The following is a 144,179-nucleotide window of genomic DNA, read 5'->3' as shown; positions in this document are numbered from 1 at the left end:
TCTTTAAGTGTAAAGAGAGCTGGTGTATTCTGGATTTTTCAGTTTTTTTTGAGAGAGGCTTGGATGGCTATGTATTTTCCCCATAGGACCATCTTTGCTGTATCCCATAGGTTTTGGACTAATGTGTCTTCATTCTCTTTGGTTTCCATGGATTGTGTTCTTCTTTGATATCCTGGTTGATCCAAACATTCTTGACAGGGTGGTCTTTAGCTTCCAAGTGTTCTAATTCCTTCCAAATGTTTTCCTGTGGTTGAGTTCCAATTTCAAAGCATTGTGGTCTGAGAATATGCAGTGAATAACCTCAATTCACATCAGCATATTGGTTGAGCCCTGATTTGTGACCCAGTATGTGGTCTATTCTGGAGAACATTCCTTGTGTGCTCGATAAGAGTGGGTATTTTGTTATTTTAGGGTGGAATGTTTTGTATATATCTATGAGGTCCATCTGGTCCAAAGTGTCATTCATTTCTCTTATTTCTTTATTGATTTTCTGCTTGGATGATTTGTCTATTACTGAGAGTGGCCTGTTAAGGTCCCTTAGTATTAATTTATTCATATCAATATGACTTTTTATCTTGATTAACAGTTGTCATATGTAGTTGGTTCCTCTCATATTGGGAGCATATTTACAATTCTTAGTTCTTCATGGTGAATAGGCCCTTTAAGAATGACGTACTGTCCTATCTCTGTCTATAGTTTTTAGTTTAAAATCTAATTTATCTGCTATGAAAATAACTACCCCAGCTTTCTTTTGAGGCCTATTTTCATGAAAGATACTTCTCCATCCCTTCACTCTCAGTCTGGATGTATCCTTAAGTTCAGAATGGGTCTCTTTTAGACAGTTTATAGACAGGTCCTGTCATTTTATCCAATCTACAACTGTGTGCCATTTTATGGGAACATTTAGGCCATTCACATTGAGAATGATTATTGAAAGATACATTTTATTGACATCATGTTGCCTGTGAGGTTTTAGTTTCTATAGACAGTCTCTGTACATTTCTGTTCTATGACACTCGGGTTTTTTCTACTTTTGTAGAACCCTCCTTAATATTTCTTGTAGTGCCGGCTTGGTGGTCCCATACTCTTTTAAACCTTGCCTGTCTTGGAAACTCTTTATCTCTCCACCCATTCTGAATGTCCGCCTTGCTGGGTAAAGTACTCTTGGATGCATGTTCTTCTCATTCAGTGCCCTGAATATGTCTTGCCAGCCCTTCTGGCTTGCCAGGTTTCTGTGAACAGTTCTGATGTTATTCTGATGGACCTTCCTCTGTACTTAAGGAATGTCTTCCCCCACCTGTTCTCAGGAGCTCCTATCTAAAATTATAATTCATTAGTTTCACTATCAGGTGCCTCTAAGTCTTTCTAGATTCTATCATCTTGGGGGTTGATCTTTCTGCCTCTAGGACATGAATACTGGTTCCTTTCCCCAGATTGGGAACATTTTCATGGAGAATTTATTCAGCTATATCTTCTAGTATTCTTTCTTTCTCCTCTCCCTCAGGGATTCCAATAATTCTGAAGTTGGAACATTTCATGGCATCATTTATTTCCCTGATTCTGTTTTGATGGCTTTTAAGGTGTTCCAGGCTTCCTCCTGATCATTTATGTCTATCAGTTTGTCCTCTAGATCACTAATTCTACCCTCTGCCTCATTTACCCTAGCTGCTAGAGAATTTAGATTAGATTAGATCTCATTGATGACATTTTTGAATTCTTACAGGACAGATTTCACTTCTGCCCTAATAGATTACATGTTGTCATTATTGGTTTTCTTCAACCTAGCCATTGCCTGGATAATTGTTACCCTGAATTCCATTTCTGACGTACTGTTTATGCCCACATCAAATAGTTCTGATGGAGAGGGCACAGTCTCTGAATTTTCCCTCTGTTTTTGTTCCTCTTCCTAGTAATTTTGGTGAGAGCAGGGTCCTGGGATCGAGTCCCGCATCGGGCTCTCTGCTCAGCAGGGAGCCTGCTTCCTTCTCTCTCTCTCTCTGCCTGCCTCTCTGCCTACTTGTGATCTCTCTCTGTCAAATAAATAAATAAAATCTTTAAAAAGGATAAAAAAACCATGACCCAAGTATACATTGTCTATAAGAAACCAATTTTTAAATTTACTTTATAAATGGATGATATGTATGTGTGTGTGTATATATATATGTATATATATATATATATGTATGTATATATATATATTTCCTAACATTAATCAAAAGAATAGAGGAATAAATATATTAATTTCAGGCAAAGGGAATTCAAAGTAAGGAATTTCAAATAAGGAAAGTTGTCAAGAAAAAAAGATGGAATATAATGACACAAGGATTAATTCTCCAATAAGAAAAGACAATTCTCAATGTGGATGTGTATAACAGGGAAAAAAAAAAAGAACTACAGGCAGCAAAAACTGATAGAATTACAAGGAGATACAGGTGATTTCACACTCAGAATTCAGTAGATGTCTCTTAGAAATGGAGAGAGACAGCAAGCAGAAAATCAGTAAGGACATAGTTTAACACAGCATTGTAATCATGTGAATATAATGAGTATGTATAGACTACATTATCCATATAGAACATTTACCAGAATAGAAATAATTCTAGGTCATACACACCTTAAGAAATTTAAAAGGATAGAAGTAATACAATATCTATTCTCAGACAACCATAGGATTAAATCAGAAAGCAATAATGCAAAGATAACTGGAAAATCCTAAAATTGATGGAGGTTAAGTTACATATTTTTAAATAACACAAGGGTCAAAGTAGTCTCCAATTGAAAATATATGAAGTGGAAACCTGGTGGCTCAGTTGTTAAGTGTCAGCCTTCTGCTCGGGTCGTGATCCCGGGGTTCTGGGATCGATTCCTGCTTCTCCCTCTCCCACTCCCCCTGCTTGTGTTCCCTCTCTGGCTGTCTCTCTCTGTCAAACAAATAAATAAAATTTAAATAAATAAATAAATGAACTAAAAAGAAGATGAATGTGCCATTTGTCAAAATTTGTAGAATTCTCCAAACTAATACTTAACAGGGAAATTTGTATCATTGAATGCATAGATAAAAAAATACATATATAAAATCAATAATCTAACTTCTATCTTAGAGCTATAAAAATAAAAACAAATTAAATTCAGAGTAAGCATTATAAAATAAATAATAAAAATCAAAGCAGAAATCAATTTGAAAAGGAAATCAATAGAGAATGTCTGTGACTCAAATGCTGGCTTTTAAATATCAATAAAATGAAAGACGTTATAGAAAGACTAAAAAATGAAAAAAAAAGGGAAAGAGAAAGAGGATACAAATTATTAATATCAAACACTAAAAATGGGACATGAGTACAGGTCCTGTGGAACATAAAAGGATAATAAAAGAATACTATGAATAACTCTATGCCAATAAAATTAATAACATAGATGAAATGGACCAATTTCTTGAAAGATACATCTGCCAAAATTCTCAGAAAAAATAGGCAATCTCAATAGGAATATTTCTATTAAAGTAATTTAGTTGAAATTAATAGCTTCCCCAAACAGAAAACACCAAGACTTGTTATACACAAGACCGAATGGGTCACTGATGAGTTCCACCCAACATTTTTTAAAGGATTTATTTATTTATTTTAGAGAGAGAGAGAGAATGACATAAGCAGGGGAGGGAGGAAGGTTTTGGGGGGAGGGAGAGAATCTCAAGCAGACTCCCTGCTGAGCATGGAGCCTGATATGGGGCTTGATCTCAGACCCTGAGATTATCACCTGAGGCAAAACCAAGAGTCAGATGCTTAGCCACCTGAGCCACCCAGGCACCCTGCATCCAACATTTAAGGAAGAAATTATGCCAGTCCTCCACAATTTCAATGAGGTCAATATTATCCTGACACAAAACAAACAAACAAAACACAGATAAAGATTTACAAAAACATTGCAGATCATTATCTCTCATGAACACAGATGCAAAAGTCCTTAACAAACTATTAGCAAGTTGAATTTAAAAAAGGCAAAATGAATTATACACCACAATCAAGTGAGATTTATCCCAGGTATGCAAGGCTGGTTCAGCCTTCAAAAATCAATTAATATAATCCATCACACCAGAAAAGAATAATCACATGATCAAATCAAGAGAGAAAAAAAAATAAAAAACAAAATTCCAAGATACTCATAGTAAAAACTTTCAGTAAAATTTTTCAGAATACAGTGGAACATTCATAACTTCATAATGAGTAGCCTCACAAATCCTATAGCTAACATTATACTTAATGGTGAGAAACTCAAAGCTTTTCCATTTAGATCAGTTACAAGACAAAAATCTTCTCATCACTCCTTCAACATCACACTTTAAGTCCTTGATAATACAATAAGGCCAGAAAAGGGGGACAATGTCTATAGATTGTCAAGGAATATGTAAAATGGTCTTTGTTTGGAGGTGACATGATTGTCTATGCAGCAAACATGAAAGAATCAACAAAGAAAATCCTGGAATTAATAAACAATTATAACAAAGTTGTAATGTAAAAGACTAATACACAAGTGTCAGTGTTTTCCTAAATACCAAGTAGTATTTGAAATTAAAAACAATTATTTTTGGGTGCCTGGATGACTCAGTGGGTTAAGCCTCTGCCTTCTGCTCAGGTCATGATCTTGGGGTCCTGGGATCGAAGTCTGCATCAGGCTCTCTGCTCAACAGGGAGCTTGCTTCATCTAATCTCCCTCTGCCTGCCTCCCTGCTTACTTGTGATCTCTCTCTGTCAAATAAATAAATAAATCTTAAAAAAAATATTTTAATATTAGCATCCCCAAAATGTAATATTTGGGTATAAAACTGATAAAATGTGTACAAGTTCTAGATGATGAAAACTACATGAGGATAAATGAAATCAGAGAATAAACCAACATTCCATATTTATAAATAGTAATATGCAATATTGTCAAGACCAGTTCTTTCACAATCGTTGTATAGATTTTTCCAAACTTGATTAAAATCACCAGAAGTTATTTTATGCATATCAACAAAACACTCTAAAGTTTATATGGAGAGGCAAAGACCCAGAATAGCTAAGAGAGTTTTGAAGAAATAGAAAAAGATTGGAGGACTGACATTACTGAACATCAAAACTTATGAAAAGGTTTGTCTCCCTCCCAATCCCATCTTGTTTCATTGATTCTTCTCCTACCCACTTAAGCCCCCATGTTGCATCCATAAGTGACTCTTAATCTCACAAAACAAACTGAGGGTTGCTGGGGGGAGGGGGCTTGGAAGAAGGGGGGTGGGATTATGGACATTGGGGAGGGTATGTGCTTTGGTGAGTGCTGTGAAGTGTGTAAATCTGGTGATTCACAGACCTGTACCCCTGGGGATAAAAATATATGTTTATAAAAAATTTAAAAAAATTATTAAAAAAAAAAAAAAAAAACTTATGAAAAGGTTAAGGGTTCCTGGGTGGATCAGTCACTTAAGCATCTGACTCGATCTCAACAGAGGTCTTGAGCTCAGTATCCTGAATTCAAGCCCCACATTGTGTTCCATGTTCAGCATGGAGCCTACTTAAGGGAAAAAAAAAGAAAGAAAGAAAGAAAAAGGAAAAAACAAGAAGAGAAAGCTAATCAAGACAGTGTGGCATTGGTAAAGAAATAGATAAATAGGCCAATATATAGAATAAATGGTCCAGAAATTGACCCACATAAATTTAGACAAATGATCTTTGGTAAATGAGCAAAGACAACATGTCAGGAAAAATAGCTTCTTTACAAGGTGAAATAGCTGAATATCCACATTAAAAAACAAAACAAACAAACAAAAAATACCCAACCTAAAAAAAAAAAATCAATCTAGACACTGAACTACACCAAAAAAGCAAAGCAAACCAAAACAAAACAAAACTCAAAATGGATCATAAACAAATGTAAAACTATAAAACTCCTTGATGTTAGCCCAGAAAACAAGATAATTTTGAGTGTAATGATGCCTTTTTAGATACAACAAGACATGCATGATCCATGGAAGAAATAGTAAGTTGGACTTCATCATAATTAAAAGTTTCACTATAATTCAAAAAATGAGAAGACAAGACACAGACTAGGAGAGAACACTTAAAAAGGACACATATGATAAAGGACTGTTACCCAAAATATAGAAAGAACTCCTAAAATTCAACAACAAGAAAGTGAAGTACCCAGTTAACTGAAGAACCTAGACTCTTAACAGACATCCACCAAGGATGTGTAGATGGTGGGGGCTGGGGGATGATGTTTCACATATGACATTTGGAAATGCAAATTAAAATAATAATGAAATACCATTTCATACATATTAGAATGGCCAGAATCTGACAACACCAAAGACTTAAGAGAATGTGAAGTAACAGGAAATCTCATTCATTGATGGTAGGAATGCAAAATAGTACAACCACTTGGAAGACAGTTTGACAGTATCTTAAAAAACATGACATCGCTGTATAATATGGACAGTAGTCCTCCTGGGTATTTGCCCAAAAGATGTGAAAACTTACATCCATGCAAAAACCTACAAAGAATGTTTATGATCAACCTTTTTTTTCATGATTGTCAAAATTGTAAAGCAACCAAGATATACTTCTGTAGGTGTATGAATAAACAAACATCTGGTACATTTAGACAATGAATTTTTATTCAGCACTAAAAAATAAAGAGCTATTGAGCCATGAAAAGAAATGTAAGAAAATTAAATTCATATTAACAGAGGAGAGAAACCAATATGAAAAGTCTACCTATTATATGATTCTAACTATATGACATTCTGAAAAAGGTAAAACTACAGAGACAATTTAAAAAAAACAATGGTTGTCAGGGGAAGAAGGGAGAAAAATGAATTGGCAGAGAGGATTTTAGGTCAGTGAAAATACTCTATATAATGTTTTAATGATTAACATATATTATTACACTTTTGTCCAAACCCACTGAATGTACAACAGAAGTGAACCCTTAGATAAATCATGGAATTTAGGTGATTATTATTTATCAATCTAGGTTTATCCTTGGTAAAAAAAGTGCCATTATGATGAGTTATTTGGTAATAGGGTTATACAAATGTAGGGAAAGACAGTATATGGAAAATCTATCTACATTCCTCTCATTTTATTATAACCCTCAAACTGCTCTATAAATTAAGTAAAAATGAAAAGCTAGGGATTACATAGGTTAGTCTTCAACTATGGCTTTGGGGAGAGCATAAATAATTCATTTTGTATCTCACAGATAACTGCATCTCACAAACTTAATATTGAGTGAAAGAAGCTGAATGGGGTGCCTGGGTGGCTCAGTTGTTCAGTATTCTACCTTCATCTGAGGACATGATCCCATGACCATGATCCCAGGCTCTTTGGATTGAGTCTAAAATTGGTATCCCTGCTCAGCAGAGAAGGAAGGAGAGGAAGAAGCTTCTTCTTCTTGTGCTCTCTCTCTGTCAAATAAGTAAATACAATATTTTTTTAAAGAAGCCAAATTAAAAAAAAATACAAGAAGCCAAATAGGAGATTATTCATTGCACACCAATTCTGCTAAGTACTATAAAAAGATGGCAATAGAAATATATGCTGTTAGAAGTGAAGATATCTCTTGAGGAAGTTGCTGGTACTGTCTGAAAGGGAGCTATGTTTTTGCAGCTGGTAATATCTGTTATCTTAATCTGGGTACCAGTTGTGTAAATGTGTTTGGTCAGTAAGTGTTCTTCAAGGTTACAGTTATGATATGCACATTTTTCTGTATGTATTTACTTCAGTAAAATATTTACAAGCTGCATTTCAGCTCTTTGGTGGCATTAGTATCATACACTTTAACCCATTTTATTTTTAAACCAGGTACACAAAAGACTGTTCTTCAATAAACACAACAGTTTAAAAATTGTAAAATGTAAAAATTAAGAATAGATGAAACACATGGATAAATACAAAAATAAGGGTAATATAGCAATTTTAATATCAGACAAAATAAAATATTTAAGTAATAAATAACTATAAAGATAATAAAAGATTAATAAAGCAAAATGTACAACAAAATAGCCCTTTCATGTTGTCAGTGAGAATGCCTTCCAATATAAAAATCAAGTGTCAAAATTACTAAGACAGACAAACAAATTCATAGTTATAATAGAAATGCTAACATGGCTATATTAGAACATGAGACATTCTATAGATTAAAAGAAGGAAAAGGGATGCCAATATATTAGAAATTTGAATAAGAAAATTAATTTTTTTCAATAAAAGTACTATTAGAATTCTGCCACCAAGAAAGAGGACATATTTTTTCAAATTAAAGACTACTTACAATATTTTTCACCTACCAGTTTGCAAATAAAGCTAGAAATGTAAAGCAAAGTATCATATGGACTGTATTCTGTGAAAGACAGCAAAAGGGAAATGATAGTTTAAAAACCAAAAGAAGTTATGGAAAGGAAAGCAAATTAAAGTATAGAGAAAAAGGATAATTCTGTGAAAAGGGGCTAATGAATAACATGCTGTGTTTTAAAATAATTGTTACAATAGAGATGATCAACAGACAAATGAAAAGATGCTCAAAATCACTGATCAGGGAAGTACAAATCAAATCTATGAAGAGATACCTCACACCTGTCAGAATGGCTAAAATCAACAACACAAGAAACAACAGGTGCTGGTGAGGATGTGAACAGGGGAACACTCTTGCACTATGGGTGGGAATGCAAAGGTGCAGTCACTGTGGAAAACAGTATGGAGTTTCCTCAAGAAGTTAAAAATAGAACTATCCTACAATCCAGCAACTTTACTACTAAGTATTTACTTAAAGAATAAAAACAAACAGGGACGTCTGGGTAGCTCAGTTGGTTAAGCAGCTACCTTCGGCTCAGGTCATGATCCCAGCGTCCTGGGATCGAGTCCCACATCGGGCTCCTTGCTTGACAGGGAGCCTGCTTCTCCCTCTCCCTCTGCCTCTGCCTGCCACTCTGTCTGCCTGTGCTTGCTCTCGCTTCTCTCTCTATGACAAATAAATAAAATAAAATAAAATAAAAAAGAATAAAACAAACAAGCAAGCAACAACAACAGCAGCAACAACAAAAACACACTAGTTCAAAGATACATTTAGTCCGATGTTTACAGCAGTATTATCTACACTAGCCAAATTGGGGAAACAACCCAAGTGTCCATAAACTGATAAATGGATAAATATGTGGTTTGGGGGCACCTGGATGGTTGATCATCTGACTCAAGGTCAGCTCAGGTCATGATCTCCGTGCTGTTAGATTGAGCCACATTTTAAGCTTAATGCTCAGTGGAGAGTCTGCTTGAGAGTCTCTCCATCTCCTTCTGCCCCTCCCCATGCTCATGCACACTCTCTCTCAAATAATAATAAAACTTTTTTAAAAAATGTGGTTTGTGTATATAATATAAAGGAATATTTATTGTTCAGCCATGAAAATGGTAAAGTCTTGCCAATTGCAAAAACATAGATGGATGTAGAGAGTACCATGCAAAGAGAAATAAGTAAGTTAGAGAAAGAAAAATAGCATAAGAATTCATGTTATATGTAGGATTTAAGAATAAAACAAATTCCTCAAAGAGGAATAAAAAAGAGCAAGAGAGACAAGCCAACACACAGACTCTTAACTCTAGAAAACAAACTGATGGTTATCAGAGGGAATGTGGGGAGGTATAGTTGAAATGAGTGATGAGTGTTAAGGAGTGTACTTTTTTATTGAGATATACAAATAAGCTTGTGTATTTTTCTAATAATAAAATAATAATTTTAAAAATCAGAAAAGGCACAAAGGGAAAAATCAGGAACAATTTTATTAACATCATCACAAAGAAGTAACTAATTACATTGCTCTATGTGTTTATGAAAACATGTTCAAAGTTATACAGGAAATAAATTATTGTTGATAAAATTAAAATTAAAAAATAAATTGTTAGTGTATGTGTAATTCTTTAAAATGTCTTTTCTAGTCTAATCACAGAACTGAATGGGAATAAAGTGTTTAGTTTTTGTTTTTGTTTTCAAGATTTTATTTATTTATTTGACAGAGAAGGAGAGATCACAAATAGGCAGAGAGGCAGGCAGAGAGAGAGGGGGAAGCAGGCTCCCTGCTGAGCAGAGAACCAGATGCAGGGCTTGATCCCAAGACCCTGAGATCATGACCTGAGCCAAAGTCAGAAGCTTAACCCACTGAGCCCCCCAGGTGTGCCTGGAATTAAGTTCTGACATTTACACTTACTGTGCAAATTTTGCTTGCTTTGGAGAAGATTAAGTATATGGGGCAAGGACATTAAAAAAAAAAAAAAACAGTTTGAAAATCTTTTTAGAATACACAGAGTCCATAGTATGCGCCCTGTTTATCCAAATTGTGACTCTTTGATCAAATAAAAATGATATTTAACAGGGTATTCAAGTTATATATAGGAATAAAATATTATCTCCAAATAATATTAATACTAAATATACCTAAAAATATTTTGCTGCATGACATAAGAATTATATTCATTACTGCTTATTTTAAAACTGTTACTGACATAGTTAATCAATATTCTCAAAAATGAACAAAATTTTACCCAAATATTTAAATCAAAATCATGGTTAGCACAAAAGAAGTAAGATTTCTACTACAACACAGTGGCTACTAACCAACCAAATTTCTATAGATAAGATATTACTTAATTAATTACACTCACTTATTAAAAAGTATATTAAATTTTGTAATTATAGGTTCAAGTGAATTTTCCATTAATCCAAATAAACACGTGAAAGTCTGCAGCCTGTATTATATTCTTAATCAAGTGGTGCCTGGGTTAATCAGTCAGTTAAGCATCCACCTTCAGCTCAGGTCATGACCTCAGGGTCCTGGTATCTAGACCCATGTTGGGCTCCCTGCTCAATGAGGAACCCACTTCTCCTATTCCCTCTCCCTCTGCTCTTCCCCCTGGCTCCTGCTCTCTCTCTAATAAATAAATAAAACCTTTTTAAAAATGTCTAATCAAAATTCAATCAAAGCTAAATCATTTTAGATGTCAAATGTAAAACTTCAAAGAACAGAAAAATGTATTCTACAGTGTGACATTTTGCATTCTCTACAATCTCACAGAAGTGTAGAGTATACTTCATTCATTCCTCAGGTTACTATCTTCCCAACTTCATTGTTAGGCAGCTTTGGGTTCTGGCTATCTTTGTCCTGAGAGTCTGTTAATCACCACTCCTTCTCTAAAGTAAAATGTTTATGGGACTCCTGGCTGGCTCGGTTGGTTAAGATCGGCCTTCAGCTCAGGTCATGATCCCAGGGTCTTCAGATGGAGTCCTGCATTAGGCTCCTTGCTCAGCAGGGAGCCTGCTTCTCCTTCTTCATCCTGCTCCTCCTGCTTGTGTGCTCTCTCTCTCTCCAACAAAAGAATAAATAAAATCTTTATTTTTTAAAAATAAAATAAATACTTATTTGTTTCCTTCCTATCAGAGGATATACTAGGCATAAAACGTTCATTATGCTATCCACAACTTCTTTGTAAAATGTTACCTTGGGTACAATAATGACATCTCTAATAGATAACAGAACAACTAAAATCCTTTACTTTACTTCTGTAATGATTGAACAGCTAGGGAGAACAATTAATTTTCAAAATCTCACTAGAGAAATAACAATATTGTTTTAACAAAACACCCAAACCCACTCTAGGTAAACAAGAACATAACCAAGTTATTTGACTTAATTTTAAATCACATTTATACCTATAATTCTTGGCTCATTGGAAACTGAAAAACAATTGCATGGGTATCTTTTCTTTTCTTTTTTAAGATTTTATTATTTATTTGACAGGCAGAGATCACAAGTAGGCAGAGAGGCAGGCAGAGAGAGAGGAGAAAGCAGGCTCCCCACTGAGCAGAGAGCCTGATGCGGGGCTCAATCCCAGGACCTTGGGATCATGACCTGAGCCCAAGGCAGAGGCTTTAACCCATTGAGCCACCCAGGCACCCCATGAGTAACTTTTCTAACACTGTTGGTAAGTTGATGCTTGCATTAAATACTAAATGTTGACTTTATGTTGCAGAGGCCTAGTAATGAAAAAATCATGTCAAATACATTTTTAGAAATGATGAAAAATACGTTCAATAAGAAACAGGGGAAGATAGATATGAAAAAAATGTCCTTGAAAAAATTCTAAAAGAAGAAATGCTGAAAAGAGCTTATTATGAGAGACTAAGGCCAGATAATTGTCTTGAGAAGGAGATAAATACTTCAAATAGATTACTAAAATTAATTTTTTCGTTTTTAAGAGAAAGAAATTTTATTTTTATTATTTTAAAACAACCCAAAATATGTTTCAAATGATTACATAGGTCACAAAAATAACAAATGTAAAACAAATAGCATTTAAAGTTTTGCTATTTGATGGAAAAGATTAATCAATAAATATGTATTATCCTTTATTTACTAAATCAAAAATATATAAATTTTATATTTGTGCTGATTGGTTAAAGATGAATATTTGAAATTATTGCTCTAATATGAGTTTAGAAAGCTAGATAATATACAATGATATTCTATCTGACAAATGAAATGTACTATGCATCTAAATACCTTACTTACATGTAAGTAAGTAATTATATGTATAATATATACATATAAGTAATTATACTCACATACATAATTTTCCCAAATGATATTTAAAATTCTTTAAAATTCACATTTATGTTTCAGTTTGAGTTTAGCATTCCTGTGTTTACCAAATACACACACATACATGCATGCACACACACACATACACACAAACGCACTCCTTTATGAGTATCAAGTAGTATATTACTTAGCTGTGCCTATTAGTTTCATTCATGAGTATTTTAACAGGACAGCAGTCATGTGAACCTACATTGAGATTTTGTTTGAAGGGTCTCAGGACTAAGGTTTTACTAGATAATAGCAAATGACCCTTCAAGGTCCTGAAAACTTTGCTTTGAAATTCCCTTTAAAAAACGTGCTATATATTTATTTATTTATTTCAGAGAGTGAGAGAGAGTCCAAGGGAAGGAAGAGAGTGGGAGGAAAAGGATGAAGGAGAAGTAAATAGAGAGAAGAGAGAATATTGAGTAGATGCCCTGCTCAGTGCAGAGCCTCAAACAGGGCTCATTCTTTTTTTTCTTCTAAGTTAAATAATTCTCTAAAAAAATTAATTCTAGTTAGCTAACATGGAATGTAGTATCACTTTCATGTGTACAAAATAGTGATTCTACATTTCCATACAACACCTGTTGCTCATCACAGCAAATGCACTCATTAATTCCCATTACCCGTTTAACCCATCCCCCAGCCCACCTCCCCTCTGGTAACCATCAGTTCGTTCTAAGTTAAGAGTCTGTGTCTTGGTTTGCCTATCTCTCTTTTATTATCCCCTTTGCTCATTTGTTTCTTATATTCCACATATGGTATTTGTCCTGTGCTGACTTATTTTGCTTAGTATAATCCTCTCCAGGTCTGTCCATGTCATTGCAATGGCAATATTTCAATCTTTTTTATGTTTGAATAATTATCCATTGTACACATACACATCTTCTTTACACATTCATCAGCTGATGGACACTTGGGCTATTTCTGTAATTTAGCTACAATAGATAATGTGTAAACATCAGACTGCACTTATCCCTCTAAAATAGTATTTAGTGTTTTGGGTGTAATTCCATAATTGGGTAATTGCTGGATCATATGGTAATTTTTAACTTTCTGAGGAAACACGACATAGTTTTCCACAGTGACTGCACCAATTTGGTTTTCCACCAGTAGTGTAAGATGGTTATCCTTTCTCCACATCCTCACCAGCACCTGTTGTTTCATGTATCATTGATTTGAGCCATTCAGACAGGTGTGAGGTGATATCTCCTTGGAGTTTGATTTGTGTTTCCCTGATAATTAGTGATGTTGAGTATCTTTGCATGTTTCTGTTGTCCATCTGGATATCTTCTTTGGAAAAATGTCTATTCATGTCTTTTGCCTATTATCTAACTGGATTACTTATATTGGGGATGTTTTTGTAAGTTCTTTATAGATTTTGGGTACTAATCCTTTATTAGACATGTCATTTGAAAATACATTTTCCCTTTCCATAGATTGTTTTTGAGTTTTGTTGATGATTTCCTTTGCTGTGCAGAAACTTTTTATTTTCATGGAATCCCGATAGTTTATTTTTGATTTTGTTTTCCTTGCTTCAGAAGAGTATCTAGAAAGATGTTGCTACAATAATATCACAGAAGGTACTCCTGTTTTCTTCTTGGATTTCTGTTTTCGAGGCTCACATTTAGGTTTCTAATCCATTTTGAATTTAGCATGTGCGTGCGCGCGCGTGTGTGTGTGTGTGTGTGTGTGATGTAAGGAAGTGGTCTTTTCATTTTTCCACATGTAGCTGTCCAGTTTTCCCAACACCATTTGTTGAAGAGATTATCTTTTTTCCTTTGGATGTTCTTTCCTGCTTTCTCAAAGATGAATTGGCCATAGGCTGGTGGTTCATATCTGGGTTTTCTATTCTGTTCAATTGATCTATGTGTCTGTGTTTCCGTCACCACCATATTATCCTGATTACTAAAGCTTTGAAATATAACTTGAAGTCCACAAGTGTGATGCCTCCAGCTTTGCTTTGCTATTACAGATTGCTTTGCATGTTTGGGGTCTTTTGTGGTTCTTTTTTTTTTTTTAAGATTTTTATTTATTTATTGAGAGAGAGGTAGTGAGAGAGAGCATGAGCAAGGAGAAATCAGAGGGAGAAGCAGACTCCCCATGGAGCTGGGAGCCCGATGTGGGACTCGATCCCAGGACTCTGGGATCATGACCTGAGCCGAAGGCAGTCGTCCAACCAACTGAGCCACCCAGGCGTCCCGTCTTTTGTGGTTCTAAACACATTTTAGGATCATTTGTTCTAACTGTGTGAAAAATCCTATTGGTATTTTGATAAGGATTGTATTAAGTGTGTAGATTGATTTGGTAGTGTAGATATTTTAACAATATTTGTTCTGCCAGCCATGAGTAAGAAATAGTTTTCCATGTGTGTGTACGAGTGTGTGTGTGTGTGTGTGTGTGTGTGTGATCTTCAACTTCTTTCATCAGTGTTTTATAGTTTGAAGAATACAGATCTTTTATCCCTAGGTATCTTATGGTTTTTGGTGCAATTGTAAATGAGATGATTCCTTGATTTATCTTTCTGCTGCTTCATTAATGGTGTATAGAAATGTAACAGGGGTGGCTGGGTAGCTCAGTGGGTTAAATCCTCTGCCTTCCACTCAGGTCATGATCCCAGGGTCCTGGGATAGAGCCCCGCATCGGGCTCTCTGCTTAGCAGGGAGCCTGCTTCCCTCTCTCTCTGTCTCTGCCTGCCTCTCTGCCTACTTGAGACCTCTGTCTTTCAAATAAATAAATAAATAAATCTTAAAAAAAAAAAAAAGAAATGTAACAGATTTCTTTTCCTAAAAGATTTTATTAATTTGTTTGAGAAAGAGACAGAGATAGTGAGTGAGAACATGAGTAGGGAGAAGAGGAAGAAAGAGGCTCCCTGCAGAGTAGAACAGCTGACACATTGCTGGATCCCAGGACACTGTAATCATGACCTGACCCAAACAGAGAAGCTTAAAGGACCAAACCACGCTGGTGGTTCTTTACGTTAATTTTGTATCCTGTGACTTTACTGGATTCATATTAGTTCTAACAATTTTTTGGTGGAGTCTTTTGGGCTTTCTACATAAATTATCATGCCATCTGCAAATAGTGAAAGTTTGAATTCTTCCTTGCTGATTTGAATTCATTTTTTTTTAATTTTTTATTTTTTTATAAACATATATTTTTATCCCCAGGGGTACAGGTCTGTGAATCACCAGGTTTACACACTTCACAGCACTCACCAAAGCACATACCCTCCCCAATGTCCATAATCCCACCCCCAACAGACACATGATTTGAATTCATTTTATTTCTTTTTGTTTTCTGATTGCTGTGGCTAGGTATTCCAGTACTATGCTAAATAGCTAATGAGGACACTTGGGTAACTCATTCAGTTAAGCATATGCCTTAGGCTGAGGTCATGATCCCAGTGTCCTGGGATCAAATCCTTCAGAGGGGAGTCTGGTTCTCCCCCTGTGACTCCTCCTGCTTGTGCTGTCTCTCTTTCTCTCTCTCTCTCCAACAAATAAACAAAACTTTTAAAATAAAAAAAAAAACATAAACAAACAAACAGTGGTGAGAAGGGGCATCCCTGTCTTGTTCCTAACCATAGAAGAAGAGCTCTCAGTTTTTCTCTATTGAGAATGATATTAGCTCTGGGATTTTCATATATGGCCTTTATTTTGTTGAGGTATGTTCCCTCTATCCTTACTCTGTTGAATGTTTTTATCATGTGCTCATGTTGTACTTTGCCAAATGCTTTTTTTTTTTTTAAAGATTTTATTTATTTAGTTAGAGAGTGAGAGAACACAAGCAGGGGGAGCAGTAGATGGAGAGGGTCAAATTCTTTTTCTGCATCTATTGCGAGGGTTATATGCTTCCTATCCTTTCTCTTATTAATGCAGTATATCACGTTGATCAATATGTGGAAATTGAACCACTGTTGCAGTCCAGGAATAAATCCCACTTGATTGTAGGAAATGATTCTTCTAATGTACTGTCATATTTGATTTTCAAGTATTTTATGGAGAAATTTTGCATCCATGTTCATCAGAGATCTTGGCTTGTAATTGTTTTTTGTTTGTTTGTTTTTGTTTGTTTATTTTGTTTTTTATTGTTTGTTTATTTTTAGCAAAGTCTTTGTCTGGCTTTGGTAGCAGGGTAACTCTTGCCTCAAAGAATGAATTTGGAAGTTTTCTTTCCATTTCTACCTTTGGAATAATTTGAAAATAAGAGGTATTAGCTCTTCTTTAAATGTTTGGTAGAGTTTACCTGTGAAGCCATCTGGCCTGGACTTTGGTTTGTTGGGAGATTTTTGATAGCTGATTCAATCTCTCTTCTGGTTATTGGTCTGTTCAAGTTTTCTATTTCTTCCTCTTTTGTTTTTGGTAGGTTATATACTTTTAGGAATTTATCCATTTCTTCCAGATGGTCCAATTTGTTGGCATATAGTTTTTTATAATCTTAAAATTGTATTTTTGTGGTGTTGGTTGTTATTTCTCCTCTCACATTTGTGATTTTATTTATTTTGGGTCCTTTCTTTTTTCTTTTTGATAAGTCTGGTTGGGGGTTATCAATTTTATTGATTTTTTGAAAGAACTAGCTCCTGCTTTCATTGTTCTATTCTAATATGTAATTTTTAAGTTTCTATATCATTCATTTCTGTTCTAATCTTACATCTCTGCTCCCGCTGGTTTTAGGCTTTGTTTGTTAGTTTTCTAACTCTTTAAGTATAAGGTTCTGTTTTTTTATTTGAGAGTTTTCTTATTTCTTGAGGTAGGACAATATTGCTATATATTTCCTTCTTAGGACCAATTTGTTTCATTCCAAAGGTTTTGGACTGTCCTGTTTTCATTTCCATTTCCTTCCTTTTTTTTTTTTTTTTTTTAATTTCTTCTTTCACTTCCTGGCTGCATCATTAATTATTTACTAGTGTATTGTTTAATCTTAATGTATTAGTGGTCTTTTCAAATTTTTTTCTGTCGTTGAATTCTAGTTTCAGAGTATTATAATCAGAAAAGTTGCATGGTATGATTTCAGTCTTTTGTGACCTAATATGTGATCAATTCTGGAAAATGTCTCATGTGCACTTGAAAAGAATGTGTATCTGCTGTTTTTGCATGGAATGTTCTAATTTTGTCTGGTAAGTCCATCTGATCCATTGTTTCCTTGATGATTTCCTGTTTAGATGATCTTTCCATTAATGAATGTATGTAGGGTGTTCATATCAATGAGTTCCTTTATGTTTGTTATTATTTTACATATTTAGGTGTCCCCACCTAAATGTAGGGGACATAAACATTTGCAATTCTTACATCTTCTTTTTGAATTGTCCCCTTTATGGTTATATAATGCCCTCGTTTGTCTTTATAGTCTTTTTATTTCTTTAAAAAATTTTATTTTAGAGAGGGAGCATGAGCAGGCAGTGAAGAGGGAGAGGGAGGGAGTGGGTGAGAAAGAGTAAAGTGGACTCCCACTGAGGGTGAAGCACAACGTGGGGCTTAGTCTCATGACCATGAAATCATGACCTGAGCCAAAACCAAGAGTTGGACATTTAACTAAATAAGACACCCAGGCACCTCGTTTTACAGTCTTTGTTTTAAAGTCTGGTTTGAACGAAAAAAAAATATTGCTACTCCAGCTTTCTTTTGACATCATTTACAAGCCAAATGTTTCTCCACCATCTCGTTTTCAGTCTGCAAGTGTCTCAAATGAGTCTCTTTTGGACAGGATATAGGTGAAAACGTCCTATGTCTTAATTGGAACATTTAGGTCATTTACATTCAAAGTAATTATTGATAGACATGTACTTAGTACCATTCTTGTTTTGTTGTTATTTCTTGACTTTTTCTCTGATCCTTTCTTTTCTTTGTCCCCTTTGGTCTTTCCTTTGCACTCAAAGTAACTCCTTTAATATTTCTTGCAAGGCTGGCTTAATGGTCATGAATTCCTTTAGTTTTTGTTTATTTGGGGGGGGGGGAGTTTTTATCTCTCCTTTGATTCCGAATGGCAGCCGTGTTGGATAGAGTATTCTTGGCTTCAGATTTTTCCATTCAGAACTTTGAATATATCATGCCTCTTTCTTCTGGGTTACCAGATTTCTGTTGAAGAAACTTCAGCTTGCCTTATGGGATTTCCCTTGTAAGTTTAGGACTTCTTTTGTCTTGCTGCTTTTTAAGATTGTTTTTTTCTTTATCAGTATACTTTGGAAATTTAGCTATAATACAAGTATTGGCCTGCTTTTGTTGATTTTAGTGGGAGTTCTCTGTATCTCTGACTGGGATGTCTGTTTCCTTCTCCAAATTAGGGATGTTTTCAGCTAGTATTTCCTTATATAAATTTGTTACTCCTTCTTTCTCTTCTTCTTCTAGGACTGTAATACAAATGTTAATATATTTAATGGACTTACTGAGTTACTATGTCTATCCTCATGTTACATATTTTTTCTCTCCTTTTTTTCAACTTCATTATTTTCCATTATTTTGTCTACTAGTTCACTATTTCTTTCCTCTGCTTCTTTCAGCCTACTGTTCATTGCATCAAGTCTGTTTCCAATCTCATTTATTGCATTCTTCATTCATGATTCCTTTTATCTTTGTTGTAAGGGTCTCCCTATGTCTTCTATTTTTTTCAAGCCCAGTGAGTATTCTTATGATTTTTGCTTTAAATTTTCCATCAGCCATGTTACTTATATCTATTTTGCCTAGATCTCTGGATGTGACCTCATCTTTTTCTTTCTTTTGGGATAAATTCCTCTTTCATGGCATATTATCTAAGTCTCTATATGATTCTCTGTTAGAAAGGGCAGTTATGTCTCCTGACCCAGAAAGTAGTGGCCTTATGATGTAACGGCCTTATGATGTAGTCATGTAGTGCCCTGAGCCTCGTGTTTCAGGCAGTGTCTCCAGTGTGTGCAACATTTGTTATGCTATTGTGCTGTGGCTGACCTATTCTTCAAGCCGGTTATCCACAGAGGTTATCCTTGTCTTCTGTGTGCAGTGGAGGTTCCTAATCTGAATGCGGTGTGTTTTAACTAGGTTTCCTTTGTTCTGCTTGTGAAATGAGACTGAAAACCAACTCTAACTGAACTTTGGCCTTGCAGAACTCTCTGTTTGGAAGACGTGGTGTGTGTAGGGATTTGTGCTGGTATTCTATATTTATTTAGATTATAATCAATAGAGTATTATTTGAAAGTTTCCCCTTCCTATGAGATGTCTAGCATTTGTTACAGGTTAACACTAAGAAAGCAAAGACTTCAAGATTTTAAAAAATTGCAGTTTCCTTATTGAGGATTATAGAATTGAATAAGTTCAATCATTTTTTTTCAGTTACTTAAAAGCATTAGTTGAGCTTTTATCATTTAACAAAACTTCAAATCATTTTTTTATTTAAAGGCACAATATTAGAAAAAAATAAAAACAAACACAAAACAAAACAAAACCTCATATTTAACTCTATTTCAGTGATTTAATCTTTGTGCATGTAATATTGTCTATGCATTTTCTCTCTTTTGTGTGAATATTTCTGAATAGCATTTTAAGCAATTTCAAACAAAACTCAAAGTTGCCAGTATTGTCAGTCTCCATGAAAAATAAGCTCACCAAATTAGGAGAGGGGAGAAAACATAGGAATAGTTATATAACACTTTTGGTGTGACACCTGTTCTTGTTTCATTAAATTAATAATAATAGATGTCGTAGATTCATTTCCTGCTTCTTTTTCTCACTTTTCTTCTTTCTTGTAACATAAAAACCTCAAAAACACTTGGGTAATCAAAAGACCATGTGTGGACTATTTTTTGAATTTCCTCATCTCAAGCTATTTTCGGTTGATGAAATGTATTGTGTTTTTTTTTTAATTTAAATTTCAAATATAAAGAAATGTGTCAATAACAATTTTCATGTTATTTGACACACATCATGAATATTTGGAATAAGAAAGTAGTTTATACATGGTACTGTATGTGTGATTTTATGGGACTGTAAGGTGATTTTAGTTATAAAAGTATCTCTGTAGCTTGAATTGTGCTCTTTAAGAAAATTTGAACTGTGACAAACAAACAAAAAAAATCACTCAAGAAATATAAAAGAATCCTAGGACACTTGGGCAGCTCAGTGGGGTAAGCCTCTGCCTTCAGCTCAGGTCAAGATCTCAGGGTCCTGGGATGGAGCCCAGCATCTGGGTCCCACCCTCCTGCCAGCATCTCCCACCCTCCTGCCTGCCTCTCTGCCTACTTGTGATCTTTGTCTGTAAAATAAATAAATAAAATATTTAAGAAAAGAAAATATAAAAGAATCCAAAATATTTGGAGATAGCTCTTAAGACTTATTTGACATTTTCTAAATGCATCCCACTTGAGGCAATCAGAAAAAAGTGGAGACATAGTTTGTGTTAAGACAAATGCTGCTGTTAGACAGGTGTATAATTAAATTTCAAGTAGAAATATGAAGAGACTTGTGAGAACTGAGGGGGGAAAGTTGAATGTAAATAAGTGCAATATTTAATTACATTTTAAAATTATTTATGTCATAAATAATAGCAACTTTGCTTTGAAAAACAAACATGAACTACAGTAGCATAAACTCAATATTCTATTTAGATATAAACCAATTTTAACTAACTGTCATGAACATACATATAAATATTTTCTTATAAAAGCAAATTTGATGTATTATGAAATTAATACAATCTTCCAAGTAGAAATATCAGGTGTTCTGAAAAGCCACCATTGATCCCTCAAAAGTTTTGCTAATGAAGCACTATAATCCAAACAAATAATGATCAATTCTATTACTCTATATAAAAATGTATGCTTCTATGAAAGACATACTACTAAAATTCAGTTAAATGAGGCAGGTTAAGTCTTTTAGTTTGCCTGAATCCTCATCATAAATTTTGCCTTTGAATTGTCAGGAGCTCTTAGAAAAATAGATCAAATTTATCACCTGTGCCTGTGGAATGTTATGAATATGGACAAAAGAAGATTGTGTCTATACCAAGAAGAGATCAGAAATTGCATTTTAGTGAAAGAGGTTATAAAGTTTTTCTGGATCCTTCTTTGAAACAATTTAATAAAAGGTGATCATATTTTATTAAAGATTACACACCAATTAATCAGGTTATACACTTTCTCCTTTGGGGAAGATGAGTTAACAAGATTCAGTCTTAATAGAAATATCTTCTCTTAATGTGTAAAGGTAGAAGATAGAGAGAAATCATCAATAGTCCTTCCAATCCTGAACATGCTTTTCTACTATTTATGTTAAAATACAAGTTGGCTTTAGAAGAGCAAGGCATGTATTAAAATTTCTATCTTGGGGCACCTGGGTGGCTCAGTCAGTTAAGTGTTCAACAATTGGTTTCAGCTCTGGTCATGATCTCAAGGTCATGGGATTCAGCCTTATGCTGGGCTCCATGTTGAGCATGAAGTCTGCTTTGGATTTTCTCCCTCTCTTTCTCCCTCTGTCCCTCACTCAATCATGCCTATCTAAAATAAATAAGTCTTATTTTTTCTTTTTTTTTAATATTTTATTTGTCAGAGAGAAAGAGTACAAGCAGGGGAAGCAGCAGGTGGAGAGAGAAACAGGCTCCACACAGAGCAAGGAGTTTGATGCAGGACTTGATCACAGTATCCTGAGATCATGACCCAAGCCGAAGGCAGATGCTTAACCAACTGAGTCACCCAGGTTTTCCTTAAAAAATTTTTTCTATCTCAATGGTACAAATCTTTGCTGCTACTTAAACAATCTCCATTGGACTTTATGAATATCAATTAATTTTAATGGGTGAGAAACTTAGGTTTCCAAAGGCTTTTCACTTTTTAAGATTTTGTCAATGTTTACATCTGTACCAGATTTGCATGTTCTTGTGTGTGTGCATGCATGTGTGAGATTATTATCTTAATGTATGAACATTTCCCAAATTCCAGTTTGGGAAATGGAAGAGTAATAGAATATAATAAATATATAGCACATTTTTATATTAATGTGTCATATCTGAAACATGAAAGAAAATAAAATGTTATGATGATGACACTCTGTTACTGTCAAATCCTTTTCCACATTTCAAATTATATGCAACTCTCAAATATATTCAAAGTATTAAATGAGGATAAAATGAGAGTTCTGAGTTTTTGTCCTCTCTGGCCCTCATTGTTATTTTATACTTATTTTAATAAAATTTATCAATTTAAAAAGATTATAATCCAGGCCCATAAAAAGCTTAGAAGTTGCCAAGCTGTTTTAACAATAAATAAGAAGATAAACAAATTGAAAATCAATAACTCTCCTTAGTTCTTTAAGAAGGGAGGTTACAAAACAAACCACTGCCTATATAATTGGAGAGACACATAATCTCTTATCACAGCTTACCAAAAAGGAACTTCCCATAAACAGGGCTAGGAAGAGAAATCAGACTATAACTGACAAATAGCTAGAGAATTAGAGTAGATTAATCTAAGTATTTAAAAAAATCCAGAGAGACCCAGTCATTGGAGACCCTCCACACTTTGTTGAATTTTACCTCATGGAACTCTAACCAGTTATCATAGTCAAAATATAAGAAAAAATCCCCTCCAGATTCTTCCAACATATGGAAGGGAAAATGGACCATTTTGAATATTCAATTATTCTGTTCTCCTCAATAAGAAACCTTCAGAAGAGATTAATTAACCTGTGCTTACTGTGTTAGTAACAGAGCATAACTAGTCAAGGGGAGGGGAATTATGCAACTATAAATGGATATCCTTCTACTTAGAGAAATGGAAGTGCCTAACTTCAGCTCCCTTTCTAGCCTTCTAGCCTATATGAGGGAAGGAAAATAACCAACTCCAGGCTGTTCTAGCCATCCTGTCCCACTGGAAAGAAGGAAGGGGCGGGGAACCTCATAAGGGTATAAGATACTTATAGTCCAGATCACTTAAAGGCTAAGACTTAGCCATAAGAATACAAAACATTTCCAACTCTTACATATTTTCTCCACATTACAAAGGCTGTTTACAGTAGTTCCCTTTATCCAATATATCATGTCTGGCTACTTCATATTGGAGTTGGACAAAATTGTAAACATATATTGAATTTTTTTAAAGCAGCATACATGCTATGAAAGGAGAAGAAATGGAATCATATTAAATGTTCAGTTATAGCCACAAAAGACTAAAAGAAGAAAAAAAATGAAGGTAATTATAAGAACAAAGAGTAAAGGCAACAAAAAGAAAAAATCCTGTTACAGATGCTGCAGTTATTGATCCAACTGTATCAATAATTCCTTTGAACTTCAATGATCTAAGTGAACAATTAAAAGACAGAGATGGTTAGAATGGATCTAAAATCAAGACCCAAATATATATTGTTCACAAAAAAGAAAAAAACAAAACTGTCAAGTAATATAAGATAAAAGTAAGTGGAAGGAGAAAAATTTACCATTCTAACACTAACCAAAAGGAAATGGGAGTAGCTCTATTAATTTCAGATACATCAACTTCAAAGAAAGAAAACTTATCAGGAAAAAAGAGGAGCATCACATAAAGGTAAAGGCATCAAATCTCCAAAAAGACATTGAAGTATATGCACCTAATGCACTTGAAATATATCCACCTAACAAGAGTGTCAAAGTATATGAGGGGAAAACTGTGTGCATAGAACTTTGAGAAGAAATAGATGAATCTACTATTAGACAGAAACTTAATACCAGTCTATCGGAAATGAACTTGTACAACAAGCAGAGTATCAGTAAAGAAATAAACTCAATAATAGCATCAGCCAAATAATGAACATCTGTAGACTATTCTGTCCAACAACAATAGATAGATTATTCTTCTCAGGTTCTTATGGAACATTCACTAAGAACACATTTTGAGCATTTTGAGTCATAAAACACATTTCAAATTTTTTAAAAGATTTTATTTATTTATTTGACAGACAGAGATCACAAGTAAGCAGAGAGGCAGGCAGAGAGAGGAGGAAGCAGGCTCCCTGATGAGCAGAGAGCCCGATGTGGGGCTCAATCCCAGGACCCTGAGATCATGACCTCCGAAGGCAGAGGTTTTAATCCACTGAGCCACCCAGGCACCCCCACATTTCAAATTTAAAAAAAGATAAATTGTACAAAGTCTGCTCTTAGATAACCATGGAATCAAAGTGTACAACTTTGATAAGAGATTTTGATAATGCATAACCTTGCATGTGTGGGAGCAGAGGATATGTGGGAAATCTTTATCTTCCACTCATTTTTGCTGTGAACTTAAAAAAAGCTCTATAAAATAAAGTCAATTTTTGAAAATATATAGTGATTATTTGTATTATGAATGGACAATTTTGTGCAGTTGAAGGTACTAGCATAGCAAAAACACATAGAATTCTGCCTCAAGAATTATAATAATAATAAAAAAGTAACCATTTTTTTTTTTGCCTTTGTCTCACCTCTTGTGATGATCAGTCTATAGAGAACATAAACCAGAATTTATTGGCCACCTATTGCATTTGGAATTTACCAACATTTGTAAATGTTTTATTTTTCTCATAATGGCTTGCAGAACAGAAATTATTTTATCAACTATCAACTAGTTGCAACATGATTGTGATAAATTATGAAAATGACTTACCATTATTCCTGATATTCAAACTATCATTATTATTTTAACTATCTTTTTTCTTTCCTGGATCTGTTCTCTGAATTGCCCTTCTTAACCCCTACCCTCAAAAATGGGATATGTCTATGGATAAGAAAGACTAATTCATATATGCCATGAAGCAAGGACTATTATAGGGATCACTTAACTCATTTTTTATTTAGTGTGTAGGTGTTAGTTGAATGCTGTAAGACTTACCAATAAGAAGGCAATACAATAGTGAGAAACTATAATTGAGAGGGGAAAAATAAGAGACTCAACTGGGTCTTACATTCAAAGGATATAGGCAAGGGTAATAATAAAATTTCCCATGCTTAGAGCAGTATAACACTCTAAGGTAATATTGTCACATGGTTTTCCTTTCATGCCCTTTTAACAAAAAATGAACAAATAAAAAAGGAGAGAAATTATAAAAGATTATGAGACTATGACAAAAAGTAAGAACTAGAATTTTTCTGAAACTCTGAACTCTAAAATTTTGTGTATGTTTTATTATTTGCATAGAAACAGGCATTTTAAAAAGCTATTTTGTCTTGTTAAAAGGTATGTAGTCTTTGATAAGAACTCTAATGATTTAGAACTGAGAAAAAACTAACCCCAATTTTACACTTAAACCTCCAATATCTCCAACTTTTTTCTTTTTAAATATTTTATTTATTTATTTGACACACAGAGAGAGAAAGAGATCACAAGTAAGCAGAGAGGCAGGCAGAGTGAAAGGGAGAAGCAGGCTCCCTGCTGAGCAGAGAGCCCAATGCGGGGCTCAATCCCAGGACCCTAAGACCATGACCTGAGCCGAAGGCAGAGGCTTAACCCACTGAGCCACCCAGGTACCCCTATCTCCAGCCTTTTATATGTCAATCACTAGGTTGCAATTTTCATTACTTTTAATATTAAAATATAACCTCATTTACCTCCAAGAGTTGCTGAATAGATCAGATGAGATGATTATGAAATCATGTGTTAAATAACATATGTAGATGCATGGTCCCATGTATATTGTTATTTTTACAGTAGTTTCAAATCTGTAACTTGGTCTTGTTTAAGTTCACAGTGTTGATGAGGTACCAAGAAATAGCCTCAAAATACTTGCAAAACCTATCTTATGCTCTAATGAGTGTTAACCTTGCTCCAGTTAATTTCTAATTGATCTCTCTATTAAGGAAAAATCCCTATCTTAGTGATCCTTTCAAGCATCTTATAAAATATGAGAGAAACTCACCTCACGTAGACTTTTCAAGTGTGAGCATTATATAATCGTAATGAGCAACTTTCTTCTATGTTTTCCTTTTGATTTTACCAGAGACTTAATATTCCTCTAAGTTAACAAGATGTCTGACAATGTGTAACCTGATGCTTTGTTTAGCATCATTTAATTGGTAGCTTTCCTGTATTATTGGTCTTTGTATGAGTGCATTCTAGTTAATATAGCCATCTTGGCTTGGAAAAAGTTTTGTAAAAGGATTGCTAGGAAACAACAAACATGATTATAATATTTTATTTTTTATTTTTTTAAAGATTTTGTTTATTTATTTGACAGACAGAGATCACAAGTAGGCAGAGAGGCAGGCAGAGAGAGAGAGAGAGAGAGAGGGAAGCAGGCTCCCTGCTGAGCAGAGAGCCCGATTCGGGGCTGGATCCCAGGACCCTGAGATCATGACCTGAGCTGAAGGCAGCGGCTTAACCCACTGAGCCACCCAGGCGCTCCTGATTATAATATTTTAGTTTTCCATTATTTGTTTAGGATTTAGATCTTTTGCAAAACACACATGCACACAGAGCTAAAAATAAGCTTGAAGCAACCTATTTAGAATATAAGATGAATAATAAAATGCAAATACTATTATCTTAAAACTATTGATTAAAAGGTAAAAAGCATCAAAGTAGGGGTTAGAGAATGGTTCAAAGTAGGCCATGTCCACTTGAAATTTTAGCCTTTAAATGAAATGTCTGCATGTTCAATTTTGTGTTAACTTTAGTTTTTCTTATAATGCCTGGACCTTGACATGACTTTTTTGTTTGTTTGTTCTTGAGAAATGATTTTTAAAAGATTTTATTTATTTGAAAGACAGAGAGATGAGCACAGGTGAGGGGCAGAGGAAGAGAGAGAGAGAGGGAGAAGCAGACTCCCAGCTGAGCAGGACACCTGATGCGGGGATTGATCCCAGGACTGAATATCATGACCTGAGCTGAAAGCAAATACTTAACCAATAGAGCCACCCAGGTGCCCCATGGAGAAATGGTGTTAAGAGACCATTAAATAGGGTGCTGGGTGGCTCAGTTGTTTAAGTGACTGCTTTCAACTCAGGTCATGATCCTGGAGTCCTGGGATGCAGTTCTGCATTGGGCTCCCTGTGCAGCGGGGAGTCTTCTCCTTCTGATGCTCTCTCTCTCATGTTCTCTCTCATTGTCTCTCGAATAAATAAGTGAATAAGGTAAATAAAATCTTAAAAAAAAAAAGAGAGAGAGAGAGAGCATGAGAACCTTAAATAAGTGTAAAATTCAGTTGTTGTTGTTGTTGTAGTTTTAATAGGCAGGAAAAGTAGAAACATGATAACTATGTGTGCTACTTTCGGAGAACATAAGGACAAAAATATAACCTGAGGTGTTTTTATTTTTGTTTTTGTTTTTTTAGTTTGTTTGTTTTGTGATTTTATGTGTCTTAGAGGAAAAGGGAGAGCATGAATGGGAAGGGCAGAGGGAGAGGGAGCATCTTAAACATGCTCCATGCTGTGGGGAGCTCAACAGAGTGATGAATCCCATGACCCTCAGATAATGACCTGAGCTGAAACCAAGAGTCTGAAACTTAACTGACTGCACCACCCAGGCACCCCAACTTGATTTTTCTTTCATATAAATAGTTTTCTGAGTGTTAGAGAAGTCATCCTTATGGGCCAGTCTTATTTTAGTATTTGTGGAAATATTACAACAAATCAATGACTGAGGTGTTTTTCTATTTTGTTTTGACTTCTAGGGAAACTTACTAAATTTCTTCCGTAGCTGAAGTAACTCTGTCAAGAAGATAATGGTTTGATTATTCTACTTGAATATATACAGAGTCAATATGTATCTTAATACAGTCAACTGGTGTTGAGAAAGATATTATCATATTATGTGATTGGATAATTAAAGGGAAATTAGAGATTTGCACCATTCATCATTTGATTTATGTTTCCCAAAATGGAAAAACAAAAAAGTCTCTTAAAGAATGAGATTTGTTCTAAGTTAATTCTGCTTCCTAATTTGAACTGGTTATTTCCTAACATCATATTAAATGGTCATTGCAACTGCTGATGACTAGTGCATAACCTGGAAGAACACATTTCCACTTCATTAAATTCCTATCTGGTGATAAACTAATTTAACCCAACATAATTCACATACTTGCTGGACCTAATTACCTTACCAATACAATCTGTAGATATAAACACCTACAGTGCTATAATTAGAAAAAATATCATCAACTAATTCAATAAAAGTAATTTTCCCCTTCATTACACAGTAACTGTCTTTGTTAACTAATTGTAGTGTGGCTTAAAGCACTGCTAAAAATATTAATATTATTAAATTTTTCCTGCTCCTGCCATCTGAACATTTGACATCAGGTCTCTGAATCTTAGTTATTTAGGAAGTATGCATGTTAGCTTGAGAGTAAATGGAAACAGCAGGCTGTGCAGCCATTAACATCTATGGTTGGTGCAACCAAATAAATGGAAGACTTGAACAGGCTGCAAAGTACGGTGATCAGGGAAGCATAGTTCTATTTCCCTAACGAAAAAATAATGATATTTTATTTATTCTGATGTTAACAATTACATCGGTAGTGCAGCCTTAGTTAAGGCATGACTTGGGTAAGGATAGCCAACATTCACAGACCCGTATCCCTGGGGATAAAAATATATGTTTATAAAAAATAAAAAATTAATAAAGAAAAAAAATAAAATAAAATTCAAATCATAAAAAAAAAAGATAGTTCTGGAAAACTCTGTCCTTTTAGTGCTATAGAATGAAAGTATTTTCTTATTGGACTTTCTTACTGTGTTTGGTTTTGACCCAGATGCCCTTGAAGAAGAACATACACTGGAGTCTTGCCTGATGAGTAAGAGCTACTACCTATTGTACTAGAGGCCCCTTGGTATGTTCTATGAATAGCAGAAAATGGGAGAGAGGAGTTCGTTGTATTATCTTGTGCTTATTCACATGGTATCTTACTATGACTTTTTTTCTTTAGAGAATTTTTCAGAAGCTATGAAATGTCTCATACTGGATTTAAAAAAAAATACTTATTTTGAGCAGAAATAATACATCACTTGAGTGAGAAGATCAACCGGTTGTCAGGTTCTAGAAATATTATCCACAACTCTAAGTACTTTTATTTTACCATTTAGAAATAATCATTGTTCCTGCAAGCAGCTTATTCTTATGGAGCTCCTATAAAGACACGTTGTTATGCTTGGAGGGAATATACTGAGAACATATTCTATCTGCTTACTACCTATCTACCTACCTACTTATGTTAGCTGTGTACCTAAATTGATGGCTTCCACTCAAGCCATTAAACTTACTATTGCTTCAGATTTCATCAATTATTTATAAGCCAAGCACTCAAAAATTTAAAAACCTTCTGTCATCCTGCCAGTGAGGATGTTAGAAAAAAATGTTTATGCTTTTCTTATTGTAGATCAATTCTTTCTAGCTTAAATCCTTCTCGCATAAAATACTGGTATAACAAACTACCTGGACACTCTTGGCCAATAATTTTGCCTGCCAGCTGGCCTTGGAGGAAGTAATCAAGAGAACAAGACTGCAGGTTGACCCTTGAGTTGGGTCTAGACAATCAGTGGATCCTGACCGCCCCCGCCCTCCATCCTTGGAATATATGCTCTGCTTACTGTTCCCACAGTGGGGGCTGTTCCAAGAGCATAACCTGAGGGATTAAAGGGTTGTCCAGACCACCAGGATGGTATATATGACTGAGCTCAGTTGTGGTCTCTATAGAAACTTTCAAGATTCAGTGATGGGTACCTAGGGCTGGGAAGGGGGAAGTGGAGATCTCATCTTACAGCCATCTAAAATAAATCTTATTAAGTTCCCTTATTAAAGCTACTACCTACCAATCAGAAGTTGTCTGCCTCTTTTGTCTATATACCTTTTCCCTCTGTGTAAGAGGCCAGTTTGCAAACTAATAGCCAGAGAATAATTTATATGTGTATAGAATAAATAGGTGTGCCAGCATTCTACCCTGAAAAATTACAGTCAGGAAATGGGTTAAAAAGTGTAAGTTTTTAGAAAAACACAACTGTGTTAGAAATATATTCATAATCAGCAACTTTTATATCAAAGTACTTTATTTCGCATGTAATACAATTTTCATGTAACATTTCATTTGATCTTTGCAGCAATACTCTAAAGAAGATATGTCTCAGCAGTGTATTAGGTAATTTGTCAGAATTTTATCAGTAGTAAACTATGGAATTATGGCTTTTAAGTTTAAGTAAATTCCAAAAATCTATGCTTTTCCCCTTGTATCTTGCTGCTTTTGTTGTATCTGCAATTTTTTATATAAGATCTTATAGTATGCTTATGTACATTTATCTTATAAACCCTGTATGTGCTTACAGTTGTATAAATAAGCACATACACATACACATCCATGAATGTTTTCACACAGATTTTTCACACAGATTTACTAATTTTCAAACTGAGGTATGAACTTAAGTTCATCAATCTACAATGGTATATTTTCTTCCTAGGATAAATTAAGAAAGATTTTTACACTAATTGAAAAAATGATAATGTAATTATTCATAGTGCTAAAGACGGTATTTTAAATCAGTGGAAAATCATGTTAATGTTGCCTTTATTAGATATTAAAACACGGTTAAACACACCAAAACTACTTTTTAAATCAGTGTAATATGGTTTTCTGGCAAGTTGTATTATATTATTTGCAATTACATGGAAATTTTAAAATAATTAAATTCAATGAGACCATGTTATGTCTTTACCCAGAAAACTGATATTTAGTTTAAATTGCAAAAAACAGAAAGAAAGAAAGAAAGAAAGAAAGAAAGAAAGAAAGAAAGAAAGAAAGAAAGAAAGAAAGAAAGAAAGAAAGAAAGAAAATATATACAGAGCTCTGGGATAATTCTGCAAAGCAGTTGTGAACATCAGTGAAAATAGTCCTTTTGTGGACTTGAGGACTTTTTATTTTTGTTGATCTATATAGCTAATGTTTCTCAGAGTACTTTTTCCCCCCACATGTGAAGAGATAAGCATTACATATATCTAAAGACAACATATTATTCTCAAGAGAAAATATATTTTCTCTAATTTTGCCTGTAATTCTTGTCCCTTTAGTCTCAAGTTATTAAATAGTCTGAGGAAAAAACCCAGATATTGGGTCCTGACAGACTTGTATCCAAATCAAAGTCCTAACCATGTCAGTCACAAGGCAAAATTCTGTGATATAGTTGAGGACTTCTATCTTTATTTCCATCATTTTTTTAAAAAAAGATAATAGTTTACATGACAATGTATATTTGTTTAGTTTGGAAATCCAGGACAGGTGAAGGCAATTTAGTACTACTGAAAGAGTTGTAACTCTCAATCAAGAGAAAAATAGCTACATTCTATAGTATATGGGTTAGAAAATTGTACTTTATTCTTCTGATCTCGTGGTTTAATATGAATTGAATTAAATTGAGCATTTACTTTGGAACAGGAAAGTTGAATTATTTTTTTTCATGATTACATGATGAGTTTATAACAGGAAAGATAGTGTTCAATATTAAAACAAGGGAAGATTTTACAGCAAGACAAATCTGTCTTGCCTTGCAAATTCTACAATTTAGTAGCTATTTGCCATTGGTCAAGCTACTGACCATATCTTCGAATGAATATCTTCAAAGATTAAATGAATTTCATATCTCTTAATTTACTACAAGCATTGTGCTTACATTACAAAACGTGCTTACAAACATTAAATTATGATTGATAATAGTAGTATTTTCTATGTACCCTATACATGCACAGATACATATATAACAATGTATATAAAATATATATCATATAATATATTATATATGTGTATATATATTTATATATATACATACATATGTGTGTGTATATGCATATATATAACTTAAGCCTTTCCCAATAACACATATATTGTTGTTTCTATTTAATAAGAATAAGAACTTATTCTATATTCTTATTCTTATTCTATATATATACACATATATGTGTGTATATATATATATATATATCCTTATTCTATATTCTTATTCTTATTCTATTCCACAAAAGAATAGAATGTAGAAGTGCTATGGAAAAGCATCACTGTCTGCCATTTAGCTGAACTTCACCACACATATTTTGTGAGATAATTATAAAAAACATTTTGATGTCATGGCACTTCATCTTTCCTAATCACCTCATTTTACTTGTATAAAAGCAAAAATATATTTAATTTCCCCTTTATTTACAATGAAAAGTGATTAAAGAGTTCAGAGATAAGTTACACATTTTATTTATCCTTAAAATGCCCACTATTTTTTTAATTTTTAATTTTTAATTTTTTTCTAAAGTATTTGCTATCTCCTTGAGGTACTGAGTTAACTTTAAAAGTTCTTTGTCTTTATCTCAATTTAAGTGTGCTTTCATAAAAGGCCTTATCTTTAATCCATTCTGTGGACTAATGTGGGTTCATTAGAAAATTTCTTCCTATGTCATCAAACATTATGGTATTTTTTTTCTGTAAAACTCTGAAAACTTCCCCCATATAACACCAAGAGGTTTTACATCTATTAATCCTCTCCTTGGAGTATGCACAGTTATCATAGCAGCACTGTCCAACATGAAGGTAATCTTATAATTTGCATTTGTGCTCACTCCAAGCTCTTTCATTTTAGCTTCAATCCACTTCATATTTGTTGTGGACCAAATAACAATGTCATAATCCTCATATGCAGATGTTAGGAACTCATGAAGATATGGCCGCATAAATTCTATCCCAGTCTCTGCACAAGACCTACGGTCAAATAATGTATAACCAACATCTAGTACCAAAAGCTTTTTTCCTTCCCTGGGAGGATTCAAAATTTCCACTTTATACTCTTTTATGCCCACTGTTTATAATACAGTAATAATTTTGCTAAGCTTGAATGAACTCTAGCTTATTCTTTCTATTATGTCTAACCCAAAGTGATATTCTCAAAATCTCCAAGTGCTAAAAGAAATGTGTAATTTTTTATCTTCCTTTTAGTTAAAAACAAAAAAAAAAATCTAAGTCTCCAAATTGTTATTTAAAGGACACTATATTGAACCAGCCATCTAATGCTTGACTGTTTCTATATTATCAACTAACAGTTAAAAATGATATGGTTGGACAACTACAAATAAAGGACAAATAAACACAAGATCATATTACTTTGAATTAAAAAATCCTTCGTTATTTATAAATGAGATGGACATATATCAAGAATTTATTTTTTTCTCCATATAACAGTGTTTATCATTTAACCACATTATTTTTCAAGCTTAATTGAAAATCACAATTCTGCCTTATCATGAACGATGTTTCTTGTCATACAGACATGTCCAGTGACTCACAATTTTTACAACTGTATTTTCTAAACTATGACAACTTTATGCCCAAGAATATGACAACTTAGATCTAAAAAAACAAGACTAAACAAAACAAAACACTAAAAAATAAAACATACCAGAAATAGAAAAGAAATAAATATTTGAATAGCTCCATATTACTGAAGTTGTAGGATCTACAATTTTTATTTTTTTTCCCAAGAAAACTCTTGATGCAGATGGCTCAAATGATGAATTTTTCCAGTATGTTAAGGCTATCAGAAAAACTTTACACAAACTTTTTCAGAAATGGAGAAAGATGGATGGCCTGTAGACTCATACGCCTGTTTTTAGGTACATGTTTTTAGGGCAGAAGTTCAGAAGTTAACTTTCATATGTTTAATCACCTATGTTTCATCACAGAATCAATGGATTTATAGACATTATCATATTGTTGGATCCTAATTATGCTATCCAATATACAGTTGACCCTTGAACCACACAGGTTTGAACTATATGGGTCCTCTTAATATATGTATTTTTTACAGTATGGTACTATAATATATTTTCTCTTATGATTTTCTTAACATTCAATGCTCTAACTTATTTACTGTAAGAATACAGTATATAATAAAAAATAATACAGTATATATTACATACAACATATAAAATATGTATTAATCAGCTGTTTATGTTGTCAATAAGGCTTCCAGTCAACAGTAGTCTATTAGTAGTTAGGTTTTGGGGGAATCAAAAGTTATACACAGATTGTCAACTGTACGAGGGTTAGTACCCCAACCCTTGTATTGTTTCAGGGACTACTGTACTTGTTTTCCTTCCCAGTTATCTATCCTTTATGTATTTTGTGAGATGTATGTTTCTTGTCAATGTATTTTATAAATTTGAAAAAGGCAAGACTAAGGGGAGAATTCCCTATAGATTTCAAAAAAAGTTGACCATAAATTTTTATTTTAAAATTAAATTCATACACCTAATTACCAAACCATCCATATAACTATTGTTAATAGGCCCACTTTTCCCCTACTTTCCTCAAAGCTGTGATGAAAGAACACATGTCTGCAGGATTTACATCACCTGCTATATTCCATGTGGTTAGGCTAATGTGATGCCTATTAAGAAAATTCATGCTAAGTTCCAGTGGACACAGTTCCTGTCTTGATCTCAATAATCACTGTCTGCCTTGCTCATGAAGTTAAGTGCCTTGTTCTTTTTACCAACTAACCTAATCTTATCTATTCCTAAATGATGATAATATTAATTTAACCTGATTCTCCATTTAAATACATGATGTATCAATTTGTTAGCATATGATGTCTACCATTTCACAATCTATCAATATGCAATTCTAGTTAGTATGTGTCACACTTCATGATAAATCTAAATCTATGGAATTTTGATCAGAATGGCATTAAAAGTATAGATTGCTCTAGGCAGTAGACATTTTAACAATGTTTATTCTTCCGATCCAAAGCATGGAATGATCTTCCATCGTTTTGTGTCTTCTTCAATTTCTTTCATGAGTGTTCTGTACTTCCTCGAGTACAGATCCTTTACCTCTCTGGTTAGGTTTATTCCCAAGTATCATATGGTTGTTGGTGCTATACTAAATGGATTGATTCTCTAATTTCCCTTTCTGTATTTTCATTGTTAGTGTATAAGATAGCCACTGATTTCTGTACATTGACTGTATCCTGCCACATTACTGAGTTGCTGTATGAGTTCTAGTAGTTTGGGGGTGGAGTCTTTTGAGTTTTCCATATAAAGAATCATGTCATCTGTGAAGAGAGAGAGTTTGACTCCTTCCTTGCCAATTTGGATACCTTTTTCTTCTCTTTGTTGTCTGATTGCTGTTGCTAGGACTTCTAATACTATGTTGAACAAAAGTGGTGAGAGTGGGCATCCTTGTGTTCCTGATCTCAACGGGAAGGCTATGAGCTTTATTTTTCAAAAAGCTGGAGCAAATGATCCAAAAATTTGTATGGAATCAGAAGAGACCCCGAATTGCTAAGGAAATGCCAAAAAACAAAAATAAAACTGACGGCATGACAGCACCTGATTTCAAGCTTTACTACAAAGCTATGACCACTAAGACAGCATGGTACTCCATAACAACAGAAACATAGATCAGTGGAACAGAGTAGAGAGCCCAGATATGGAGCCTCAACTCTATGGTCAAATTATCTTCAACAAAACAGGAAAAAATATACAGTGGAAAAAAGACAGTCTCTTCAATAAATGGTGCTGGGAAAACGGGACAGCTATACATAGAAGAATGAAACTCGACCATTCTCTTACACTGTAAACAAAGACAAACTCAAAATGGATAAAAGACCTCAATGTGAGACAGGAATCTATCAGAATCCTAGAGGAGAACATAGGCAGTAACCTCTTTGATATCAGCAACAGCAACTTCTTTCAAGATATGTCTCCAAAGGGAAAGGAAACAAAACTGAAAATGAACTTTTGGGACTTCATCAAGATCAAAACCTTCTGCACAGCAAAGGAAACAGTCAACAAAACAAGGAGGCAACCCACAGAATGGGAGAAGATATTTTCAAATGACAGTACAGATGAAAAGTTGATATCCAGGATCAATAAAGAACTCCCCAAATTCAACACACACAAAACAGACAATCATATCAAAAAATTGGCAGAGGACATGAACAGACGCTTCTCCAATGAAGACATACAAATGGCTATTAGACACATGAAAAAAATATTCATCATCATTTGGGCCATCAGGGATATTCAAATTAAAACCACATTGAGATACCACCTTCCACCAGTTAGAATGGCCAACATTAGCAATAGAGGAAACAACATGTGATGGAGAGGATGTGGAGAAAGGGGAACCCTCTTACACTGTTGGTGGGAATGCAAGTTGGTGCAGCCACTTTGGAGAACAGTGTGGAGATTCCTTAAGAAATTAAAAATAGAGCTTCCCTATGACCCTGCAATTGCACTACTGGGTATTTACCCCAAAGATACAGATGTAGTTAAAAGAAGGGCCATCTGTACCCCAATGTTTATAGCAGCAATGGCCATGGTTGCCAAACTGTGGAAAGGACAAAGATGCCCTTCAATGGACAAATGGATAAGGAAGATGTGTTCCATATACACTATGGAGTATTATGCCTCCATCAGAAAGGATGAATACCCAACTTTTGTATAAACATGGACAGGACTGGAAGAGATTATGCTGAGTGAAATAATTCAAGCAGAGAGAGTCAATTATCATATGGTTTCACTTATTTGTGGAGCATAACAAATAACATGGAGGACATGGGGAGATGGAGAGGAGAAGGGAGCTGAGGGAAATTGGAAGGGGAGGTAAACCATGAGAGACTATGGACTCTGAAAAACAACCTGAAGGTTTTGAAGGGGCGGGAGGTGGGAGGTTGGGGGAACCAGGTGGTGGGTTTGGGGATGGCACGGATTGCATGGAGCACTGGGTGTGGTGCAAAAACAATGAATACTGTTAAGCTGAAAACAAACAAATAAATAAATAAATAAATAACATATAAACCTGATGCTGAATTTTAATGAAGTTCCTCAGAAATGGTTAAATCTGTTATCTGACAGTGCAATCTATTTTCAACTGTATCTTTTCCCATCTAGTAAATTTTTGTAAAATTTGTATTGTCAGTTTTCATATATAAATAACTTCTGTAGATTATTGTGAGAATTTGATGAAATCAATGTGTTCAATATTTAATGCACAATGTCTCTATTAAGATTCAATAAACAGTTTCTTTACTTTCTGTGGCCCCTATTTTGTTTTTTAAGACAAACATACTTGTATTTCAAAAAGTAAAATCAGTCTAAACTTTATCAACAACCAATACCTGATAAAATATACTTCACAAACAATTTTTACTCCTATTCCTGTTCATTTAATGTACTGAAACTGGTTTCATGTCAGGTCTTGAGAAGATGTCTCAGCGAAATTTGAGTTGACATTTATAAAATCATATCTATGTTGAAATGTTTTTAGGTTGTCATTTACCTACTGTTAGAGGTTTATGAAGTGACAGGTTAGGAGGAAAAAGAGGGGGAAAAAAAAGCAGTGAAGCAGTGTATGAAGCATTCCCAAAGTTGAAAAAAACTTTAGTTAAAGAATAATGCTAATCCTTCAACCTTTTATAATCTATTATAAAACTCTTCAAAGATATTTAATAATTATCAAAGAAAGAAAGAAAGAAAGAAAAGAAAAGAAAAAGGCAGAAATCCATCTAGTCCGTCCATGAATATCGGAAGTTTGAAAGTTCACTTTCCAAGAACAGAAGACATTGGTTAATTAATTAATTAATTAATTTTAAAAAATGATGATTGCAACATGTGGTGTCTAATTTGGATGTGTCTGGAGCCTTAGAAGTTTGACTACTGCACATTCTCCTACAAATGGACCTTAAGAGCATGTTTGAATGTTCTAGTTGGGGAGCACAGCTACTTCTATACCCTTGATCAAAGAGTCCTCCCCTATCAGGGAAGGTCATCCTTTTGGACCAAACATGCAGTTCCAGGAAGGGTGCATATGGAGTGGTTAGGGAGGGAAGGGACATCCCGTAGCCACCCAGATCAGTGGAGTCAATCCTGGTGACCAATGGGGTGACAGATGTTACAGTCAGATTGCCCTTACATCCGACATTAGTTATTTTATTTACACAGAAACTTTCACCTACAGAAGCTTATTAAACCTAGTTAATTAAAGTGTACAATATTTTTTAAACCCTCATTTTCTTTTAGTAGGCATGATTCTTCCATTAAGATAATTTTAGTCCATCCACCATCATTATTTTTAAAAAGCTTACTAAATACAAAGAAATACCTAAATTCATATATTAGGGGATTTATTCAATAAATATTACCTTCTACGAAATTCTCTTTGTGAGAATCATACATTTGAAAGAAACTTGGCTTCTTCATCAATGAACTTCTATTCCAGGACTGGATTTCCACAGACTAGCTATGGAAAAGAGAAAGGCTCATAACTTCTCTGGGTCTCAGCTCAGTGACTTATATTTTTAAGATTTTTTAAAAGTTTTTAAATTAACTATACAATTGACCTTTAATTGACCTTTATTTGTAGAGTTATGTTTATTTTATTCTTATAATTGTGGTACTAAACAACTCCATCACACCAAAAATACTCCCCTATGCTGTTCCTTTAGTGTCCCTCTCCCCCCACCACTAACTTTAACTACTGGCAACTATTCATTTATCCTCCATCCTAATACTTTGATCTTCTTAAGAAATTCCCATCAATGGAATTATGTAATATTTAGCCTTTGAGATTGCTTTTATTATTTTTTTTCATGTCAATATATTTTGGGGATTTATTCAAATTTTTGCAAGGGTCGAAAGTCCATTACATTTTATTGCTACACAGGTTTTTTCTCCCATTTACCTGCAAAAAAACATTTGATTTTTTTCCCCTTCTTGTGGCAGTTGTAAATAGGTCTGCTATAAATATTTTGTACAGGTTTATGTGTGGACATACATTTAAATTCTCTAGGGAAAATATATATGCATGTGGTTACTAAATCATAAGTATATGTTGCAATATCATTTACAATAGCCAAGATATGGAAGCAACGTAAATCTTCATCAATAGATAAATGGGCAAAGATGTACATACACACACACACACACACACACACACACACACACATACACACTGGACTATTACTCAGTCACAACAAGTGATGAGACCTTGCCATTCATGACAACATAGATGGACCTAGAGGGTATTATGCTAAATGAAGTAAGTCAAACAGGGAAAGACAAATACCATAGCATTTCACTCATATGGGAACTCTACAAGAAAAAATGAGGGGCACCTGGATGGTTCAGTCAGTTAAGTGTCTGCCTTCAGCTCAAGTCATGATTCTGGAATCCTAGGGATCAAGCTCCTCATCATGCTCCCTGCTCAGCAGGGAGTCTGTTTCTCCCTCTCCCTCTGCTTCTCCCCCTGCTCATGCTCTCTCTCTCTCTCTCAGTCATTATCCCTCTTAAATAAATAAAATACTAAAATAAATAAATAAAAGAACAAATGGACATAAAAACAAAAATCAGACCCAAACTGGTGGTTGCCAGATGGGAGTAGGGAGTAAAATAAGTAAAACGGGTAAAAAGGATTATGAGGTAGAAACTTCCAGTTATAAGATATGCCACAGAAGTAAAAGTACACACACATATCACCAATAACAAACAATGATATATAACAACTAAAACTCTCATATTTTTGTGGTGGGAATGCAAAATGTTTTGTTCAGCCTACTGACTTAAGGTATTGTAATTTGACTAAATTTCCTTCACAGTAGTTCACAGTTAAGTATTTTAGTTTTCCAAGATGCTTGAAAAATTGTAAAAACAGTAAGAACATCTGTGTCTAGAAAACAATGTATTATAATAGAGTTAAATATACAAGGATGAGTTATAGAGTATACTCATGAGTATATAGAGTATACTCATGAATTTTAACAACCCGCTGTAAGAATCTGTAAGGATCAGGATGTCTGGGTGGCTCAATCAGTAAGCTTCTGCCTTTGGCTTAGGTCATGATCCTGGGGTCCTGGGATCCACATCCACATTGGGCTTCTTTCTCAGCAGGGAGCCTTCTCTCTCTGCATGCTATGCCTGCAGCTCCCCCTGCTTGTACTCTTTCTTTCTGAAAAATAAATAATTAAAAAATCTATAAGTGATCAAAATAGGCATACACATTCAGATGCTATTGGAATTCACATTTTATTATAGATGAAAGGTAATGAAGTTAAGCAAACTACAAAAATATCATGTATTACTAATTCATATTATACTACACATCTTATTAGATATGTTGGATACATTGCACTATCTGCTTGAAATACTGTAACTATCTTTAAGAAAAAGCTGCAGTTGAGAACTACATCAGCTCATGAATTTAACTTTGGTGGTTATAAGTAATACAGGTTAAATGAGAGAATTTATCTTGCTTATGGAATTAGTTCTGGCTCATTACATCATGAGAAGTTTCCTCAGGAACTCTAAATAACAGAGATACAAGATCATCTAAGGGCACAGATGCATAAAATATGTGTTTCTACATGTATCCCAATTAAATTTAAAATCTGTGTTTCAGATATTAAAACAGATAGAAATAACTGGGGGTTTTAGATAATTTTTATACATAATTTTGTTTTACTAGATTTAAAGCTATTCCATATTTTTCCAAAATTTGAGGGAGTATAAACTCAAAGAAGTGCTTATTATTACCAAACCAATGCATAATACATTATCTACAGCAACCCTCCCTCCTTCTCATAACATTTTCCTTCCCTGAGGAACAATCAACCTAATTTTTTTAATTTAATTTTTTATTTTTTATAAACATATATTTTTATCCCCAGGGGTACAGGTCTGTGAATCACAGGTTCACACACTTCACAGCACTCACCAAAGCACATACCCTCCCCAATATCCATAATCCCACCCCCTTCTCCCAAACCCCCTCCCCCCAGCAACCCTCAGTTTGTTTTGTGAGATTAAGAGTCATTTATGGTTTGTCTCCCTCCCAATCCCATCTTGTTTCATTGATTCTTCTCCTACCCACTTAAGCCCCCATGTTGCATCACCACTTCCTCATATCAGGGAGATCATATGATAGTTGTCTTTCTCTGCTTGACTTATTTCGCTAAGCATGATACACTCTAGTTCCATCCATGTTGTCGCAAATGGCAAGATTTCATTTCTTTTGATGGCTGCATAGTATTCCATTGTGTATATATACCACCTCTTCTTGATCCATTCATCTGTTGATGGACATCTACGTTCTTTCCATAGTTTGGCTATTGTGGACATTGCTGCTATAAACATTCGGGTGCACGTGCCCCTTTGGATCACTACGTTTGTATCTTTAGGGTAAATACCCAGTAGTGCTATTGCTGGGTCATAGGGCAGTTCTATTTTCAACATTTTGAGGAACCTCCATGCTGTTTTCCAGAGTGGTTGCACCAGCTTGCATTCTCACCAACAGTGTAGGAGGGTTCCCCTTTCTCCGCATCCTCGCCAGCATCTGTCATTTCCTGACTTGTTTATTTTAGCCATTCTGACTGGTGTGAGGTGATATCTCATTGTGGTTTGTATTTCCCTGATTCTGAGTGATATGGAGCACTTTTTCATGTGTCTGTTGGCCATCTGGATGTCTTCTTTGCAGAAATGTCTGTTCATGTCCTCTGCCCATTTCTTGATTGCAATCAACCTAATTTAAAGACAGAAAAGTTTAGCCAGTTGAACTGGTTAGGTTGACAGTACCTTGAAGTACATACTTCTCCTTTCCATCTCCTCCTCCTCTTTCTTCCTCTTCCTCCTCCTCCTCCTCCTCCTCCATCTCCTCTTCTTCTTCTCATTCTTCTGCTTCTCCTTCTCCTCCTCCTCCTCCTTCTTCTTCTTCCTCCTCTTCTTCTTCTTTTTGTATGTTATTTTGTTTTTGTTTTTATTTTAATTCTAGTGAGCTTACATAGTGTCATATTAGTTTCAGGTGATTCAGCAATTTCATACATCACCTGGTACTTATCATAAATACAATCTTAAATAACCACCACCTACTCAACCCATTCCATCTCTCTTAATTGTTATGTATAATATTTCGCAGTTTTGCCGATGCCATTATGAACTACATCACTACTCTATATATGTGGATTTGGAACAAAGGTTTTTCAAGACAGATTCAGCCCTCACTATAGTTGATATGTATTCTCATAGAAATTTTCCAATAATTGTGGAGAGATATCTATAATGATAACAGTGGCAGCACTTAGTTATTAATACAAATGAGTAGGATTCTCCAAATGTAATTGTACAAAAATAAAATGCATTCAACTTTTTAATATAACCTTCAACAATCAATTTGATCTTTATGGAGCACAACCTATTTCCTGATATGAAATGTTTGTAAAGAATATTAAGAAATCATACATAAATGTACTTTCACTGTTTGCTTAATAATACTGAAATTGTCATCAGTGAGATAGTTACAGAACTCTATGAAATGCTTATTTAAAAACCACTAAGTTTTTTTTGTCTCCATCCATTCCCAGTGAATTTTGGAATTTTTGAAAAGAGAAGATTCCTAAAATAAGTTAGTAATCATAACAAGTAAATTTCAGGCTTGGAGTATTGCCATGAATAAACATCAATCCAAGCTTAGGTAATTTGTTAAGACTTGATCTGTGACCTAAAATGTGATGTAGCCTGGAGAGTGTTCTATGTGATTGTGAAGAATTATTCTGTTGTCAAATAGAAAGTTCTTTATAGGTATGTTAGGTCCATTTGGTCTATAGTGTTGTTCAAGTCTGCTGTCTATAGATTTTCTGTCTGTAATGTTCTATCCCTTATTGAAAGTATGATATTTAGTCTCCTATTTTTATTGTATTGCTGCCTATTCTTTCTAGATTTAAAATTTCCTTTATATATTTAGGTGATCTGATGTTGGATGCATATATATTTAATAATTGATAAATAAAGTTTTGCTTATTTCCTTAGAATTTTCATAAAATCAATAAAGATGTATTTTTCTACCTAAAGATATATTTTTCTTCTTTATTTGCATGTAGATGATCTTTAAGTCTAAAAATAGGTAAATATTAGCAAAATATATATCTTTCAACATAACCCAAAAGTAAAATGGTTGTGTGTTGTCTTTCATGGATCCTTTTATAAAAAAAATGTTATACATTCACAGTATAGGGCTAAAAGAAAATGACATTTTACTTTATTTCTACACAGAGTGAAGTCTACTGAAAATGAAATCAAATTCATGCCTACTTATCCATTTTTCTTATTAAGCTATTATCAATGCTTGCATTATTCTGTTTGCAATACTTTTAATGATGTGTTAATAAATAAGAAACAATATCAACAACAACAAAAATTTGATAAAAAAAAAAAGTAATTAAGAGGCAGAAGAGAAGAAATTCTGAAGACAAACAGAAAACATTTTTTTTTCTAGGATTGAGATACATGACAATTTATTCCATAGGTTGGTAGATGCTGACTGTGAAATTGCAGTAGTAAAGGTTATAGAGGAATCAACAATATTGTTTTTGGGTCATTAGGTCATGATAAATTCCTTCTGGAAACACAAATAACAAAGATACAAGATCATCTGAGGATACAGATGTGGGGTGTCTGGGTGGCTTAGTCATTAAGCGTCTGCCTTTGGCTCAGGTCATTGACCCAGGGTCCTGGGATTGAGCCTGCCTCAGGGTCCCTGCGTGGCAGGAAGTTTGCTTCTTCCTCTCCCACTCCCCCTGCCTGTGTTCCCTCTCTAGCTGTGTCTCTGCCAAATAAATGAATAAAATCTTAAAAAAAAAAAAGCACAGGGATGCCTGGATGGCTCAGTTGGTTAAGCGGCTGCCTTCAGCTCAGGTCATGATCCCAGCATCCTGTGATCGAGTCCCACATCAGGCTCCTTGCTTGGCAGGGAGCCTGCTTCTCCTTCTGCCTCTGCCTGCCACTCTGTCTGCCTATGCTTGCTCTCTCACTCTCTCTCTCTCTAAGAAATAAATAAATAAAATCTTTAAAAAATTAAAAAAATATATAAAAACACAGATGCATAAAGTATTTATTTACATATATATCCCAATTAATTTAAAAATACATTCTTATATATTCTTGAGACATGAAATATATAGATAACATGGTGTTTACATATACTAAGTAAAACTAGAAAATGTTTTAAATTACTTCACACTTTCCTTAGTTTTGAAAAATTATAAATTGAACAACAATAACATGAATACTCATGAAACCTCCAGGGGCTTTTGTAATTCAATAGGTTAGGCTAAACTATTAAATAAATTCAAAAAGAAGCAAAAGATTCTGGTAAATTATGAGGAGAGGAAAGCTTTTTAAATTTATTTTACATGTCACTGCTCCTACTGGTTTTAGGTTCTTGAATTGTCTACTTTAAAAAATAAACCTTGCTATTTTCTTTTTCTGTAAAGTACTTAGATATAGCAAAAAGAAAATTTAGAAGGGAGTATGAAGCAATCTACATCTTAGACCATTAGCAACCTTAGCACTGACTTCTTTCAGTGATACCAACTCAGGCTACAGAACTGTAACATGAGAGAGATTTATATGTGAGACATTATAGTTTGTTTTTAGATATAAACAATTCCTATAGTAATGACATAAAAATGGATAACTCTTTATTGTAATTTACTCCAGCACAATATTGTGACACTTCCTTCCAGACTGGGTGTAAATAACTGTTTTAAATTCCAAAGGATGGGTGCCTGGGAGGCTCAGATGGTTGAGCGTCTGGCTTTGGCTCAGGTCATGATCCAGGGTCCTGGGGTCAAGTCCCACATCAGGCTCCCTGCTCAGGGCCTGCTTCTTCCTCTCCTTCTGCCACTCCCTCTGCTTGTGCTCTTTTATTCTCTCTGTAAATAAATAAAATCTTAAAAAAAAATAAAATAAAAAAAATTCCAAAGACTCCAAATGACAGTTCTTCTCTAAATCCTCCATGTTTTCCTAAAGTAAATAAAAACCATGCTTACTTCTTGCATCTTAGATAATTATTTCACACATATAATACACTGGTCATAAACCTGACAAGCAGAGCAAATTCTTAAGCTATTAAATGAAAACATTCTTTATGTTTTGGTTACCATAACAGTCCTAGATAAATATTTCTTCCAGTTCTTCCTTCTTCTTTTGTCCTTTAACTAAAATACAGGATAATTCTTCATTCTAGTAGTATTTCCACTAAATCATACTATGAAATACAAAGGCAGCAAGAAACTTATAAATATCAATTCATAATTTTTGTATTTTCTTTGTTATTTACCACTCTCTATGGATACTATACTTCATTTATTAAAGACATCTATCTTTTAATAACACATTAACACATTTAAAGTTTGTAATGAGAGGTTTGGTTTAATCCATAAATATACTCTCAGGAAACCTTGTTAATTAGAACATTGGGAAATGGTATTTCCCTAAGACTACTGAGAATGTGATTTTAAATGGAGGGTGACAAATATCCAAATACGTGGTACTGAAAGCTCTCAATAATAAAAATTAATCTTTTAAAGATTAATATGTCAATAGAAGAAAGGTGTTATTTAAATCAAAGCTCTTTAACTAGAAAGCAAAGTTTCAGGCAACAAGTTTAAGGTTGAATTCCTAGAGTAACATTTGTGGTTTTTTTTTTTTTTTTAATTTGTTTGTTTGGTTTGGTTTGTTTTTTTAGTTTAGTTTAGCTTTGTTTTTGTCTAATTCTGTCACTGCATTCAACTGTATGGGCTTTAAATTGACTTTTAGAGTTTCATTGCATGATAAAATTTTTTCAAAAATTTCAAGAAAACTCTACTGAAATTTTCATATTCAGTGTAGAATTGGATTTGGTAGCAGATGTGAAAGTGTGATCTGAGGTTGGAACAATACTGAATTAAATATGTTGTCTAGAAAGGTGGGAATAAATACTGTTTGTCTTCAAAGTAATTGACTGGTTTCTAAGCTTTCCAGGTAGAGCAAATTGGTATGTGGGGATATTAGACTATTATTATTATTATTATTATTATTATGTTAGGACAGGGAAAAATCTGGAGAGAGGGTGGGAGGGAGAGAGGGAAGGAAGGAAGGAAGGAAAGAAGGAATGAAGGAAGGAAGGAAGATGAATAAATGTTGGGAAAATCACTAAAGGTATTCTAATAATCTATTCCTTAGTAACTTCAGCAACAAAAGGTTTAAGCATAACACTAAAATCAGTACTAGTAGAACCTAGATCATTTAAAAGTGGAGTAAATCCACAATGTTTTACTATTTCCATCATTAATTCAAAATTAGCACTAATTTATTTATGGTTTATTTACAGCTTGCTGAGTCCACAAAATGAATGGGCTTGAAACAACCAGATGTGCTATTCTCTAGAATAATCTCAAAGAAGAAAATTCAAAATACATCCACATTTTTAAAAACATTTTATTTACTTATTTGAGAGAGAGAGTGAAAGCATGAGCAGAGGGGAGGTACAGTCCCGGAGAGAGGAAGTATACTCCCTGCTCTGCAGGGAGCCCAATGCAGGACTTAATCCCAAGGACATGAGATCCTGTCTTGAACTGAAGCAAATGCTTAACCAACTGAGCCAACCAAGCACACTGTTTAAAATTTCTTATTTCAGACTCTTAGCTATTATGAGAAGTTTAAACATGATTTAAAAATCTGATAACTTTATTGTTTTTATTTAACTCTATACACACTGAGAATTTTAAGGATAACCCCTAACAACCATTTCTTTTTCTATAAGGATCAGCAATTTAACCTCAATGAGAATAATATATTAATACTAATTGTCTTTGCTAAGCAATGTTATAATGGAAATTTTTTTTTTAATTTACAGCTATTATGTAGGTCATGCAACAAGAAGATAGTATTTGTCTATGAAAACAAAATTTAGCTTAATATTAGCAAACCAAATCCAAAAAAGTAAACTAAGAATTATTTGTCCAAGTCAGATTTATCCAAAGAATGTGCAAGGATAGTTCAACTTGCCATGTCCTGATCTTAGGAGAAAAACTCTCAGTTTTCCCCATTGAGAATATTCGCTGTGGGTTTTTCCTAAATGGCTTTGAAAATATTGAGGTATGTACCCTCTATCCTTACATGTTGAAGAGTTTTGATTAAGAAAGGATGCTGTACTTTGTCAAATGCTTTGTCAGGATCTATTGAGAGTATCATATGGTTCTTGTTCTTTCTTTTATTAATGTATGCATCACACTGATTGATTAGTGGATGTTGAACCAACCTTGTAGTCCAGGAATAAATCCCACTTGTTCATGGTGAATACTCCTTTTAATGTACTGTTGGATCCTGTTGGCTAGTATTTTGGTGAGAATTTTCACATCTGTGTTCATCGTGGATATTGGTCTATAATTAACCTTTTTGGCAGGATCTTTGTCTGGTTTTGGTATCACAATAATGCTGGCCTCATAAAATGAGTTTGGAAGTCTTTCTTTCATTTCTATTTTTTGGAACAGTTTCAGGAGAATAGGTATTAATTCTTCTTTAAATGTTTAGTAGATTTCCCCTGAGAAGCCATCTGTCCCTGGGCTCTTGTTTGTTGGGAGATTTTTGACAACTGCCTCCATCTCCTCACAGGTTATGGGCCTGTTCTGGTTTTCTATTTCTTCCTGGTTCAGTTGTAGTAGTTTATGTGTCTCTAGGCATGCATCCATTTCTTCCTGATTGTCAAATTTGCTGGCATATAGTTGCTCATAATATGTTATAATTGATTGTATTTCTTTGGTGTTGCTTGTGATCTCTCCTCTTTCCTTCATGATTTTCTTTATTTGGGTCCTTTCTCTTTTCTTTTGGTAACTGTGGGCAGGAGGTTATCAATCTTTCAAAGAACCAGCTGCTAGTTTCATTGATTTGTTCTACTGTTCTTTTGGTTTCTATTTCATTCATTTCTGGTCTGATCTTTATTATTTCTCTTCTCCTCCTAGGATTAGTGCTTCTTTGCTGTTCTTTCTCCAGCTCTGTTAGGTATAATGTTAAGTTGTATACTTGAGACCTTTGTTGTTTCTTGAGAAAGGCTTATATTGCTATATACTTTCTTCTCAGGACTGCCTTTGCTGTGTCCCCCAGATTTTGAATAGTTGTGTTTTCATTTTCATTTGTTTCCATTAATTTTGTTCAATTCTTCTTTAATTTCCTGGTTGATCCACTCATTCTTTAGTAGGATGCTCTTTAGCCATGTACTTGAGTTCTTTCCAACTTTGCTATTGTGGTTTCAAAGCATTGTGGTCTAAAAATATGCAGGAAATGATCCCCATCTTTTGGTACCAGTTGAGACCTGATTTGTGACAGCAGATGTGCTCTATTTTGGGACTGTTCCATGTGCACTAGAAATGACTGTGTATTCTGTTGCTTTGTAATGGAATGTTCTGAGTATATCTGTGATGCCCATCTGGTCCAGTGGGTCACATAAAGACTTTATTTTCTTGTTGATCATTTGCTTGGATGATCTGTCCATTTCAGTGAGGAGGATGTTAAAGTCCCATATTATTATTGCATTATTGTCAATGTGTTTCTTTGATTTTGTTATTTATTGATTTATATAATTGGCTCATCCCATGTTAGGGGCATAGATATATAAAATTTTTAGATCTTCTTGTTGGAAGTATACTACAGTGTCCTTCCTCATTTCTTATTATAGTCTTTGGCTTAAAATCTAATTTATTTGATATAAGGATTGCCACCCCAGCTTTCTTTTGAAGTCCATTAACATGGTAAATTGTTTTCCACACCTCACTTTAAATTTGGAGGTGTCTTTGGGTCTAAAATGAATAACCTGTAGGCAGCATATTGATGGATTTTGGTTTTGTTGTTATTGTTTGTTTTGTTTTGTTTTTCCATTCTTATATCCTGTGTCTTTTGATTGGGGATATTTAGTCCATTTGCATTGAGGGTAACTATTGAAAGATATGAATTTAGTATAATTATATTACCTGCAAGGTGACTGTTACTGTATTTTGTCTCTTTTCCTTTCTGGTCTACTACTTTTAGGCCCTCTCTTTGCTAAGAGGATCCCTTTCAATATTTCTTATAGGGCTGGTTTGGTGTTTGCAAACTCTTTTAATTTTTGTTTGTCCTGGAAGTTTTTATCTCTCCTCTATTTTCAATGACAGCCTAGCTGGATATAGTATTCTTGGTGCATATTTTTCTCATTTAGAGCTCTGAATATATCATGCAAGTATTTTTTGGCCTGCTAGATCTCTGTGGAAAAGTCTTCTGCAAATCTAATATTTCTTCCATTTTATGTTACAGACTTGTTCCAGGCTGTTTTCAGGATTTTCTCTTTGTCGCTAAGACTTGTAAGTTTTACTATTAGATGATGGGGTGTGGACATATTTTTATTGATTTTGAGGGGACTTCTCTGTGCCTCCTGTGTTTTGATGCTTGTTCCCTTTGCCATATTAGGGAAATTCTCTATTATAATTTGTTCCAGTATACTTCTTCTCCTCTCTCTCTCTTTCTTCTTCTGTGATCCCATTTATTCTAATATCATTTCATCTTATGGTATCACTTATCTCTCAAATTTTGCCCTTGTGGTCCAGGAGTTGTTTGTTTCTCTTTTGTTCAGCTTCTTTATTCTCCATCATTTGATCTATATCACTAATTCTATCTTCTGCCTCATTTATCCTAGTAAGAAGAGCCTCCATTTTTTATTGTACATCATTAATAACTTTTTAAATTTCAATTTGGTTAGATTTTGGTTCTTTTATTTCTCCAAAAAGGGCTTCTTTTCTCCATAAAGGGATTCTCTAATATCTTCCATGCCTTTTTTGAGCCAGCCTAGCTAGTAACCTTGAAATTGTTATTCTGAACTCTAATTCTGACATATTACCCATGTCTGTATTTATTGGGTCCCTAGCCTTCAGTACTGCCTCTTGTTCTTTTCTTTGTGGTGCATTTTTCCACCTTGTCATTTAAGTTAAGAATATATGAACGAGAGAATAAAATAATAAAAGAGGTTCAAAGACCCCAGAAAAATATGTGCTAACCAAATCAGAAGAGACCTAAAACTGGCGGGAGAATAAAGGAGGGTATCTATTTATCTGTCTACCTATCTATCTATCTATCTGACTGGTGAATAGAAGAGAGCCACCTACTTGATTTTGGGTGTATTCTGATCTCTTAGAAGAAACTACCTCCTAAAATTTTAAGGAAGGAAATACACACACACACACACACACACACAAATAAACATAAATAGGATGAAGGGATGGAACATGACTGTAAAGATGAAAATTTAAAAAAAAGATTCTAAAGAAGGAATTGGTAAGATAAGTTCATTGGGGAAAAGTTCATTGGAGAGAATGTGATCAGGCTAGAGCCTAGAACAATGCTAGATTTAGGGTGTATTTTTATCTATTAGAAGAAACTGTATCCCAAAATTTTAAAGAAAAAAAAGCTATATGTATACAAAAATGGTCTTGGCTGGATGTTCTTGCTGATCTTCTGGGGGAAGGGCCTGTTGCTGTGACTTTGAAGAGTCTTTGCTTGAGGCAGAATTGCACCACACTTACCAGCAGCCAGGCTAAGTAATCTGCTTGGTTTGCCTGGGAGATTTTTTTCTCTGAATTCCCTCTGTGCAGCTTTGGAGGACAGGAGCAAAAATGGTGGGCCTTCCAATCTCCAGCCCAGAGGAGCTGAGAGCTTGGGGCCCCAACCCTCAGTGCACCCTCATAGAGAAGCAATCAATCCCTCCTGTCTCCCTGGTCTCCAGCCACACTCTGAGCTCACTTAGCTTCTGCCAAGCATTTCTATATCTGGTTCATAGCCCCATCTGCCAACTCAGCAGATTCCTACAGCATGCCCCACACTTCTCCTCCCAGGGGAGGATCCTCTCTCTGGATCTGCCACTTGTGGGCTCCATGCTCAAAGAGCAGTGGCCCAATTGTGCCTTAGATCATGGTTTGAGGTAACCTTGAGCTGAGAGCTTATTCCTTGGCTCTGTCTCTGTAACCAGCTTTCCAGCTCCAATACCTGACAGCTCTGCTACACTCAGACAACCCAAGTCTTCCTATAACCCCATGGATCCTGAGACCACATTGTCCCTGTGAGGGCTCCACCGCCACCGAGCCTCTGGAGCAATGTCCCTCAGTGGAGCAGACTTCTAAAAGCTCTGAAATTGTGCTCTGCTGTTCCATTGTTTGTGGGAGCTGGCACATCACTTTCTGGAAGGTAGGATGTGTGGAAAAGTAAATCTTCCTGTGACTTCAGATTCACTTCTCCACACATCCTATCTTCCAGGAAGTGGTCAATTTTCTGTACCTAGAATCACTACTCTTTTTCTCTTTTATCTCCTATTGAGTTTGTAGGTGTTTGGAGTGATTTAATAACTATCAGAGTGTCTTTACCTAGTAGTATTTGCTAAATAATAACAAAAGCTAAATATATAAGCATTTATTATGAATAAAATTTAAATAATATATATTTTTCATGTATGCCTCGTATTAGTTAAAAGGTGTCACCTTGGAATAATATCTCTGCATATATAGATTTATATTTTCCTTTTTCTTAGATATATGCTTTATAAATCACCTCTGTAATCATTTGATTACATTAAATTCTCAGGGAGTTTATTTTTGTTTCCATCTTTTCTTCAAAAAGGAATGTAATCAACATAGTTGCATCAAATGTCAAGATATAAAGTCTATTTACACATACTTGTAAAAACATAGTGTCATGTTATAAAACATGTTATAAAATTATATTAAATTAAATGCATGAGGGCTCCTGGGTCTTTCAGCCAGTTGAGTGACTGACTCTTAATTTTGGCTCAGGTTGTGATCTTAGGGTCCTGGGATCCAGCCCCAGTATGGGGCTCTGGACTCAGCGGGGATTCTGCTTCTCTCCCTCTGTTCCTCTCTCACCACTTGCTCTATCTAAAATAAATAAGTTTTTAAAAATTAAAATTTAAATGCATGTAAACACACAAATGAGTATAGGTGATACTAGTAAAATCTGAGTAAAATGAGTGCGTTGTGTCAATGTCAGTTTCTAAATCTTGATATTGTTCATAGTTACAGGACCTTAACACTGAGAAAAACCGGGTGGAAGGTATAGCAAATCTCTCTGAATTACGCCATATAGCTGTGTGTGAATTGACAATTATCTAAAAATAAAAAAAAAGTTATCATCTATATGATATTATATATTAAAATTAAGAGTTAAGAAATTCTACATGTGAGATAGTATATGTAATAAAGACAGATAGATAACATACATTATAAAAACTTTTTACATTGTCCACCAAGCATTAACCCCATTCATCTGGTAAGGATATCCCTTCCTTAATTTTAAAACTAGCTATATTAGGTTGTGAAATAAGAATGAATTTATGTGCTTTAAACAAGAATTCTTCACCTGTATTTTTACTTCAATCTGAAGAAGCATGGGTGGTGATTCTAGTTCATTCAGAACTCCCAAAGACCTGAACCTAACTTTTCTAAAGACCTTAGAACAGGATTCCAAATGAGCTTTTCAGGCTTGAAATCATATATAATTTAAAAACTATTTGAAGCAACAATAGAATCTTTTTTGCATTGATATTCATCCTCTTTTTCTGTTTTTCTCACATTCATTGAAAGTTTCTGCACTAATTCTCTATGTGTAGGATCTTTTAAACTTACTCATGCTCTTTCAAATAAAACCTTATCTCTCCTGAAGTAAATATAACATTTTTAAAAAAAATTTTGTTTCTGAAATTCTGAGTCTCATATTGTTAAAAGCCCACACACATAATTCAAAAGAGTTAAACAGTAATATCATTAAGAAAATGAAAGTCTAATTTTAAGAAGTAAAGTCTCTAAATTTAAGTTGAATTAATTGTAAACTTCTTAGATTTCCCTTTCCCTCTCCTTTGTAAATGTATATGCCTTGATTTGTTGACTCCTTGAGACTTAGACTGAGGTCCTTTCTTTCTACTCCTTCCTGGGGTAGTTTTAAATAGGTCAGGGCATCACTGATAAACGTACAGAGATAACTCACACTGGTTTCCAACATAAATCCACCTCTTGATATTCCAAATCCATATAGCCACTTGTCTTATCCAACTTGGCTTCATTGTTGTAATGGACACTGTAAGGCCCAGATGGATAGCTCCTTAGGAATAAGAGACTTATACACTCCCAGAAATCCTACCAGCAACCAACTCTTAGCTGTTAGTCTTTTAAAACTATATTCAGCAGAAGAGAGTCATCACTCTCAAGATCTTTCCCTCTATCTAGAGTAGCTCACATAAAATCTCATCTGTATAGAGGACATAATGTCCACCACTCTCCCTATGTGAGGATCACTATGTTTAGACAATCAGAGTGGTTAGCTGAATTGTTCTGCTGAGACTATATTATAAAGGAACTTATTTCTCTGCCCAATTCTTTTTTTTTTGTTTTTTCTTTACCTTCCATAGGTGGTTCTCTATCTAGAACTTTCTTCTCACAGAACACAATCTGTGGCAATCCATACTAATTGTGGTTCTATAAAATGGATAGAAATATACAGCTAGATCCTACCTCACCCAGTGAAGACACCTTCACCTACTCCAGCAACCTCATATAGTCTCTAGCACAAAGGACAATGTTAAAACTTTCCCTAGTGATGAACTGGAATGATATTTTGATGCAGGAGAAGCCACTAACTGCTGTGATGTATCAAATGGTTAAAAATGTCTAGGAAATAATACTTAAAATAGAAAAATTTGGTGTTTGTTCTTAATATTGACTGCTATTCAAGGCCTTAGAAAAAAGATAATGAAAGGGTAAGCATGATTAATCTGCAATAAAAAGCTAAGAGTAAGCCAGAAGGCCTCCTCCATAGGTTGCAAAGAGACTATCATTTTTTGCAGCCTGAGGGTTAAAAAGGTAAAAGCAAGGTTTGAGGCTTATCATAATCGAAAATCTAGAGAAATTCAAAGGGTGTTAAACTTCCAATACTGCCCTGCTGTCCTGTCATTAAGGTGCTAGAACAGAAGAAAACGTGACCCTGACGTGTGGATAAGAGTATCTAGATTGAAAACACCCGAAAATCTTGAATTCCCAAATTGTCCTGAACCTAATAACCCTGAGGAAGATGTTCACTCCTCCCTAGTAGAGATTGGTAGTACACTCACAACCTACTTGAATATGATACAGCAGATGTTGATAACTAAGGTCATGTGGCTTCGTAACCCATGCATAGGACTATATACCAAAAGAGTTGTAGTATTTAAACAGCAGGAATCAGCAATGGTCCCATGAGTACCCCAGGACCATATTCTGAACTGGTTAGATGAAAAGAGGTTGGTTAAGGATTTATTAATGTGGGAACACTCCCCAGGATTCAAGATTGAATGTGATGGCATAATGTTGGGAGATGGTAGAAACTTGTTCTATAGGATAGTTCATAGGAACATGAAAACATAAATATTGACTCTAAGGGAGATAAAATGACACAATTGTATAGAAGACTGTGGAAACGGTATAAAGGCCTTCCCACTGTCCCCCAACACAGAAAAACTCTGAAGGTCTATCCCTGTGTCATATTCCTCATGGTGTGTTCTGAAGCCTTCATCTCTCTGCCTAGACCTGCTGCTTCCTTCCCTTCCAAAGGTTATCATTCTAAGAACATCCCAGATATAAATCTGTATATATATTTTTTTTTATGGTGGGGGTTATAAACATATATTTTTATCCCCAGGGGTACAGGTCTGTGAATCACCAGGTTTACACACTTCACAGCACTCACCAAAGCACATACCCTCCCCAATGTCCATAATCCCACCCCCTTCTCCCAAAGCCCCTCCCCCCGGCAACCCTCAGTTTGTTTTGTGAGATTAAGAGTCACTTATGGTTTGTCTCCCTCCCAATCCCATCTTGTTTCATTTATTCTTCTTCTACCCACTTAAGCCTCCATGTTGCATCACCACTTCCTCATATCAGGGAGATCATATGATAGTTGTCTTTCTCTGCTTGACTTATTTCGCTAAGCATGATACGCTCTAGTTCCATCCATGTTGTTGCAAATAGCAAGATTTCATTTCTTTTGATGGCTGCATAGTATTCCATTGTGTATATATACCACATCTTCTTGATCCATTCATCTGTTGATGGACATCTAGGTTCTTTCCATAGTTTGGCTATTGTGGACATTGCTGCTATAAACATTCGGGTGCATGTGTCCCTTTGGATCACTACATTTGTATCTTTAGGGTAAATACCCAATAGTGCAATTGCTGGGTCATAGGGCAGTTCTATTTTCAACATTTTGAGGAACCTCCATGCTGTTTTCCAGAGTGGCTGCACCAGCTTGCATTCCCACCAACAGTGTAGGAGGGTTCCCCTTTCTCCGCATCCTCGCCAGCATCTGTCATTTCCTGACTTGTTTATTTTAGCCATTCTGACTGGTGTGAGGTGATATCTCATTGTGGTTTTGATTTGTATTTCCCTGATGCCGAGTGATATGGAGCACTTTTTCATGTGTCTGTTCGCCATCTGGATGTCTTCTTTGCAGAAATGTCTGTTCATGTCTTCTGCCCATTTCTTGATTGGATTATTTGTTCTTTGGGTGTTGAGTTTGCTAAGTTCTTTATAGATTCTGGACACTAGTCCTTTATCTGATATGTCATTTTCAAATATCTTCTCCCATTCTGTCAGTTGTCTTTTGATTTTGTTAACTGTTTCCTTTGCTGTGCAAAAGCTTTTGATCTTGATGAAATCCCAGTAGTTCATTTTTTCCCTTGCTTCCCTTGCCTTTTGTGTTCATCAAAGCCATCTATGAAAAACCCACCGCAAATATCATTCTCAATGGAGAAAAACTGAAAGCTTTTCTGCTAAGGTCAGGAACACGGCAGGGATGTCCATTATCACCACTGCTATTCAACATCGTACTAGAGGTCCTAGCCTCAGCAATCAGACAACAAAAGGAAATTAAAGGCATCCAAATCGGCAAAGAAGAAGTCAAATTATCACTCTTCGCAGATGATATGATACTATATGTGGAAAACCCAAAAGACTCCACTCCAAAACTGCTAGAACTTATACAGGAATTCAGTAAAGTGTCAGGATATAAAATCAATGCACAGAAATCAGTTGCATTTCTCTACACCAACAGCAAGACAGAAGAAAGAGATATTAAGGAGTCAATCCCATTTACAATTGCATCCAAAACCATAAGATACCTAGGAATAAACCTAACCAAAGAGACACAGAATCTATACTCAGAAAACTATAAAGTACTCATGAAAGAAATTGAGGAAGACACAAAGAAATGGAAAAATGTTCCATGCTCCTGGATTGGAAGAATAAATATTGTGAAAATGTCTATGCTACCTAAAGCAATCTACACATTTAATGCAATTCCTATCAAAGTACCATCCATCTTTTTCAAAGAAATGGAACAAATAATTCTAAAATTTATATGGAACCAGAAAAGACCTCGAATAGCCAAAGGGATATTGAAAAAGAAAGCCAACGTTGGGGGCATCACAATTCCGGACTTCAAGCTCTACTACAAAGCTGTCATCATCAAGACAGCATGGTACTGGCACAAAAACAGACACATAGATCAATGGAACACAATAGAGAGCCCAGAAATAGACCCTCAAATCTATGGTCAACTAATCTTCGACAAGGCAGGAAAGAATGTCCAATGGAAAAAAGACAGCCTTTTCAATAAATGGTGCTGGGAAAATTGGACAGCCACATGCAGAAAAATGAAATTGGACCATTTCCTTACACCACACACAAAAATAGACTCAAAATGGATGAAGGACCTCAATGTACGAAAGGAATCCATCAAAATCCTTGAGGAGAACACGGGCAGCAACCTCTTCGACCTTTGCCGCAGCAACATCTTCCTAGGAACAACACAAAAGGCAAGGGAAGCAAGGGAAAAAATAAATCTGTATATTAATCTCCATCTCATTGTTCACTTCCTGAAGTTAAATTTGAAACTCTGCCTCAGGAGTTTCTAAAGTCTAAATACAAACTCATGATACTTAAAATTAAACATACTTCCCAGTTCAGACCATAGCCTTATCCCTCATTTTATTATCTTGGGCAGAAACCTAGGATCCACCTACAACACTGTTCTCTTGTTTATGACCCCTGGATAATCCATGAGCAGTCCTGTCTATTTTATCTTCTTTATGTATGTTAAATACACATAGCCTTCTCCATGTTTATTACTTTAATTCAAAACTCATGAAAATGCTTCTCCCCCAAAGAGTTAAAAAGCAATTATCTTTGAACTGGTCCCATCACATCCACTATTAATTTCTCCAAACCTTTTGCCAGAATAGTATTTTAAAATCAAAAGTGTATTAATACAATTTTAGAATCCTTAAATCACTTTCCTTTGCTTCTAAGACCAAAATCTTTAGCATAGCTTCAAAGTCTGGAACAATCTAGTTTATTTCTTTTTTTACAAGTCCACACACTTGCCCTCATTGTCAGGGCTTCTGGCTCAGAGGGTTAGATTCTGAATAGTGTCATGCTTCTTCATTGCATGGGGCGTTTGAACTTATATATCTTTTCTGTCTGAAGATTTCCTTCCTTCCACCATCTGCTTCCTATTGTTAATTGCCTTTTATGTTTATTCTGGTAAACCCTTCTACCTAGTGTAGATTAAATCTCTCTGTTCATGCCCTCTTTTTATTACATTTCTTTCTCTTTTATTGGTCACTGTACTTTATTTTTAATTACTTGTTTAATATCTGACATCCTACATGTTTTAAATTCTGGAAAGGTTATCTGTTTGTGACAATACTTTGCACAAGCCAGATTATTATTTGTCAAACCAATCAAAATATATTTTATTCATTACCCCCCCCCCCGGAAAAACTTGAACATTTGATGTCTTTTTAACATATATCTGAAGGAGTATCTGGTAAAGGGAAATATGATATAATGAGCATCTCAGAAATATACACGGAAGGTAAGATGGGAAAAATGTTGGCAGCCTACTAGTGGCACAGTTCCTGGTGAGAGGAGTGTTTGGCTGTGGAAGGAAAGAGTTAAATATATAAAGTAATATAGTAGTTTTTCAAGTCTTTTTTAATGTTTTGTTTATATTTTCCTGTGCCCTCTCATTGATTTACAATTGCTCAATTCTAGCCATTTAAGACCATTCCAAAATGTGGGATCTATACAATACCAAGTATATGAGAGTCAATTAATGACAAAGTTATCATTAGTGTTTGAGAGGTATATAGAAAAAGGGACTTTTGAGTCAAATTAGAATTAGATTCAAACACTGGCTCTGTAATTTACTGGGTGTGTATTTTGTAGTCTTTGTCAAACGTTTTAACTTCTCTGTGGTTTGGAATGATATTACCTACTGTCCTTCCATGCATAACAAAAGTGTATATACCAAACAACAGAAATGGAGTAAAAATGTTCTATGTCTATATACAGTAAGTACATATGTGTGTGTCTATATACAATAAGTACATATGTGTGTGTATACACATACACATATACATACATCTATTCATATTATTAACACACATATCAAGTCAGTATTTTTCCTGCTAATGTGTCAAAATCACTGTGATATTTGAAAAGTAAACTTTTTTTTAACCACAATTCACTTTTAGCTGTTCATTCTTAACAGTGCTGAGGATGCAAAGTTTATTTATAACTAACTCTGACTGTTTGTGTTTGATGTCTAGAATGTGTGAAATCCTTTTCTGCTACATTATTCTTACTTGCAAAATTTTGTTTGTGTTAATAGTTACATATATAAGCTACAGCTGTTTTATTATTTTATACTACAGTATTATAGTTTTTAATTTTAATTATTACAATCAATAATCTCTGAGGAAATGACATTTAGAGAGAATAAAAAGATTTGTTCACAATTACTTTATGACTGCAATTATAGGTTTGTGATATATAGCAGGGGCTTGGGAAGTATTTGTTGAATTAATGAAAACTAAGTGATAAGGCACAGCCTACATTCAATCTCGCATTTGTCTGATTTCAAATGGACATAATCCAAAATCTCATCTTTCCTCTCAAATAAAGGGTGTAGCTTTCATAGATGAGTGATTGTATTAAGAATATCAAGCAGGTTTAGGCGCCTGGGTGGCTCAGTGGGTTAAGCCGTTGCCTTCGGCTCAGGTCATGATCTCAGGGTCCTGGGATCGAGTCCCGCATCGGGCTCTCTGCTCGGCAGGGAGCCTGCTTCCCTCTCTCTCTGCCTGCCTCTCCGTCTACTTGTGATTTCTCTCTGTCAAATAAATAAATAAAATCTTTAAAAAAAAAAAAAAGAAGAAGAATATCAAGCAGGTTTAAACTTTCTCACTTTGTACATTATCCATTTTCAACCAAACATCAACCTAGAGTGTGCTCAGCTTCATCTTTAGGAGCCTCATTATACATTAACAGTGCTATCACAGTTATATAATAATCCACACTCTCATTTTACCATTCTTTTTAAACTAATCTTTGGATTTTATTATTTCTCTATTGTAATGTCATTTGTCCTATTGTCCCTTAGATGTTGATATAAAACTTTGGTAGTTCTTTCCAAGAGTGGGACACATTTAGGTATGATGACACATATTATTAAATTCTCTTTAAAATACATTTCATTTCAAATACCATTAAATATGTCCCGGTCCCTTTAGCTAAAATTTTTAGGGATATGGCATATTACAATAATATGTATTATTGTTTTATACATATATGTATATGTATATATATATTTTTTTCTTTTACCAAATTAAAATGTTTATAGTTAATACAAAAACTTAGTTTTTCCAACACAATTTGATAATTTTTATAGTGAATGGGAACAACTAGAGTGAAGCACTGCATAACTATTAGCAAACATATATTTAATAGAAAAATGAAACAAATAGAAATGTGATATTTTATTTGACTATATTATATAATTATATGACACATGTCCTAACATATTACAAAGTATAGGAATGTAAGCAATGTTGGGATATTTGCAAATATCTCATGTTGGAGAAGTTATTTTTTAAAAGAATATATGAATTTCTGCTTTTATTAGCTAATAGCATCAAAGAATTTTATCATTATATTCTCAGATAATCTCTGATAATATGATGGATGCCAAGGTAGCAATTTTCTCATAATATTTTTTCATACAAGTTAATAGTTTATATCAGTAAATTTGGTTTTATCTCATATTTCTTTGTTAGCCAATCACCATAACTATTTAGTAAGTTATTTCAACAAATCTTGCATTTTTGAATATTTATTTAGATTTATTAAAATAATCACACAAGATTATAGTATATATAAAACTCAGAACCTCTATATAGGAAGAAAAAGCACTTGTTTCTTTTTCAATTTTATTTCAATTCACACCCTGTGTATTGTTCCAATTTTTAGATGGAAAAATCTGAAATTGGAAAGAGAGTGAGGAATAGCTGGACAAATTTCTCATTCTATGTGATACATGAGATGAAAGACACATTTTTAATGCCTTAAATTCTTTAAATTTGGGAGTGTAGTTGTCTCCAAGGCAAAAATGGATAACAGCTGTCTTCTCTCATAAGCAGAAGCTGTCATAGTAATTTTAAAAAATATTTATCCCTCACTATCATACGAATTTAACCTTGTTCTATGATATAACTGGTTGCTAAGGATTACAATTAACCTGTTAGAATATATTACAACAAAACATTGCAAATAATAGTTCTTATTAGAGATTCTTTTAACATGAGAGAGAGAAACTTTGCCTGCAAAAATGAGAATTGCAATTCAGCCACATTGTTCTCTCAGTCTAGCAGGGCATGTCCAATTTTGTCAGCCTAACATTAAAAAGAGACTTTTTTTTCCATACAAATTTTGAGTTTCTTAGGTGAAAGGTGTTAGGCAACTAAAAATGTATTATATAATTAACTCCGTAAGATTCAGATATGGAGGAAGGTTTTATAATCCCCTGAAAGTAGAAAGGTCCTCCTCAATAATAATTGCTGATTTAAAATTCTGGGTTTGTACCTAAAATTTGGGGAGAAGCTTGAAGATCATACTTAACCATAAATTTCACCTCACCATTTTAAAATATAAAAATTATATACACTGGATTTAGCCAAGGATCAGTTATCTTACATTTAAAGCTAGACTGGAGAGTCTTGCTTGAATCCAAAGAAAAATAAGCTTCTTAATTTTTTTCTTAATAGCACCATGCAAAGCAGAAGGGAATGTTAGAATTTTCTCCTGCCATTCCCCAGTGCTAACTGAAAGGAGAATAAGAGCAAAAAGAAACCACATTGTTTGCAGACAGATTTCCCCAGTTCCATAATTGAAACATGTTTGAGCTATGCAAGCTGGAGCTTTGTCTCAATTTCAACAATTATGTATCAGTCCTTCCATGAGGAAGAGAAAACCATGAGGAAAGAGGGCTAGACTGGAATTATTCTTCCAATAATATTCCATAGGATTGCTATTCTTCTAATACTCCCTCTGGAAAGAGGGTGTTATTTCCCTCTTCTCTGTGAAAATAGGGAGAGAGGAATATAGACTTCCCATATAATGGATGCATAGCAGTCAGCCTTTATATTTTCTTCTGCATCTAGTTCTATCTTTACCTAGCTTTAAGACTATGGTGTATATATTTGTGTTCTCTCATGTATGATATTAGTTCTCCTTAAAAGACTGTTACTTTGAATCTGAGTGAAGATTTATGAGTTCCAAATAGCCACTAGACTCGAAATTCAAGTTCCCTGTAGTCTAATGGGATAGACAAGTGAACAAATCCAACTCAAATGAAGTCCTGACCTGTGTAGACCAGTTGCAGAGTGATTTCACTTTCAAAGGAGCATAATACAAACATGAATTCTGATATTTACCTCCCTTCACTCTTGAAGAGACTTCTAAGAACATGGAAAACAATAATCTTTTCTTTTCTAATGTCTTTTTTTCTCTTCACACTTTCTCTTTCCTCATGCATAAGGTTCATTATTGTGATCTCTCCATCTTCTTCTCCCTGCCCTTCCAAATTTGTTGCTTTCATAAGGAGGAATGTTGTTGTTGTTGTCATTGTTGTTGTTGTTTTAATCTATAATCCACATATGAGCAATGAGATTAGCTTCCTTTTGCTTGGTATTCCTGGAAGAACCCACCTAACGGGTATTTTCCCTGCCCAACATATTTCTTTTTCTTTTGTTTTTGTTCTTGTTTTTCCCAAGAAATGGTCCTCAGTGGTGTTCTTGCCCAACATACTTCTGATTTTATTCACAAAAGCTTGTGGACTCATTTTTGGCTAGTGAAATTCTATCTCTAAGGAATCAAAACAAGTAAATAAAGACATAAACCTAGAATCTTTCTTTAGTGTACAGGAAGAAGAGAGAGCTCCATTTTTGTCTAATTACACAGGGGGTTGTATGATATGTAGTAAACATAAATTGAGATCATGGAAAGGAATAGAATCCATACATGTTTGCTAAATTAGATGAATCTGATCTAAGATGTGAAGAATAAAGAGGAGTTAATCAGATGAGGAGGAAGATCAAGTCATTTCATATTGAAATAATAGTATGTGCAATAGGTCAGATTTGAGACATAGATTGAAAATTTGAAAATTTGTGGATTCATTTGTTTAATTATTTAGTTTGAAATTACTGGAGTTTAATGTGCACAGGAAATGAGATTAAGCAATTTAGAAGAAAACTTGACCTTACAGAACTTTCTATATAATGTTATTGAGTTTAGACTTCATACGGAAAACAACATAATGACATTAGAGATTTAGTTTAGAGAATTACATGTATGGATTTGCATTTTTATGGTGCTCATTCTGACTGTAGATTGAAACAGTAGTTTCATGTGAAGTGTATAAGCAGGCTATTCGTCAAATCAATCTTCTTTCTGGAACACAGCTAATCTTTATTTCCCAGATTGTTGACAGTTAGAAATGGCCATATATAGCTGAAATTTGGCCAGTAGAAGGTTAAGCTGCATCATTTCCAGGCCTGAGCCTAGAGGCTTTACAATAATGGCTTATAATTATTTTTCCTTCTTCAGGCTGGGTTTGGAAAGGAGAGTTCCTAGAAGGGAAGAGTTGGGTCCTGAGTCTCTGTTTGGAAGATAGACGACCCCCGCCCCCGCCCTTATCAGGAACATACATTTTAGAATTTATGTGAGTGAAAAACAAGCTTCCATCATATTTGACCCATATTAGATTTTTAGGTTTGCTTGTTACAGCACCTAGCACCCTTTTAACACATACATGTAAGTTAAAATTTACTACCTGATTTAACAAAAAACTAGAGATAAACAGATCAAGCTAGAGTCTAACTCTATTACGTGTTGACATCTTGAAAGAATTAAAGATTTTTCAGTCTTACTATAGGAATTATATAGTAGGTCTCTGAGTGCTTAAACAACTGCAAGTGACTAAGTGTAAAATTATAACTGTGCTAGAGAAACTATATCTTTTTACTACACTTTGATAAAGTAGTTATCAGCGATTTTATAAGAGCTATTTATTTGATGAGGTTAAGGAATTCTGCTTGTGAGAACACTCAGAGCTATTTTTTCATGCCTTGTTGAATTTCTTTTTGTTGTGCACAGCTCTAAACATTAGTTTTTCTTGGACGTATTTTTAATAAGTATTGTATTATTTGGGTTACTTCATTGTTAGGAAAAGGAATGGCTGATTAACTGGACCAGGCAGGCTCCACTACTGAATAGGAATCAAAGGAGGATAAGCAGCAAAAATGTTCGGCCAGGATCTTGCCATTATTATCTGATGCTAATATTGCTGATGAGAATCTAATATTGCCATCTCTTTATTAAAAAAAAAAAAATACTTGTTCAACAAAATCCCAGTTGGGTATTCACCTGGCCAAGTTTAACTAATGTTCCCATGTTTCAACACTCATAGAAAATCCTTGGTTTGCTTCCCTTTCTTCAATGTGCAAAAGCAGATATCAATGAAATGTAGCATTCCTAAAAACCAAGAAGGAAATTTGTATATGGCATTGAGAAAAGTTAATAAGTGATCATTATAATCAGTTTATCAATATGTTGCATTAAAGATGTATTTTTAGAGTAGTGTTTATACTAAGGTATACAAGGGATTTAGGGATACTTCTACATATATCTTTACATATATCACAAACTGTAAAGGTTACAGTTAGTCTTTAATATCCCCCAGTTCTCTTAGATAAACACACACTTTAATTTTTAATTAAAATTGTAGGTTCCAAGAATATATTGGGTAGGTTGGGAGAAATGGAGGGAAAGAAAAACACATTTTTATGGTGTGATATATTTTAGAATTTACAAAGCCATACCAAGCATAATGGCTTTGTGAAACTAATAACATCTAAGTAATACTTCAGTTTTGGAAGTAGCATATCTAACCATGCAGACAGGTTTGAGTGTAACCACACCTTCTCTGTAATTTGACTTTTTTCTTTTATGATCTATTGTTCAGTATCCCCTATAATGCATGCCTATAAATTTAAATAAAGAGACATGTAGCTGTAGTTTGGGGAGAATTTTTCTAAAACAGTAGTTATATTAGATGATAGCACTCTGGTTTTGCTTCTAAATATATACACATCTATATATTTGGAATTGTTCCTGTAGCTTGAAATATGATAATTTATTGTTTTCTTACCTTTAAATCAAAACATATTTTAAAAATTGAGTGATGTGAGGAATTTCAAAATAATTCTAAAAGTCTTTGATGAGAATCTTTTTTCCTCTTTATTATAATGTTTACTTAAGGATAAACTTTTCAGTTATGGATATCACTAGTTGTAATGACCCTGCTTTATTCAGAACATTTTTGTTATACTTCTATTTAAAATAATATGCTATTCTATGTTTGAAAGATTGTTTCATGGGACCACTCTCTTAAAAACACGATCCAGACATATTTGCTGTTCTTTCTTTTTCATATTAAGTAATGCTTAGATCTAGGTAACATAAATTATGCTGTTGTAATGAACAAACTTCAAATCTTACTTGGAATGAAAAGGAAGGCTTTTAATCATGGTTTATATATATTTGATAATTACTGTTGGTTTAAAAAAAAAAAAACAACCAAACCAAAAATAAACAAAAAAAACAAAAAACGCTATGTACTGCCTATAATTTAAGTTAAACAAGAACCACCCAGATAGTTAATTAGTTACTTTTTTCCCCCTTAATAGGAAGATTTTTTTTTCTATTTTTGAGTAATCTCTATATCCAATGTGGGATACAAACTCACAAACCCGAGATCAAGAGCCACACACTCCACTGACTGAGGCAGCCAGGTCCCCTGGCTGACAACTCTTAATATGTCCCTATCTTCATTGTTCTTCAAGATAGGCACTGCAAATCAATTTAAGAAGATCTATTTCATATTAATTCTCCAGTGTAAGTTCTGAAGAGTTCTTTGACAATTTATTCATTATCTAAGTCTTATCTTAAAAGATGGGGGAGTTCTTAAGCACTAAGTTGAGCTAGTGGAAAAGTACTGGGGGATATTAGGGGAAAGATTTTGTCAATGCGATTAGATAAATTGTTTGCTAATTGGTGCTTACTGAAGTTAGACTCCTGTTGCCCCACATATACCAAAAGACAGGAGCCCTATATTTCTTTATTCCCCAGATTTGAGGTATAATTGACAAATAAAATTTTTGTATACTTAAGGTTATGATTACACTTCAAAGACATGGCTCAGGCCTTTGAGAAAGACATTCCTGGGTTCTAAAACTACCAATATGCTGGAAAAAGATTTACATACAAAGAGATAGAGAAAGAAATTATAGCTGAAGTTTTCCAAAGCCAGTACTCTAAAATAGGAATGTCAAAGGCTTAGCGTGAGGAAGAAAACTGTCTAAAGTTTAGTCAAGCTAAAGTTAACATTAAGGCCATCTTGATCATATATATGTTGAGATTTCAACAATGTAAGTGATTATTATATCCTTGATTTGATGCTTGTCAAAGATTTACAAGTTGTAAGCTGTTTTCTCAACTTGAAGTGCCTATAATTTCTCTACTCTTTTTGTTATTACCTTTATATTTCTTAAATTTGGACTTTTTTTCTTTATTTAGCTTAGAATAACTCATGTAACTCATCCAATCCTTTATAGATTCAGTCAATGACAATCCATATATACAATTAGACTTCTGTTTTCCAATCTTTTCCCTTTGAAGTATTCACTAACTATATTAAATACCTTCCATGTTACCAAAGGTGGCGTTTTGACCAAATATTTCTTTTTAATTTTTTTATTATGTTATGTTAGTCACCATGCAGTACATCATTATTTTTTTATGTAGTGTTCAAAGATTCATTGTTTGCATTAAACACCCAGAGATCCATGCAATACTTGCCCTCCTTAATATCCATCACCAGGCTAACTCATCCCCTTACCCCTCTGTCCTGTAAATCTCAGTTTCTTGGACTCCATAGGAGTAGCATGGAGAGCATTAGGAAAAGGAAGGGAAAAATGAAGGGGAGGATCAGAAGGGAAACAAATCATGAGATACTATTAACCAAAATATCTTATAACTATATAACATAGATAGCTATTCTGTTGTCCATCAAAAATACCCTTTTCTGGTCACTATCACACTTCTAGCCAATGCTACATTCTGTAGAGTTTTCCTGTTATTAGCAGTGTTACAATTCTAGTATTAATCAACCAAGGCTTATAGGTTATGTGTCAATAATAAACAATCCCCAGATTTATTTTTTATTTTTAAATTTATTTTTATTTTATTTTTTTTGTCGCCGGGATCATGACCTGAGCTGAAGGCAGCCGCCCAACCAACTGAGCCACCCAGGCGTCCCAACAATCCCCAGATCTTATTGGTTTAAAGTAGAGTCTGTTTCACCTGTACCCCTGCGGATAAAAATATATGTTTATAAAAAAATAAAAAATTAATAAAAAAAAAGTAGAGTCTGTTTCTTGGTTGCATTACCTTTTCATTTTGGGTCTCCCAGAGACTCTAGTATACATCTCCTTAACCTAGAACAAGTAGAGTGGCAAAAGAAAAGAGAGTTCTGACATGTCTCATACTAACATTGAGTATCCAAGTTGAAAATGGCAGGTACCACTGTACTCATAAGCCATGGTCCAGAACCAAGGTTATAACTGCTTCTAAATACAAGGGAGCTGTTTAAAGCAATTCTACACTACAAGTGGAGGAGGAATAATAAAAATATCTGGTAAACTCTATTTTTGATTACTAACATAACTTCACTTTTCTGACTCTTGTCGCTCTGCTCCCCAAATGAGTAGAATATGATAAATGCATTTCTATCAAAATATCATTTTCATCCAATATTTTATTAGCCAAATAAATAGATAAATTTACTATGCCAAAATCAGCATTACTTGAAATGGAAACTCTAGACTTTATATTCTGACTTTTAACAATCTAAATTAAAAAAACATACAATAGAAATTAATCATTAAAGTACTTCTGTGTTAATTTTTCATGTACAAACTATAAACTTGTTTTAAGTTACAGATGCTTGGTCTGGCACCATAATACACAGTGAGTTGTTTTGGATAAAGTAATAGAGTCAAATCTGGTGTAGTACAATGCATTAGCACTGCTGTTGCATTAGGAGTATGAACAAAACTTCTGAATTCCAATGTAGAGGTATTTTCAATTGAAAGTGAGCCTGTTTGGATGGATGTTAAATCCATCCAAAAATGGATTTAAGATTCTTTCTTCTGCTTCCATTCTTAAACACATATCTAAAAATGTGATTCCATACATCTGTCATCAGGCTCAAAGCTAGAGGAAGATGGGCTTCTAATATCAGATGTACTAAAACATGATCTCCATTTTGCTAGCTCAGGATAAATTTTATCAGAGATTTCAGGGCTATGACAAGTCATATCTGTTATGGTTGACTAACTGGGATTTCCATAAATTTCATCTTTAGAGTGTGTATGAGATAATACAAGTACAAATTCATTCTAAGTATAATCTGAAATATATTATATATAGATATAAGATATATAAATATATAATCTAAGTATAATCTGAAAAACGGGGATTTCCATAAATTTCATCTTTAGAGTGTGTATGAGACAATACAAGTACAAATTCATTCTAAGTATAATCTGAAATATATTATATATAGATATAAGATATATAAATATATAATCTAAGTATAATTTGAAAAACTAAAACGTTAAAATAAAATATTATGTAGAATGCTTTTCCATCTCTTTAAGAAAACTTTATATGTGCACTCTTAGGTGATAGGATTTTATTTTAAACAGTGTCAATATTCATTTCAGAGAACATCTTTTGATTAAAATGTAGGTTTAATATAAAAAATAAAAATAGGAAATTCTTCTGATTAATCAAATTATACTTTTATATGCAACTAGCCTAACATAGTACTAAGACATGTTAACTTTTTAATATTGACTCTTTTGGGGTTCAAATTCATCAAAACAGGCGAAACAGATGCAATATTGTTTATGTTATCCAACAAGACATATAGTAGGCATGGGTTTCTTTTACTATATTAGTTAAAGTTCCATATCCATCTTTGGTGTGCATTACAACCTAGGACAAAAAGTCGTTGTGTGAGTAACACAGAAAAACATTGTTTACGCCTCATGTATGATGCGAAGTACATCATCTTCATTCTAGTTAAACATGTTACACTTATCTAGCACTTTTCAGTATAAAATATACTTCTACATTATTTTATTTTGTCACCATTAAAATTTTGTAAGTTCTAGAAATACCTTTGCTGATAAGAAATAGCTGCTCCATGGATATAAAACACTTTTTGAAATTTGGATGTCTTGCATCATGAAATAAGTCCCATTTTCCTGATTCTAGCTTCATGATTCCTTCCATTATACCATAGAATATTGTACTTTTTAGGGCATCCACTGATCAACACATGGTTTGAGTCTCCTGATAAACATTAATTCAGGGAATCCAAGTCAGGTAGTTAGGACTCAGAAATGCTAATGTATTTGAATATATATATTTCTTGTATTTGATTACATTAACAATTTAAGTAACCATTTTTCACTTGGTCATAATTAGGATATAAGGGTGACTTATAACTAATACTTCTGGGCAAAGCTCATGAGGTAATTTAAAATCATAAAATCATTTTCCCAAAATATACCTACTTCTTGCTATTGAAATTCTCACCATCAAAACAGTTTCTATAACTTTTTTTTTCTTTAAAATTGAATATGTGACTAAAAACTCTGCTGTAATCAAGCCACATGAATTCCAGGAGTGCAACATGCTTTAGTTAAGTTCACAAATAGAACATGCAGAGGGCTCTGCAGTTACTTCTCAGCTTTTTATCAGGAAGCTTCCATTTGCTGTTCATGCCATTTAAATGTATCACCCACCTGGGAGGCTCAGTGGGTGAATCCTCTGCCTTCAGCTCGGGTCATGATCTGGGGGTCCTGGAATTGAGGCCCACATTAGGCTCTCTGCTCGGCCAGGAGCCTGTTTCCCCCTCTCTCTCTGCCTCTCGGCCTACTTGTGATCACTCTCTGTGTCAAATAAATAAAATCTTTAAAAAAGTGTATCATGCATTTATTATTATGATCTTCCCCAACGTTTTCTTGAGAGTTAGCCTCTCATAGATCCCAAAATGTAATTCTGCTAGACACTGGGGAAATATCATCAACCAATACTCAATGAAGACTGTATTTTTAGTAACTAATATTTTTCATTTTTTATAGTACATGATTATTGTGATTATTGTTATGCAAATGGAAATAACAATTTACATTTGATAATGTACAAGATCACTGTACACTACAAACAAACATAGTCATTAATGAGTTCCTTAAATGTTAAATAATTGGGTTACAGCTCTTTTAAATGTTTTATGTTATGCTGAAATAGAACAATTTTTATCTAAAGTTTTCTGTCCTCTTAGGTTGCCCCTTTCTTCATCTTTTAGCTAGTGCAAATACAGTTTGTTGAGGCTTTTTTTTTTCCCCCTTTGGTCTGCATTCATATTCATACATTTCTAGGTTGCCAGCTTCTTCATCTCCAGTTTTGAGATACATGAGACAAAAAAAATCTGAAGGAAATCACAATTATATTATTCCTTGAATCCTGAAGTCATTAACCTGTCTTTTTCTCTTCACCTTTCAGGGTCTTATTACTATGTGAGTATGTGTGTGTGTGTGTATTATTATATTATTAGTATTGGTATTATGTATAGATAAGTACAATTAGCATTAGTATTATTAGTAGTATTATTAGTATATTATATATATTAGTATCATATATATATAATGTCCAGTGTGTATGTATATATGTATGTGTGTGTGTGTGTGTGTATATATATGTATATATATATATATGCATATATACATTGTGTGTGTGTGTGTGTCTGTGTGTGTATTTTGATGTACGGGTATTTAATTGTACTTAGTAGGGAAAAAGGAAAAGTATGTCTTCTCCAAATTTCCATGATTGGAAGTCCTATAGCATCATTTTATTTTGTTCTTTTTGTAGGGTCAAACTGAAAATAACTGAAAAAATATTTCAGTTAACAATGGAATAAATAGGGGTGCTTCAGTGGGTCAGTCAGTTAAGCATCCAGTTCTTGATTTCAGCTTAGGTCATGATCTCCGAGTTGTAAGATCAAGCTCTGCATCAGGCTGCACACTGGGAATGGAGCCTGCTTAAGATTCTCTCTCTCCATCTGTCACTCCCTCTCTCTCTCTCTCTCTAAACAAAACAAAACACCCCTAAAACACAATGTAATTAATAAAATATGATAGATTCATATTGTAGAGGACTATACTAAAATGGAGGAGAGTGAAATAAGAAGTATGTGACAACATGGGTGACTCAGATAGACATAATATTGAGGAAAACAGCCAAAACATAAATGAATATATAGTGGATGATTCTACATGTATAAAGGTCAAAAAATGTGTTCCATTTAGGGAATTGTAAAGATAGCATGAGGAGGCTTTTGGAATCTAAAAATATTCTATCTCTTGAATTATTAGATTACCTATACAAATGTATTCACTTTGTAACCATTCATGATGATGTTCTTTATACATACACACATGTATATTACATATATGTATGGTTTTACATATTATATATATATATATGGCCAATCATATGTATTATATAATTACATAGAGTTATAATAAAATATTTCCAAAAAATATAACACAGACATTATACTTAGTTTTGACTAATTGTCTTTTCTCCTAGAAAATTGAAACAAGAGAATGGAACCTGACATTTCCACTTGTATTAGTCATTATAGCAAAGATTATAACCAATGTAAATAGCAAGAGGGAAGGGTAAAAGATAATAAATGGAGAGGGGCACCTGGGAAGCTCAGTCAGTTAAGCTGATCATAGCTCATGTTTTGACCTCACGGTTCTGGATTCAAACCCCATTTTGGGCTTCATGTTGAGCATGGAGCCTACTTAAAAAACATACATACATACATACATACATACATACATATATACATACATAAAATGGAGAGGAAGAAATTAAAGGATAATTATTAGAAAATGATAGAGCTGCTTGCAAAAAAATTAACATTTTATGAAGTTTGAACTTGTTAAACTAAAAGAATGTTCAAATTATTAATTATTCATTCTAAATATGAAATTATAGTTTGTAAAACCACAGTTGCAGAATGGCCAAATCACCCAGTTTTCTCTATTTCAAGTCTACTGATCACCTCCACCTTCCAACTGGTTGTTATTATTCCACAGAAATAGTCTTCTTAGCTTCCCACTTTTGCATCCCATGAGCTTAGAACATCTATAGCAATAGTTTTCTGTCTCTCACATAAATGGAAAGACATTACTAGCAGTGTTTGCATCTGGTCTGGTGGCTAGATTGCATCACCAAGTGTGAATATTACTCTGTACTTAGATTCTCTCTTGTATCCTCTTTCATTCTTTAGGTTTTCTCAGTGTTCTACACTATATCATGAGCAGGAACCCTTGAATTTAAAGCCAGAAGGTACAAGTGAGTAGTTTCTAAGATGAACTTCATTGTAGAGTTGTGCAAGCAGATCCAAAATGACTTCCCCAAAGGCATTGTGTTGGTTGGACAAAGAGCTAATGTTAATAATTGAGATTTTTTAAAATTCTCTTTCTGTAAGGCTTTTAGGATTCCCCTTATCTCTTTGTCTACTATACACCCATGAAATTTATTCTGGGTTCCTAGCCATAAACTTGTAAACTGGTAGTGATATTTTAATGCCTAGCAGTAGACAATAAGGAAAACTTAAAATAATTTCTAATTTGCTAATCTATAAATATATGCTCAAAATTTGACTACATGCTCAAAAGTATCAAGTATAAATATAAATATATTATACCTAATAGAGCTTAGCCAAATGCTAGATTGTAACTGTTTAATTTATTTTACATTATCCCTACTGGGTCGTTAAAGTGGCTTTTTATTTGAGTTCCATACATGTTGCTCATTAATATATGACTTACTAATGTCACTAGTAATTTATAAGGATAATTTTTTTCTGGGATAGATAGCTGCCCAGATATATATTAAATTAAATGCCCTGATATATATTAAATTCAGTGTATTAGTCCCACAGTAATATGTAATGGCAAGAGTAATAAATTTTCTATCTTGATTTTTAAAAGTGGACTAAGTCACTCTAAGTTTCAAAAGAGCATTCTTAGTTTTTCTTCTAGAAGAGAAAAGCAGAGGATGGAAGGTATTGAATGCAAAGCTCAAATAAGTATAAGACCAGAAATCGCAGAGCTGTTCTTTTGAAGATTCTCGGTTAAAAGGGAGACCAAAGAAGCACTAGTATCAAAGATGTAAAGTTTTAATTGATGCTGTAGGGTATATGGAATTTTGTCCCACAGATAAATTTTAAGGTACACTGAGAAAAAAAAAATAATGCTTAGATCTTTACACTGAATATTTAAGTTGATACCGTTTTACAAAAATTAGTAAATTCTGATTACATCTCTTTGATGTGGGTGAGTGTTATTAAACACTGCAGGTGAGAACTGCATTACATCAAGTGATAATAGTTATTGCCATAGTAACATGGACATCACAGGCACAATACCAAAATCCTTACCAGTGCAAAATGTTCAGTGGTTTTAATGAGAATTCTCTGTGAACCCAGTGTGCCCCATGTGCTCATTTCTTTGGGAAATGTTTCAACTCAGTATTGCTTTATTCCTGTTAACTGTGTATAGTATAGCCTATGTGAGTCACCCAAAACAGCATGGAGTGATTTAGGCTGATATCGCAAATTACATTTAGACTTCACCATCTGGGTCAAGCAAATGAATTACAAAGAAGTCTGGTACCTAATGAAAGATGATTTTGTCTAACAAATAAAGGCAGGGAAGTCACTTAAACTTGTGCTTTTGTTGACTGCTGTTCAATGAGTACCCCTTTGGTTTCTATGCAATATTAGAAAATATTATCCTGTCATAGCTGGATGAGTGCTTTAACTTTCAGTTAGACACTCCACTAGAGAATCATCCTTGGACATTTTCATAGAAGTATGTACAAGCCATCTTCCCAAACTAAATTCAAGTTCAAAACCGCCGATTTTACAAATATTGCAATAATCATCATGAGAAATGCAACCTGGATAATCTGAGCAATAACACATGATAAACATTTTAAATTTTACATAATTTCTGTTATACATGATCTAATTTATTCACATATCAAACTATAAAATAGTTAGAACAGCAATTATTTTCAACACAGTTTTGAAAGTACAACTCGGTCTAATGCCTGGGAAGTAAAACAAACAAAAGACACACAGGCGCGCGCACACACACACACACACACACACACCGAAAAAAATCATGTGATTTGAAATTGGAACAAACTAAAAATTGTGTTCAAATCACTGAAACTCTTTCAGACTCAGCTTCTTTGTCTGTAAAATATGGATGATAACAGGTATTTCTAGTTCAAACAGCCCAGACTTACAGTGGCTTGACTTAAAATTTTTTTTAAAATTCATAATGGCACAAAAATGATATACATTCAGTCTAAACTATACTTAAGATTTTGAATTTTGATCTTTTCCCAGGTTAGTGACATGCAGTAGGATACCCTTTTATGATACTGAACAGTGACATCAAGCCTCAGCTTCCAGTTGGCCATAGGATCACAAGGGTGTACAACCAATACAGTTATAACCATTCTAGACCAATATGAGCATTCTTTTTTCACTTTTAATACAATATTCAATAAGTTACATGAGGTATTCAATACTTTATTATGAAATAATATAAATAATATAAATAAAGATGATTTTTCCCAACTATAAGCTAATGTAAGTGTTCTAAACATGTTTAAGATAAGCTAGACTAAGATACAATGTTTGATAGGTGAGGTGTAGTAAATGAATTTCAACTTAGGATATTTTCAACTTACAATGAGTTTATTGGAACTAACCACATCATAAGTTGAGGAAAATTTGTATACTTGTAGAGAAAGTTAGCTAACATATATTAGTTACTTTTAATTAAAGTCAACCACACAGGTTCAATTTTTGAAGATAACAACTCAAATAATATTTAATTTTCAAATAGGTAACAGAATATGATATTTAAAAATAAACACTTTAACTTATACAAATAAGATGGATTTTTTAACCCCAGGTTGTTATTTATTAATGTATTTTTTCAAGTCTTTTTGTTAAAGATTTTAATAATTTATTTGATACACAGAGCTATAATAAGCAGGAGTGGAAGAAGGGGCAGAGAGAGAGAAGGAAGCAGTCTCCCTGAAAAACAGGGAGCCCCACACAGGGCTGGAACCTAGGACCCTGAGATTATAACCTGAGCTGAAGGCAGATGCTTAACCAGTGGAGCCACCCAGGCGACCTGGCCAAGGCATTTTTAAAATTTAATTTTATTTATTGTATGGGATAGATAGTAGTGCAACTGATAGATCCTAGGATGATTCTAATTTTAACTTTTTGAGAAACTTCCGTAATGTTTTCCAGAGTGACTACACCATTTTGCTTTCTCACCAATAGTGAAAGAGTGGTCCCTTTTCTCTGCAACCTCCCCAATACCTGTTGCTACCTGTGTCATTCATTTTAGCTATTTTGACAGGTGTGAAGTGATGTTTCCCTGTCTATTTGATTTGTATTTCCCAGATGATGGATCATCTTTTTATGTGTCATGTCTTCTGCCCATTTTATTTTAAATATATTTTTTTAAGATTTTATTTATTTATTTGACAGAGAGAGATCACAAGCAGGCAGAGAGAGAGGAGGAAGCAGGCTTGCGGCTGAGCAGAGAGCCCGATGGGGGGCTCGATCCCAGGACCCTGGGATCATGATCTGAGCCGAAGGCAGCGGCTTAACCCACTGAGCCACCCAGGCGCCCCTCTTCTGCCCATTTTTAAGGGATTAGTTGTTTTGGGGTATTGAGTTTTATAAATTCTCTACGTATTTTGGATATTTATATATTTATCTAATGTGTCATTTGCATATATCTTCTCCGAGTCAGTAGGCTGATTTTCAGTTTTGCTGATTGTTTCCTTTGCTGGACAGAAACTTTTTATTTTGATGAAGTCTTAATAGTTTATTTTTGCTTTTGTTTCCCTCAATTTAGACAAATCTAGCAAGAAGTGAGTAATCTGATATCAAAGAGATTACTGCCTCTCTTCTCTTCTAGGATTTTATTGGTTCCTTGTTTCACATTCAGGTCTTTCATCCATTTTGAATTCATTTTTCTGCATGCTGTAAAAAAGTGTTCCAGTTTCAATCTTTTGAATGCTTCTGTCAAGTTTTTCCAAAACCGCTTGTTAAAGAGACTTTATATGCACAGCACATTCTTTGTTGCTTTGTTGAAGATTAACTGAACACTTGTGGGATCATTTCTAGGTTTTTCTCTTAAGTTCTATTGAGCTATGTGTCTATTTTTTGTGCCAGGACTATATTGTCTTGATCACTACAGCTTTGTAATGTAACTTAAAGTCTGGAATTGAGATGACTCCACTCTGCTTTTGTTTTTCAATATAGTTTTTGCTATTTGGAATATATTGTGGTTCTATACAAATTATAAAACTGTTCTGGCTCTGTGAAAAACGTTGGTATTTTGATAGGGGTTGCATTAAATGTGTAGATTGCTTTGGATAATATATACATTTTAACAATATTTGTTTTTCCAATCCATGAGCATGGAAGGTTTTTCCATTTCTTTGAATCGTCTTTACTTATTTTCATCATTATTTTATAGTTTTCAGAGTATAGATCTTTTACCTCTTTGGTTTGGTATATTCTAGGTATCTTATTGGTTTTGGTGAAATTGTAAATGAAATTAATTCCTTGATTACATTCTGCTGTTTAATTATTGATATATAAAAAGGCAACACATTTCTGTACATTGATTTTCTATCTTTTGACATTATTGAACTCATGTATCAGGTCTAGCAATATTTTGGTAGAGTTGGATTTTCTATATAGAGTATCAGGTCATCTGGCAAATAGTGAAAACTTGACTTCTTCCTTGCTGATTTGGATGCCTTTTATTTATTTTTATTATCTGATTGCTGTAGGTAGGACTTCTAGTACTATGTTAAATAACAGGGGTGAGAGTGGACATCCCTGTCTTGTTCCTGACTACAGAGGAAAAGCTCTATTTTTCCCCGTTGCAGATATTAGCTGTGGTTTTTCATATGTGGCTTTTATTATGTTGAGATATTTTCCCTCTAACCTTATTTTGCTGAGGGTTTTGATCATGGATGATGTTGTACTTTGTCATATGCTTTTTTCTGCATCTATTTAAATGATTTTTGTTGATTCTCTTGCACCTATTGAACCACACTTGCGGCCCAGTAATAAATCACACACTTGATCATGATGAATGATTCTTTTAATGTACTGTTGTATTTGATTTGCTAGTATTTTTTTTAAAGATTTTATTTATGTATTTGACAGATAAAGAGAGACCACAAGGAGGCAGAGAGGCAGATGGGAGTGGTGAGAAACAGGTTCTCCAATGAGCAGAAAGCCCAATGAGGGGCTTTCTCCCAGGACCCTGAAATCATGACCTGACCCAAAGGCAGAGGCTTAACCCACTGAGCCATCCCGGCACCCCTGATTTGCTAGTATTTTATTGAAAATTTTTGCATCCATGTTCATCAGGGATATTGGCCTATAATTCTGTTTTTAATGGACTCTTTGTCTGGCTTTGTTATTAGAGTACTGCTGTCATGGAATGAATTTGGAAGTTTTTCTTCCATTTCTATATTTTGGAATAGTTTGAAAAGAATAGGTATGACTTCTTTAAATATTTGGTAGAATTTGCTTATGAAGCCATCTGCCCTAGACTTTTGTTTATTGGGAGATTTTTGATTACTGATTCATTTCCTTTACTGGTTATTGATCTTGGCACATTTTCTATTTCTTTCTGTTTCAGTTTTGGTAGTTTATATGTTTCTAGGAATTTCTCCATTTCTTTCAGGTTGTTCAATTTGTTAGCATGTAGATTTTCATAATCATCCAGTTGTTTGTATTTCTATAGTATTGGTTGTTATTTTTCCTCTCTCATTTGTGATAATATTTATTTGGGTCCTTTTTCTTTTATTTTTTATAAGTCTGGCTAAGGGCTTATCAATTTTATTTATTTATTTTTCAAATCACAATTTCCTGGTTTCATGGATCTGTTATTTTTTAGTTTTTGTTTTGTTTTGTTTGTTTTTTGTTTTGTTTTGTTTTTCAGGGGGTAGTGTTTCTATATCATTTATTTCTGCTTTAAATTTTATTATTCCCTTCCTTTTACTGGCTTCCAGCTTTGTTTGTGGTTCTTTTTCTAGACACTTTAGGTGTAAGTTTGGGTTGTTTATTTGAGATTTTTCTTATTTCTTAAGGTAAGTCTGTATTGTTATAAACTTTCTTCTTAGGACCGCTTTTGCCGCATCCACAAAATTTTGGGACCATAATGTTTTCATTTTCAATTTTCCATCTATTTGTTGATTTCTTTTTTGATTTCCTAGTTGTCCCATTCATTGTTGAGTAGCCTGTTTTTAACCTCCAAGTATTTGTGGTCTTTCCAATTGTTTTCTTGTGTCTGACTACAAGCATCATAGTGTTTTGGTCAGAAAATGTGCATGGTATATCAATGTTTTTGTACATTTTTGAGGCTTGATTTATGATCTTGTATGTGATCTATTCTAGTCCCATGTGCACCTGAAAATATGTGTAATATGTATTATGCTGTTTTAGGATGAAATATTCTAAATATATCTGTTAAGTCCTTCTGGTCCAATGTGTCATTCAAAGCTATTGCTTCCTTGTTGATTTTCTGCTGAGATGATCTGTCCCATCATGTAAGTTGGGTGTTAAATTCCCCTACTATTATTGTAGTATTATCATTTAGTTACTCTATGTTTGTTATTAATTGTTTTATATATTTGTGTGCTTCCATGTTAGGTGTATAAATATTTAAAACTGTTTGTTTTTCTTATTGGATAGTCCCCTTTATAATTATATAAAGCCCTTCGTCTCTGTCACAGACTTTGGTTTAAAATCTATTTTGTCTGATATAATAAGTATTGCTATTCATGCTTTTTTTGACATCCATTTGCATTACAAATGTTTCTCCATCCTCTCACTTTTAATCTGCAGGTGTCTTTAAGTCTAAAATGAGTCTCTTGTAGGCAGCATATAGATGGGTCCCCCCACCCTTAGTCCATTCTGACACTCTGTCTTTGGGTTAGATTGTTTAGTCCATTGGTATTCCAAGTTATTTGATAGATATATATTTAGTAACATTTTATTACTTGTTCTTTCATTATTTCTGGAGATTTTCTCTAGTCTTTGTCACTTTTGGTCTCTCTTTTCCACTCAGAAAGTCCCCTTTAATGTTGCTTGCGGGGACGGTGTAGTGATCATGAACTACATTAGTTTTTGTTTTTCTGGGAAACTCTTTATTTCTCCCATTCTGAATGATAGCCTTGCTGGATAGAGTATTGTTGACTGTATATTGTTCCCATTCAGAATGTTGAATATATCATGCCACTCTCTTCTTGCTTGCCAAGTTTCTGGGGATACATCTGCTGCTAGACTTTGGGTCTTCCCTTGTAAGTTAGAGACATCTTTTGTCTTGCTGCTTTAGGGTGTGTTTTTTGTTTTTGTTTTGTTTTGTTTTCCTTTATTGGTATATTTTGCAAATTTAATTACAATATGTCTTGATGTTGACCTTCTTGTGTTGATTTTAGTGAGAGTTTTCTGTGCCATCTGGATCAGGATATCTGTTTCCTTCCCCAGATTAGGAATGCTTTCTGCTATTATTTCTTTAAATAACTTTTCTGCACCCTTACCTTTCTTTTTCTTCTGGGACAGCTACAATATGAATGTTATTATGTTTAATGGACTCACTGAGTTCCCTAAATCTGTTCTTGTGTCCCATAATCCTTTTATTCACTTTTGTTCAGCTGCATTATTTTCTATTATCTTATCTCCTATATCTCTTTTTATTCCTCTGCTTCTTCTATTGTTGTTTCATTGCATCAGGACTGTTTTGAATCTCATTATTGTATTTTTCATTTCTAAGTGATTTTTTTTTTTATAACTTTCATCTCTGTGGTAAGGGCTTCTATGAAGTCTTCCATTCTCTTCTCAAGTCCAGTGAGATTGTTGCTTAAAATTTTCCATCAGGCATGTTACTTATATCTATTTTGCTTAGCTCTCTGGCTGTGACCTGATCTTTTTCTTTCATTTCAGATTAATTCCTCTGTCTTAGTTTTTTGTTTAAGTCTCTGTGTTCCTCTGTATGTTAGAAAAACCTATTATGTTTCCTGTTCCTAAGAGTCATGCTCTTCTAAAGAAGAGGTCATATAGTTTCCAGGGCCTGATGCTTCAGGGATTGTCTCTGGTGTGTCCTGCATGCACTCTGCTGTTGTGCTTTGGCTGCTCTATCCTTCAGCACAGTGGTCTGCAGACACTCTCCTTGCCTTTAGTGAGCAGTATTTGCTCTTTGGCTAGAATGTGGCAAGTTTTAACTAGGTGTGCTCTGGTCTGTTTGTTAAATGAGACCTGATACAATTTCTACCAGAATGAAACCCTTTAGAACTCTGATTTTGGACATGATGTAGGCAGGAGTTTCTGTTGGTCTTCTGGGAAAGGAGCCTGTTGTGTAGGGACTGAGTCAAATTTAATCAAGAAGGTCAGCATAACCAGAGCACAGGGGAACTTGGTGTAGCAAGTTAGACATTCTATATTGGCACTGTGTTATTTATTTCAGGTGTCTCTGTTTATGCTGAGGAGCAAGGGAGGGAAATCATGCCAACCAAGAACTTTGTCCCCCGAGAAAGTTCTCTGTCTTGCTGTTCTGAGGAAAACACTCTGAGAGGAGCAAATAATCTCCCTTCTCTGGTCCCAGGAAGTTTTCCAGATTTCTTTTTCCACAGTTTGCCTCCCAGTTGTTTGCCTGCCATCTTTCCAGAAGCAGGGCAATGCCCTCATGGCTCTATCACAGACAAGCCTGCTGATCTTTAAATCCAGTCTTCAAACACTGTTGGTTGTAAGAACTCACGAAAACCCACTCCTTTTATATTCCCAGCCAATGGCTTTAGGTAAATGTTTTCCTTGTGTGTTTCCTTGTGCACTCTTGATTTTCTCCACCACCAGGAGTCTCTCCCCTCTGTAATATCAGAGAGTCATTTCTCCACCAAACCATATCTTTACCCTCCTACCTTCTTTGATATGACATTTTCTCACCTTCTAGTTGTGGAATTTGTTCTGTCAGTCGTCAGTTTAATGTTAAAGGTACTCAAAATGTTTTGATAGTTATTAGTTGTGCTCCAGGGCTGAGACTAGCCAAGGTCCTCCTACTTTTCCACTATCTTATCTTACCTTCTCTTATACCAGATTTTTCAGATGTACTGATGTGAAGGTAAGTTATATAATCAACAAGATGGATTTTAAAAACAAATGTAGCAAAAATATGACAGAGACATGAAAGGCAATGATAGAAATAATCCAAATATATTAATATAAAATAAACCAATAAATTATTTGTTTATTTATTTTATTAATTAGTTTATTTTATTATTTTATTAATATAAAATAAACTAATATAAAGTAAACTAATTTCATTAATTTAGATAAAAATTCATCCAAATACTATATAAGACACACAGTAGAATGGTTAATTTTATATGTCAATTTGGTTTAGCCAAAGATTATCCAGGTGTTAGGTCAAACATTATTGTTGGCTTCAGTTGTGAAGGTGTTTTTGGATGAGATGAACATTTAAATTGGCAGACTAAGTAAACCAGATTTCCTCCCTTAACATAGAAGGCCTTCATCTATTGAGTTGAATAATAGAATAGACAAAAATCATTACCCTTCCATAAGCAAGGGGAGACTCTTTCTGCTGGAGTGCATGAGTTGGATATTGGTCTCTTTCTGCCTCCAGAACTCAAACTGAAGCATTGGCTCTTCTTGGGTATCCAGTCATTAACTTTAGGACAGGAGATACATGAGCTCTCCTATGTCTCTAGATTGCTGACTGCAGATCTTGAGACGTCAAGGCTTCCATAATTGTGTGAATTATGTGTGTATATGGAAACATAAATATGTATTTATGTTTCTATATATGGAAATACATTCTAGGCCATTTAAATTGAACAAAGTTATTAAACTCAAATTAAATAAACTTTATAGCAATAATAATTATTAAGTTTAAAGATCGAATTCTAATTAAGTTCATATCCATGCAATCTTCATAATATAACTTCAAATTATATGATATAAAAAGTGACAGGATTAAAAGAGCTATTGACAAAGTAATAAATATAACTGAATAATTCAACACTCATCTCTCCTTAAAATAATAGACTTCAAAGATAAAATATTGCTAAATATGTATAAAATATATGTAATACACCTCCTTCAACAATTAGGTAGGAAATACATATTTACTTTTCTCAAGTATGCATGGACATTTATGAAAGTTTAACATATGGTAGTCTGTAAAGCAAGCATTTACATATTTCAGACAGTTGGTAACATACAGGATACTTGGAGCACCATGTAAATGGCAAAAACTTGTGGAAAAAAATACATATAATGAACACAGCCAGAAAAGTGGAAATTAAGAACATATGGGCTAAAGAAATTATAATAGGTATTAGAGAATAAACTTTAAAATAAGCCAAACATATCATATCAAAATTCCTAGATATATAATTGATAAATAGGCAGAGAACATGAACAGATACTTTTTTTCTCCCAAAGAAGGTATGCAGATGACCAAAAAGATACATGAAAAATGCTCAACATCACTTATCATCAGGGAAATGCAAATCAAAACAATGATAAGACACCACACCATAAGAATGGTTAAAATATAAAAGACAAAAAATAACAAGTGTTGGCAAGGATGTGAAGAAAAAAGAGCTCTCCAACACTGTTGATGGGAATGTAAATAGGTGCAGACACTGAGGAAAACAGTATGGAGTTTCCTTAAAATTCAAAATAGAAATGTCATATGACCGACAGTTTTTCTACTGGGTGTTTGCCCAAAGAAAATGAAAACACTAATTCAAAAGGATATATGCATGCTTTGTTACAGCATTATTTACCATAGCCAAAATATGGAAACAAACTCATAGCTCATAAAGGAAACTCATTCCTCAATAAAGGAAAGGATATGAAGGTACAGTATCTATCATCTATCTATCTATCTATCTATCTATCTACATAGATGTATGTGTATGTATGCAGCCATAAAAAGGATAAGATCAGGCTATTTGTGAAAATATGAATGGACCTAGTGGGTATTATGCTAAGTGAAATTAATCAGCCTGAGAACGACAAATATCATATGATCTCACCCATATATGAAATCTTAAAACAAACAAACAAAAAAAGGATTAGCCAAACAGAAAAGCAGAAATAGACCCATCAACACAGAGAACAAACTCCTGGTTGTAGAGGGGAATGTGGTTGGAAAAATAAGCAGAATGCGTGATGGGGAGTGGGACGTAAAAGCTTCCAGTTAGATGGTAGCTATACTTATGTTGAGTAAGTATAATGTTTAAAGTTGTCAAATCACCATGCCATATACCTGAAATTAATGTAACATTGTGTAATAACTGCACTCAAACAAAAGTAATCATAAAAAATTGTGGGATATAGATAGAACAGTATACCTATCCTAAAATCCTTACATTATTAAAAAGTAAAAATAAATATTTATAAGCTCATAATTCAACTTAAGAAGACAGGAAAATATTTGCCAAATTAAAAAAAACAGTAGAAAGATAAATAACCAAAAGTAGATTTTAATGCAATCAAATTAAAAGATATGATAGAGACCAGCAAAGCCAAAAGATGGTTCTATGAAAAAGGTAGTAACTTAAACAAGTAGCTTACAAAATATATTGAGGAAAGAAAAAAAAAAAGAGAGAGAGAGAGCAAAAAAGAAAATCAGTAATGGTGGGAACAGAAAAAAAAGTGCATATCTTAAAAAAATGGGATTTTTAAAAAAATAAGATAGTATTTTAAACATAACATTATGTTTATAATGCCAATGAATTTGTATGTGTGCATGAAATATTTCTCCCCAAAATATATCTCACAAATATAAACAAAAAGAAAAAATAGCCTTCAGTTAAAAAACAAGAGCATGGGGCACCTGGGTGGCTCAGTGAGTTAAAGCCTCTGCCTTTGGCTCAGGTCATGATCCCAAGGTCCTGGGATGAAGCCCCACTTTGGGCTCTCTGCTCAGCAGGGAGCCTGCTTCCCCCTCTGAGAAGGCAGGCCTTCTTCCTGCCTCTCTGCCTACTTGTGATTTCTGTTTGTCAAATAAATAAATAAAATCTTAAAAAAAAAAAAAAGAGCAAAACCAAAAAAAAAAAAAAATCTGCAAACTCTGTTTAGTTCTTTTAGTTTTTAGTATTGCTTGAAGGACTTAGAATAAAATTATTACATATGTATATAATGAATAAGGAATATAAACATTGTGAGTATATTATGAAAAAATGTCTTTTGTGTACTTTCATTATTTTTTAAAATTTCAGTGTTATAAATTAAGGGCTGTCACATAAAGGGAAACTAAACAGATAACAAATAAATGTAATGCATTACTTTGGATTGGACCAGAAATCAATAAAATATTACAAAATATATCACTAGGAACTCAGGGGAATTTGAATATAAGTTGCACATTAAGTAATTGTATTTTATCTAACACTAAATTTCTTGATTTTAATAATTATATTGTAGTTATTTGATAGAATATCCTTGTTTTCATATTATGTAGAAGCAAAGATGTTAAAAATACTTATAAATGGCTAATTACAAAAATAAGAAAATACTTCTCAGTTGGAGAAGATAATTTGTAGATGTTTGTGGTCATAATACAAGAACTTTGGATGAGTGTTATATTTGAGAAAAGTACTGAATTTAAAAAGTTACATTAATGATTGGCTATGTCATTTGGTCAGCCCTTTGTTAAAGAGACTCCTTGTACAGTTTGTTTCATGGAACAGGATTTGTACACCTGCATTACACAACTGGAACATTATTTTCTTTGACTTCTGAAAAAGGAAATACCATTCTTGAGTGATTTAACACTGTTGGGAGAACAGAAACAAACTGATAAAATTCTCTTAGAGGGATTTTTTAAATAAATTATTGTCCATGGATAGGATAAATGATGCATTCTTTTTATGAACACTATCCACAATAAAAATGTTAAAGCATTTAAGAAGAAACACAAAATAAATTTCAAAGAAAGAATAATTTTGGTGAGAACCAAACATAAAAATGAAAATTTTAAAGATTTTATTCATTTATTTGAAAGATAGAAGAGAAAGAGACCATGAGCTGGGGAGTGGGGGAGCAGAGGGAGAGGTTGAGGAAGAAGCAGACTCCCTGCTGAGCAGGGATCCTGATGTGGGCTTGAGCTCTGACCCTAGGATCATGACCTGAGCCTAAGACAGACACTTAACTAACTGAGACACCCAGGCATCCCAAAAGGAATTATTTAAAAATTTAATAATTTAAAAAATTATTTTAAAAGGGAATATTTAATAAACTGGAAACACATAGAAAATTTCAAAGCTCTGCTTTCAATATGCTGTAGGATATACACACACATACACAATCACACATACCATTTCATCACCTATGTTTGCAAGACTTTTGACTACAGAGAAGAATAGGGACTATAGAAGGAGTATATTCAAGGTTTTCTAACCACTTAGGAAAGAGTAAGCAAAAAAAAAAAAAAAACCTCACTGGATCACAAAATTAGAAAAATAAAATAAAATATATGTAAAGGAGTGAGTAGAGAGACAGAGAAAACTGTTGAGAGATCCATGAGAAAAGCAAACAAGTCCTTATGGCAAACACTCCTCAGACTGCAGAGAGTGCCTGAGGGTCCCAAAGATTCTTCCTGTTGTCTTAATGTATAAGGAAGAATAAACCAAGGCTGTTTGAAGTTACATGATAAAAAGGAAGAGAAGCAATCAAGACTATTTGAAACTATGATATAAGTTAATAAAGTGCTTAATTTTGCTCCAATGGATATGATTCAGTAAATCTAATATGTAAAGTTTTAGAAGATACAGCTTTTTTCAAAAAATATACTTATATTTTTAGATGTTATGTTTTCTTTATTACTTCAAGTTATCTAATTTATTTTTTAAGTTATCAAATTGCTATAATAAATATGTATTTTTGTAGAATATGATACAGCATACTGTAAGAAGAGATCTAGTAGTGGTGAACTAGAAAACCTAGGGATTATTGCCTAAAGATTGAAATTTATACCCTCCTACATGAAAGTCATAGTGAATTTGCTTTTTCTTCCATATCAGCCTTGAGCTTTTGTGACTATATCATTTAAATAGTGATTAATATAAAGATATGGTATAAATTCATAAAATAATGCACATTCAAGGGAATATAGCTATAATACTATGCTGAAATAATTCTTGTGTGTCACTTTCTTGCTGTTTTACTTTGTATTATTTTCAAATTCATCCAATACACATTAAAGACATGCCATGTTTCACTTGTTATAATTAGATATTATTTTTTTTATATTTAATATTTATGTTGTCAGTCCATTATGTCACCTTACATAAATACTTAAAATATCTCTATGTACAGTGGGACTCAGTTGGTTCTTCTCTAATTCTTACAAAACTAAAATCATGGTATTTCTTCTGGAGAAGAATTTGCTTTCAAGCTAGCTCATTCAGTTTGTTGGCAGAACTCAGAAATTTTCGATGTGATGTTGAAAGACTGAGATCTCCATTTCCTTTCCAGCTTTCAGCCATGGGCTGATGTCAGCTCCTAAAAGATGCCTCCCACTCCTTGCACGTGGCCCTCTCCTTCACAGAACCAGCTATGATACTTGGAACCAATCTGACTAGTGCAATTTCCTTGACTTGTCTGTCTGCTGTGTCTTGCCATATTTTTCTGCTGTATTTTACTGATTTCTTCCTTTTCTAACTGCTTTTAGAGCTTCACATGATTAGGTTGAACCCACTAGTAGTGGCCAGGCTACTCTCCCTGTTGTAAAGTGCTTAAACCTAATTACACCTGAAAAGTCCCTTCACCATGTAAAGTAATATTTTCACAACTTCTTCAAATCAAGCCATAGACATCTTTATCAATAGTTAACTACCTACTGTCAAGAATACCCAAGCCCACAAATGTCAAATTATTTATTTAAAACAAGATTTCTGAAAGGTTTTGAGGCACCTATGTTTCTCTCTCTCTCTCTTTAATCAAAATAAGCTTGTCACGAAATAGTAGGTGTTATATATTACTATATTTATTTTTAGATGGCAACATATCATTGGCAAGTCCAAGAATCATAAAAATGTACTAACTACTTGGTCATTTATTGTGTGTATCTCATGAGTTGATACTGAGTACTGTTTCCCAGGGAAGAAATGAGTGAAGATGTATTATTTCACTATTTTCTCTTCAGTCAAATACCAAATTCATAAACATTCTGAATCCATCTGATACCTTGTAATAAGTTCTACAGATTTTTGAATGTAACTATACTACTTTATGGCACTGGTTTAAAGAAAGTTAGGCACCTGGGTGGCTCAGTGATTTAAGCCTCTGCCTTTAGCTCAAGTCATGATCCCAGGTCCCTGGGATCGAGTCCTTCATTGGGCTCTCTGCTCAGCAGGGAGCCTGCTCCCACCCCCCAACTCTGTCTCTCTGCCTACTTGTGATCTCGCTTTCTGTCAAACAAACAAACAAACAAATAAATAAATAAATAAGGAAGTCATTTAGCAATTTGCTCATGTTCAAATTTTTAGCATTTGTTTGCTTCACAGATAATTATTGAAAAGCTACTTTCTATTACAGTTTTTAAATTGTGATCATGTGGCATAGAGCTAATCAAAATTGCACAATACTTTATTAAAATCATATATATTTTAATTTGAATGATTATCTCAGCAGGAAGATAATAATCAGATAATAAATATTCTGATGATATGTAATAAGCAGAAAAATAGGAATTTTGCTTTGCTATATCTTTTGTTATGCAGTTATTGCTATTGCTGCTTTTAATGAGTGTGAGAATAGAAGATTCAGTAGCATACAACTCTTTATGGAAGAAAATTGGGACAATCCAAGAGAAATAGCCCATATATTATGACTGATGAGAATATTAAGTTTAGATGAAAGGAAAGTTGGAATGCACATATAAACTTATAAGCAAAAAGAGCCATTAACTAGGAACATTTCTGAGATAATGTATTTTACCACAGATTAAAAATATTTGCTTCACTTATCTAAATTCTCAGAATTCTGAGTAAATTGTTGAGCTCCTAGGAAATGCTTAACCTCTAGCATTTATCACCATGAAATTCCTTAAAAGGGTTTCCAGTGTGCAACTTGCAATCCTCTTCTCATAATCAGTTTTACACACTGGCCTCAGTGGAGTGTGCCACACAAGTCTTTTTGGTCACTGGCCAATGAAAGAGCCAAAATTAATGCTTATCTAAGAGGAAAGAAAATAATGATTCCCCAGACACTTGGACTTTATCATTAAAATTCCATTCTTTCTCTTTTAGAATTTTAGAACGCCAGGGGTGCTCTGGGTATCTCTGTGGGTTAAGCCTCTGCCTTTGGCTTTTGTCATGGTCTCAGGGTCCTGGGATTGGGCCCCACACCAGGCTCTCTGCTCAGCAGGGAGCCTGCTTCCCTCTCTCTCTGGCTGCTTCTCTGCCTACTTGCAATCTCTTGCTCTCTGTCAAATAAATAAAATCTTTAAAAAAAAAAGAATTTTATAAGACCAAAAGCACAACATTTAAATTTAGTTGATCTATATCAGGACGAGTAAATTATGAGCATTAATGACTTCTATATGTTTCCATTTTTATACTATGAGAAATACATATAATTTCCCAAATCGGTATATTATTTTTTAAAAATTTTATTTATTTATTTAACAGAGATCACAAGTAGGTGGGGGCGAAGCAGGCCCCCTGATAACCAGAGAGCCTGATGTGGGGCTCAATCTCAGGACCCTGGGATCATGACCCAAGCTGAAGGCAGAGGCTTTAACCCACTGAGCCACCCAGGTGCTCCCCAACTCAGTGTATTCTTTTTGTTATCTCATGGAAGCCTTAACGCAGAGAAGGGAATGAATAAAGGAATAGAGAGAGCAAAATTTTCCCTGAATCAAAGTAGTTTATTTCATTATATTATTTAGCTTCTGTTAACACAAATTTATTGTGTTATGATCAAAGATTAAGTGATGATATATTAAGTATCTCCCCAAAGAGAATACCTTAAAATAATGGCAACAATCAATATAAAAGTTCATTTTTCATATAGTTTGCATAGTTTTGTGATTGCAATTGAGTGTCTTACAAAAAGATGCCTAATAGACATTAAATTTTGTTATTTTTAAATTTTTTTTAAATTTTATTTATTTGACAGAGAGAGATCACAGTAGGCAGAGGCAAGCAGAGAGAGAGAGAGGAGGAAGCAGGCTCCCCGCCAAGCAGAGAGCCGGATGCGGGACTCGATCCCAGAACCCTGAGATCATGACCTGAGCTGAAGGCAGAGGCTTTAACGCACTGAGCCACCCAGGTGCCCCTGTTATTTTTAAAGTCTTTTTTAGATGTTAAAATTTCTTCATTTTCAGTGCCATTATCACTGAGAAAGTTTTCTCTTAGTAAGATGGGAATAGGGGATCTTAAAATTGTTTTGAATATTCAATTTATCTTGGCAAGATTACTTTGGAGTGACAGAGGAGAGCATCCCTTAGGAAAGCAATAAATATTATAATTAATCCCAGTTGTTCTGAGTGAAGATTAAATAATCAGATCTTTTGTGTTTTGATGAGAACAAGACCAACCAAACTAAATTGACCCTATTCACTTGCACCAGGAACCAAGCAAACAAACAACATCAACAGTAAATAAATCTCATGCTATAATGCTATAATGTAATTTAACAGGAAGGACGGAAGGGTGTATTGATTGGTTAATTGTTCTAAAAAGCCTCATTTAGGGGCACCTGGATGGCTGTTGGTTAAGTGTCCTACTTTAACTCAGGTCATGATCTTAGGGTCCCAGGATAGAGTCCTTCATAGAGCTCCACACTCAGCTGGGAGTCTGCTTCTTCCTCTCCCTCTCCAACTCCCCCTGCTAGTATGCACTTGTGTGCTCTCTCTCTCTCTCTCTCTCTCTCAAATAAATAAATAAATAAATAAATAAAGTCATTAAAAAAAATAATAAAAGGCCTTATTTAATAGCCTGGGCTTAGATTTCACCTCAAGATGTAGTTTGTAGATTTCAAAAAAAAAAAAAAAAGACACGATTTACGGGGCATCTGACTGGCTCAGTGAGTTAAGGGTCTGACTTTGTCTCTAGTCATGATCTCAGATTGCTGAGATGGATCCCCATGTCGAGATCCCTGCTCCACTCGGAGTCTGTTTCTTCCTCTCCCTCTGCCCCTCCTCCCTCACTTGCGCTTTCTTTCTCTCTCAAATAAGTAGAATCTAAAAAAAAACCCAAACAAACAAACAAAAAACCCAGAAACAAACAAGCAAAAAGAACCAAAAAAAAAAAAAACCCAAAACACAAGGTCGTATATTGATAAGTTGACAAAAAGTTTGTGTCCACAGTTCATGAGAACCTAGTCCTTCATTTTCCTTCTAGAATCAATATTTTAGTACTTGCTAATTCAGTGTTCAAGCCAACTTTATAGAATATAATTACAGCAAACCATGAAGTTTGACTTTGTATATGTTTTTGTACTTTATTTTTTAGGTATAATTTTCATACAGTAAAATATCTTGATCTTAAAAATATAATTCAGTAAGTCTTGACAGTGGTATGCTATTTGTCTACTCTACAAAAACTACATATATATATATATGAGTAGATATATTCACCATAGAATATGCTCTTGTGTTTCATTTTGGTCAATTTTTTGTAGGATGATTCTGTTACTGAATACTGTCTCTACCTCTTTTTGGAATTCAGCAATGAGCACATACATTTTGGATTCTTTATCTGTTTTGTTGCACAAAGCATGTTGGTTTGTGATTCACCCATGTCTTTGTATGTATAAATAGTTCAGTCCTTTTTTTTTTTTATCAATAGTAGTCCATTACATTAATGTGTTGCAAAAATGTTGTGCCTTATTAATTACTATTTACTTTGTACCAAATTACTTACTATTTTTATTCGAAATGCTTGTAGACTAATTATTTTGAGCAATTTTCATGAATCTATTACTCAATTCTATTGTGTGTGTGTGTGTCCAGTGTTAGTTCAGGTATTTTTGTACATATTTTATTTTTTGCTATTGACTCATAGCTCTGTATATACTAAATATGTCCTCTAAGAGATGTATGTATTGTTAATGTTTTGATCCAAATTATTGCACACATCATCTTCTTCATGAAGGCTTTGGATAAAAATAAATTACCAATTTTTATTGTTTAGTTTAACAGTTTTTATTTGTTTAATCCCTTTTGTGTCTTGAATAAGAAAATTTTTTTCAAACTTTAGGAAATATTTCTTCTTACAATCTTTATGCTTCTGACTCTTAAGATTAGGTCTACAATACACATCCAGTTAATTTTTATATATGAAATGAGTAATGAGTAAAGTTTTTTCCCACAATGATATCCAGTTTCAAGTGCCATTTTTAAAAGCAAACTTTATTTTCTCTGTTGAGTTGGACTGTCTCTTTTTTAAAATATCAGTAGATCATTGGTCAATTTTGGACTCTCGATTTTGTTCCATTGATCTGATTGCTCATACTTTATGTCAATAAAATACTGTATTGATTACTGATACTTATGATCTTGAAATCTTGAAATATAATATATTTTCTAACTCTTCTTTTCCAAGGCTAGTTTTGGCTATTTTAAATTCTATACATTAACATAAAAGGTTTGGGATCAGATTTCCAATTTTCTCCCAAAGCTTCTCTAACGATTTCGATTGTTGTTGCAATTATTTACAGATCAGTGGGGAGGTGAACAATTTTACAGTATTAAAACTTCTCACTCATGAATGCAATATGTCTCACAATTTTTAATGTCATTTTTTCAGCAAGATTTTGTACTTGTCAATGTGCTTTCATATGTACCTTCTCTGATATCATTTTTTAAAAATTTCACATTTTTAACAACATTGCAACATTTACATACTTTCTCCCATTTTTTTATTGCAAGAATAATGGAACAGTATTTATTCTTGTATACTGTCTTTGTATTGAGCAGCACTTCCTAAATTCATGTATCAGTTCTAGTTGATTTGTTTAAGATTCCAATGGTTTTCAATGACTCTATAATAGTCTAACTCAATTTTTCTGTTTGCTGATAGCCTTCAAATCTGCCACCATCAGCCTTTTTCATCTGCCCATATCAGAGCAAGCTGAATAGAAAATTTCAGAGTTCCTCTCTCGGTACTGGTGGGAGTTGAAGCCATGCAAACTCCTGCCAGTGCACGGAAATCCCTTCCCCAGCGCCACTAATTAACCATAATTAAAAAATCTAACAAAACAAAACAAAAACAGTCTCTTCTCTCAGCTCTCTCAAGATATTTAGGCCCTGCTTGGGAATCTTCTCTGGTCTTCCCACAAAGACTCCTTATGTGACTAATAAATATTTTAATTCACATAATTTTACAGCATGCGTGGGATCATCAATCTTAACATCCAAACAAAATTTGGGATGGGGTGTTAATCCTGCCTTCTCTGAGGCAATAATGACTGTTTCATTTCTTTCTTCTCAAATGTTATGTTTATTATTTCATTTCATTGTTCTAATGCACTAGCAAGGACTTCAGTATAATATTGAATAGAAGGAACTATAGTGGTCTTCCTTACCTTGTTTACAATCTCAAGAGAAATTGGTCAATATTTCCATATTAAATATGATTTTACCTGAATATTTTAATAGATGCTATTTAAAAAATTGCTAAAATGTCATCCTATTCCAAATTTTCTGAGGTATTCTATCTTAAATAGATGTTAAATTTGTTAAATGTATTTGAGGCACCTATTGAAATAACTGTTTTAGGTCTGATCTGTTTTATAAATGACTTTTTACATTTTGTTTGCTATTTTTAGTAGTTGCTTTACAGATTATATTCTGTAACTGGTTTTAATCACAGTTGATAATTAATAGTAAGAATCTTATAATAGCAAATAGATATAACTTCCATGAACTTTGTCCTATTATTGTTGTGTGTTTAACTTATGCTACAACCCTGCAATACATTGTCATTATTTTGCTCTAAACAATCAGTAATCATACATAGCTGCACATATGCATGCATATATGTTTACTAGCATAATATTATATACATCAATATTACACACACATATAGCTTGTAAGTATATATGTACACACATCTATGTATATGGATGCATATTTTCATTAGTTTAATATTGTGCATGTGAATTATCATCATGCATATGTATCACATGAACATAAATATAGATCATATAATTTTATATATTTGTGCTTTGTCATGTTTTTATTTCTTTTTTTTAAGATTTTGTTTATTTATTTGACAGACAGAGATCACAAGTAGGCAGAGAGGCAGGCAGAAAGAGGTGGGGGGAGCAGGCTCCCTATTGAGAAGAGAGCCTGATGCGGGGCTCGATTCCAGGACCTGGGATCATGACCTGATCTGAAGGCAGAGGCTTTAACCCACTGAGCCACTCAGGCACCCATGTTTTTATTTCTTTTTGAAGATTTGAATTTTTGCCTGGTGCCTTTCACTTTCACATGCACAAATAATTTTTTTTTAAGATTTTGTTTATTTATTTGACAGAGAGAGAGATCACAAGTAGGCAGAGAGGCAAGCAGAAAGAGAGAGGGAAACAGGCTCCCCACTTAGCAGAGAGCCTGATCCCAGGACCCTGAGACCATGACAAGAGCCAGAGGCAGAGGTTTAACCCATTGAGCCACCTGGAGGCCCCACACCTGCACAAATCCTTTAAATACTTATTGCCATGTAGTCTTGTTGTATATGAATTTTCCCAGCTTCCCAGGTTTAACTACCTAAAATTGTCTTACTTTGCTTTCAATTTTGGAGATTTTTTTCTTGGGTTTAGAATTGTATGCTAAATCTTTCATGCATTTTAATGATGTTGTCCCACTTTTTTAATTTATTCTACTTGAGTTTGGTGTACTTCTTGGATCTCCTGGTTAAGAGTTCATTCTAACTTTGGAAAAATCTTGATAATTATCTCTTCAAATATTTCTTCTGTCCCATTCTTTTTCATCTTCTTTGACAGTCTGGTAAGCCAATATTAGATTAATTGATATTAAATATTAGATATATAACATTAGACATTTAGATTATCTAACATTAGAATATCTAATATTAGATATTTTCTAATATTTTTAATATCTAGTATTAGGTAATTTCTTTCAGAGGTTGAAAATTCTATTCCATTTATTCACTCTTAGTTGTTTGTGTGAGTGCTTCAGGTTAGGTAATTTCTGTTGAATTTCATTGAAAGTTTTGGTGCTCTTCTCTTTTCAATTCTTCTATGAAATCCTTCAAGTGAATTGTTCATTTATAACATTCCATTATATTATTTTTAATAGTTTCAATCTCTTTTCTATGCTTTACTGTTTCTCCATGTATGCTTTCCAGCGTTTTGTTATACATTTTAGTAAATCATTTTTATAGTTACTTTAAAATCCCTAATGAGTAACTCTGACAAGTGGGTCATCTTTGCATCTCTATTCATCTTTTTTCTTTCATTGAATATTGATTATTTGTAACCAGGCATCTGCAACTATCTCATACATCTTTAGAATTATACATTGGACATTGTGTTGAAGAGGACAGTAAAGGGGAGCCAGGGTGTCTCGGTTGGTTAAGCATCTGCCTTCAGGTCAGGTCATGATCCCAGGGTCCTGGGATCAAACCGCATATCAGTCTCCTTGCTCAGAGGGGAGAATGCTTCTCCCTCTGCCTGGATCTCCCTCTGCCTGCCACCCCTCCTGCTTGTGCTTTCTCTGTCAAATAAATAACTAAATAAAATCTTTTAAAAAAAAAGAAAAAAGAAAAGGACAGTAATATTAAGCTCTATTTTTTTTAAATTAAAACTTTAAAATAGCTATCCTTAGAAAATGTTGCTTATACTGTCAGTCCACTTGCATGGGGATCCGAGTCATTCTAATCTGCAACTGAGAAAGTTGTGCTTAGTTTCAGTTAAATTTACCAAAAGCTTTAAATATTTTGTGTGACAGAGGTATGTCTCCAACATATCTTGGGATCTGAGAAAGATGCCAGAGATGTTCTATGGTTTTATAGCACAGATACTAGCTTTCTGAATAATGGAAGATCTCTTTTCTTTTCTTTCCTGTCACCCCAACTTCCCTCTTTCCCTCCTTTTCTCTCTTTCTCCCTTCCCCCCCTCTCCTTTAGTGTTAAGCTACCCATATTTTGAGTTCTTGAGTTTTTCTCTTTAATCATGAGTTCCTGCACATTAGGATATTCATTTCATACTTTGGAAGGCAGTTGTAACACAGAGAGTGAAGATTCAGTTTTCTTCAAATGTACATATCTCAGTATATTAGTTTCTTAGAGCTGCCATAAAGAAGTACCACGAACTGGGTGACTTAAACAACAGAAAATTATTGTCTTACAGTTCTGAAGTCCAGAAATCTGAGATCAAAGTGTTAGCAGAGGTAGTTCCTTCTGAGGACTGTGAAGCAGAGTATGTTCCATCTCTCTCCCAGCTTCCTATGGATTGTTGGAAATCTTTGTCATTCCTTCCCTATGGACACATCACCCCAATCTTTTCCTCATACTCATATGACATTCTGTGTGTGCATGTATGTGTGCATGTTTGTATGTATGCATGCCTGTGTCCAACTCCCCCACCCCCCCTTTTTTTTTGTTTTTGCAAAGATGCTGATCATATTGGATTGGAGGCTCATTCTACTCCAGTATGATCTCATCATGTTAACTAAATATAGCTGCAGTGCCTCTATTTCCAAATAACTGTATATTCTGAAATTTTGAGATGGGGTTAGGACTTCAACATAATAAGTTGGTGGGAAAAATAATAATTTGATGGGAAAGAGGAGCACAACTTAAGGCACAACACTCAACTTTCCTCTCACAGAGTAATCCTTCACAGAACTGCTGTAAGGTACTCACTGCAAACATGTAGAGATTTGAAGAATTTCCTCCAGCACTCTCGCTCTGTCCCCATCTTTTGGGGACAGAAAGCCATTGCCATTTCATTAGATGAGCACCCTCCCCCAACATAACTATTAGGATGATATTTCTGCTATTTCTCTTACCCTCCTCCAGGATTCAATGGATAGATGCCTTGCATTTTTTTTTATAAACATATATTTTTATCCCCAGGGGTACAGGTCTGTGAATCACCAGGTTTACACACTTCACAGCACTCACCAAAGCACATACCCTCCCCAATGTCCATAATCCCACCCCCTTCTCCCAACTCCCCTCCCCCCAGCAACCCTCAGTTTGTTTTGTGAGATTAAGAGTCACTTATGGTTTGTCTCCCTCCCAATCGCATCTTGTTTCATTGATTCTTCTCCTACCCACTTAAGCCCCCATGTTGCATCACCACTTCCTCATATCAGGGAGATCATATGATAGTTGTCTTTCTCTGCTTGACTTATTTTGCTAAGCATGATACGCTCTAGTTCCATCCATGTTGTTGCAAATGATGCCTTGCATTTTAAAAAGCGGTTTGCTTTCCCTTTAGGATATAGTCATGTGCCTTGGAGTGACATCTTGCCCTGTGCCTGTTCACCTTAGAAGATAGGACCTTCCACTTGTTTAAAATTTTGTGTGCATTGGAATGTGGGAACTATCTGCCATATGCCTCCAGGACCCAATATCCCATCCTTAGCCACAGCAAGGAAGTCCATGGGAATGCTGACAGAAAGTTTCAGACTTGCCTTGTAACTGGGATCACTGGGATTTGAATCAATAATTCCTGCCATGCATGGACATTACAAATTCATTATTACTTGGCTTATTTCTCCTTATCTTATTTATGGTGAGTTCCTCCTCATTTTGATACTCTACCAGGAATAATACCAGCCATGGATATCTTTTCTCTCAGGAAGGACATGCTATGTTCTGGAAATTAATTCACTCAGGGTTTTTTGTTTGTTTGTTTTGTTTTTACCTTCAACTCTCTGATTTTTAGAAACTTGTTTGGTTTATTTTTTCCCTCATATATCTTGTTATAAGGGTAGTAGCAACATTCTGTTATGACTTTCTACTATCCTAATCAGTAATTAAGTCTCACAATCATGTCTGTCTTGAAAAGCCTCACATAGAAAATGTGAGGTTGCTGTGCTATACAACTTCAGTGGATGTCATACCCATTATAGTCTATATGAACATTATGTCCTGGAACTGAACAGTTCTCAAAATACATGGATGGACATAGTATACATTCAATATAAACAGCACTCATTCAAGAAAGCCTGAATCATTTCTGCATAGTACCTATGAGCTGAGAGAGAACTGAAGAGATTTATTTCAGTATTAATGGCTTGGGTATTATTTCTGGGGTACTTTCCCAGGGTGGAAAAATAAAAACTACTTTATTCTGATAGGCTCTGGTGTGTTTACTTGAGGGTATCTCACAAGACATAATACTGACTGATGGGGACCTACCACCAAATGCTGAACTTCTGGGGTGAATATATCCCTACAAATGAAAGACAGTTATGGTCATCAACAATTTTAATTCAACTTCTATGGAGGAGAAAACCAGGTTTAGTTTCTTCACAATCATCAGTTTTCTTCAGTTCTTTTTTTTTTTTTTTAAAGATTTTATTCATTTGACAGGGAGAGATCACAAGTAGGCAGAGAGGCAGACAGAGAGAGAAGGGAAAGCAGGCTCCCCGCTGAGCAGAGAGCCAGATGTGGGGCTCGATCCTGGTACCCTGAGATCATGACCTGAAGGCAGAGACACAACCCACTGAGCCACCCAAGTGCCATAGTTTTCTTTAGTTTGACAGAGATAAGGTCAAGAAGACATGAATTCTCTTTTAAGTTTCCCTTAAACAATAAAATTGCTTACATGGAAGATGTATCAGATGGTAGATTAAAGACATGTAACAGAGTAATTTGAACTTTTAAACTTCTTTACTTTTCAATATCTTAGGATCCAAGCACTTACCTTCTTGAATTGGACCATGATATATCATTTGCACTGCCAAAATTTATGTAGGAATACCCTGGACCTATAATAATTTAGAAAATTAAACAATATATAAGCTTTTGTTTTCTTCACTCTGGTATTCAATAAAAGCAGTTATTCTTTTTTTTTCCTTTAAGAATTCAATTTTGCAAAAGAAAAAAAATCATTTTATACTCCATACCGATTTGATAATAAGAATAATATTTTAAAAAGCTAAAGTTGGGGTGCCTGGGTGGCTCAGAAGGTTAAGCCTCTGCCTTCAGCTTAGGGCATGATCCCAGCGTCCTGGGATTGAGCCCCACATTGAGCTCTCTTCTCAGTGGGGAGCCTGCTTCCCCCTCTCTCTCTACCTGTGATCTCTCTTGTGATCTTTACTTGTGATCTCTCTCTGTCAAATAAATAAATAAAATCTTAAAAAAAAATAAAAAAATAAAAGGCTAAAGTTATTAGTATGGTAATAATTGATTCTAATCTCTATAAATAAATACTATTTGTCTTCTTTTATAAACATTTAAAACAATTATAAACATTTAAACATTTAAAAACAATTAAAATTCAAATATTTATTTTGTTATCTGTTTTCGAAAAGTGTATTATTAAAAAATTCAAAGTAATTAAGATGATATTTTACAGCCTATGTACCATTTCACCTTTTCCACATTGGTACTGCTCAAAGATTCTGCCAAAACAAAGCATTATAAATCTTCAGAAAAAAATGAAAGAGGTGTATTAATAAATATATACAAAGATTGGGGCACCTGAGTTGCTCCGTCGGTTAAGCATCTGACTTCTGCTCAGGTCATGAGTCCAGGATCCTGGGATCAAGCACTGCATCAGGCTCCCTGCTCTGTGGGGAGATTGCTTCTCCCTCTCCCTCTGCCTGCTTGTATTCTCTCTCTGTGTGTCAAATAAATAAACAAAATCTTTAAAAAAAGATAAGCAAATATATTGCCCTGCGATCTGATGAGAAAATAAAGCCCTAAAATGTAAATATATTCTTTGTATATTCTATGTTTCATATCTCTAAAGAGTAATATACACATTTTAAAGCCAAAATTTACATATGGTTGTCTTTTTTCAGCAGATCTACAAGCAGATCTAAGAAATTAGGTGTAAACTATTGACCGATGTCTGAATTATGTAGGAAGAAAAAACCAATATAACTTCATATTTTTACATTTTTAAACTTCTGGGACACACACACATATACACTCACTTAAGTACACAAAGATCTAATACCAGATTCTATGGCCAATTAATTAAAACTAAAGATAAAGGATATTTGTTAGAATGATAAACCATTTAAATTGCATTATTATATTTTTCTCAATACCAAGGTCTTTTTTTGACACTTCTGAGTTTTACTAAATGTACATGTTTGTATTATTCTAAAGATTCAAACTTTTAGTGTAATTTGCTAATAATAGTGAAATAAACAATATATGTTATAAAAAGCAGTCAAACTACTAACAAATTACTTAAAACATACAAAATTTCCTTTTTTAATGGGATGTAATTAACCACTATTCTTTTCATAGAGCTGAATTTTATTATTATTCTTTTCATGTCTTAAATAATATTTTATTACTGTTATTTTCACATATTAAAGAAAGATTGATGCATGACAAATTGTTCTTGTGCTGGAATTTGGCACTGACCATAGATTATTACAAATGATTGCTAAATTTGTGGGAAATTATATTATACAGCACATCAATTAGTGTGTGAAACTCATGTTTTAATTCACTCTGCAGAACACAGATATCACTTAAGTTTTTATATTCTATCTTTACCTTTCAGCATAAATAAAATAAATCACTTTTCAAATTGTTGTAGCAGTAATATAAATTGCTATGAAACAGTCTATAAACATTACTATGGGACATTCTGACTCTGAATTGTTTTCTAGGGAAATGCAGATGTTTATTTTACAATGTGTATGTTAATGTTGATCTTGAATTTACTTCCAGGAGTGAACCAAAGCTTTCATTTTCTGAAGTATCATGAGTGTATTATTTCTATCCATGAGGTTTATCATTTTATACATTGCAATATGCATTCTCTTCACTGTCCATAGAGAGTAAATCCTCACATTGCTTGCATTTAAATTCTAAATAATCGTTTTGGGCACTCTATTCAACTTTGATATACTTTTTCTTAACACTTTTGGATTTTGATTTTGTGAAGAACAAAACACAATGAAAACATTTGACTGGAATGCATCCTTTTTAAAACAATGTGTAAACTTCTCTCCATTTTCAAAAGAAAATGAAATTATGCTGTCATTTAATTTTATTATGCTTACTGAGAACCACTATTCCACTGTACATATTCTAATAGGTTATTCATTAAAAGTTTATTTAATTGAAATTAGCCTAATTACATCAAAGCTTCTATCTACTCTGTTTCTTCCTTTCTGAATCCCAAAGATCAGAATGATTTTAATTAATTTGTGATTATTGTCATCAGCTAAGTGCTGTAGAGTAACAATAGGCAAGAGTATCAAAGGGCCATTGACTGATGAAATTACAAATAATAAATTCCTTTTCCAAAAACATCAAAATACTTCAAAAATGATTATAGATAAGGTGAAATCTCTTATTTTCATTCAGAAAATGAGTAAAATCTGTTCATTCCCTTCTCTTATTTTCATTGTTTATGTTCACATATTCTTTGGCAAATACTCATCATTGTGTTCATCTTTAAGGTCATTTTTCTAATTTTGTGGCCTCCTTCTTCAATACCACTCAAAGATTTCCCATAACATATCATCTCAGGAACAAAGAATTCATTTACTTCTACAAATGTTTTTTAAGTCTTATATACATGGAGAATTAAAAAAAAAAAATCCTGAATATAATAACACAATTTGATGATAGTAAGAAAAGACTGTGATGAATACCCTTGGTTCTATATTGCTAGAATTCTGGATTCCATCCTAAGTAATTTATTCTTCTATATTAATATGTCTTCTTTCAAAACTGTAAATACCTTGTGATTTGCAGTAATTTGATTATACAAACTGCTAACACTAAAGCAAATGTTTTAAAGACTTAAACATACAGCTAAGATCAGTTTTTCTTTAAATTACATTCCTTTTCTTAATTCTTATTTTTTAAATTTAATTTTAGTTTTTAGTGTTCCAAAATTTATTGCTTATTCTCCACACCTGGTTCTCCATGCAATATGTGCCCTTCTTAATACCCACCACCAGGCTCACCCATCCCCTGACTCCTCTCTCCTCCCAAACCCTCAGTTTATTTCTCAGAGTCCACAGTCTCTCATGCTTCATCTCTTCCTCCAATTTACCCCAATTCACTTTTCTTTTCCTTCTCCTAATGTCCTCCATGTTATTCCTTATGCTCCACAAGTAAGTGAAACCATATGATCATTGACTTTCTGTGCTTGACTTATTTCATTCAGCATAATCTCTTCTAGTTCTATCCATGTTGATACAAAAGTTGGGTATTCATTCTTTCTGATGGCTGTGTAATATTTCATTGTATATATGGTCTATATCTTCTTTATCTATTTGTCTGTTGAAAGGGATCTTGTCTCTTTCCACAGTTTGGTGATTGTGGACATCTCTGTTATGAACATTGGGGTACAGATGGCCCTTCTTTTCATTACATCTATATCTTTGGGGTAAATACCTAGTAGTGCAATTGCAGGGTCATAGGGTAGCTCTATTTATCATTCTCAATGAGAGATCATTGTTTTTAACACACAGCTGAAATTATCAAAATCAGAGAAAATAAATTATATCATAAATAGTGTTCACAGAAAGAAAACTCAGAGTTAAGTAACAGGGAGTTAACCTGGATCACCTAGGTCTTTCTTATGTTTTTAAACACTGATGATAATTCCACTCTGAGTATATAATTCCTTAGTTTTCCTTAAGTTGTTAAATAGATTTTAATGTATTCGTATACAACTGAATTGGGCCGAGCACCCTGTTTCAAACTTCAGAGACAAAATTAATAGCGTTGCTGCATATATGCTTCTATACTCTCATATAATTCTCACAAAACCCTTGTTAGATGTATGTATATTATTGTGTATTAGTATGCTATGGTTGCTGCAACAAGGTAACCTAAATTGGGTGGTTTAAGCAACAGGAATTTTTCATCTCACAGTTCTGGACCTTAAAGTCTATAATCAAGTTATCAAAAGGCTTGGTTCATTAAAGGGGTTGTGAAAAAGACCATGTTCCATGTCTCTCCTTTAGCTTCTGGTAATTCATTGGGATGAGACGATCTCTAGCGACGTGTATTTGCTAATTGGCTTTACCCAAAAGAAAAGTAAAGTTTTTAGTATCTTCATGACTGCAGGTAGTTTTATAACTTAGAGAAGTGTCCCAGAAGTTAGGATCCTAGCTTCATCCCAGGGAGTTGGAAATAAGGGTACTATTTTCCTTGGTGATTGCATTTTAAAGGGATAGCCCTGGTCTTTGAGAAAAGCATTCTGGATTGTAAAACTAGCAAGAGGCTTTTCAAAAGATTTACATTTCTAAAGGGCTGACAAAGAATTTACAATTATGTTTTCTAAAGTAAATGTTCTAAAGGAAGGGAGATCTCTGCCTTAAGGCAGACAGAAGCCATGTCTCAAGTTTAATCAAGCTGAGAATAATTTTAAGATTCTCTTGGTCTTTATTTGGTATTATTATAGTGTAATCTCCAACAAAAAAAAACTCAATGTAGGAAAGAATTTTGTCTATCTGGTATAAGAATTCTTCCAGAGGACATAGCACATTATTTGGCTCAAAAACAACAACAACAACAACATTAAAAGCACTGTTGGATGAATGAATCTAATACATAAATAATAGTGCTTTCCAGGAGTAAGCTTCCAGTTCATATTCACAAAAGAACAAATGAAGGTTTCTAGGTATTTGGAGTAAGAGAGAAGTCGTGGTTCTTGTTTAGTTTGGATTTCTCTTATTTCAGTATGATTGAGTTTCTACTCTAAGAGACCTCTTCTGCAATGATATTTTCTTGCAACAAAAAACTTAACCTCTGAGTCCTTATTTAAATTAGAAGAGAGATGTGTTTTGTAAGTTGCTCCTTTTTGTTATTTGCTTCAGACTACTTTACACTAATTTGTTGCTTGGTGACATTGTTTCTTTTCATTTAGTCTCTGTTCTCCAGATGCCACAGCTAATATTTATAAATTAAATATTTTGTGTACTTTGTAACCATTGTTTTCTCATTTTGCATTTTTCTTGGTATGAAGTGAAAGGGGTTATTTTTCTATTTCTTTTAGGCTTAAGGTGAAATATGGATTTAAAAATAACACAGGGCCCAAACGCTTTGTATTAGAATTCAGATGTGTTCCCAGTAATTTGTTCTGTATCACCAATTTGTGCCCATGACACATGGGCTGCATATACATTCTTGCAAATTGAATATATAATCACTCTAATTGTACTGTCTAGTTGAGCAGCATATAAGATAAATTAGGATTTTTTTTTTTTACCTCCTGTGAAGTGACTGTGATGCGATGCGTATTATATTGAAATACCATGTTATTTTTTTAAAAACTCCCAGATAAATTATTAGTTGTTTTCAGTTATTTATTTATTTATTTATTCATTTTTCTTCAGTAATTGTGGTATGTTATTCAACCTGACTCCTTTCTGTCTTCAATTCTTCCTTTTCCCCATCCATGGACATATAATGAAAGTAATAAGTGGCAGCTATTGTCTGTCTTAGAAAATGAATTTGCAAGACAGGAAATAAGAATTTATTTTTCCTGATTGACAGGAGTTTCTCGTAGCTTTTTTTTTAATGTATATATAACTTGTGTTTTACATCTTTTTGATTGCAATATTTAGTTAACATTTGGAGTTAAATGTTGCTATTGCTTTCTTTGTTGTGCTGTCAGACATGTGGTTGTAGTGTCTAAGATCAGGGAAGATGCATGTGAGGACAGGGAAAGCAATGATTCCACTCTGGTAGAACAGCAGTTATGGGAAAACTACAAAAAAGGAAAAATAATATAGCTGCTTGCAATTCCAATCTCTGCTGCTCAACCAAGCAGACCGAAGGTAACCACTGGCTGTGAAAGTAGCCTCTAGCTATCTCACTTTGAGACACCAAGAGGGAATCATCCTTTTGGAAAAAAAAAAAAAAAAAAAAAAGGAAATAAGAGAAATTGCTTTGAGGGCTTGGAAAGGAGAAACAATAATACAAGTATCAGTTGCTATATAAAAAAAGAATAGTCGTACAATAAAAGTTACTTTTAATGAAACTATAGCTGGTCATAATCCTTATGAAACTGACTTTATTTTTGTTAAATGAAAATACAATAATGAAATGAAATACCAAATGTAGTTTCTATTCAATAATTTTATAGGACTTAAGTAAGATATTTTTAAAAAGCTCTAATAAATACAACAGTATCTCTTTTTCTTTTTCTCTCTGCATGAATTCTAACAAATCCTCTGCTATGCATTTTTCATTTCTAATATTATTCATTACCTTTTCTGTGTTGGCTTTTCTAACCCTAAAAGGCAAATTTCCAATAGACCTTGACACATTTTCACTTTCATTTAAGGAGGATAAATGCTCCAGCATGCACACTGATGGAAATTAATTTCATCTAAATGCTCTTAGGCTAGCTATCTGGATATGTAAATACTCCTACTGCAAATTTTGTTGCCAAAGGTTTTTCATTACTAGCAGGAGCCCTGACCAGATTGTGATAAAGCAGCAAAGTCCTAAAAAAAAAAAAAAAAAAGTAATCTGCTTTCTTTATCAAATTATCCATGAGTATCCGATGCATCATTGCATTAACAGGGAAATCTATCCACTTTCCACAAAGGTTTCCTCTGTAGTTTTGCACTAATGTCAAGTGATGGAAAGATGATCACATTTGATGAGTAAGTTTAAGCCCCAGAATGAAGTCTATGAATGATGATGAGTATCGTGCATCCAGCAGGGAACTCACAACTGCAAAGTTAAACATGCAACATAGTTTGTCACTTGTCAAGAAATAGACAAAACAAAAGCTACAGATTTTTAATATATAGACTTTCATGACCAACTCCATATGACCTATGTCATCTATTTTGATGTCTAGTCTATATCACAACATCTAGCACTTAATCTATTTTATTATCATATGAGTTATATAGATAAGATAAACCAGTTTCCCTGTGCATTCTGGCAAGTATATAAACTTATGTGGCCACCATCTCAACCATTTTATAAAACATCCATACATCTAAAAATTTCCATTGTGTCTCAGCAGAGTCAACCCCACCTCACCAGCAAAGGCAAACACCAACCTGTAGTCTGCCTTTATGAACTTGTTTTCCCCCTTTTCAGCATATTATAGAAACAGAAGCATACGCCATGAGCTCTTTAACTTCTGGCTTTGTACACATAATACATTGTTTTGGAGATTCATAAAAAGAACTCCATAAATGAATAATGTGCTTATTTTTATTGTCAGCCCATATTCTATCATACTAATACACAACAATGTGTTCATGCACCTACTTGTTGATGGGCATTTGTGCCCTCTTCAGTTTGGATTAACATGAATAAAATTGTTACGGGCATTTGTGTACAGGTTTTCATTTTCCTTGGGTAAATCTTAGACATGGAATCAGTGGGTCATATAGCAAGTGTAACTTTAACATATAAAATGTTTTAAAATTGTTTTCCAAAAATAAAACCAGCAATGCATGAGAATTACAATTGCTCCACACCCACTCTAATACTTTGAACTGACAGCTCTAAGAACTATTAGCCACTATGGATATGTAGTGAGGGTCTAGATGTACCTTGTTGTATTTGCATATCCTTGATGACTAATGATACTGAGCAACTTTTCATGTGATTATTTGATTTTTTAAAATACTTTTCCTGTGAAGTGTCTGTTGTATTTTTCTTTTGAAAAAAAAAAAAAAGGGTTGTTAGCCATCCTACTTTTGATTTTGTAAGAGTTCTTTAAAATTCTGAATATATAAGTCCTCTCACATATATATGTATTAAAAATGTATTTTTCTAGTTTTTGGTGTTCCTTTTTATACTCTTTTTAATGTAACAATTTTTAATCATTTAAACAGTATCAAATTCACAGGAAATTGCAAACAGAAGTGTAAAAAAACTCTTTTTCAAATCGATTTGGAACAATTTGCTGACCTAGTGTGTATTTTCTATAAACAGGAACGTCCCCTGCATAACCAAAACAGGAACCTCAAAATAGGGACATTAAACAGTTACATATTAGTGATATGTATATTTCTCTGACTCCATTCACATTACCCTCACATTTTTTATAGTAAAATAATCCAATAAAGAATCATCACTGCATTCAGTTGACATACATCTTTAATCAAACTTCATCTGGACAAGTTTCTCAGTCTTTCATTGAATTTCATGGTCTTGGTATGTATTAAATATTATACAATGGTGATTTATAGCGAGTCACTTTTAAAGATTTCTTCACTATGAGATTCAAGGTTTTGTGAAACTACAAGTGAGTTATCATAGAATAATAGTGGATTCTTCTCATTGTACCCTACCAGGATACAATTTGTCCCAATGCAGATAGAGTTCACTTTGATCACTTGATTAAGGTATTGTCTGCCAGGATTCTCCATTGCATTAAAAAGATACCCTTTTATATTCTATAAATAGCTTGTATTCTTAGAGAGCTATTTGAAAATATGTATATATTTTATGCCTCATTAATCTTTAAATTTATTGATTGAGTTATATAAATATGGATGGATTATTTCCTGTTTAATTTGTTGGGTAATAATATAATACTAACTATATTTATTTTGAGGCTGAAATTATTCCATATATATATATATGGAATATATATATATATATTTCCCCCTTTGGAAGTCCTCCCTTTCAAGCTTACTTCTATATGGTTGTGGCATACTCAGATCATCTTTTTTTTTTTTAAAGATTTTATTTGTTTGACACAGAGAGAGAGAGATCACAAGTAGGCAGAGAAGCAGGCAGAGAGAGAAGGGGAAGCGGGCTCCTCACTGAACAGAGAGCCCAATGCGGGGCTCAATCTCAGGACCCCAGGATCATGACCTGAGCTGAAGGCAGAGACTTTAACCCACTGCGCCACCCAGGTACCCCCTCAGATCATCTTTTAAACACACCCTTGCTTCTAGCATAGAAACATACTCTAAGCTCATCTTGTATTTCCTAATTTCAACCCTTGTATTAGGCAATTGTGCCAGGACTTGTGATTCCTTATACCGTATCATGGTGTTGAGAAACCAGCCTTAACGTGAGGCAGGAATTCATCAGAATCCTAGAAGAGAACATAGGCAGTAATCTCTTCGATATCAGCCACAGCAACTTCTTTCAAGATATGTCTCTAAAGGCAAAGGAAACAAAAGCAAAAATAAACTTTTGGGACCCATCAAAATCAAAAGCTTCTGCACAGCAAAGAAAACAGTCAAAAAAACAAAGAGGCAACCCACGGAATGGGAGAAGATATTTGCATATGACAGTACAGACAAAATGTTGATATCCAGGATCTATAATGAACTCCTCAAACTCAACACACATGAAACAGGCAAACATATCAAAAAATGGGCAGATGATATGAACAGACACTTCTCCAATCAAGACATACAAATGGCTATCAGACACGTGAAAAAATGTTCATCATCACTAGCCCTCAGGGAGATTCAAATTAAAATCACATTGAGATATCACCTTACACCAGTTAGTTTGGCCAAAATTAACAAGACAGGAAACGCCATGTGTTGGAGGGGATGTGGAGAAAGGGGAACCTTCTTACACTGTTGGTGGGAATGCAAGTTGGTGCAGCCTCTTTGGAGAACAGTGTGGAGATTCCTCAAGAAATTAAAAGTAGAACTTCCCTATGACCGTGCAATTGCATTCCTGGGTATTTACCCCAAAGATACAGATGTCGTGAAAAGAAGGGCCATCTGTACCCCAATCTTTATAGCAGCAATGGCCACAGTCGCCAAACTGTGGAAAGAACCAAGATGCTCTTCAACAGATGAATGCTGAGTGAAATAAGTCAAGCAGAGAGAGTTAATTATCATATGGTTTCACTTATTTGTGGAGCATAACAAATAGCATGGAGGACATGGGGAGTTAGAGAGGAGAAGGGGGTTGAGGGAAATTGGAAGGGGAGGTGAACATGAAAGACTATGGACTCTGAAAAACAATCTGAGGGGTTTGAAGTGGCGGGGGGGTGGGAGGTTGGGGTACCAGGTGGTGGGTATTATAGAGGGCACGGATTGCATGGAGCACTGGGTGTGGTGAAAAAATAATGAATACTGTTTTTCTGAAAATAAATAAATTGATTTAATAAAAAAACAAAAAACAAAAAACAAAAACAAAAACAAAACAAAACAAAACAAACAAACAAACAAAAGAAACCAACCTACCCGTCCATTGAGATGGCTTTGGAGCAGGGACACTCTAATAGCAATAGGCATCTGTATTTGTTTTCTATTTCTGTGCAGCATATTACCAAAAAATGTGTGCCTTAAACCCACACCATATACTATTTAATAATTTTATTAGGTCAGATATCTGGGTATGGGTTAGGAGGGGCCTCTTTTCAGGGATTCGCCAAGCTGAAATCAAGGTGTCAGTTGGTGCTCCGATTCTCAGCTGAGGTTCAGGAACCACTGAAACTCACTGATTGTTTGTAGCATTCATTTCCTTGTAACTGTATGATTAAAGTGTTTGGATCCAGGCTAGCTTTTAGCCAGATACTACACTTAGATCCTAGAGGTTGCAGTTCCTTACCACATGGCCCCATAGACAATTCATAATATGGCTCTTTGCTTCCTTCTGGGCCATCAAGAACTCCTTTCTCTGACTCTTCATGTTCTTTTAAGCCTCATCTGACTAGTCCAGGCTCACCCAGAATAATCTTTTAATTAACTCAAACTCAGCTAATCTGTATTCTTATACCAAAAATTATATACCATTATATTTACAGATCTCACCACACTACAGGGGAGAACTTATACATGGTGTGTACAATAGGGAGCAGGAATCTTGGGGCTTATCTTAAACTCTGCCCATCTCAGAACTTAATGGACACATCTTAATTTCTTTTACTTCCTTTTTCCATCCCTATTCCATTCACGTTTTTCAATCCTTATGTATATTTATTATAATTATTATTTTTAACTTTTTTAATGAAAAATTTCAAATATAGAGCACAGTTGAAAGAATTTTACCATAAATACTCATATCCACCACTTTCTATTAACACACTACATTAATATATCTATACATCTATTTTCCTTTTATTTATCCAAAATTCCATCATCATTTTTAATGCACCTCAAAGGAATTTTCAGTTATTAGTGCACTTTACTCTAAATAATTAACAGGAATAGCACTAACTAGAGCCTGGTATTTGTTTAAAAGTTTGGGTTTCTTTTCATGTAAAATCAACAAATAATGTTATTCATATCTTTTAACTATGAATTAACTGAGTTTGATGAATGCGAGCACCTGTGATGTCCAGAAGGACAGCTGAGGTGTATGGGACTGTAGTAATTATTATTTGTGGGGCACCTTTCTATAAACAAATTTAATCATTCTAAACCATTATGTTTGAAACATTCAAACTGTTCAATTTTATGCAATTATATGAAAGAAATACCTCTCTGGTAAGTAGGACAATTTGCACACCTTGTTACAGGTCCACAGGGCTTTAAGAGAATTACATTGTCCAAGTCAACAAGAGACTGTTGGGCTATCAATTCTATCTCACGTGTCAGTAGAGGATTGTAAGGCACAGCCCCTCTCCCCCGTCCCCCAACCCCCCCCACAAACCAACCAAATAAAATCAAAGTTCAACACAGATGCAGAATGGGGTTTGGATCACCTTACTCAGATGGTACAGCTAGACCCATGGTATCCAGATAATTTTTAAAAAAATACCAAAGTGTGGGTGTACTGAGGTATGGAGTCTGAGGGAGGGACCTGCTTACCCAGTGCAGGGATGGTACTGGTACCCCAAATCCTTATAAAAAATAACATTTTTTTTTATCCCTAAGAAATCTCTGTCTAGTGCTTTATACGTATTCCCCACCTTACCCTAGAGAAGCAATTGCTTTTCTGGTGTTTTTTCACAAAGGTTTAGTTTCGTTTGTTCTTTACTTAATATAAACAGAATCATATGGTGTCTACACTTTTGTATAGGCCTTCTTGCATGCAGCAAAATATTTTAGAGATTTATTCAAGTAGCTGTATGCATGAATATATGAATATATGAATACATCACATTTTTTTTATTCTTTTTTTTTTTAATTTTTATTTTTTATAAACATATATTTTTATCCCCAGGGGTACAGGTCTGTGAATCACCAGGTTTACACACTTCACAGCACTCACCAAATCACATACCCTCCCCAATGTCCATAATCCCACCCCCTTCTCCCAAACCCCCTCCTCCCGGCAACCCTCAGTTTGTTTTGTGAGATTAAGAGTCACTTATGGTTTGTCTCCCTCCCAATCCCATCTTGTTTCATTTATTCGTCTTCTACCCACTTAAGCCTCCATGTTGCATCACCACTTCCTCATATCAGGGAGATCGTATGATAGTTGTCTTTCTCTGCTTGACTTATTTCGCTAAGCATGATACGCTCTAGTTCCATCCATGTTGTTGCAAATGGCAAGATTTCATTTCTTTTGATGGCTGCATAGTATTCCATTGTGTATATATACCACATCTTCTTGATCCATTCATCTGTTGATGGACATCTAGGTTCTTTCCATAGTTTGGCTATTGTGGACATTGCTGCTATAAACATTCGGGTGCATGTGTCCCTTTGGATCACTACATTTGTATCTTTAGGGTAAATACCCAATAGTGCAATTGCTGGGTCATAGGGCAGTTCTATTTTCAACATTTTGAGGAACCTCCATGCTGTTTTCCAGAGTGGCTGCACCAGCTTGCATTCCCACCAACAGTGTAGGAGGGTTCCCCTTTCTCCGCATCCTGGCCAGCATCTGTCATTTACTGACTTGTTGATTTTAGCCATTCTGACTGGTGTGAGGTGATATCTCATTGTGGTTTTGATTTGTATTTCCCTGATGCCGAGTGATATGGAGCACTTTTTCATGTGTCTGTTGGCCATCTGGATGTCTTCTTTGCAGAAATGTCTGTTCATGTCTTCTGCCCATTTCTTGATTGGATTATTTGTTCTTTGGGTGTTGAGTTTGCTAAGTTCTTTATAGATTCTGGACACTAGTCCTTTATCTGATATGTCGTTTGCAAATATCTTCTCCCATTCTGTCAGTTGTCTTTTGATTTTGTTAACTGTTTCCTTTGCTGTGCAAAAGCTTTTGATCTTGATGAAATCCCAGTAGTTCATTTTTTTTTTCCCTTGCTTCCCTTGCCTTTTGCGTTGTTCCTAGGAAGATGTTGCTGCGGCAGAGGTCGAAGAGGTTGCTGCCTGTGTTCTCCTCAAGGATTTTGATGGATTCCTTTCGTACATTGAGGTCCTTCATCCATTTTGAGTCTATTTTTGTGTGTGGTGTAAGGAAATGGTCCAATTTCATTTTTCTGCATGTGGCTGTCCAATTTTCCCAGCACCATTTATTGAAAAGGGTGTCTTTTTTCCATTGGACATTCTTTCCTGCTTTGTCGAAGATTAGATGACCATAGATTTGAGGGTCTATTTCTGGGCTCTCTATTCTGTTCCATTGATCTATGTGTCTGTTTTTGTGCCAGTACCATGCTGTCTTGATGATGACAGCTTTGTAATAGAGCTTGAAGTCCGGAATTGTGATGCCACCAACGTTGGCTTTCTTTTTCAATATCCCTTTGGCTATTCGAGGTCTTTTGTGGTTCCATATAAATTTTAGAATTATTTGTTCCATTTCTTTGAAAAAGATGGATGGTACTTTGATAGGAATTGCATTAAATGTGTAGATTGCTTTAGGTAGCATAGACATTTTCACAATATTTATTCTTCCAATCCAGGAGCATGGAACATTTTTCCATTTCTTTGTGTCTTCCTCAATTTCTTTCATGAGTACTTTATAGTTTTCGGAGTATAGATTCTGTGTCTCTTTGGTTAGGTTTATTCCTAGGTATCTTATGGTTTTGGATGCAATTGTAAATGGGATTGACTCCTTAATATCTCTTTCTTCTGTCTTGCTGTTGGTGTAGAGAAATGCAACTGATTTCTGTGCATTGATTTTATATCCTGACACTTTACTGAATTCCTGTATAAGTTCTAGCAGTTTTGGAGTGGAGTCTTTTGGGTTTTCCACATATAGTATCATATCATCTGCGAAGAGTGATAATTTGACTTCTTCTTTGCCGATTTGGATGCCTTTAATTTCCTTTTGTTGTCTGATTGCTGAGGCTAGGACCTCTAGTACGATGTTGAATAGCAGTGGTGATAATGGACATCCCTGCCTGTTCCTGACCTTAGCGGAAAAGCTTTCAGTTTTTCTCCATTGAGAATGATATTTGCGGTGGGTTTTTCATAGATGGCTTTGATGATATTGAGGTATGTGCCTTCTATCCCTACACTTTGAAGAGTTTTGATCAGGAAGGGATGTTGTACTTTGTCAAATGCTTTTTCAGCATCTATTGAGAGTATCATATGGTTCTTGTTCTTTCTTTTATTGATGTGTTGTATCACATTGACTGATTTGCGGATGTTGAACCAACCTTGCAGCCCGGGAATAAATCCCACTTGGTCGTGGTGAATAATCTTTTTAATGTACTGTTGAATCCTATTGGCTAGTATTTTGTTGAGTATTTTCACATCTGTGTTCATCAAGGATATCGGTCTATAGCTCTCTTTTTTGGTGGGATCCTTGTCTGGTTTTGGGATCAAGGTGATGCTGGCCTCATAAAATGAGTTTGGAAGTTTTCCTTCCATTTCTATTTTTTGGAACAGTTTCAGGAGAATAGGAATTAGTTCTTCTTTAAATGTTTGGTAGAATTCCCCCGGGAAGCCGTCTGGCCCTGGGCTTCTGTTTGTTTGGAGATTTTTAATGACTGTTTCAATCTCCTTACTGGTTATGGGTCTGTTCAGGCTTTCTATTTCTTCCTGGTTCAGTTGTGGTAGTTTATATGTTTCTAGGAATGCAACCATTTCTTCCAGATTGTCAAATTTATTGCCGTAGAGTTGCTCATAGTATGTTCTTATAATAGTTTGTATTTCTTTGGTGTTAGTTGTGATCTCTCCTCTTTCATTCATGATTTTATTTATTTGGGTCCTTTCTCTTTTCTTTTTGATAAGTCGGGCCAGGGGTTTATCAATTTTATTAATTCTTTCAAAGAACCAGCTCCTACTTTCGTTGATTTGTTCTATTGTTTTTTTGGTTTCTATTTCATTGATTTCTGCTCTGATCTTTATGATTTCTCTTCTCCTGCTGGGCTTAGGGTTTCTTTCTTGTTCTTTCTCCAGCTCCTTTAGGTGTAGGGTTAGGTTGTGTACCTGAGACCTTTCTTGTTTCTTGAGAAAGGCTTGTACCGCTATATATTTTCCTCTCAGGACTGCCTTTGTTGTGTCCCACAGATTTTGAACCGTTGCATTTTCATTATCATTTGTTTCCATGATTTTTTTCAATTCTTCTTTAATTTCCCGGTTGACCCATTCATTCTTTAGAAGGATACTGTTTAGTCTCCATGTACTTGGGTTCTTTCCAAACTTCCTTTTGTGGTTGAGTTCTAACTTTAGAGCATTGTGGTCTGAAAATATGCAGGGAATGATCCCAATCTTTTGATACCGGTTGAGTCCTGATTTAGGACCGAGGATGTGATCTATTCTGGAGAATGTTCCATGTGCACTAGAGAAGAATGTGTATTCTGTTGCTTTGGGATGAAATATTCTGAATATATCTGTGATGTCCATCTGGTCCAGTGTGTCATTTAAGGCCTTTATTTCCTTGCTGATCTTTTGCTTGGATGACCTGTCCATTTCAGTGAGGGGAGTGTTAAAGTCCCCTACTATTATTGTATTATTGTTGATGTGTTTCTTTGATTTTGTTATTAATTGGTTTATATAGTTGGCTGCTCCCACATTGGGGGCATAGATATTTAAAAATTGTTAAATCTTCTTGTTGGACAGACCCTTTGAGTATGATATAGTGTCCTTCCTCATCTCTTATTATAGTCTTTGGCTTAAAATCTAATTGATCTGATATAAGGATTGCCACTCCTGCTTTCTTCTGATGTCCATTAGCATGGTAAATTCTTTTCCACCCCCTCACTTTAAATCTGGAGGTGTCTTCGGGCTTAAAATGTGTTTCTTGGAGGCAACATATAGATGGGTTTTGTTTTTTTATCCATTCTGATACCCTGTGTCTTTTGACAGGGGCATTTAGCCCATTAACATTCAGGGTAACTATTGAGAGATATGAATTTAGTGCCATTGTATTGCCTGTAAGGTGACTGTTACTGTATATGGTCTCTGTTCCTTTCTGATCTACCACTTGTAGGCTCTCTCTTTGCTTAGAGGACCCCTTTCAATATTTCCTGTAGAGCTGGTTTTGGTATTTGCAAATTCTTTCAGTTGTTGTTTGTCCTGGAAGCTTTTAATCTCTCCTTCTATTTTCAATGATAGCCTAGCTGGATATAGTATTCTTGGCTGCATGTTTTTCTCGTTTAGTGCTCTGAAAATATCATGCCAGCTCTTTCTGGCCTGCCAGGTCTCTGTGGATAAGTCAGCTGCCAATCTAATATTTTTTACCATTGTATGTTACAGACTTCTTTTCCCGGGCTGCTTTCAGGATTTTCTCTTTGTCATTGAGACTTGTAAATTTTACTATTAGGTGACCGGGTGTGGGCCTATTCTTATTGATTTTGAGGGGCATTCTCTGAACCTCCTGAATTTTGATGCTCGTTCCCTTTGCCATATTGGGGAAATTCTCCCCAATAATTCTCTCCAGTATACCTTCTGCTCCCCTCTCACTTTCTTCTTCTTCTGGAATCCCAATTATTCTAATGTTGTTTCGTCTTATGTTGTCACTTATCTCTCGAATTCTCCCCTCGTGGTCCAGTAGCTGTTTGTCCCTCTTTTGCTCAGCTTCTTTATTCTCTGTCATTTGGTCTTCTATATCACTAATTCTTTCTTCTGCCTCATTTATCCTAGCAGTTAGAGCCTCCATTTTTGATTGCACCTCATTAATAGCTTTTTTGATTTCACCTTGGTTAGATTTTAGTTCTTTTATTTCTCCAGAAAGGGCTTTTATATCTCTCGAGAGGGTTTCTCTAATATCTTCCATGCCTTTTTCGAGCCCGGCTAGAACCTTGAGAATTGTCATTCTGAACTCTAGATCTGACATATTACCGATGTCTGTATTGATTAGGTCCCTAGCCTTTGGTACTGCCTCTTGTTCTTTTTTTTGTGTTGAATTTTTACGTCTTGTCATTTTGTCCAGATAAGAGTAAATGAAGGGGCAAGTAAAATACTAAAAGGGTGGCAACAACCCCAGGAAAATATGCTTTAACCAAATTAGAAGAGATCCAAAATCGTGAGTGGGGAGAAAGGGGATAAAAAGAGGTTCAAAAAGGAAGAAAGAAAAAAAAACAAAAAGAAAAGAAAAAGAAAAGAAAAGAATTTTTAAAAAAAGAAAACACCTAAGAGAAATGTAAAAAAAATATATATATATATTAGATAAACTAGTAAAAAATCGTTAAAAAAGAAAAAGGTAACAGTTAAAAAAAAATTTTACCCAAAGGCGAGAAAAAAAAAATGAAAAAGAAAAAATTAAATTAACTGCAAGACTAAAAAAAATCACAGGAAAAAAGCCATGAGTTCCGTGCTTGGCTTTCTCCTCCTCTGGAATTCTGCTGCTCTCCTTGGTATTGAAACCGCACTGCTTGGTAGGTGAACTTGGTCTCGGCTGGATTTCTTGTTGATCTTTTGGGGGAGGGGCCTGTTGTAGTGATTCTCAAGTGTCTTTGCCCCAGGCGGAATTACACCGCCCTTACCCGGGGCCGGGGTGAGTAATCCGCTTGGGTTTGCTTTCAGGAGCTTTTGTTCCCTGAGCGCTTTCCGTAGAGTTCCAGAGGACGGGAATACAAATGGCGGCCTCCTGGTCTCCGGCCCGGAGGAGCCAAGAGCCCAGGGCCCCACTCCTCAGTGCGCCCTCAGAGAACAGCGCCCAGTTACTCCCGTCTGCCTGACCTCCGGCCGCGCTCCGAGCTCACCGAGCCTGCGACCGGTTCAAGGTAACACGGAGCTGCGAGCTTACTGTCAGCTCTGTCTCTGTAGCCGGCTTTCCCGTTCCAATACCCGCAAGCTCTGCGACACTCAGACACCCCCGATCCTTCTGTGACCCTGCGGGACCTGAGGCCACGCTGACCCCGCGTGGGCTTCGCCCCGGTTTAGCCTCTGGAGCGATGTCCCTCAGCGGAACAGACTTTTAAAAGTCCTGATTTTGTGCGCGGTTGCTCCGCCGCTTGCCGGGAGCCGGCCCCTCCCCCCGGGGTCTATCTTCCCGTCGCTTTGGATTCACTTCTCCGCCGGTCCTACCTTTCAGAAAGTGGTTGTTTTTCTGTTTCCAGAATTGCTGTTCTTCTCTTCGATCTGCCGATGGATTTTCAGGTGTTTGCAATCTTTAGATAAGCTATCTAGCTGATCTCCGGCTAGCTGAAGCAGTCTCAGCTTGCTACTTCTCCGCCATCTTGACTCCTCCCCCAATACATCACATTTTTAAAACATTTTTTTTAGTGGACATCTGAGATATTTTTAGTTTCTTGAAACTGTAAATAAACCTACTATCAGCATTCTTATACAGTTTTTGTTTTGTAAACCTATGTCTTTATTTTCTTAAATAAATGCTGAGGAGAGGAATTGCTTTTGGTTATAGGGTAATGTATATTTAGTTTGAAAACAAATGGCATAAACTCTTTCCAAACTTCTTTTTCTGATTTTTAAATTTTAAAATTTAATTCAAATATGTGTTATGTTAGTTTCAGGTGTATGATGCAGTGATTCAATAGTCCCCAACATCATCCTGTGGTGATCACAAGTACCCTCCTTAATCCCTATGATCTATTCCACAAATCTCCCCACCCTCTTCCCCTCTGATAAACATCAGATTGTTCTCTATACCATTAAGAGCCTGTTTCTTGGTTTGTCTCTCTCTCTTTTTTTTCCCTTGCTTCTTTGCTTTGTTTCTTAAATTCCACATAAGAGTAAAATCATATGGCATTTGTTTTTCTCTGACTTATTTTGCTTAGCATTATATGCACTAGCTCCATCAATGTCATTGCAAAAGGCAAGATTTCATTCATTATATGTTTGAATAATATGCCATTGTATACATACACGACTTCTTTTTTATCCATTCATCAATCGATGGGCACTTGGGCCACTTCCATAATTAAGCTATTGTAAATAATGTTGCTATAAAATACAGGTATGCATATTGCTTTGAATGAGTGTTTTTGGAGTTTTGGGGTAAATACCCAGTAATATGATTACTGGATTGTTCAGTAGTTTTTTTTTAACTCTATAAGGAATTTTGATACTATTTTCCCCAGTGACTGTACACATTTGCATTCTCAAAAACTGGAGAATTCCTTTTCTACACATCCTTGTGAATGCATTGTTTTTTGTGTTTTTTATTTTAGCCATTCTGACAAGTGTGAGAAATTTCATTGTAGTTTTGATTTGCATTTCCCTGATGATAAATGATGTTTGGTGCCTTTTCTTGTGTTTGCCTTCTGGATGTATTTTTAGAGAAATTTCTGTTCATATCTTCTGCTTATTTTTAAATTGGATTATTTGTTTTTGGTTGTTGATTTGTATCACTTCTCCATGTATTTTAGATATGAGCCCATTATCAGATAAGTCATTTGCAAATATCTTCCTCCATTCATTACAGTGCCTTTCAGTTTGGTTGACCATTTCCCTCACTGTATAGAAACTATTTACTTTAATGTAGTAACAATGTTTTTGTCTTTGTTTCTCTTGCCTCAGAAGACATAGCTAGAAAAAATGTTACTATGACTAATGTCAGGGATATTTCTGCCTCTGCTCTCTTTTAGAATTTTAATAGTTCCAAGTCTTACATTTAGGTCTTTCAACCATTTTGAATTTATTTTTGTGTATGGTGTAAGAAAGTGGTAGTTTCATTTTCTGCATGTAGCTGACAAGTTTTGCCAACACTGCTTTTTTAAAAAATATATTTATTTATTTGAAAGAAAGAGGGAGTGGAGGAGGAGCAGAGGGAGAGTATCTTCAAGCAGACTCCCCACTGAGCATGGAGTCCAAAATGGGACTCAATCTCATGACCCATCATATCATGACCTGAGCCAAAACCTAAATTTGGACACTTGACTGAGCCTCTGAGGCCCCCTTCCAACACCATTTGTTGAAAAGACTGCCTTCTTCACATTCGATATTATTTCCTGCTTTGTTAATGATTAACTGACTGATCTTTATTAAAGATTAACTAGTTTACTTCTGGGTTTTCTTTTCTGTTCTATTGATTTATGTTTCCATTTTTGTGCCTGTACCAAACTGTATTGATTGCTACCACTTTGTAATATAACTTAAAGTCTGGAATTTTGATACCTTCAGGTTTGCTTTTCTTCTTCAAAATTGTTTTAACTACTTGGGGTCTTTTGTCATTCCGTACAAATTTTAGGATTGCTTATTCTAGGTTTGTGAAAAATGTTACTTATATTTTGATAGGAATTTCATTAAAAGTATAGATTGCTTTGGGTAACACAGATATTTTGACAATATCTGTTCTTCCAATAAATGAGCATGAAATATCTTTCCATTTCTTTCTGTCACCTTTAATTTCTTTCATCATCGTTTTATAGTTTTCAGAGAACAGGTCTTTTACCTCTTCAGTTAGGTTAATTCCTAGTTATCTTATTGTGTTTTGGTGCAATTGTAAATGTGATTATTTTCTTAATTTCTCTTTCTGCTGCTTCATTATTAGTGTATAAAAATGCAACAGATTCTGCACATTGATTTTAGTGTCCTATGACTTTATTAAGTTTATTTATCAGTTCCACTAGTTTTTTGGGGAGGAGTATTTCAGGTTTTCTATATAAACATATCGTGTCATCCAGAAATAGTAAAAGTTTTACTTCTTCCTTACCAATTTGGATATTTATGTTTCTTTTGTCATCTAATTGCTGTGGCTAAGACTTCCAGTACTATGTTGAATAAAAGTGGTGAGAGTAGACAGTGTTGTCTTCTTCCTGATCTTAGGGAGAAAGCTCTTGGTTTTTTTTTTCCCTTAAGTGTAATGTTTGCTGTGGGTTTTTCATATATGGCCTTTATTATGTTGAAGAACGTTTCCTCTACACCTATTTGATTGAGGGTGTTTATCAAGAAGGGTGTTGTACTTTGTTAAATGCTTCTTAAAATGTTCGTATTGTTTTTATCCTTTCTCTTACTGAGGTGATTTATCACACTGATTGATTTATCAATATTAGACCACCCCTCCATTTCAGGAATAAATCCAACTTGAGTGTGGTGAATTATTTTTTTAATGTGTCATTGGGTTCTATTTCCTAGTATTTTGTTGAGGATTTTTTTTTATAATTTTATTTATTTTTTTATTAAAACATATATTTTTAACCCCAGGGGTACAGGTCTGTGAATCGCCAGGTTGACACACTTCACAGCACTCACCAAAGCACACACCCTCCCCAATATCCATAACCCCCACCCCCCTCTTCACCCAACCCCCCTCCCCCCAGCAACCCTCAGTTTGTTTTGTGAGATTAAGAGTCACTTATGGTTTGTCTCCCTCCCAATCCCATCTTATTTCATTGATTCTTCTCCTACCCACTTAAGCCCCCATGTTGCATCACCACTTCCTCATATCAGGGAGATCATATGATAGTTGTCTTTCTCTGCTTGACTTATTTCGCTAAGCATGATACGCTCTAGTTCCATCCATGTTGTTGCAAATGGCAAGAATTCACTTCTTTTGATGGCTGCATAGTATTCCATTGTGTAGATATACCACTTCTTATTGATCCATTCATCTGTTGATGGACATCTAGGTTCTTTCCATAGTTTGGCTATTGTGGACATTGCTGCTATAAACATTCGGGTGCACGTGCCCCTTTGGATCACTACGTTTGTATCTTTAGGGTAAATATCTTTAGTGCAATTGCTGGGTCATAGGGCAGTTCTATTTCCAACATTTTGAGGAACCTCCATGCTGTTTTCCAGAGTGGCTGTACCAGCTTGCATTCCCACCAACAATGTAGGAGGGTTCCCTTTTCTCTGCATCCTTGCCAGCATCTGTCAATTCCTGACTTGTTGATTTTAGCCATTCTGACGGGTGTGAGGTGATATCTCATTGTGGTTTTGATTTGTATTTCCCTGATGCCAAGTGATATGGAGCACTTTTTCATGTGTCTATTGGCCATTCGGATATCTTCTTTGCAGAAATGTCTGTTCATGTCCTCTGCCCATTTCTTGATTGGATTATTTGTTCTTTGGGTGTTGGGTTTGCTAAGTTTTTTATAGATTTTAGACACTAGTCCTTTATCTGATATCTCGTTTGCAAATATCTTCTCCCATTCTGTCAGTTGTCTTTTGATTTTGTTAACTGTTTCCTTTGCTGTGCAAAAGCTTTTGATCTTGATGAAATCCCAGTAGTTCATTTTTGCCCTTGCTTCCCTTGCCTTTGGTGACGTTCCTAGGAAGATGTTGCTGCTGCTGAGGTCGAAGAGGTTGCTGCCTGTGTTCTCCTCAAGGATTTTGATGGATTCCTTTCGCACATTGAGGTCCTTCATCCATTTTGAGTCTATTTTCGTGTGTGGTGTAAGGATATGGTCCAATTACATTTTTCTACATGTGGCTGTCCAATTTTCCCAACACACCATTTATTGAAGAGGCTGTCTTTTTACCACTGGACATTCTTTCCTGCTTTGTCGAAGATTAGTTGACCATAGAGTTGAGGGTCTATTTCTGGGCTCTCTATTCTGTTCCATTGATCTATGTGTCTGTTTTTGTGCCAGTACCATGCTGTCTTGATGATGACAGCTTTGTAATAGAGCTTGAAGTCCGGTATTGTGATGCCACCAACTTTGGCTTTCTTTTTCAATATCCCTTTGGATATTTGAGGACTTTTCTGGTTCCATATAAATTTTAGAATTATTTGTTCCATTTCTTGAAAAAGATGGATGGTACTTTGATAGGAATTGCATTAAATGTGTAGATTGCTTTAGGTAGCATAGACATTTTCACAATATGAAAATTATTCTTCCAATCCAGGAGCATAGAACATTTTTCCATTTCTTTGTGTCTTCCTCAATTTCTTTCATGAGTACTTTATAGTTTTCTGAGTATAGATTCTGTGCTTCTTTGGTTAGGTTTATTCCTAGGTATTTTATGGTTTGGGGTGCAATTGTAAATGGGATTGACTCCTTAATTTCTCTTTCTTCTGTCTTGTTGTTGGTGTAGAGAAATGCAACTGATTTCTGTGCATTGATTTTATATCCTGACACTTTACTGAATTCCTGTATAAGTTCTAGCAGTTTTGGAGTGGAGTCTTTTGGGTTTTCCACATATAGTATCATATCATCTGCGAAGAGTGATAATTTGACTTCTTCTTTGCTGATTTGGATGCCTTTAATTTCCTTTTGTTGTCTGATTGCTGAGGCTAGGACTTCTAGTACTATGTTGAATAGCAGTGGTGATAATGGACATCCCTGCCGTGTTCCTGAACTTAGTGGAAAAGCTTTCAGTTTTTCTCCAATGAGAATGATATTTGCGGTGTGTTTTTCATAGATGGCTTTGATGATATTGAGGTATGAGCCCTCTATCCCTACACTTTGAAGAGTTTTGATCAGGAAGGGGTGTTGTACTTTGTCAAATGCTTTTTCAGCATCTATTGAGAGTGTCATATGGTTCTTGTTCTTTCTTTTATTGATGTGTTGTATCACATTGATTGATTTGCAGGTGTTGGACCAACCTTGCATCCCTGGAATAAATCCCACTTGGTCGTGGTGAATAATCCTTTAATGTACTGTTGGATCCTATTGGCTAGTATTTTGGTGAGAATTTTCGCATCTGTGTTCATCAAGGATATTGGTCTATAGCTCTCTTTTTTGATGGGATCCTTCTCTGGTTTTGGGATCATGGTGATGCTGGCTTCATAAAATGAGTTTGGAAGTTTTCCTTCCTTTGTATTTTTTGGAACAGTTTCAGGAGAATAGGAATTAGTTCTTCTTTAAATGTTTGGTAGAATTCTCCCAGGAAGCCGTCTGGGAGATTTTTGTTTGTTTGGAGATTTTTAATAACTGTTTCAATCTCCTTACTGGTTATGGGTCTGTTTAGGCTTTCTACTTCTTTTTGGTTCAGTTGTGGTAGTTTATATGTTTCTAAGAATGCATCCATTTCCTCTAGATTGTCAAATTTGTTGACGTAGAGTTGCTCATAGTATGTTCTTATAATTGTTTGTATTTCTTTGATGTTAGTTGTGATCTCTCCTCTTTCATTCATGATTTTATTTATTTGGGTCCTTTCTCTTTTCTTTTTGATAAGTTGGGCCAGGGGTTTATCAATTTTATTAATTCTTTCAAAGAACCAGCTCCTAGTTTCGTTGATTTGGTCTATTGTCTTTTTGGTTTTTATTTCATTGATTTCTTCTCTGATCTTTATGATTTCTCTTCTCCTTCTGGGCTTAGAGTTTCTTTCTTCTTCTTTCTCCAGCCCCTTTAGGTGTAGGGTTAGGTTGTGTACCTGAGACCTTTCTTGTTTCTTGAGGAAGGCTTGTACTGCTATATATTTTCCTCTCAGGACTGCCTTTGTTGTGTCCCACAGATTTTGAACTGTTGTAGTTTCATTATCATTTGTTTCCATGATTTTTTTCAATTCTTCTTTAATTTCCCGGTTGACCCATTCATTCTTTAGAAGGATGCTGTTTAGTTTCCATGTATTTGGGTTCTTTCCAAGCTTCCTGTTGTGGTTTAGTTCTAGCTTCAAAGCATTGTGGTCTGAAAATATGCAGGGAATGATCCCAATCTTTTTATACCAGTTGAGTCCTGATTTAGGACCGAGGATGTGATCTATTCTGGAGAATGTTCCATGTGCACTAGAGAAGAATGTGTATTCTGTTGCTTTGGGATGAAATATTCTGAATATATCTGTGATGTCCATCTGTTCCAGTGTGTCGTTTAAGGCCTTCATTTCCTTGCTGATCTTTTGCTTGGATGATCTGACCAGTTCAGTGAGGGGAGTGTTAAAGTCCCCTACTATTATTGTATTATTGTTGATGTGTTTCTTTGATTTTGTTATTAATTGGTTTATATAGTTGGCTGCTCCCACGTTGGGGGCATAGATATTTAAAATTGTTAAATCTTCTTGTTGGACAGACCCTTTGAGTATGATATAATGTCCTTCCTCATCTCTTATTATAGTCTTTGGCTTAAAATCTAATTGTTTGATATAAGGATTGCCATTCCTGCCTTCTTCTGATGTCCATTGGCATGGTAAATTCTTTTCCACCCCTCACTTTAAATCTGGAGGTGTCTACAGGCTTAAAATGAGTTTCTTGGAGGCAACATATAGATGGGTTTTGTTTTTTATCCATTCTGATACCCTGTGTCTTTTGACAGGGGCATTTAGCCCATTCACATTCAGGGTAACTATTGAGAGATATGAATTTAGTGCCATTGTATTGCCTGTAAGGTGACTGTTACTGTATATGGTCTCTGTTCCTTTCTGATCTACCACTTGTAGGCTCTCTCTTTGCTTAGAGGACCCCTTTCAAGATTTCCTGTAGAGCTGGTTTGGTGTTTGCAAATTCTTTCATTTTTTGTTTGTCCTGGAAGCTTTTAATCTCTCCTTCTATTTTCAATGATAGCCTAGCTGGATATAGTATTCTTGCTGCATGTTTTTCTCGTTTAGTGCTCTGAAAATATCATGCCAGCTCTTTCTGGCCTGCCAGGTCTCTGTGATTAAGTCAGCTGCCAATCTAATATTTTTACCATTGTATGTTACAGACCTCTTTTCCCGGGCTGCTTTCAGGATTTTCTCTTTGTTATTAAAACTTGTAAATTTTACTATATGGTGACGGTGTGTGGGCCTATTCTTAATGATTTTGAGGGGCGTTCTCTGGACCTCCTGAATTTTGATGCTTGTTCCCTTTGCCATATTGGGGAAATTCTCCCTAATAATTCTCTCCAATATACCTTCTGCTCCCCTCTCTCTCTTCTTCTTCTTCTTGAATCCCAATTATTCTAATGTTGTTTTTCGTCTTATGGTGTCATTTATCTCTCGAATTCTCCCCTCGTTGTCCAGTAGCTGTTTGTCCCTCTTTTGCTCAGCTTCTTTATTCTCTGTCATTTGGTCTTCTGTATCACTAATTTTTTCTTCTGCCTCATTTATCCTAGCAGTGAGAGCCTCCATTTTTGATTGCACCACATTAATACCTTTTTTGATTTCAACTTCGTTAGATTTTAGTTCTTTTATTTCTCCAGAAAGGGCTTTTATATCTCTGAGAGGGTTTTTCTAATATCTTCCATGCCTTTTTCGAGCCTGGGTAGAACCTTGAGAATTGTCATTCTGAACTCTAGATCTGACATATTACCAATGTCTGTATTGATTAGGTCCCTAGCCTTCGGTACTGCCTCTTGTTCTTTTTTTTTGTGGTGAATTTTTCCGTCTTGTCATTTTGTTCAGATAAGAGTATATGAAAGAGCAAGTAAAATACTAAAAGTGTGGCAAAAACCCCAAGAAAATATGGCTTAACCAAATCAGAAGAGATCCCAAATCGTGAGGGGGGAGAAAGGGGATAAAAAGAGGTTCAAAAAGAAAGAAAGAGAGAGAAAAAAAAGAAAAAATTAAAAAAAAGTAAAGAATTTAAAAAAGGAAAGTGAATAAAGAAAAATATAAAAAGTAAAAAATATATATATTAGATAAACTAGTTAAAAAACGTTAAAAAAGAAAAAGGTACAAGTTTAAAAAATTTTAGCAGAAGAAGAGAAAAAAATGAAAAAGAAAAAAATTAAATTAACTGCAAGACTAAAAAAATCACAGGGGGAAAAAAAAAAAGAAAAAAGAAAAAAAATCACAGGGAGAAAGCAATGAGTTATATGCTTTGCTTTCTCCTCCTCTGGAATTCTGCTGCTCTCCTTGGTATTGAAATTGCACTCCTTGGTAGGTGAACTTGGTCTTGGCTGGATTTCTTGTTGATCTTCTGGGGGAGGGGCCTGGTGTAGTGATTCTCTAGTGTCTTTGCCCCAGGTGGAATTGCACCACCCTTACCAGGGGCCGGGCTGAGTAATCCGCTCAAGTTTGCTTTCAGAAGCTTTTGTTCCCTGAGCACTTTCCGTAGATTTCTGGAGGACAGGAATACAAATGGCGGCCTCCTGGTCTCTTGCCCAGAGGAGCCGAGAGCCCGGGGGCCCCACTCCTCAGTGTGCCCTCAGAGAATAGCGCCTAGTTACTCCCGTCTGCCTGACCTCGGCCGCGCTCCGAGCTCACCGAGCCTGCGATGGTTTAAGGTAACCCCGAGCTGCGAGCTTACTGTCGGCTCTGTCTCTGTAGCTGGCTTTCCCGTTCCAATACGCGCAAGCTCTGCAACACTCAGATAACCCCGATCCTTCTGTGACCCTGAGGGACCTGAGGCCACACTGACCCCGAGTTGGCTTCGCCCCAGTTTAGCCTCTGGAGCGATGTCCCTCAGTGGAACAGACTTTTAAAAGTCCTGATTTTGTGCTCCGTTGCTCCGCCGCTTGCCAGGAGCCGGCCCCTCCTCCCGGGGTCTATCTTCCCATCGCTTTGGATTCACTTCTCCGTCGGTCCTACCTTTCAGAAAGTGGTTGTTTTTTCTGTTTCCAGAATTGCTGTTCTTCTTCTCTTCAATCTGAAGATGGATTTGCAGGTGTTTGCAATCTTTAGATAAGCTATCTAGCTGATCCCCGGCTAGCTGAAGTAGTCTCAGCCTGCTACTTCTCCGCCATCTTGACTCCTCCTAAATAGCTCATATTTAAATAATTATGTGTAGAGGCACCAGAGTGGCTGAGTTGGGTAGGTGTCTGACTGATGGCTTCAGCTCAGGTCAAATTCTCAGGGTCATGAGACTGAGGCCTGTGTTGGGTGGACTCTACTGGGTGTGGAGCCTTTCTCTCTCTTGGGGTGTCTGGGTAGCTCGGTCATTAAAGTGTCTGCCTTCAGCTTAGGTTGTGATCTCAGCATCCTGAGGTCAAGCCCCACATTGGATTCCCTCCTCAGCAGGAAGTCTGCTTCTCCTCTCCATCTGTGCCTCCCTTCACTCATGCTCATTCTCAAATAAATACAATCTTTAAAATAAATTTAAAAAAAGAAAAGATTATCTCTTCCTTTCCCTTTGCCCCTCCCTAATTGCTTAGGGCTTTCTCTCTCTCAAATTAATTAATTGATTAATCAAAAAATTGAATAAATAAATGAATAATTATATGTAAATAATAAATGAATGAAGTATGCAGCCCTGACTTGTTTCAGCTCTTTATTTGCATAACTTTTTTAAGTATTTATATCACTGTTGGATTTTATTTGTCAGTTTAACTCCAGTTATAATTTGTAATTTTTTGTAATTTTTCATTTATATAGTGTGTAGTGACATCACTAGTAAAAGCACTTTTTGTCACAATAATAGATAAAAAGCTTCCCAGCTTAAAACTTAGGAGAAAATCTATTATAAATATTATATATTTTATAATTAAATATTATAATATACATTTATTATAAATATATTATATATTCTATAAAAATATAAATTATATAATATATATGAATTGTATGTATAAAATATATAAATATAAATTAAAACATACCTCATAAAACTAAACAGAAAATATTCTGTCAGATCACAGGTATGAGCTTTATATAACCGAGATGTTTCCTGTCTCGGTGTTATCACAGTTTTACTTTTCTCTCATTTTGGCTTTCTATGTGTTCCAAGTTTATTTAGCACACCAAGGATATGATCAATTTCATGTTTCTGGAGAATTATCTCTGAATGACTTTTCTTAAGTAGGCGGCCTTTGCTAAATCAAAATCCTATGAACAGATATGTCAGGTCACATTCATAAACCTGAATATTGCTTTATAACCACATGGACATTTGATGAGTTAATTGTAAGAGAATTTTCTGGAAAATTGTGGTACAAAATATAGGCATCTAATTTCCAGGGTGAAATGGAAGGCGAAGAGAGAATTGTATGGCAATTGCAAAATTTGTGTCCTATCACATGTTCTGTTTTTTGTTTTGGGGTTTCTGGGTTTTTTGTTTGTTTGTTTTTGTATTTTTCTTTTTAAATTTTTAACTAATAAGCTTAAATATTTTGAGAATGATGACATTGAAATTAAGACAGTAAGTAATCCGAGAAGAGAATATTTAGGGTTAGTTTGTTCTTTAAACGTACAAGCGAATCATGCCTGAAAGTCACATGAATACATGCTCTGGGATGTCTGGACACATGAATATAGGCAATATAACATTTTTTTTTAAAGAGTTTATTTTATTTATTTGAGAGGTAGAGTGAAAGTGAGAGTCAGAGAGAGAGAGCACAAGTAGGGGAAGCAGTAGGGGAAGCATCAGAGCAGGAGGGAGAAGCAAACTCTGCCCTGAACAGGGTACCCCACAGGGACTTGATCCCAGGACCCTGAGATCATGACCTGAGCTGAAGGCAGAGGCTTAGCTGACAAAGCCACCTAGATGCCCCAGACAATAGGACTTAAATTCATTGCCCTTGCTAGGAAAAATAAATTAAATAAATAAATAAATAAATGACATTTTTAAATTACATGATCTTTATCATGATGGTATATTAAGAAAATCACCTCTCTATATTTAGATTTACATAGTACATATCCTTTTATAAAAATTAGTTAATTATTTAAGTTCCACCAACATTGTCATATAGTTTCAAGTGTGCAATATAGTAATTCAACAATTCTATACATTACTGTGTGCATTAGGATGTGTACCCGTAATTCTCTTCACTTCCCTTCACTTTGGTCATCCCCCCCCCCCACCTCCCCTCTGGTAACCACCAATTTGTTCTCTATATTTAAGCCACTATTTTTTGGTTTCTCTCTTTTTTTTTTCTTTAATTCTACATATGGAGTGAAGTCATGTGGTATTTTTCTTTCTCTGACATATTTCAGTTAGCATTATGCCCACTAGATCCATCCATAGTGTTGCAAATGGCAAGATCTCATTCTTTTCTTATGACTGATTAATACCCATTATATATTATATTATATATTACATTATATTATATATATATTTTATATATACAAATATATACATCATATATATATATCTCCTTGTGATATATGGATATCTATGTGGCATATTATATATGGATATCTATCGATCTATAGATCTCTAGAGATCTCTATTGATCTATCTATCAATCTATAGATCGATAGATATAGATATAGATATCTATATGGATATAGAACATAGATATCCATATAATATAATATATATATATTTATAATATATATAGAGATCTATGTATAGATCTTTAGATGGATATATATATATTTCTCCATTCATCTATCAATGTACACTTGAGTAGTTTATATATTTCACTTCTTTAAATGAAAATATTTACTGAACCCAGGTTTCTGCTCCTAAAAAAATCTCCTTACTTTCTGCTATAACAATCCAACCTGATGGTCTCTCTGCCAATCAAGTAAGGCCTACTCTTTTGATAGCTTCCATAACTGAATAGCCCATGGAGTATTGAACAAGAGGTTAATTTAAAGAGCTTAAATATCTTGTTCATGTAAACATTATTATTGTTTAGTAGTCTCAACCATTAGATATTGGGATAGGGATCCAATTTTATAATCACTGTATTCTATAGTGGGCTGTGGGTTTATTTTTTTTTATCCTTGGCGGAAACTTGACACAGATAAATTAAAAGCATTATGAGTAAAGAACTGAGGATATAGGCAAAGTGTGGATTCACAAAACTGGGTGTACTCTGATGTCTGCATGAAATCAAGGAAGCAACCATTTTTTTTTTTTTAAGATTTTATTTTTTTATTTGACACAAAGGGAGTGTGGGAGGGGCAGAGGGGAGAAACAGAAGGTCTCCCCCCCCCCAGGAGGGAGACCAATGTGGGGCTCAATCCCAGGACCCCGGGATCATGACCTGAGCCGAAAGCAGATGCTTAACCAACTGAGCCACCCAGACACCCTGGAAGCAACCACTTTTTTTTTTTTTTTAATTGAGTTAGAGATGAGAAAATACCTTAGAGTATTACAAGATTTTGTTTTTTAATTAATTCTAAGGAGATAAATAAGGCACTCTTATTTTTCCAGATTCTTTCTATTTTAAATACACAGGCTTACTTAATTCTCTGAATCTCTGAGCAAGAAAGTAGGAATGACCAGTGAAAATACAAAATAAGTAAATAACTCTCTAATGGACATAAAATGAACAAAGGATACAGTTTGTAATCACAGAGAGGTAGTTTAAGATATAACTAAAATAGTCATCCTCCTTGCAATAAAGTCTAGTAAAGTAAAAACTATTTACTTCTCAGATTAGTGAATAGCATTTGTTGGTTCCTCATTTGAAAAATGTAGTGTTATCTAACTTACAATGTTGGAAACAAACAAACTAACAAACAAACTAGAAATACTCCTGAATTTTATATTTTATGTTTATTTTTTTGAAAAGTTAATATATAAAGTTACATATAGCTTTATGTAATTTACATTATATATGTTTGTATGTATTATATATAGGCAATAGCTCTGTGCATATTTCTATTTATATATTTTTTATACTTATATTTTATATATTTTTATACTTATATATTTCTTTGTTCATTTATCTAATTATTCTGGTTGACCCCAAACTGCATATAGCCACTTTGTTTTATATAATAAATAAAAAATTGTGAATTTTCCACTTTCCTTTTTAAGTAAAACAAAAACACTTTGTAATTTAACTCATGGCATAATTGTAATTTTTGCATCAGGGGGGACTCTTTAATGTATTTTTGAAAATAGTAGAAAAAATTTTATGTATTTTTATCCTGAAATTTCCAGACATATGGTGCCTTTATATTTGTGTTACCTTTATTTTCAAAGTGAAATATATATTAAATATTACATTATCATTACAACCAAAAGCTACATAATACTTTACTTGGAAAATATTTTTAACTATTCAATGAATCTTAACTAATTTGGTACTTACAGTCCTTCATTGCAAAAGTTATTTATTTTAGCATCTCTCACATTTTAATTTTTGACAAATTAGCATAATATTTATGAATAAAGAAAAAACCAAAAATCAAAAGTACTGTCTACTTTACCACACAGTCACTGATGATTGTTACAATAGTAGAATATAGTCCATACTAACTCATTTATATTATATAAATTTGTCATGATAAAAAATCTTTGGAAAAAAATTGCAGTTAGAGTTCACTGACTTATACAGATATTTAAATTTCAAAAAGAGTAATCTGACTCTATTAACTGCTATCTTAGCTAATTTGAAAAAATAGTCTCTCTCACTCACTCTCAATCTCTCTCAAATAAATGAATACAATCTTTTTTAAAAAGTGAGCTTTTTTAAAAGGTTGTATTTATTTATTTGACACAAAGAGAGAGATATCACAAGTAGGCAGAGAGACAGACGGGGGTGGTGGTGTTGGGCTCAATCCCAGGACCCTGAGCCAAAGGCAGCAGCTTAACTCACTGAGCCACCTAGCCCCTGCCCCCCCCCCCCAAAAATGCGAGTTTTTTTTTAATGATTGTGAAAATCAGCCATATTTTTTTTTTTGACATTTTAATTTAATTTATTTTTTTTCAGTTTTTCCAAGATTTATTGTTTATGCACCATACCCAGTACTCCATGCAATATATGCCCTACTTAATACCTACCACCAGGTTCACCCAACCCCGCACCCACCTCCCCTCCAAAACCCTCAGTTTGTTTCTCAAAGTACACAGTCTATCATGGTTCATCTCCCCTTCTGATTTCCCCCAACTCCCTTCTCCTCTCCAACTCCCAATGTCCTCTATATTATTCCTTGTGCTCCATAAGTAAGTAAAACCATATGATAATTGACTGCTTGACTTATTTCATTCAGCATAATCCCCTCCAATCCTGTCCATGTTGATACAAAAATTGGGTAGTCCTTTCTGATGGAGGCATAATATTCCATCGTATATATGTACCATATCTTCTTTATCCACTTGTCCGTTGAAGGGCATCTTGGCTCTTCCTACAGTTTGGCAACTGAGGCCGTTGCTGTAATGAACACTGGGGTACAGATGGCCCTCATTTTTACTACATCAGTATCTTTGGAGTAAATTCCCAGTAGTGCAAACTGCCACGGTCATAGGGTAGCTCTATTTTTACTTTCTTAAGGAATCTCCATCTGTTGTCCAAAGTGGCTGCACCAACTTGAATTCCCACCAATAGTGTAAACACATGTTGTTTACTGTATTATTAATTTGGGCCATTCTTACTAGAGTAAAGTGGTATCTCAATGTGGTTTTGTTTTGAATCTCCCTGATGGCTAAAGATGATGAACATCTTTTCATGTGTCTATTAGCCATTTGTATGTCTTCTTTGGATAAGTGTCTGTGCATGTCTTCTGCCCATAATCAGCCATAACTTTTTAATATGAAGAATTGGTAATATAAAAATTTACATCTTACTATACTAGAAGAAATTATAGGTACTTTATAAAGTTGTCATTAAACAAAAATATAACTATTTTGCCACAAAGGAGGTAATGGAATTTTAGAGTTTTTCAATGATTTAAAATTTCTTATTTACCAATTATTTTTTTAGACAAAATCGTCCTTACTCTAAAATGTGTTCATCTCATTTGAAAATCTTACTTAAATTTATTCAATTACTTATTTTTTAACAAAACTAGCATATCATGAATTATATTATACTTTTTTTTAAAAAGATTTTATTTATTATTTATATGACAGAGAGAGATCACAAGTAGGCAGAGAGGCAGGCAGAGAGAGAGAGGAGGAAGCAGACTCCCTGCTGAGCAGAGAGCCCGATGCGGGACTCGATCCCAGGACCCTGAGATCATGACCAGAGCCGAAGGCAGCAGCTTAACCCACAGAGCCACCCAGGCGCCCTATACTTTATTTTTTTTAAAGATTTTATTTATTTATTTGAAAGAGAGAGAGAGTGAGAGAGAGCATGAGTGGAATGAGAAGCAGAGGGAGAAACACACTGCCCTGCTGATCAGGGAGCCAGATGCAGGGCTAAAATGGGACTCTGAGATCATGACCTGAGTTGAAGGCTGATGCTTAACCAACTGTGCCACTGAAGTAGCTATTGAATAATATAATTGAGATCACTATACTTGAGACACTCTCATACATACATATATACACACATACATATAAATTTCAATATAGAACTATATATTTATTTTCATATGTATAAATTATGTGTATATATGTTTGTATTCATAAGTATTTATGTAAAATTAAATGACTTACTTACATATGCCATATATATATATACATGATTAATCTTCTTTTGATGACCTTGACTGTGCGTGGAGTGTTGGTCAAGTATTTTGTTTTATGTCCCTCAGTTGAGACTTGGCTGACGTTTTCTCATGATTAGAATGGGATTATGAGATTTTTGGAGAAAGATCATCACAGAATTAAGCTGCCACTTTCATCAAATAATATCAAGTGCATATACTGTTAACATGATTTCACTGAATATGTTAACCTTGATTACCTGGCTGAAGAAGTATTTGTCAGGTTTCTCCAGGATAAAGTTGTGTTGGGGGTAGCCCAGACATAAGGAAGGGAATTTATGTTCCACCATCTTGTGGAATGAGTATTATATATATATAGATAGATAGATAGATAGATAGAGTTTATAGATATAGTTTTGAAACCTGTTGCGTGAGACTTCTATCTTAATTTATTCTTCTACTTATATATGCATTTACTCATTTACTTTTCTATCTATATAGGTATGTATGTAATCCTTTCATTCTGTCAATACTGACACAGATATTTCTAATTCTTTGAGCTATAATCCAATACTCTATGTTATTGTTTCACCCATATTGTTCCAGGCTTAACTGTTGGGAGCTTTTTCATTTGCTCCTGTGACTCTTTAGCATACCCCATCATTGTGTGTATGTGTGTGTGTGTGTGTTGTGTGTATGTGTTTGTCTTTTTTACTTTTTTTTTAAAGGTTTTCCTTACATCCCCTTATAATGCACTCCAAGCTTATCTTGTATATTCACTGCTAGTCCTAAAATCAGTCCACGAACCCTAGTTTTCCTTTGTAAGTAAATGATATTAGAAACTAATATCTGGCCATTAGATAAGCTCATTCTTATTGGAATGTTTGCTTTGATACTCTCAATTGATATAGCAAAGAAATTCATGTATGCATGTATGTATGCTAAACTCTGCATTACATGTATCTATAAATATTTAATATGTATTTAATATAAATATGTAACCACACATAATTATATTAATAATGCTAAATTTTGTTCATGCTGACACCTCCAGCTGAAAGTCATTACCATATATGTCATTCTGGTCTCCTCCCCATGTTTACCTATAACTCCATTCCAACAACTCAACTTAACCATCTATTTACTTAATTGTCAATTTCAGTATACATATAAAATAGTTTCATAACTGCTAACCTGTACACTCTTGGGAACAACTATATCAACTAGAATATTCTGACTATAAACATATATTTTTACATTTATTCTTACAGACTCCATTAATTTCTGAAGTTACTTAGAACCATAACTTTTCTCTTCACTGCCCTCACTGAGGTTGTTTCCTATATTTGAAATACAGTTGAATGCTTCTGGCATATTCTCCATTCCATCCTGGGATACTTTGACCAAGTAAGTGATTTTGTTAAAAATTGGTAAATCTTAAAGTCCATTCTGTACAGTCAGATTATCTTGGTTTGCGACAAATGCATAGTGTTGCATGTACACTATTCCAGTATCACCCAGAATAGTTTCTCCACCTCTAAAATTTCCCTTCTACAATAACTTCTCTACAAACCTTGGTCAACCTCTGATCTGTTTACCATCTCTATAGTTTTGTCTTTTCCAGAGGTCATCTAAATTGAGTCATATGGTGTACAGCCTTTAACACTGGTTTCTTGTACTTATCAATATGTATTTAAGACATATCTATGTTCTCGAGTGGCTTGAGAACCCATTTCACTTTATTGCAAATAGTATTTCATTAAATGGATACAACTCAGTTTGTTTACCTGTTCACCTACCAAAGAACATCTTATTTTTGCTTCCAGTTATTGGTGATTAAAAAGCTACCACTATAAACGTTTTCTTGATGGTTTTTTTGGGTAGTAGCATAATTTTTCAACCTAGTTGGGTAGTTATGTAATTGTACAATGGCTGAATTATAGAGTAAGATTTTGATTAATTTTGTAAGATGCTGTCTTCCAGTGTCTCTCTATCAATTTGTTACTTCCACTGGCAAGTAATGAGAACTTCTGTTGTACTCTATTCTTGTCACAAAGTTATATCATCAGGTTTTGGATTTCAAAACCAATTTAATCAATGTGTAAGGGTGCCCTGATTTTAATTTGCAACTTCTAAGTGACAAATTAAAGTGAACATCTTTCACATGTTTATACATCAGATATCATTTGATGAGATGTCTATTTAGATCTTTTGCCCATTAATTATTGTGTTGAATCTTGTAATCATTGAGTTTTATGAATCATTCTTTATTAGATATGTGTTTTGCAAACAATTTTCTTCCAGTTTATGACTTGTCTTTTCATCTTCTTCATAACGACTTTGGCAGATCCCATGTTTTTAATTTTAGTACAATCCAACATACCTTTTTTTTGTTTTTCTTCATGGGTCATGCTTTTGATGTTGTCTCTAAAATCTTGTCACCAAACCCTTGTTTTCTCTGGTGTTTTCTTCTAGAAGTTTTATATTTTAGCATTTTTAAAGAAATTTATTTATTTATTTATGTATTTGAGAGAAAGAAAGAGAGAGAGAGACAACATGAGTGGGGGGAGAGGGAAAAGGGAGAGAAGAAAGCAGCTCCTCGCTGAGCAGGGAGCCCCCATTCAGGACTCAATCCCAGGACCCTGAGGTCATGACCTAAGCTGAAGGCACAAGCTTAACCAACTAGCCACTGAGGAACCCCTATTTTAACATTCTAAATTTTGATCCATGATCCATATTGAATTAATTTTCATTAATAGTCTAATCTCTCTATCTAGGTTTTTACTTTTAACACATAGTCACACAATTTTTCTAGGACATTTGTTGAATAAATGAAATGGTATTTTTGGATAAATGTCCTCTGCATTTAAAATCTCTATCTCATTTCCACATCACCCACCTTTCCAGAAAACTAAAACTACCCATCACTCTACCACATCTCAATTCATCATAATTTGGCCTCTGTTCCCTTATTCCAACAAGTTTACTCTAACTAAGTCATTGATGTTAAAGTAGCATATACTGTTGGGATATTCTATAATTTATGACTTTAGTTTAAAATAGAAAGCAGTTTCTTTCTTTCTTTCTTTCTTTTTTTTTAGAAAACAGTTTCTTGATGCAGTTAATTGATTATGGATAAGTGATATTAGCAAAAACAATGACTTTAGTTAATCACTGTTTTGAGGCTAAAAACTCCTGAAAGTGAGAGCTCACTTGATCTTAGTGTGTCCACATCTTGTTTCATAATTTTTAATCTATTTTAGTCAGACACTCTGACCACAGAGAAGAAGAAGAGGGGCCCTAACCCATGGGCCAAGTAATTCCTTAGTTGGAACAATTTTTCTAAGATAAATTCCTTCTCACTGGTCAGTGATTTCTTTCTTTTTTTCTTTTTATTTAGATTTTATTTGTTTATTTGACAGAGAGAAGATCACAAGTAGGCAGAGAGGCAGGCAGGCAGAGAGAGAAAGAAGCAGGCTCCCCATTGAGCAAGGAACCTGATGCGGGACTTGATCCCAGGACCTTGAGATCATGACCTGAGCCAAAGGCAGCAGCTCAACCCACTAAGCCACCCAGGTGCCCCTAGTTAGTGATTTCTGATTATGATTCTAATTAGCCTATGTATTATAAGGTAAGTAATTAGATATAATTTGGGGTTAAGAATTCTTTCTTACACAGGTCTTAACAGAGAATATTTTAGTAGGTTGAAGCTTGGTGAAATCTGATCTATACATCTAGTTAAACTTGGATATTACTTATCTAACAATCCTTGGACTAACAGCTTACTATGTGCATGGAATAGTCACATTTTATTCTGTGCTAATATTGCAACATTCTTAAAAATTTTCTGACATTGATTTTGAATTTTTGTATTTTTAAGATTTATTTATTTATCAGAGAGAGCGAGAGAGCGAGAGTGTGCTCACAGCAAGAGCAGGCAGAAGGAGAAGCAGGTTCTCTGTTAAGCAAGGAGCCAATTCCAGGACTCTGGAATCATGACCTGAGCCAAAGCCAGATGCTTAACTGGCTGAGCCACCCAAGTGTCCGTGATTTTGTATTTAAAAAAAAAAAAAAAAAAAAAAAAATCCCTCTCCCCTATGATAATATTTAATGTTATTTAATATAAAATTTAAAATGTAAAATATTTAAAATAAATATCTGCTTACTTTGTATTTAAATAAATAACATTTATTTAAAGATAGTATTTAAAATAAATATATAAAATAATATTGATATTTAATGATAAATTTAAAGATTTAAAGTAATATTTAATATTTTATATTTAAATAATGTTTAAAGTATATATAAAATTGAACTGATTCTCAACCATTTAAACTAAATAGAATTTTTCCACAAAATTATTTGAAATTTAGAAATTAGTAACCCATTATTTCAATTTATACTTGTCCATTATTAATATATTTTGTACATTCTTGCCTAGGTAATGCATCATTTCTGAATAACACAGTCTGGGAAATCATCAGCTCAGTTAACCATTGACCAATATCAGCCTCATACTCTTCATAGACTTTGAATTCTCTCTTCAAAGTTCTGATAAAATTGCTTTACATTTATACGTAAATATTATATTCCTGCTCCAAAAAATTGTCAGATGAGATGTTATATAATTCAAAACAGAAATTAAGATTAATGCTATTATGTGATATTTACACTTATTATTCATATTTATATTTAACTTTAATATTTTAATTTCCTGAGAAGAAAAGTGATTTTAAACAAAATTTAAAAATTAATAACTATACACTTGTATTCAATTTTTATTTTTATTAGTATATACTATTGAGTAGAAATTGTAATTCCTGGTATTGAAGATAATGGGTGTCCATATTTATTTGTGTGATGACCTCAAACACTGAACATAAGTATATGATAGATATAGATAAAGGAAAACAGGAAACACATGGAATTACACTATTATTAAATCTATGTAATATCATTTCAATCATATCTAAATGGTTTCTTAGTACTTGATACTGTCAAACTGACTTCTATGTACAAATAGAAGTTAAATTGATTAAGTACTCTTTAATTCTGATTTTATTTGATCTGTTCCTTCTGACTTTGTGTTTAGTGACAAGAGCTGCACATATGCTAGACAATTCTGAGTGTCAAGAAAGTCAAAAATCATATCTTTTCCACTTGCTCAAATATTTCTGCAAATAAATTCACTCCATCTGTTCTTCATGCTCACAGATAAGCTACAGTTTTCATAATGGAGTTTGAAAACATATCTTAGTAATGAAAGATTGGCCTGAGCAAACTTTTAAGAGGAAATGAATATAAATTTAATGATCACTTTAGTGCTAATTACTATTGTACTACAGAACCTGAATTCATCTCAAGGGTAATGTTTTCCTCATATAAAAATATTTTATTCCTTAACTATCAACTAAATCTAAATCTTGACATACCTAATTTTTATCATGACATCTAAAGATGCACACTTTATGTCACTTTTCTGCCTTAAGGAGAACAGATGCTATTATCAAAATGCAACTGTTTTCACCCATTACTACTCAGTGCTTCATCAAGGTTCACATTACCACACATTGTTGACCAGCCTCATTCTGTAATTCGAAGTGGGAGACAAACTTGGATGTAATAATAGCAAAGGAGAAAAATTCACTGTTAGCTGACACACAGAATTTTCTACCCTCAGTATTAGCTATGCAATATAGTGGCTGAGATGGCAGAAGAGAGAGCAGTGAGAGCAATCAGCTGGCTTTCATTCAGGGAGATGGAAGACCCTGTCAAAGACACCAACAACTAATCAGTTGCCGACACTGATTGATGCTTTTGCTTGCATTCAAATCTATCACAGTGACCAAGGAATGTCTACCATTTACCCAGTGGATGGATAAACTAGAGCTAATATATGGCTTCTAAGCAAATAGGTCATTAATTCTTCTTAATAGGTGAGAGCTAAAGCTTAAATTTTCTTCCCAACAGCAACTTTCCCTTAATGGGGGGCAAGTTATAGTCAGCTAAGCAATAATGATATTTTTACAAGTGACAAATTTGCTGTGTGTTAGATTTTATTTCAGCTTGTACTTTGCAATTGTCACTTGCTATTAAATCTATCAAGAATTTATTAATATGTTAATTAAAATGGCTGAAGAAGATAAAAATTGATAGACTGAAGGAGTCAGAGAATTGCTTTTTGTACATTCTTTCCTGGAGTGAAAATTATATTTCTTCATCTGACTTTATGTTAATTTTTTTCTTTTTCATGAGATGATTTTTTTTTTTAAACTTGTAGTCATTGAGTTAATTGCATTTTATTATTACTTGGCTTCTAATTAATTGCAGGGCATATCATAAAATGGCTTCTTAATGGCTTATAAATTCAACATTTTTCACCAATCAGCATCAAAGAAAGATGGTTTGAAACACGAATTGTCAAGTGATAATTTAAGGCATAATTAAAAGATATACCATGGTTTCTATTAAAGTAAGTCAAATCTGACTAACTAGGACAAGTAGAAAGAGGTATGCTTTCAAAAGTTTCGTGAGACAGCTAAGAGTGTTTTCTTACTAGTGAGTGCTAGGAAGTATTTAAACCTGACGATTCACAGACCTGTACCCCTGGGCCAACAATACATAATATGCTAATAAAAAAAAAAGGTAATAAAAAAAGAGTATTTTGTTAAGCATCAAACTTTTCAGGTATCGGGGTTAATAAAGTAATTTGCTCCAAAATACTTATTTAGGAATCTCTGCAGAAAGAATTTTTTAAATGATAAAAGTGAAACTCAAGTGAATTTACATTATGTTAATGATAGTAAATACAGCTTTTGAATTACTTTGGGTCATTCATCTGGAATATAGTAAGATATTACTTAATTTATAAGATTCAAAATTCATGTGGTATATTTTATAAATAATTCATATAAAGTAACTCTAGAATATTTTTATAATATGCCTCATACAGATAAACTAAAATTTGTAAAATATCTAAATTTAAAAAAAATCAAGACTTCTATGAAATAGAAATAAATTAGTTTGTTTTGTAGAAAATGCTCTTGTTGTGCAATGAGTTAAATTTCTTTCGTCTGCTTTGCTACATCTTTACATTGTATCCAAAGCTATTTAAAAAATGTATAAAACTAAAGTTTAATTTGAGCTTCATGACATTATAAGGGGAACTCATCCTGTTATCTAAATGATTAATACACAAAGTCAAAGAAATCACTAATTTGGTATTAAGACTAGGATATGAAATATCCAATCTTAAGAAAAACACTACTCAATGGCAAATACTTGAGCTTTATTAGAAGCCAACAACAAAGAGAGTTCCTGCTTACTAATGCTATCTTTATATTTTAATGGTACCCATACCAAACAACTTTGGAATTATTGATTGCCATAATAATGAATATGGAAAACCAGATATTAATAAACATCAGACTTTTTCTCTTAAAAAGATAAAAGGAGGGAAACAAATGTTTAATAAACTATATGTGGGAATGGATGGAAACCTATATTACCAGTAATCAAAATAAATGAACTCAGACTCAAACTTATGGTAGCATGTATACCTTATAAAGTACAGTGTGAAATATAAACAGAGACCTGGTATATAAACTTGGCCATCTAAATTAACATTACTTGGGCCCAAGAAATAAGAGATATTAATAGTATATCATTTCTTATAAAATTAAGTATTAAGAATTAGCTTTGGATGGTGGGGATATGGGGTGTTTTTTTATTCCTTCTTTCTAGATTCCCTATTAATCAAAATTTATAATGAATATTTACCTTTACTGGCATTGATGGGGGAAATATCTTTGAGAGAAGAGAATTCTTTTATTTCATTATAGACTAGATCTGTTGGCAACATAATTCAATATGCTTTCAGTTTTTTTTTTTTTTTTGTGCCTTCTAACATACTATTTTCTCATCTCTGGATTAGATCCAAGTCTGTTATGTTTGGTAATTTACCTATGTCTACAACCAGCTCTATACTCTCCATGTTGTCTCCAACTGCAGCAGCATAAACATTGGCTATAAGCTGTAGTTGGGCTATACAAACGAATTTAGAGACCATTATACTAAAAGGCAAAAAAATCTGATAGAAGTTCTGAAAATCTTTATGAATTATGCCAGGACTTGATAAGCCCTTTCATCTGAAGAAGCAGAGGAAAGTCCTGATAGTCTCAGGAAACTGATCTGGAAAGGAGCTAAATGATGTAAGGCTGATTGTCCATTTAGAAAAATGCTTCTGTTGTGATAAGAATGATTGCCCATTAGATACATTTTCTCATTTGTCAAAAGTAGTCAAAAGCAAAAAAAAAAAAAAAACAATATTTCAAAAAAGAAACATTTCCACTTAATATTGGCAGGCCAGAATTAGAGGAAGAATTTGATGAATAATATCTATTAATTATGAGCTACCTCATCTTAGGCACATAGAGAGAAAAACCAATACTATAATTCAACAATGAAAAACATTCATGACAATAAATCAGGTACTTAATTTGATAAGTTACATAAATTAATAAATACATGTGGGTTAAGAACAAATAGAATATAAATTTAATTTAAAAACAAAGGTAAAATTACTATTTAAGAAAGTTTTACATAAAATTAGGTACAATTTCTAAAGGAAGGCAGCAGCAACATTTGCTCTGAGCTTGCCTGTAGTCAAAACAAGAAGAGAGGCGAGTGGGTGGCTCAGTGGGTTAAAGCCTCTGCCTTCAGCTCAGGTCATGATCCCAGTGTCCTGGGATCGAAGCCCCCCGCATCGAGCCCATGCATCGAGCCCCACATTGGGCTCTCTGCTCGGCAGAGAGCCTGCTTTCCTTCCTCTCTCTCTGCCTGCTTCTATGCCTACTTGTGATCTTTGTCTGTTCAAATAAATAAATAAAATTAAAAAAAAAGAAAAAAAAGAGAAGAAAGAAAACAAAAGATTCCATCATGTCCCTGAGAAGATAAAACCAAGAACTCAGAAGAAACACAACCTTTTCAGGCACCCATCTATTTAGGAGTTACTCCTGCATTGAATCACCAATGGTAGGTGCAGTGCGAAATCTCTGTCTCTGAGAGCATGAGATGGTCATAGCATCAGGAGCTGTTGAACATATTAACCATTATGTAGAATAAATTCTGTAAAATTATCATACCCTTGACTTTTAATATCTGAACATTTTACCATATAAAAGGAGATAAAAATCCTATGAAAACTATACTGCTCTTCATGGTAAATGAAATGATAGGGGCGCCTGGGTGGCTCAGTGGGTTAAGCCTCTGCCTTTGGCTCAGGTCATGATCCCAAGGTCCTGGGATCAAGCCCCGCATTGGGCTCTCTGCTCCAGCAGGGAGTCTGCTCCTCTTCTCTCTCTCTCTGCCTTTCTGCCTACCTTGAGATCTCTCTCTCTCTCTCTCTTCTCTGTCAAATAAATAAATAAAAAATCTTTAAAAAAAATGAAGAGGTGATACTACATTTTACTTTGGTTTTATTTAGCTATATGTCAAAATATTTATATTCAGCATTATATTCATTACTTTATATTCATCAGCACAATTAAGAACATGGAATTTAGACTTATAGCACCTGGCTTTGAATTATATCTTTGACTGTAATACCTTCATAACAACAGAAAAACAACATTACATTATTTTTATATTATTATGTTTTTTTCATTGATGGACATTTCATAACTCTACCTCATAGGTTTTTTTATGATTAATTAAGATGATACCAATAAAATGCTTGAAAATATCTGAAATTTGTAATTTTTAAAAAATGTCTTCAGTATTTTTTTTTATGTAGGCTCCACATCCAATGCAACTTCAATCTCCACTTAAAGGCTCCACATCCAATGAGACTTAAACTCACAACCCTAAGATCAAGAGTCACGTGCTCTACAAAACTAATCCAGCTGGGTGCTCATATCTGAAATATTTGAAGAAGTTCAATAAGTAATAGGTTAACATAATAATAATGATAACTTTTTTAATTGCTATAAAGTCAGTGGTCAATATCTCTGTACAGGAAATGTGGATAGGAGGTCATTCTTTTTGTTGTTACCAAATAAAGAAACAAAGACATATAACTATGTGTTTCTCAAAGTGGCAATTGAATTAATATCAGGAATAGACAAAGAGTCAATGGCATTCATGGTAGATTTGCTCCTACCTTTCTGAAGGTCTTGCCTTACCAAAACATTTTTCTTTCTTATCCAACATAAGTGCCTGGTTACCAAGAACCAAGCAAGACCTCTTTGAGAGCAGATTACAACCCCTATTCCCAGGAGGCAGTGGCGCAAGCAATCAGTGGTTGTTGTGGCTGCAATGGATTGGTATGTGTAACTCACTGCTCATAGTTGGTTGTCTTCTCTCTGCTACTCCCATTCTCTAATCTTTACTCTAGTAGCTCCTTTTCCAGTCCAATTTTTCCTCCCTTTGCACAGGCCATCAGAACCTGTAACTAAATGTCTTCCTGATGAAAAAACTGTAACCCAGGCAAGGGGCTACTCCACAGCAGTGGCTGGGACAGAGTTGTTCTGTCAAAGTTATATCCCCAGATTCTAGCCCAGTGAAATTATCTAACCACTCACTATTCCCACTTACCCAAGGCGAAAGAAGCAAGGTATATAAATGGGAACTTCTCCACTCAGTCTGGCCACTCAGTCCAGGTTCAGCTTCTCCCCTCCCCCCACTGCATAGGTAAATAACCACTAGTATAAGCTCTCCTGCTTTTTCTCAAATTCATTTTCCATTTCTAGCATGGAGCTCAAAGTATGCTTTATATTTAATATATTCTGCATGGATACATGCATATTTGAATCAGCATGATTTGAACTGTGTAACTGAAACCTGCTGGTCTCAATTTCTGCTTAGCACAGAATGGAACATGGTCTGAAAGAGGAAGGGATGAGGGAGATGAATGTGGAACTTGAACCATTCTGGCTCTAAAGAGCCTTAACAAAGGTTGTTAACCTTTATTCCTGCCTATTAAAATTATCCTTGCCAAATGATTATTTTAGAAGCCTTATGGTATGGTATTGCTTCTAGCTCACTGATCCTGCAGGGGAAACCCACCATTCCACAGCGGGCTTTGCCGACTTGTACCATAGATTAAATTGCTTGGTTAGAGGGGCGGGGTGGAAATCAATGCTATTTTTACAAAAAACTTCCACAAAATGCTTGAAATCTACAATCTAATCAAAATCTAAAGCTCCTTGTAGATTAGTTTATATTGGCTCGCTTTATTACTGCAGAACTAATGAATTTTATACAAAACCCTGTACTGCCTCATTTCTTTCAAACTACAGGGCTGATTTTCCTGATACTTACTGGGAGGAAATGAGTCCTTGAAGCAGTTGCTGATCTTCAGGGATAGGATTTTTTATCCTTTTTTTTTTAATGCCGCCAAATTATTGTTCCTATATGAACATTCTATTCTATATCCATTTACCCAAATTTATTCATGGTCAGTGGATAGAAACAGCAAGTCACCCTATCAGCAAAAACTAATTTCCTCCACTATGGAATCACTTTTAAAAAAAAGGTACCAAACATTCATTCAATAAATATTTACTGACATACCTATCTTGTGTTAGAAAAAACTGCATAAGGATTATGGGAGCTGAAGACAAATGGATAAGAAAAACTTACTTCTAGGACTGTCAAAAAGAGACTCAATCCATGTGCTGTCTTCCTCCAAATATGGCATGAAATATATATACACACATATATGT

General features: G+C 34.4%; 1 pseudogene; it reads right to left on the bottom strand.

The window, feature by feature from the left end:
- Nucleotides 1–32,828: 32,828 nt before the first annotated feature.
- On the bottom strand, nt 32,829–140,499 carry LOC101678413 (annotated as a pseudogene).
- Nucleotides 140,500–144,179: the final 3,680 nt, after the last annotated feature.

The sequence above is a fragment of the Mustela putorius genome, unplaced genomic scaffold, assembly GCF_011764305.1.
Source record: "Mustela putorius furo isolate JIRA1106 unplaced genomic scaffold, ASM1176430v1.1 tig00000421_pilon_pilon_pilon, whole genome shotgun sequence".
In the NCBI taxonomy this organism is placed as follows: Eukaryota; Metazoa; Chordata; class Mammalia; order Carnivora; family Mustelidae; genus Mustela; species Mustela putorius.
The sequence above is the reverse complement of the archived record's forward strand: the minus strand, read 5'-3'. Positions and strand labels throughout refer to the sequence as shown.